We start from the raw sequence: 140,648 nt of genomic DNA on the forward strand, positions 1-140,648 counted from the left end.
GTTGTAGCCCCCTAGCAGCTACTGGGGGAGGGGGATGAGGTGTCAGCCTTCCTCCTTCCTGGGTTTCCTAACCCCAGAGAGGTACACAGTCCTGCAGGGTGGGATGGAAAGGGAAGCACACGTCCATTTGGTCCTCCATCCCCAGAAAATCTGGCTGGGTTGTCTCCACTGACCAGCTTTATACGCTGGTTCAGTTGATTAGTTCTCTACCACTTCTGTGTCCCACAACGCACACAGCAAGTTTGGGCAAATTGGGGGTGGCTTTCATCCCATCTGTGAAGACATGCTATTGTGGGGACCTGGAATTGGCCACCCCAAGATATGTCTCTTTGGCATCAGGATTATTTGAGGCTGATTGCTTTTGATAAACTGGGACAGGGAAGGAGGCTCTGAGGAATGGAACTTGCCCTTTGTTAGGACACGTTTACATTTGTAAGGTAAATCTCTATCTGTAAAAGGTGCCTCCCTCTCTGTACCAGGAAGAAGAAAGGAGATGACCTTCTCTCTAAAAACTCTTAATCAATACCAAAGGCAAGGACTTAAAATCTGCATTTTATTGTGCTAGTCTGGTAACCTCCTGTAACTAACTTCCCTCCCCCTCCCGACGCTGGCATTTCTTAAGGATTAAGCATCTTTCCTTAGGCTAGGAACTGATTGCCACGCTCACCTGTGACCGCCCAGCTCCAGACAATTGACTTGCCTCCTGCTGCCCCCACCAAGATAGCAGACCCACTACCTGGTGTGTCCATCAAGCACTGTGCCGACAGGGCAATCTTGTGACTATTGTGGGAGGGACATTTCAATCATATGTGAAACACCCTGTTTGGGGGTATATAACCACTATGTGCACCCCACTTCTTCAGTGCCCTTTCTTCCTTCGGGAAGAAAGGCCCCGCCCGGGCTATGGTTCCTCATAAAGCTTTGTTTAATTTTCTCTTACTATTCTGTCTCATGTGAATTTAATTCGTTCTCCGGCCATACAAACCCACATTTGGGAAGAGGAAATGTCTTCCTCCCCTACACTATGCAGCCATCCCTCCTAGGGTCCACCAGTTTCCTAGATGATATTACAGGGAAATAAGACACACAGACCCTCTGCCCAGGGACCCGCTGACCTCTCTTCCTCCCAGCCCAAGGGAATCCCTTTTTCATTCTAGGAAGAATCCATCTCTTCCCATGTTTTTTCCTCACGCTCTGTGCATAAACACCATAAGCCGGGGCTGCAAACTCGTGTGCTTTCAGGGGCCTCTCCAGGATAGAAAGGCCGTGTGTTGGGCACCGTGGTGAACTGGCGTGCACACGCCCATTTGTGGCGGAGCTGCATAAGCCAACCACACGTTCCTGCTTCCCCTGCCATGGAATAGTCGTGGCCAGGAAGTGGCTCCCCAGCCAGGCTCCACATTTCCCAGGTGCCCTTGCACCTAGGCAGGTCAGGTGACCGGGTCCCAGCCGTGGAATAGAGCAGAGGACGTCACTGTCAGGTCAAAGTGGCTGAGAAAGGATGTGCTTCTCAGCTTCCTTTTTCCCATTCCACAGGCTGAAATCAAAGACTCCATCCCCAGGGATGGTGGAGACACAGGAAGGAAGGAGCTGTGGTCTCTGAATCCGCTGCTCTGGGCTTGTTAGACATAAGGGAGAAACCGCCTTCTTTTGTGTTACGTCACTGAAGTCTGAGGCGCTCTCTGTTCCAGTGGCTTGTATTATCCTAATTAATACACCGTTCTAAATGCAACAGCTGCTGCTCAGATCCAGCGGGTTGCCGTGTGGGCAAGTGAGGTTGTTCAAGCTCTAGTCTCCTTTTTAAAGAAAAAACAGACACCCAGATTTTTGTGTGGTTTCCCCATTTATTATAGGTCTACACAATTTAATTTCAGAAAACACTATACGGATCAATATTGTGATCTGATTCAGCCTGCCGGGCACCAGCTCTCCTAAGGACTGTTTCTTAGTGTTCTGTACATGTTTCCCCTTCATTCAATAGGGAACACACTCCGCCACCTGCTTGAATAAGGGAACAGGAAAAGAGAAAACACTGCGGAAAATGGAATTTAATCTCAAAATGCTATTGTCACCCTTGCCTATTTTGCAGTGCAGATGTATAAAGACAGCCCAGGAAAGCCCTGCATTTCAGGAGGGTCTTCCCATCTTAGTAAATTCTCATTTAGCAGATCAAAAGAAGCTTCTTTACGAAGTGCCTATTTTGTAAATGTCCGTTTTCACAGGTATTGTTTCTGGAGCCGTTACTAAGTATGACACGCGCTGGGCCCTGCGGCCATCTCCAGACAGATGGGCTGTCCTGTTTAGAGGTGGGTGAGAGAAGGCAACTAAGCAGGGAAGAGACCTGTTTGGAATGAGGCAAGATTGTTTCTGCTGCCCTTTTTGTAGTTGGAGCTGAAGATCCTTTTCCCTTATCATTCATTATTCCCAGAGAAAATGAGGAACGAGGCGAAGGAGTCATCACAGTGTATATATCAAAAAGAAACAGGGGCCAGCCCAGTGGCGCAGCAGTTAAGTGCGCACGTTCCGCTTCGGCAGCCTGGGGTTCACCGGTTCAGATGCCGGGTACAGACGTGGCACTGCTCGGCACGCCATGCTGTGGTAGGTGTCCCACATATAAAGTAGAGGAAGATGGGCATGGATGTTACCTCAGGGCCAGTGTTCCTCAGCAAAAAGAGGAAGATTGGCAGCAGTTAGCTCAGGGCTAATCTTCCTCAAAAAAAAAAAAAAAAAGAAACAAAAAGTCATAATCTGGGGCTGATCCAGTAGTGTAGTGGTTAAGTTTGCATGCTCTGCATCAGTGGCCTGGGGTTCATGAATTTGGATCCCAGGCACAGACCTACACACCGCTCATCAAGCCATGCTGTGGTGGCGACCCACATACAAAATAGAGGAGGATTGGCAACAGATGTTAGGTCAGGGCCAATCTTCCTCACCAAAAAGAAAAAAAAAGGCATAATCCTGTTACAGTCTTCATTCTGACCCCAGCAGACAGGAAAAGATATCCATCCTAGTCACTTTACTCCCTCAGTGTATTTCCTCACCCTACTTGGCTCCTTTTTTTTTTTTTTGAGGAAGATCAGCCCTGAGCTAACATCTGCTGCCAATCCTCTTCTTCTTGCTGAGGAAGACTGGCCCTGAGCTAACATCCATGCCCATCTTCCTCTACTTTCTATGTGGGACACCTACCACAGCATGGCTTGCCAAGCAGTGCCATGTCCACACCCAGGATCTGAACTGGCGAACCCTGGACCACCAAAGCGGAATAGGCAAACTTAACCACTGTGCCACCAGGCCGGCCCCATTTTAACCATTTGTAAGTGTGCAATTCAGTGGTATTAGTACATTCGCATTGTTGTGCAACCGCCGCCACCATCCATCCCCAGAACCTTTTCATCTTCCCAGAATGAAACTCTGTCTGTGCCCAGTAAGCAACTGGTCCGAATCCCTCCTCCCAGCCCCCAGCAACTGCCTCTGGTCCTCTGAGTACCTCCTCTGACGACTCACACAGAGTTTGTCCTTTTATGACTGGCTTATTTTACTTAGCACAGTGTCTCCAAGGTTCATCAATTTTGCTTTATTTTTTTCTAACATTTTTTTAAGAGACTTTATTTTAGAGCAGTTTTAGGCTCATAGCAAAATTGAGAGGAGGTTACAGAGGTTTCCCATCTACCTCCCCTGCACCACATACTCGCATAGCCTCCCCCATTATCAACATCCCCCACCTGAGTGGTGCATTTGTTACAGTCAATGAACCCACATGGACATGTCATTGTCACCCAAAGACTGTAGTTTACATCAGGGTTCACTGTTGGTGTTGTACATTCTATGGGTTGGAACAAATATGGAATGACGTGTATCCATCATCACAGAATAGTTTCACGGCCCTAAAATTCTTCTGTGACCTATTCACTCCTCCCTCCCTTCTTTTGCTTCATTTTTAAATGATTGTACAGGGGCCGGCCCCGTGGCCAAGTGATGAAGTTCACTCGCTCTGCTTCAGCAGCCCAGGGTTTCGCTGTTTCGGATCCTGGGCGCGGACATGACACCACTCATCAGGCCATGCTGAGGCGGCGTCCCACATGCCACAACTAGAGGGACCCACAACTAAAATGTCCAACTATGTTCTGGGGGGATTTGGGGAGAAAAAGCAGAAAGAAATAAAAAAAAGATTGGCAACAGTTGTTAGTTCAGGTTCCAATCTTAAAAATAAATAAACAATAAAAATAAAAAATAAATGATTGTACGAAGAGCATTTCAGTGCAAGCTTTGCACAAGTAAAGCCTCTAAAGGGGTCGTTTCAAGAGAAGCGCTCTCTCTGGACCAGTGGACAACATTACCCAGGGCACTGCACACTGCTTCTGTCTCTTGACATCCTAAAATGATTCTGATATGGAAGAAGCATCAGGCTTTTTTAAACCTGAAAATGTACTTATTTTACTTCTTTTTTTTTTTTTTTGAGAAAAGGAACAAAATTCCTGGCACTATCTCTCTAGTGTGTAGACACACTATTCCCCACGCCCAGTGGGGCTGGCCCCGTCACGTACATATGCATTTTTGGCTCAGCTCCCTCGCTCCAGGGTTCCACATGGAAGCATGAAAAGTTAGTCACCTGTCTGGAGTCTCCGTGTTCCTGCTATAGAGACCATCAAGCCTCAGATCTAGAATGACTTTCGTAGTGTGAATAATCTAGTGGTGGTTTTGTTCTTTACTTTGCCATATGGGAGCCAGAGCAAATAATCAGACAAAGGAAGGAGATAGAGCAAAGCCAGGGATCCTGAGGTGGGGCCGGTGCAGGACGCGGAAATTCCTGCCTCTGCCCCTTCCTTGTCTCATACCCCAAACTAAGTCCCAACCCCGGAGGACCACACACACTGCCTCCGAAATAAACAGTGATTGTGATTTAATTTATTTTTTGCCTTATGTTTGGTACAGAAAGGCAGCAAAGACTAGTGAAAAATAACAACAATTCAAATTCAAAGCTGCCATGGGTGAAAGCTATTTCTGCAGTTATGGGAGTGAAATGGAGGATGAGCAAGGTGGGGGATGTGGCTGGAGGGGAGTGACTGGGAATCACAGGAAGACTGGTTCAATATGTGATGGTTTATGCACGTGGTGAACTGCTGTGACGTCCTGAAAAGTGGTGCACACGAAGCCTTCTTAATGGCACAGGAATATGCGCAGTATGAACAACCAAGTAAAAATAAAAGCCGCTCTCCATCACCACAACAATTAACTGTCTCCATTCACACACAGCCAAACAATGAGTCCCCCACTAAAAAAAAAAAAAAAAAGCACACCTCCTTAGGGTCACAATTCCTACCCAAACTTAGACAACAATTTATAGTCCCAAACCAGAACACTAACAAATGCATTCAGACTCATTCATTCATTCAACAAATACTTCATTCCTACCACATATGGTGAAGAAGGCGGGCATGCTCCCTGCCCTCCTGGAGCACACCTTCTGGTGTTTAGTATGTGTATATAGAATCTCCTTTATTTTTTTTATTTTTTTATTTTTTTTGCTGTGGAAGATTCACCCTGAGCCAACATTTGTGGCCATTCTTCCTCTTTTTTTGATGAGGAAGATTAGCCCTGAGCTAACATCTGTGTCAGTCTTCCTCTATTTTGTATGTGGGTTGCTACTACAGCATGGCTGATGAGAGGTATATGTCCATGCCTGGGATCTGAACCTGCAAACCCGAGCTGCCGAAGCTGAACCTGTGGAACTTAACCACTATGCCACAGGCCAGCCCCTATAGAATCCTTTTATTTTTCACAAATGTCATCTGTTCAATGAGGCAGGCCCTGATTACCCGGTTTAATATCAAATCCTCCCCTCCACATGTGGTGCTCCTGATTCCTCTTACCCTGCGAACATTTCTCTTTTGTCCAAAGCAAGGATCACCTTCTAGCATGTTCTATCATTCGTTCATATATGATGTGTATTGTCTGTGTGGTGGAATGCGAGCTCTATGAGGACAGGACTTTTTTCCCACTTGGTTTGCTAATATGTTGGAACAATGCTTAGCCCAGGCTAAGTTCACAATAAAGATGTGTTGAGTGAAAGAGTGAATTTAGAAAGACTGGACCTACTGCGATCATTCTCCTCAAACACAGAGAGGTCTGTCCCAAAGTTGGAGTCTTCCCCTCTAGCGACAGGAAACCATTTGCCGTTATCAATGAATTACCCCCACTCCGTTCAGCAAGCTTTCAAAGGCGGTTTATCTTTCCTCAATGTCATATTTAGTCTCTTCGAAAGTCTGTTCTACCTCCACACTTTTCTCCAGTCCATCTACTTCTCTCTGTCTCCGCCTGCCTGGTCCAAGCTCTCAGGGTCTCTTCTAGACTCCTGGACCTGGGCATTCACTCTGCCCCGTTAGAATCCATTCTCCAAACAGCAGCAACAGCCATCTGTTAAAAACATCCATGAAGTAGATGGTGTAATTGACCTGCTTAAAGCCCTCTTATGGCTTTCCATTACATTTAGAACAACGACCAAACTCCTAACGGGCCCACAACACCCTATGTGACCTGGTCCTTGGTCACGTCTTGGCACAGCCCCTGACTTTCCAACCTCCAAACTACCCGTCAGTCCCAGGACCCTCTCAAACTCCTTCCCTCCCCGGCATTCTCTCCCTGTGGCCTCCCCAAGGCTGGCTCTCCCCAGTCCTCAGTCAGCAGTTCAGACACCACCTCCTCATGTCTTGCCTACCACCTTATCAAAAGCACCCTCCAGTTCCTCATCATCATTTCTCAGCTATTTCTCATAACTGGCCAGTCTCTGAAATACTCCTGTATTTTCACATTGTCTGCCCTCGAATGTATGTTCTCTGAGAGCTGAGACTGTGCCCGCCTTGTTCACAGCTGTACCCCAGCGTCAGGCATGGTATGTGCTCGATAGATATTTCCTGAATGAATTAACAGGGCAGGAAGAAGGAAATAAAAGACAATGCTGAGAGTCTTTGTTGCTGGGAGAAAGAAATTGTGGGTATCTATTATTTCTCCAGAATTTTCTATAATGAACATTCAAAACTTAATAATCGTCTATTTAAAATTTGGTTATTTTAGGGGACAGCCCCATGGCATAGTGGTTAAGTCCAGTGTGCTCCACTTCAGCGGCCTGAGTTCGTGGGTTCGGATCCCAGGCGTGGACCTATACCACTCATCAGCTACAATGTGGCAGCTACTCACATACAAAACAGAGGAAGATTGGCACAGATGTTAGCTCAGAGCAAATCTTCTTCACCCAAAAAAAAAAAAAAAAAAAGTTGGTTATTTTAAAAGAGTGGGGTTAGGATAGATGTAGGATCACCAAGAAGCCCTGGCAATCCTGGGACACCACTTTGCAACTTTTGACTGTAACTGCTGAGGCCCATCTTCCCTCAAGGCGTTTCTGCTAAGGCAGAATGGCTCGTCGCTGCATCGAGTACTAACATGTCACCGTGCATTTAGAATTCTGGGTCAGTGTTTTCACTGATGAGTGAGGCTGCAAGTGGGAGATTACCAAATCGCTCACTTCTGTGCAACTGGCGCTGGATCCAATCGTACTTCTCTGACTTTGCACAACTACCCAAATTTCATGGCAGGCCCTGGGGAGTGGCAAGTTGTTGAAGGGATGTGTTTCATAGGGAAAGAAGTGGTTAGAGGAGCAGGGCGAAGGGGTAGTGTGCATTTGTTTCTCAACCTCACAGAGCTGGAAGGAATGCCGGAATGTCATCTAGAATCATCTACCCACACATTCTGAGAGTCAGCATTGTCCTGGGGTGGTGAGGAAATTACTTTCCTCTACAAATCAGCACAAGGCTGTTCCTAGATGCCTGCCCGGGTACTAGGATGAAAAATCATCATCATCTTTATATTGACACAGTCTATCCCAGCATCCCTTAACTTACATCATCAGACAGGAACTCCCAGGGGCTGACCCCGTGGCAGAGTGGTTAAGTTCATACGCTCTGCTTTGGCGGCCCAGGGTTTCGCCAGTTCGGATCCTGGGCGCGGACATGGCATCACTCATCAAGCCATGCTGAGGCGGCATCCCACATGCCACAACTAGAAGGACCCACAACTAAAGTATACAACTATGTACTGGGGGGATTTGGGAGAAAAAGGAAAAAATAAAATCTTTAAAAAAAAAAAAGAAAAAGAAAGGAACTCCCAGGTAACATAGAATAACTTGGCGCCCAGGCTGGCCCCATGAGTCTCAAATCTCTAAATGTGAGTAAACTTCCTCGGCAACTAAAGATGATTAATGAACCCTAACCAGGTATACTGACTACACGGAACTCGGGGGCCAAAGAAACTCTGTATGCATTTTAAACTCTGAGGTTACCGATGGAGGAACATGACCAAGTGTGCTTGGGAAGAATAGCGTCAAAAGCACCCACTGTCTTTCAAACCACACAGGATCATCCTCAAGTATCAAAACATGAAGTCTTCAGTGTGACTTACACACATTTTTGGGTGTTATTTATTTATTTTTTTAGGAAGATTAGCCCTTGAGCTAACTGCTGTCAATCCTCCTCTTTTTGCTGAGGAAGACTGGCCCTGAGCTAACATCCATGCCCATCTTCCTCTACTTTATATGTGGGATGCCTACCACAGCATGGCTTGCCAAGCGGTGCCACGTCCACACCCGGGATCCAAATGGGTCAACCCCAGGCCACCGAAGCAGAACGTGCACACTTAGAAGCTGCACCACTGGGCCGGCCCTGGGTGTTAGTTATTGAATTGAATGCAGATCTCAGGAATTTAGTGCAACTCCTTCACTTTCTGACAAGGAAAGTGGCCCAAGGAGGTAAGTGACATTGCCCGGCTGGGCCAGTCCTGCCCTGTGCGGCCCCACAGGTGTTATCTCCTGTTCCCTGCTTGGAACCTCTTTTCCCATTTCATAGAAGGGAAAGCTGAGACCCAGGTCAGGGATTCGTCTTGGGTTACCAAGAATCTGATCAATCAAAGCAAGGAGAGGACGGCAAACCACTGCACTCCTGTTCCAGAGAATTAACCCTTCGTCGTATACACACTCCCTGCTTTTTAAAATGATTTCAAGGCGTCAGTAAAGTCATTTAAATTCTTCTAAAAGAGAGCAAGCCAGAGAAATACAAGCTGAACCAGAGCAGTAGACAAGATCCAGAAGGTGAAGGGCGTGAGCAGGGGAAGCCGTTGCACAAGCATGGGGCGTGCCCTGCCTTGCCTTCCCTCCTCGCCGTGCTGCCACTCCCTCAACAGAACACTGCGTGTTGGGGCCGGCCAGGTGGCACAGTGGTTAAGTTCACACGTTCTGCTTCGACAGCCTGGGGTCTGCTGGTTTGAGTCCAGGCCCGGACATGGCACCGCTCAGCAAGCCATGCTGTGGTAGGTGTCCCACATATAAAGTAGAGGAAGATGGGCACGGATGTTAGCTCAGGGCCAGTCTTCCTCAGCAAAAAGAGGAGGATTGGCAGTGGATGTTAACTCAGGGCTAATCTTCCTAAAAAAAAAAAAAAAAAAAAAAAACCACTGCGTACTCCCTAAAGAGCAAGCAAGGGCTTCAGATAGTGTTCCTGTGACCTTACTGGTGAGGCTCCCCTGTCCTGCAGCCCCAGAGTTGATCCATGGAATCTTAAGCAGCAGCCTTGGTTAAGATGTTCCATTTTTCTCTGTAGATCTATGGCCTCTTTTTGTTCTAAGCCACTTCTCACCTCTTCATCCATCACCAGTTTAGCTGTTCCTGTTATCTTGGTCTTCAGTCTTCCTGCAATTGCTCAGGGCCATAGGAATGTTGTATCCATCCTTGGGAGAGTGGCTCAGAGGAGAAGCTTTCTAACCATTTGCAATATACATTTTGAGACATGTATATAGAAAAGCAATTGTTTGGGAGAGCCTCTCTTCTGCCCTACTTGTTGGACTTGGCCTGTTGGTACCCTATTTTGGTCTCTGGAGAACCATCGGATACTTGGCCTTTGTTTTCCCAGATCTGCTTACATAGAAAAACGTTGATAGTATTTGTTGTTTTCTCTTTTTTTAAGTTTTCCTGAGGCAAATGTAACACATGATCATTTCAAAATGTTCAAACATTACAGAAATTCAGAATGTAGATAGGGAATGTCCAGCCGTCTAGGACGATTTTAGTTTAGGTCCTGAGTGTATTTTTTGAATTGGTGATAGATTCCGTGGTTCAAAATCAGCCATAGAAAGATGCACAGTGAAAATTGCCCTGCCCTGCTCCCATCCAGGTCCCACCTCATCTCCGCTAGTAGCCACTTTTCTCAGTTGCTTTTGTATCTTTTCAGAGTTTGTTTAGCAAATATAAGCAAATGCAAATATACACTTATTCCCTCCTCCCCTTTTACCCGAAAGCTAGCATACTATGTGCACTGCTTGGCAGCTTACTTATTTATTTTACGTAACAGATAGTAAGCAAATTTTGATTTAGACTGGAAAGAAATAAAAAGCCATACTCACTTATGTGCACGCACACACGCATGCATTTGCACACACTCACACTTTTCTTTTTCTGTTATAACGAAGCAGGATAAATTAGTTGAGCCAATAATTGTTCAGCCTATTCTTCTGCATAGACCTTAAGCAGAAATAAACTAACGAGAAGGTCTGATGTTACATTTCTTTTCATTTTTTTTTTTTTGAGGAAGATCAGCCCTGAGCTAACATCTGCCGCCAATTCTCCTCTTTTTGCTGAGGAAGACTGGCCCTGAGCTAACATCCATGCCCATCTTCCTCTACTTTATATGTGGGATGCATACCACAGCATGGCTTGCTGAATGGTGCCATGTCTGCACCCAGGATCCGAACTGGCAAACCCCAGGCCGCCGAAGCAGAACGCGCGAACTTAACCGCTCTGCCACCAGGCTGGTCCCTGATGGTACATTTCTGATGTAACAGTTTTGGATGAGAAGATCCTGTTTGATAGCTTGTGAGCCCATCAAAAAGCCAGAAGTGCTCAGATTTATGTCTTGCTTGTTCAGAAGACACGGTGGGATCCAGCTCATTTAGGGCCAACTCAAACTGGGGATGCCTCTTTTCTTTGAGCGATTCTACCATTTGATTCTTTTTCTCACCAGGAAACAGACATCACATCATACCAAGAGACAGAAGCTAAAGAATGGGCACCTTCTTCTGTATCCTCCGTCAAATAGAATGTCAACACAAGTACAAAACTCACCATCTGTCTGAGCGAGACTTTTCAACAGTCCAGACAGGCCCAGGGTCCAGAGCTGGTGAAGCTCCCTTCTTAGCAGGCAGCCAGCCAAGGGTTTTGCTGAGTTCAGCCCAGCCTCTGAAAGCATAGCTATTCCAGGAAATCCTCTGACCCATTGTGTTATTGCTCCCAACACAAAAACTAAAAGTTCGTGGTGTCAACCCGTCACGATCTTCTTTAACTTCTTTCGGGGACACATACACACATACATATTTCAAAGGAAAAAGCAAGCAAATTCTTCAGAGGGACTTAGCCCTTTCAAGAGGCACCACAATATTCCTCTCCTTCCTCACAATAGATGAGATAGTTCCTGAAAGGAACGCATACACTTTAGTGTGTTTTGCTTAAGAACAGTGGTCCCAGTTCTGTTGGAAGTTCCCAGTCTGTTAAAAGGCTCTTACTGACTATATTGGAGGAACTCAGACCTACACAGACAATTTTTCCAGGAGTCTTCCATAATATCAACTCTAACCACTCTTCCAACAGCAGGACTCAACTCCTGGCTACACGTCCCTTCCATCTTTGGCCACTTCCATCCTGCGGTAAAACATCAGCCAGTAGCAGCATCCAACCCTGGGACCAGAAGATGCTGAGGATAGTTTGAGATTCTTCTTTCTTTTACCTTCTTTATGCCCTATACTGCCAATAAATAGGTATCTTTCTTTTCTTTTTTTTTTGAGGAAGATTAGCCCTGAGCTAACATCTGCTACCAATCCTCTTCTTTTTGCTGAGGAAGACTGGCCCTGAGCTAAGATCCGTGCCCATCTTCCTACTTTATATTGTGAGACACCCGCCACAGCATGGCTTGCCAAGCAGTGCATAGGTCGGCACCCGGGATCCAAACCGGTGAACCCTAGGCCGCCGAAGCAGAACGTCTGAACTTAACCACTGCACCACCGGGCCAGCTCCTATCTTTTCTTTTTTAGATATCTGAGTGCTCAATTTAACTGAGGAGAGGATCCGCTGTTTTCCTGTCTTGGCTCCTCTGGCCAACTCAGGAAGACCAAAGTTAAACCCCGTTGAAGAAGTGAGCAAGACTTGAGCAAAGTACTGAAGGCAGAGTTGGCATCAGAATCAAGAGAAGACTCAGTAGCATGAATCAGATTGACACTTACGTATCTGAAATAACATCAGGGCTGAAAGTGCCCTTCGGATGGTATTATCTAGCACCTCATTTTAAGAGGACTAGAAAGTAGCTCATCCGAGATGGCATGGTACATTAATGGTGGGAGCAGAAACCAGACGGCTCTCCTTTGCTCTTCGTCCACTGTTCAAGACGGCATTTCCCGCTGCTTGTTCTTTCACGAAGGGAAGGCAGCAGCCTAATCCTGTCGCTAGGCCGTCTTCAGCGCATGTCTCCTTCAGCCCAGGAACGCTGGGCGGCCTGTGCTCCACGAGCTCAGCTGCATCCCTGGCCTCTTTTAATTGCAAGTGACTGAAATCCAGCTCCTGCCAGCTTAGCTAGAGGGGAAATGAAGCCATTCATGGAACCTGGAATCAAACCTCGGGGCAGGTGGACAGGGTAAGGCTCCGCTTCAGGGACGACCTGGACAAAACCCCACGTGCTGTGAGGTTTGTGCTTGTGTCTCTTTCTCTCCCGTCTTTGCTTCTCTCTTTACATCATTCCATTCTCTCAAACTGGCTTTCTCCTCAGGCCTGTAACCATGGCCAGGGACTGTCCCATCTTTGCCATGAGAGAAGAAGGGACTCTCTCCCCTTGTTTCCAGTTTGAAGATCACCTTGGAAGGGCTGCAGGGCCTTTGGGTCGCACACCCGCTCCTGCATCCAGGGTGCAGAGTGATGGGATCGGCAGCACCCACCGACCCCCCATACTGAAGTGGGGTGGGACTAGTGCGACCCCAAAGGAGATGCTCTTGGCGGAAGAAAGGCAGCGGGCTGGAAAGGCAAATACCGCATACCCTCCTCAGCTTCCGGTCCTTTGCACAGCTCGGCCTGGTGACCTCGTCTCCACTTCTGTCAGTGATCAGAATCCTGAGACGGTAGGCTGATGTACACTATCTCCCAGACGTGCCACTTCATCCCTCGTGCAGGCGGTCTCCTTCGAAGGAGATACCAGCCCAGCAGAAATCCAAGTTTGAACAGAAAATCAATGATTAGCATTTTATCCTGAAACAAAGCGCTAGGTGATACTACGAAAGAAAGATGTTTTTATTTTAAAATCACTAAATCCTTATTGCTAAAAATTGCACATGACCCTAAATGGCTGAACTCAGAAGACCGTACATCACTGAGAAATATTTATCCTGCAGGAACGCTCCATCTATCCTAGAGCTTCTGCAAAAAATCTGTCTTTCTTGCATTTCCTGTCCGGTCATCTCAGACTGAACTTCTGAGATTTCTTACTTTTATTCTTCTGAGCTTGGACAACTCAAAGAAAAAATATTTTACCTTTTCCATTTGACTGGCAAAAAAAAAAAACAAACAACTACAAAACTGTTTCTTCTGCAAAAATCTCAATGACTCTTCAGTTCCATTTATGATTTTCTTTGCCACAGATATTTTTTAGACACGAGATTCCAGAGCTTTCCAGAGTCTCACTACTTTCAGGTTATGTGAAGGCCCACAGTAGCAGACATCCAGGGCTCCTCCCTTCCGTGAGTGGAGGCTCCGATGTTCTGAGCCAGCCCTGCCCACTGGCCACAACTGATGGCTTCAGGAGTGAGCCCTGATCCAAGGAGTACTCGTCAAAAATCTTCCCCAGGATTTTAAAAAATTGTGGTAAAATACACATAATAAAAAACTTACCATTTTGGGGGGCCGGCCTGGTGACGCAGTGGTTAAGTTCACACTTTGCGGCCTGGGGTTCACTGATTCAAATTATGGGTGTGGACATGGCACCGCTTGGCAAGCCATGCTGTGGTAGGCGTCCCACATATAAAGTAGAAGAAGATGGGCACGGATGTTAGCTCAGGGCCAGTCTTCCTCAGCAAAAAGAGGAGGATTGGCAGCGGATGTTAGCTCAGGGCTAATCTTCCTCAAAAAAAAAGAAAAACTTACCATTTTAATCAGTTTTAAGTGTATAGTTCATAATGTTAAGTACATTCATGTTGCTGTGCAACCAAGCTCCAGCATTCTTTCACCTTGCAAAACTGAAACTTTCCACCCATTAAGCAACTCTCCATCCCTGTCTCCCCGCCTTCCTGACCCCTGGCAACCACAGTTCTACTTGCTGTCTCTATGAATATGACTACTCCATTTTATGATGTATTAGAAAAAACCCAGTCTTCCCTGTGTTTCTTCCCTGTGTTTCTGCCTTACCCTCACACTACCACCACGCTCACAACACTTCTTTCTTTTTTTGTTGTTTTTTGAGGAAGATTAGCCCTGAGCTAACACCTGCTGCCAAACTCCTGTTTTTACTGAGGAAGACTGGCCCTGAGCTAACATCCGTGCCCATCTTCCTCTACTTTGTATGTGGGACGCCTACCACAGCATGGCTTGCCAAGTGGTGCCATGTCTGCATTTGGGATCCAAACAGGCAAACCCTGGGCCGCTGCCCAGGTGGAACGTGCGCCCTTAACCGCTGCGCCACCGGGCCAGCCCCATCATGACACTTCTGACACCAGATGTGTGGCAGGTTTTCCCACACCAAGTAATTCTGCAACACCAGCTGGGTGTCCTACAACTCAACTCAATTCTGACACTATCTACCTGGAGACCGCGTCAGATCCCACAGGTTAAGGGCTCAGCCCCATGAGACTGCCCCCCACTTCAGATGCCCATAGCAAGGAGTAGGTCCCCAGGTTGCCCATAATTTCTGTCTGACTTGGCTACAAATCAGAGGTTGCCATGACATTCTCCCCCTTGGGTTCGATTATTTGCTAGAACAGCTCACAGAACTCAGGTAAACACTTATTTATATTTACCAATTTATTAAAGGATATAATAAAGGATACAGCTGAACAGCCAGATGAAGATACAGGGCCAGGTCTGGGAGGGTCCCGAGTGCAGGAGATTCTGTCCCTGTGGAGCGGGCATGTGTCACCCTCCAGTACATGGAGCGTGCTCACCAACCTGGAAGCTCTCTGAACCTGCACTATGGGATTTTGTCAAGGCTTCCTCATGTGGGCATGATCAATCATCAACTCCATTTCCAGCCCCTCTCCCCTCTGGAGAAGGGGAGCTTCTAATCAAGGCTTGGTCTCTTTGGAGACCAGACCCCTCCTAGTGCTCTTGACACCAAGGAGTTACAAGGGTTTTAAGAGCTCTGTACTGGGAATGAGGGGCAGAGACCGAGTTATATATTTTCTGTTATCTCACATGTGTATATATCACATTCTGTTCTTCCGTTCATCTGTCAGTGGACACTTGGGTTGCTTCTACCTTTTGGCTATTGTGAATAATGCTGCAATGAACAGGGTGTACAAATGTCTCTTTGAGACCTTGCTTTCAATTCTTTTGGATATATACTCAGATGTGGAATTGCTGGATCCTATGGCAATTCTATTTTTAATTTTTTGAGGAATCACCATACTGTTTTCCCTAGTGGCTGTACCATTTTACATTTCCACCAATAGTGCACAAAGGTTCCAATTCCTCCACATCCTCGCCAATGCTTGTTATTTCTGTGTGTGTGTGTGTGTGTTTTCAGAGTAGCCATCCTAATGGATGTGAGGTAGTTTTGCCAGGATTTTTAACTGGAACCGAGGAAGGAGTTCAGTCTCTCCTATGGCAGAAGCTATGAAAGTGGGACTCTAGAGTTAGTCGTCATGTTTCTTGACGTGTGAAGGAAGACAGTCTGTGTTGAGTTTTTAGGGTACTAATGAATCCTGTCCTTCTCCCTTCAAAGTTCTAAATCCAACTGAAACCTATTCACAGAAGCCCAATAGGCTCCAGGAGGGATCGAAACAGCAGCGTCAGTACTTTTCAAGGTGGACTGGAGACCATGACTGGAGGCCAAGTCCAGGCTAGTCTTGCCTTTCCTCTTCCCCCACCAAATGGAATTCCCAACCAGGCAACAGCAGGCCTGCTGTGCCCACCTTGCAGCAGAGAAGGCCCAGTGAAGTTACTACGGAAGAAGGACAACACTAGACAGAAGATTGCATGCCGCCTGGGGACAGGCAGGATCCAAAAGAGAATCTGAGGGGAGAGGTCTGCCTGCGTAATGACCCCTTTGCCAACCTCACCAGCCAGAATAAATAAGCCACGCCATCCTGGGAGGAAGAAGGAAGTCTGAAAAAAATACGAACACTTAGTCCTCAAAGCTCTGAGAAAGCAGACACTCATCTTTATGGTCTTAAGCTGACACACGAAGGGAGGGAATGTCACCGACTAATTGTCCCAAGGAACTCAAGGGTGGGGTTGGATATTTTAATTGTTTTTCCAAGTTGTTCTTTTCCTTCTGTTATGTTAAGGAGGTGCGATCACCAACCACCCTGAACCAGACCAAACCTCACCAGAGAGCTACGCCTGTGGCCTTTGATCTCTCCAGGAGGAGCTTAACCCTTGTTACCAGAACCTGCAGTGTATGTGGAAGCATGTTTTCCAACTGAGGCTGTGCAAGCGAACACCCACCTCTCCCTTTTGTGAATATTCATTCCTCATCGGAAATAAAAGGTCCCTGCTTCTCTTTGTTCGGTGACGCCATGACTCTGAAAATGATTCCACGTGGTCTCCTGTTTGCTGCAAACATACTTTACTTTGTGAGACAACTGCTTCTGGTGGAGTGTCGGATTTAACTCACCAGGAGGGAACCCACTTTGGTTTCGGTAACAGGAAAAATGCCTCTCCCTCTGCCTCCCCAATATTTCTAACATTTGGGTTTCTTAATACGTAGAGCTCAGCACTGCACAAATGAAGCTGTTCTTCCTGGGAAAGGATGCTGCGTGCACGTGAGCCGTGCTGTCACCCGCTGTGAGGCTGCTGCCTGACATCATTGTGATTCCTTTGTGAATCCTCCTGAGGTCAGCCACAGGACCCTGAAGGCTCTGAAATGGGTCTGAATAGAACATCAATTACGCGTACTTGAGGCTATCTTGATGCCCTAGCCTGAAAATTCATTCCCCAATCTGTTTTTCATCTCACATTTCCCCAGGTAGGACATTCAGTAGAGCTCACTGGAGATTATGCAGTAAACTCAAAGGAAGGTATAAAACTCCTCCAAATAATAAATGCCAGCGATATTAAAATGCCCTGATTTGAACTATATGAAATGCCTCACATTATTAAATTCTCAGGGAGGAATTAAAGTCTAAAAAAAAAATCCTTTCTTTTGAAGGTAGAGCTCTAAAGAAATTAAAAGCCCACAATTATTTCCTGCCCAGTTTCTGTTTGGTTCAGGGTCAGAGGGGTCTCAGTCAGTGCTGGTGGCGCAGTCTGGCTCTTTCTGCGGCTGCCTCTACTGCAGAGCAATCCTGGCTTCAGGCTCTCCAGGATGTCACTCCCTTGGCCAGTTGTCTGGAGTCCATGACTTGTGAACTTACACTGAGCTGGGAGAAACCCACTCTCCTGGGGTCAGTCCCACTGCCACGGGGCCCTCCCCACACCGGCCATACGTCCAAGGCTGGCGAGGCCTGTGTGCTGTGGTGGTTGCTCTCCTCAGAAGCTGCTTCTCCTCAAAATCATTAAAAGGAAACTCACATCTTAGAGGAATCTCTGCCTAATGTCTCCTGGAGTCTCTCCTGAAGAGAGGCCCAGTGACGCTGAAGTCACTGGCAAGGACTGTGACGTGAAGAGCAGCCTGCGGAGCTGAAGCAGCAACTAAGCTGCTGCGGACATAGAAGGCAGCACCCTGCAAGGCTAACGCTCTCTAACCCACGGCCCCAGGCTTTCGACTTTCCTCCAGGGGAGAATGGCGAGATGGAGAAGTAGGCAGGAGGAGAGGCATCTTTTCATTGTAGAGAAGAATGATGGGTTTCAAGTTGACCAAACATGGAGAAGCCCTAAATGATTACAATCTCTCTGTAAATCATGGAAAAGATTTAACTCAGTTTAGCGGAAAGTACAATCCTGGTCCTCTTTAAAAAAGGAAATATTTGAAAGGCATGGCAAAATCACAGACAACTGAGGGTCTTAGGCCTGAAGCTTTATTTTAACCTAAAGTTAAACGTTTAAAATGTTAACCCCAGTAAAAGATTCAGGGTAAATCTACTCCTGTCAGTGAGAGAAAACACCAAACTTTATCTTGTCATTGTATTCAAAATCTAGGCCTTAAAGACTATGAATTTCACTCCAAGATGAGTGATTTCTGCAAAAAGGTATTTAATTAAAACATTTTCTAACATTTAATTTTTTTAACAAAAATAAATGGAAAACTCTACCAAAACTTTTTGAGGCATAGCCAATTTAAACTTGTAGTTATTATATTAAATTGGAGAAGAGAGCAACTATAGAAAATGGTATAAACCTAAGTGTCCGGAAAGAACAGGAAACCAAGAAAAACATGTTTCATGGCCTCCCATTTGCTGTTCTAGACACTTACCAAGAGCAGTAGCTTAGACCAGGGTGTGACTGATGTATGGGGTAAAGGTAACACCTTTGACCTCTTGTAGGTTTGCAAATCTTCGAACAATATATGAAAGTGTCACCTATCCTGGTATACAATAAGGCACTCAATTCTTAGGAAAGATTTGCGTAAAGTTTGACTTTGGTATAAAGAAATTAGAGGTATTTAGCACATTGACTTTAGTGTTTTCAAACTACTCAAATTTTATCATTTACCGTACTAAATTGGGATTATCTAGTTTTAAGATTTGGTGAGGTTTTGTTTCTGGGTTTTTGAAGAGATAAAGCCTCCTCTACGTTTCACGCACATTGAGGACTATCTTTCTAAGTCATTAAATAAACAAACTAATCCTTACTGGCCTCCCAGGAACAAAGTTAATAATTATTTAATCCACAGGAGGTGTCCTTATCTACTTCCAAACTGCTTGGGTTTTTTGTTTTTTAATTCACACTGGTTTAAAATTTACAAACATGGGCATGAGGCTGAACCCTGGCCACGGCTGTAGCAGATCATGTGCCCCATGAGCGGCCACCCACACCAGGTGACTGCCTGAAGTCACACGGCACCTGTCTTCCTGTTCTCTAACTCTTTGACCAAATTATATTTTAGAATTCTCCTGCAGAAGTGTCAGTTTGAAAACTCAGGCTTTCAGTGAAACAGTGGGTTTTTAAACGGGGACTCTAACGTGAGTTACCTGAAGACTATGGAGGTTAAAGTGTTCGAGAAAGCTGGGCTGTGGAAGTATGTACGCTATATATATGTAAAAGGCTTTTAACCACATAAATGTAAACAGGAGTGTGTAATGAGTATTATTCCACAACTTGTTTAACTTCATTTCAGTATGTCTTAGAAATATGCTCACGTTCACACTATAGAGCTACTGTTTTTATCTGCTGCAGAGTACCGCATGGTAGGAATTGGTCTGTACTAATTCAATGATTTCTGCATTTATGTACAATTATGTTGTTTCTAACTTCTTATTTCAAACAACACACATTTCACTTTCACATTCATTTACCTGACTCTTAGGACACTCACATGACTGCTTCTTTAGGGTGGATGCCTAGAATCAGAATTGTTAAATCAGAAGCTGGACACATTTTAAAGATCGATATACACTGACAAATTGTCCACCCACAAGCTGTATTGACTTGCACTCCCTTCGGTGATGACAGAGTGTTCCTTTATTCACATTAACTCCAGCACTAGCTGTTCCCAACCCTTTAACATCTGCCATTTCAAGGGATTGAAAAATAGTATCTCACTTTAATTTTTTTTGAGGAAGATTAGCCCTGAGCTAACATCTGCTGCCAATCCTCCTCTTTTTGCTGAGGAAGACTGGCCCTGAGCTAACATCCATAACCATCTTCCTCTACTTTCTATGTGGGATGCCTGCCACAGCATGGCTTGATAAGTGGCGCCATGTGTGCACCCGGGATCCGAACCAGCAAACCCCGGGCCATCAAATTGGAATGTTCAAACTTAACTGCTGCACCACCAGGCCGGCCCCAGTATTTGCCTTTTAAAAGAAGTTCTTGGGGGCTGGCCCCATGGTTAAGTTCTCACGCTCCGCTGCAGGCGGCCCAGTGTTTCATTGGTTTGAATCCTGGGCACAGACATGGCACTGCTCATCAAACCACGCTGAGGCAGCGTCCCACATGCCACAACTAGAAGGACCCACAACGAAGAATATACAACTATGTACTAGGGGGATTTGGGGAGAAAAAGGAAAAAGATAACATCTTTAAAAAGAAGTTCTTGTACTACCTTTTCAATTTCTTCTAAGATGTTTGATCTATTTTCATTTTCCACCTCTTGTCAATTTTTAGAAACTATATTATTAAAAAAAGTCATCACACTTCATCTAGTTTTTCAAATTTATTGGAATAAAGTTATACAATCATATTGGGAGCAAATTGTAAACAGTCCTCCCTTATAATTTAAAAAGTCTCTTTTTAAAAATTTAAAAAGTTTATAGGTATCTTCTTTCTACTTTCTTTCAGTTTATCTTTTTTTCTGGCTTCTAAAGTTAAATTTTTACTTCACTTATTTTCAGTTTTCTTACTTCCTGAAAAATAAATTAAAATCTATAAAATTTCCTGTAACACCTCACTTGGCAGAATCCCCCAGGTTTTGAGAACTAGTTTTTAATTCTAAATACTCTGTAATTTTTGTTTTCCCCTATAAATGAGTTATTCAAAAGATAAAAATTTCCAAGTGGACAGGATTTTTGTCATTAGTTTTATTACATTTTGAAAAGAGAACACAGTCTGTATGATCTTTGTATTTTTTTCCCCTCATGTGAAGAATTTTTATAAATGTTCCAGAGATTTCCAAAAGAATATGTTTTGCATTCATAATAGATACAAAATATTTATGTTAGATGATATCTTCCCTATCCTGACCTATTGATGAGAAGTGGAGGGGCCTGAGTTTTTGTTTTAAAATTATTACAGAAAAAAACTGACTTTTGGGGGCAGGGCACAGTTCCATGAATTTTAACGTACGTGTGGATTCACGCTACCACCACCACAATCACTATACAGAACAGTCCATCACTGAAAAAACTCCCCTGCCCAGCCTCTTCGCAATCAAATCCTCCCCTGACCCCAACACACGGCAACCACTGATCTACTGCCGATCACTCCAGTTTTGCCTTTTCGAGAATGTCATATAAATGGAATCATTAAGTATGTAATCTTTTGAGATTCCATAGAGATACGACCTTTTGGCTTCCTTCACTTAACATACGACTTTGAGATTCTGAGATTCATCCAAGTTGTACATGGATCAATAATTGGTTCCTTTTTATCACTGAGTAGTATTCCACTGTGAGTATCCACCACCATTTATCCACTCACCTGCTGGAAGGCTCTTTGGTGATTATGAATAGAATGGCTGTAAACACCCATGTATAGGTTTTTACATGAACATGAGTTTCCATCTCTCTATGGTACATACCGAGGAGTGAGACTGCTGGGTTGCACAGCATGCTTGATGTTTAAAGACACTGATAAACTGTTTTGAGTGACTGCATCTTTTGCATTCCCACCAGCAATCTATGAGAATTCCAGTTGCTCTGCATCCTCACCAGCATTTGCTAGTCAGTATTTTTAACTTTTTGCCATTGAGTGCATAGTGGTAGATCCACTGATTTTGAAGACAGATGTGTTAAAGTCTCTCTCATAGGTGGTTTGTCTATTTTTCCTTGTATTTCTAATTTTCACTCTATAAATTTTGAAATTGAGTTTTTGGATTGTAGATACATTTAAAAACTTTTTTCCTGCAAAACTGTACTTGTTTTTCTTCTTGCTGAGGCAGATTAGCCCTGAGCTAACATCTGTTGCCATCTTCCTTCGATTTACATGTGGATTGCTGCCTCAGCATGGCTGATGAATGGTGTAGGTCTGTGCCTGGAATCGGAACCCGTGAACCTGGGCTGCCAAAGCAGAGAGCCCCACACTTAACCACTATGCCATGGGGCCAGTCCCAAAACTACACATTTTCTTAGCCAAAAAGGAATGTTTTTTCTTTATCCCATTTTATGGTTTTCATCTTGAGTTCCATTTATGCTACTTAGTCTAAAGTTAACACGGCCACATACACTTTTGTTAGGATCAGCCGGATATACTTTTCTTTATAATCCACTAGTTTTTTAGATTGGTTTTCCAAAGAGTATATGGTTGGATTTTCTATTTTTAGTCAAGCCTAAGGAATTCCAGCATTTAACTTACATTTATTGTGAGGAAAACATTTGGTATTGCTACCTTGTGGGGTTTTTTCCCTACGTAGCTTTCTTTCTTCTTTCCTGAATTTTCTTAAATTTTAAATTCCATCCCCCCCTTTCCTAGTAGTTTGGCAGCCACTAAAGTTGTTGATGTCTATTTGCTCTCTCTTCTTGCCTGGGCACAGTAAGTCTGCACTTCCTTGCTCTGTTGAACTCAGGCATGACCATGTGACTTTCTTTGGTCAATGAGATATGAGAAGAGACGTGTTACATGTAGGCAGAGGCTTTAAGTCAGCGTATGCTGCACCACTCTCTCTTTCCTTGGGTGTTGCAACCAGCCATACTCCAAATAGTGCTTTGCTGGCTGACTCTCCGGTTGAGGGCGATATGGAGAAGGGGTCCTAGCCAATCTGAAAGGCATGCATCATGAGCACAAATAAACAGATGTTGTGTTAAGTCACTAAGAATTTGGGCTTGCTACCGAAGCATTATCTAACCCATCCTTACTGACAGACCTTTAACTTTAAATATATTGTAATATGCTTTCCTATCAACACCTAGAGCTAAACACTACATCCTTCCCTTGAATAAAACAAGATCCTGAACATACTTTCACTTTCTTTATCCTGCCCTGCCTCCATTCATGCTAAAATGTAGAATTTTAGTTCACTTTATTTTCACACATGCATTATTATTTATTTAGACTTCTGATTATAGGTCATCTCTGGTGATTATAAAGTCGAATGGCAGGTCACATGGCGTCGTCAGTTTCATTTAAAATCTTCTTTCTTGGATTCGCTGTTTAGTTTGTAGTTAATTCTTAGAGAAAGATTTCTTCTCATTGCTGATAAGGCTAATACTGCTGTCTGTGTTGTCTCATTAACTCAACAAGTCTTTGTGCACTTACTATATGCCAATTACTGTTCTCCTAGGATTTTCACTTTTCTTTCACAACTTTCATCTTCCATTCCTTTTCAGTGCATGTTAAGGGAATCTCTCAATCACATCTTCCATTTCACAAAATTAAGCTTCAACTGAATCCGTTCTATCTAGTCCACCTTCTGAGTGTTCTATTTTCAAAATCATTATTTTTAATTTCCAGAAACTAAATATTTCTCTTTCCTAGCATCCTACTCTTTATGCATGCAATAGCCTTATGAATCTCTGTATTAGTTTTTAAATTTCTTCTGTTTCTTCTAGTAACTACTTTCTTGAACAGGTTAATTTGGTGTCTCCTTTTATGTTACTAGTTTTTTTTAAATTTGAAGATTCCATGCATATTTACAGATGAGGGCCTAAGACTAAAGTTTGAAGTGCTTTTCCTCAGCCAACTGAGAATTCTGGTTCACTTTCAGTAAACGTAAATTCTGATTATAGGCACTTCTGGTGATTATAAAGGGAGTGGCAGGTCACCATAGCCAGAGTGTGGGCAGCTTACTTCAGTTCCTCCTTGTAGTCATTTTAGATGATGCTCTTCTCTGCCAATCCCTGTTTCTGGTGTCACAACTCCCACTTCAGAGAGCTGCTTTCTTAGCCTTACTTAGCCTGGCGGCATACTCCAGAATTAGGTGCTTCAAAGATGAGTGGAATGGCTTAGCTGTTCCACTCTTTAATTAACTGATCCTTCAATAATCTGCTTTTTATCTTCTAAAAATTTCACAATGTTCATTTTCTGGTTTTCCAACTCTGTCATTAATTTATTTTTGTTTTAATTTTTCTCCAGTGATTTCAATGGGATTCTGGAAGAGTAAAAGAATGTGTTCAGTCATCCATGTTAAATCATAAGTTCTAGCAGGTAGTTTATAATCAGAAGCTTTTAAAAAATTAATCATCATCTCCTATCTTGCTGATTCTCTGAAAATCAAGTGTTACTAACTAGGGATTATTCTGTAAATATCCATTTGAAATTAGATGGATTCCTGGATATAGTAATGGATTGGCATATGACAGTAATTCTTGACCACTAGGAACTATGGGTGGATTTAGGGCAGGATGACAAGCTCTTTGCTACAGTATCACATATGACACTGTTAAAAAAAAGAAGAAAAACTCCCGTTTGCACAAGCTCTGGTGAACGCTCAGCAAACGCGCAGTAATCTCTCAGTAAAAGTACATGCTCGGAACCTCCTGTAACCCAAATGGAAATACTGTGTTTCAATAAGTGACACTGCTTCACATTTAGTACTGAAAGTTTAACAATCACTCAAAAGACTAAAATTGTATATATTAAACAGCAAAATATCCATATTTATAACTCTTAATGGAATCATTTCAAATGACTGATAAAATATATGTAAAATATAAAAGAATTTTGGGGCCGGCCCAGTGGTGCAGCAGTTAAGTGCGCACGTTCCAATTCGGCAGCCGAGGCTTCACCAGTTCAGATCCCAGGTGTGGACATGGCACTGCTTGGCAAGCCATGCTGTGGTAGGCATCCCACATATAAAGTGGAGGAAGATGGGCATGGATGTTAGCTCAGGGCCAGTCTTCCTCAGCAAAAAGAGGACTGGCAGCAGAGCTTAGCTCAGGGCTAATCTTTCTCAAAAAAAAAGGTACATATATACATAAGAGAATTTTAAAACTATAATTACATGTATGCAAGTATGTCTTTTAAGAATCTTGGTCAAAGAAAACTGAGGCTATCAGTATAAACTCACTTTTTTCCCCCCAAACATTTAGTTTATTTTTTTGAGGTAGTGGGACACTACCTCAGCATGTCTTGATGATCGGTGCTAGGTCCTCGACCAGGATCCAAACCAGTGAAACCTTGGGCCGCCAAAGTGGCGCACACGAAATTAACCACTCGGCCATGGGGCTGGCCACAAGTATAAACTCATTTAACTTCTATATTTCCTTCCAAACTTACCAGTATCCATCCAACTCCAAGAGTACACAGTCATTTTTATAAATTTTGCAATGTGAATCCTATCCAGTTTTTTCTTATCCATATTTCCATGTTTCCTGGATTCTCTAAATTACTTGTCTAATGATTTTGCACTGCACGTATGTAGGTGAGCCACCTCAAAATTCACTGAGGAGTCAAACAATCTGCATCCCCATCTGCTCAGATCTTTCTTCCGATCTTAAGAGCATTAATGAGTCTCATGCCCCTACCTCCAGAGATCCTGCAGCACAAATGAGCCTCACTCTTTAGCATCTTCAGTTATCTCCTTTAAGTGCTTCCTTCCTTTCAACCTAAAAAATTTAAGTCCCTCTCATTCTAAAAAATTCTTTTTTAGCTGTTTCCTCTTCTCATCCAAACTCCTTCAAAGAGTAGCCTATAGCCACAGTCTTCACTGTTCCCTGTGGTCAGCCCTGTCCCCTCACCTTACTGCAATCTGGCTTCACTCTACTTCACTGAATTGCTCCCACTAAGGCCACTAGGGACCTAACGGCCAAACTCCAATGGACACTTAACATTTTCTGCAGCAGGACACTGTTATCCACTTGCTCCTTCTTGCAACTATCACCTCTGTCCTTCTCAAAGTCCTTTTTCTGCTTATCACTTAAGTGTTGACAGTCCCCACAGTTCTCTGTACTCTCATCCACTTTCATGATTTTAACTACTGCTTGTATGTGCTGACAACATTCAAATTTTCTCTCTTCGTGTCTTCACATGCATGTCCAGTTGTCTACCAGTCATCTCCTGAATTCTACAGGTGCCATGAACTTCAACACGGGCCAAGACTAAGTTCTTCTCCCCAGTGCAGTTCTTTATCCCCTATTTCCAACCTCAGTGATACCTCCACCCAACCTTAGTCACACAGATGGGAGTCCAGCCTCTGCCTCCTACTTCTTCCTTACTTTCCATAACCAAGTCTTGCTTATTTTATTTGCTAAATAAAACTTGAACTTATTTCCTTCCTTCACCTATACCTTATTTCAGACCCCTTTTTCCTCTCGCTATGTCCTAATTCAGAAGTTATCAAATTGGTGTTCGGTGGAAGCAGTTGTTGGACTCTCCTATTAAAGAAGGATTCTATCATCAAATATATTTGAGAAGGGCTGCATACCATATGCCTGTCTTGGAGATTCAGAATGAACACCAGTCTACAGCAGCCCTGAGAAGTTGTAAAGAAACCTGCTTAACTCTATACGAGTCAGGGTCCCTTATGTTTGTCCAAGGACCCTTTCAGTAGGGACAGGAGAGGAAGTGGGAGCATTTAAGTCCACTTAAAAAACAACACTCCTCAGAAGCGTGTGACATAATTGATCTCCACGCTTCTTCAAACTGATCTTGCATACCGAAACTAACCATCTAGAGTGCAAACCCCAGCACGTCATTTCCATTCTTCAATCCCTTATAGCTCACTGTCTCCTGAGGAAAAAGAACCAGCTCCACGCAACATGGATTGTAAGGCCTGCTCTCTCATCTGCTGCCTACTTTAGCATCACCTGCCACCGCCTGATGACATGCCACTAATTCTAAACTACTTGTCTCTGCGCTCCCCCAGACACACCCCTCTCACCCCCTCGGCTCTGTACTTCTGCTGATGCTGCTCCCTCTACCTGGAGTATCCTTTCCCTCATCCCCTTAATCACCAGTTTCCAACTAGTTCTTCAAGACTTAGCTGAGAGGGGCCGGCTCCGTGGCCGAGTGGTTAAGTTTGCGCGCTCCGCTGCAGCGCCCCAGGGTTCGGATCCTGGGCGCGGACGTGGCAGCGCTCATCAGGCCACATTGAGGCGGCGTCCCATATGCCACCACTAGAAGGACGTGCAACTAAGATATACAACTATGTACTGGGGGGGATTTGGGGAGATAAAGCAGAGGGGAAAAAAAAAAAAGATTGGCCACAGTTGTTAGCTCAGGTGACAATGTTTAAAAAAAAAAAAAAAGGACTTAGCTCAGGTATTACCTCTTCAGATGATCTTTCCTGGCCCCACAGCTTCCCCTCTTCTTCCCCAAACACTGGCTAAACTTAAATATTTTTATCATAGAATGTAACACCTGTATTAAGACACCTGCCTCTGTGCTTCCTCTCGGGCTCTACTGTCACTTAAAGGGCCAAGAGTACATCTTGTTCCTTGTTTCATTCCCATAACACTCAATCCATGATTAATGCACTAAACAGTATTGTAGTCGCCCTTTTGGTAACAATCAGGCAGGACCTTCTAGAAGAAATCTGACACTCCATCTTTTCTCTGATCTTATCTCTCAAGTCACAGTCTGGTTGAACTAAAAACTTATCTATGCATGTTTTACCAGGGAGGCAAAATTTAGTCCGGAGAAATGTGTTCATATATTCTTACATATTCTGCCTTTAAAAAATTCTACTGAGATGTAGGACGGGGAGGGGGACACGTGTGCTTTCTGACAGCCTCACTCCTTTGCACTTCTGGTGTTCACTGGCTTTCCTCTTGGTCCCTTCCTTGAGCCCTTCCTTTCTTGACAAGGAAAAAGGGTAACAAAGGGATCAAGAACATGGGTTCTTGTTCAAATCCCACTTCTACCACTTATTTATAGTGGTGTAATTTTAAGCAACTCACATACTCTGTCTCCTCAGACTCTTCATCTATAAAATGGGCATGATGATAGTTCGCTGCCTTGCAGGGTTGCTGTAATCCATGCACATGGTGAAGCATCTTGGTAAACGTCTGCTGCTCTGGTTCTTAGGAAGTAGGATGAGGCAATGGTTTCTGGCCATATGATTTATAGTATTTCCACATTTAACCAAATGATAAAACTACTCCATTTATTCACTCCCATCCCTTTCTAGTCCCTCTACCCTGCTTTTTTGTTTACTTTTTTCTCCTTTCACAGAGTATTAGTTCCCTAAGGGTAAAGGCTTTGTTTTGTTCATTGCTGAAAGCAACAGCACGCAGAAAAGTACTGTGCATATTATTTGGCCCTTAGTAGATACTCAGTGAATGAACGGTACAGAGTGTCAAAAGGAAAAATACACCAAAAGTTTCATTATAATAAAAAGTACAGATAAATCTGTCTCTAATGGCTTTCAGTCCTATATTTTAAAGCACCATATGTCATAATGAAAACATGAGCAATTTATTAAAATTTGAAGGCAAAAACATAATTTCAAAAGATTTAGACCTATGTCAGGCGTGATAGAGTATGGATGCTTTCTTGAAATTCAAAATCAGATCCAAGAGTATCACTTTCAGAATGTTCTAGTACATTGAGTTTACTTTTAGTTGTCTTGGATGAAACAGTCACTATTCTACTTTCTTTCTTGACAGAAATGTGTTTTTTCAAAGACTCACTTTTAATTGGTTCATTAACCAAAGAACTGTTTTGCCCATTTCCTTTGCTTTTCCGGTTTACAGATGAGTCAGAGCAGGAATGCAGGTCCTTTCCAGGCTGTTTCTTAACAGACTGTTTTTTAGTATATTCACCTGTTTTCGTCATTTTCTCTGAAGAAGATCTGCTATTTCTAGACAATTCCTCTTCTTTTCTTTGACTTTCAGCTCCAGAGATTACATCTGCTAAAGGAGAACACGTTCTAGCAATGAATTCTTCCAAAGACTCCCGCCGCTGCTCCGTGGCTGGGACTCCCTTGTCTTTGGAAGTCCCTAAGGCCTCCTCAGAGGGAACTGGGATCTGGAAGGACTCAAGAGGCAAAGGAATTCTTGCATCCCCTGTAATTTTCTGAAACTGGAGGGAGAAACAAGAGAGAAGACAAAAGTTCAGTGATGAACAAAGCCAACCACTAAAAAGTAGAGCCTAAACCTTCAAAGCCACTCTGGGATCTTATTATTAAGACGGTCTACTGATTATTCTGAAGATTTCAGAGCCAGTTTTTTCCTAATTATATCTTGCCAAGTGACTCCCAACTCAACTTAGCTATATTCCAGGCTAGGTCCACTACATTTTCAGATTTTTTCCTTTGGGGTAATTATTACCTGTTTCCCTTTCCCTCACTAAAAATGATAAAACTCGGGGCCGGCCCAGTGGTGCAGCAGTTAAGTGCACACGTTCTGCTTCGGCGGCCCGGGGTTCGCCGGTTTGGATCCTGGGTGCGGACATAGGACCACTTGGCAAGCCATGCTGTGGCAGGCCTCCCACATATAAAGTAGAGGAAGATGGGCACAGATGTTAGCTCAGGGCCAGTCTTCCTCAGAGGATTGGCAGCAGATGTTAGCTCAGGGCTAATCTTCCTCAATAAATAAATAAATAAATAAATAAATAAACTCTGTTCCCTAAGAAAATTAATTTCTTTTCTATCCTCCAGGCACATATAAGCAGTATCCAATTTGTGACTAGACTGTGTTCTCAAGTTGTCCGTGCCTGAGACTGGTCTGAGATTGGCTGAGGTGGGAGACGGGGGCTAGAGGAAAAGCAGACAGGTTTCCCTTGCATTCCTGTAACCAGGTGACTCACTATGATATACTGTCTGTTAGTTATGTCTGGCTTACTTAATTTAAAAAATTATCTGTTATCAGTACTTGTACCTTCATTAGTGTTCCTTCATTGTAAGCTGACTGCATACAAATAGAAACCTAGATGAGATATGAATAGAATAGACATTTACACAATTTAAAATTTGGAATATTTTCTCTAATGTTTTATTTTTTTCTTCACTGAGGATAGTTTGCTTTAAATAATTAATTTTCAAAAGAACTTCCAGTTTTCTTATTTACAACAATACAGTATCATGAAATGGGCACAAACTTACTAATCTCAGGTTTGGAAAGGACCCCGAGGAGGCTTCCAGCTCCCAAGCTTGTGAGCTGTCAGAGAGACTGACCATTATTCCTTTCTCTCTGACTTGGTAATTCTCCTTTTGCTAATCACTCAGAAGCATTCAGTTCTGTTCACTTACTTGGATATTTGGCATTTGTCCTAGGGCGTTCTGCTTTGATTCTGGTTTTTCTTCTTCAAGTGCCTTCTTCTCTTCTTTAGGTGGACTACTAACAGTAGAACTCATCTGGGGACGACCCAGCAAATGAAAATCTGACTGATCTATACCAGCCATTGTGGCAAGCTGCCCAAGCCTGGACAAGAAGGGGAAAGCAGGAAAAGGCAGGGGTTATTACAATCACATAAGAGCACCTTAGATTCCCCCATACCTGCAATCATGAAATTCTTCTAGAATCCTGCTCCAGACTACAAGCCTGTCTCTCTCCCAAATTCTCAGTCCTTTCCAGATTCATGCTCTGGGACCACATCGGATCACCCAAGTCCTTTGAGCGCTCCCTCTTCCCCTCAACAACGTGTTAAATACCACTTGATTTTATCTCCTTACCTATTAACACTCCATCCCTAACTGTCTCACTAGCAGCTTCAGCACCTGTGCACCTAGTCCAGTGTCTCTCACCTCATTCCCACGCTTCTTTACCACCTTTCAACACGTTTCCAAGAACGCATTGGTTCCTTCCCAACACCAACCTATTCACCTATAAAACACCATTCCATCAATTATCAATCTCCAGTTCTCTTTCAGCGAAACTGCTCCCAGCTGAGAACCACTGATCTATATATCTGCTCTGAAAATTAATAACAATTTTTACGTCTAGGACAAAAATAACTTTATTTCAAATTTAACAAGCAAAACGAATAAAAGGTAGGAAAATTCCTATGCATTTCAGAATATTTTCACTTAAAATTATCTTCAATTTAGTCTTTACCAAAAACCATACCCACTAAATTACTATCTCCACGTTACTCTTTTATAATGGGAACTCTAGCAAAGCAGGTTTGCCATTCTGCATTTCTTTTAAAATTTAACTCATTAAAAAAAAAAATCTATCATACTACCTATATGGCTAAATATGGCTATGGAAGCAATGAAAACTGCTCAAGTTCCTCAGCAAACTACCATTATAGCTGCAAAGAGAAGAATGCCATGCAGAGAAATTAACTAACCCAGCATCTTTAAGGAGATCCAAGAAGGCATGGAACTTCTGAAAAGAATTCTCAATGCTGCCCAAAACACCTTCATCATCCAGGATCATGCTTGTCAATGACTGTGCATGTAGGGCTTCAGACAAAGAGAAATTTATATTTCTTAACTGGGCATTTTCACGTTCCAGCTATAAAAGAAGATTGAAAATGTAGGGCATGATTTTCTGTCACTGTCATCAAAAGAAAACAGTTTTTAAGTAACAGAATAAAAATAAAACACTTAAAAATGTAATAAACTTGTAATTAATCTAACTCTCCACCAGTAAAGACAGAGACCATATCAGACAATAACCAAAACCCAGAGACACCCAATAAAGTTTCCTATATAACACTTAGGTGGTATATAAATAAACCAAAGTTACTGTTTTATTAATGATCTTTTAGAAGATCACATTTCTGACAAGTTAAATTCATAACAGATCCTCATTCTACATTAGAAAATTAGTTGCTTAAGATTTCCATTAGGGGCTGGCCTGATGGCACAGTGGTTAAGTGCGCATGTTCCACTTCGGCAGCCCAGGGTTTGCCAGTTTGGATCCCGGGTGCAGACATGGCACCCCTTGGTTAAGCCATGCTGTGGCAGGCATCCCACATATAAAGTAGAGGAAGATGGGCATGGATGTTAGCTCAGGGCCAGTCTTCCTCAGCAAAAAGAAGAGGATTGGCAGCAGATGTTAGCTCAGGGCTAATCTTCCTCAGGAAAAAAAGGCCTAAATCATATCCAATTTATTAACTGCATGATTTGGTAATCTTCTCCTTGGCTTCCTGAAAATATTTACTCCTTTGCACCCTCTCCCACTTCATCATCTATTCACCTAAAACCACATATAAGTCAACTCCAGTATTTCTCAGAAAGGCCATGTTGTTCATGATGTACCTTTTGCCTTTTATAAGCAGTTGCTCAATATTTACTGAATAATCATCCTCCAATTTAATGTATGCAATTTCACAAACTCCTCCCTAAACTCACCTTCTAATAATTATATTTACATAAAGATCTTTTTAGCTTATGTCCTACTTTCATGAGCATTAGCCTAATGTAATTCTCATAGTACGTTTTTATCTTTCATTGCATTCTTAGCAGTTTTCCAATCTTATTTAAATGACTTTCTTAATTCACTGTCAGTAGCCAGTCTCATCATGTCTTTTATGTTACTGTATATACAGAATAAGCATACTAAGTGCTTTCCTGAATCAAAGCATCATGAACAGAAAATAAGCTAACGTCATATAAAAGCACACACACAAAAGAACCCCAAGATTTTTACATTTTTAAAAGCATGCTTTCTGAGATACAGATCATATGACCACTAAAGATAAGTAAGTACAATGGTTCATATGGAACAACCAATTTGCAATATATTACAGTTTTAAAGTTTACAAACTGTGTGTTTATATGGCTTCAAATCAAATCAAATAAAACCAAAAACTCAGAAGTGTAAAAAAAACTTGTTTACCTCACTGACTCGTCTGTCAGCCTTAAGCCTTATGACTCTTTCCTCCTTTAACTGCTTTAGGCACTCCTCCAGTTTTCCCTAGTGTGAAGACAGAGTAAATATCATAAAGAATTCATAGTACAGTATCCAAAAGCCTTTCCAGCCATAGACCTCACTGAGGATTTCAGGGCAGAGTCAGAAGTGAACTCAGATTTCAGGATTACAGGCCACTACTTGTAATATCATACCAAGCTAGTGAAATTAATTACTAAAATATATCAAATTAGCATATTAAAGATTTATTTAAAGCCTACTCTTTCCAAAATAAGATTTGTGGCAGCTCACCATAAAAGGCATATGTGTACAATATAGTAATAAGTCAGAAATAAAAAATTAAGGCCAGGAGAGGAAAATTCTACTTTTATTTGTAGGTCCCTTTATAATAGGAAGCCCTATTAACATGCTTAACACACCTGAATTATGTAAGTGCAGGTTCAAATGCATTTTTAAAAAGTTAAATAATTTAAAGCACTTTACTATATGTCAAGCACTGTTCTAGGAGTTTCCTAGGCATTAAATAATTTAATCATCAAAACCTTACAAGGAAAGAATGGACCATTAACCCCATGCTATTTCACCGGTGAGAAAACTGAAAGAGAGAGGGGAGTGGCACACCCAAGGTCACAGCCTTAATTAAGCACAGTCATGCCTTGCTTATCGATGGGGATGTGTTCTGAGAGATGCATCGTTAGGCGATTTTGTAGTCGTGCAACATCACAGAGGACTTACACAAACCTAGATGGTATAGTCTACCACACCCCTAGGCTATACGGTACTAATCTTATGGGACCACCGTCATCTATGTGGTCCACTGCTGACCAAAATGTCATTATGTGGCAGAAGACCAAGGCAGAGCCACATTGTGAACTCAGCAGTTGAGTGCCACTGCTGTTCACAGTGGTAATCTTCCTATTTACCAAGGTCAATGAAAGAGAATGGACATCAGTGAACTCCCTTGTGATTTTCAAGAACTAAGACACTTGGGTCCCTGATGTGGGACACACGACTTGTGGTAGACAGAATTTTAAAAGAGCCCCCAAGATTCCTACCTGCTGTAACCTCTCGGTTACTCAAACACTAATCTAGGTGCTGCACTGGAGGGATTTTGCAGATGTAATTAGGTTGCCCAAATCAGCTGATTGTAAGATAGGGAGGTGATTCTGGGTGGATCTGACCTAATCAGGCAGCCCATTAAAAGGACCCAGGCTCTTCCAAAGTGCAAGAGAGACCAGAAGGAGATTCTCCCTCGCTGGCCTTGAAGAAGTCGAGCACGATGCAAGGCATGCGGGAGGGAGGCCTCCAGGAACTGAGATTGTCCCCGAGCTGACAGCCAGTAAGGAATGGGGATTCCTGTCCTACGACTGCAGGAGCTGAACTCCACCAATGAGCCAAGTAAGTTTGGAAGCAGACGCTTTCCCAGAGCCTCCAGATGATAACTCACATCCTGATGTCAGCTTTACGAGATTCAGAGTGGAGAACCCTGTCACGCCGTGCCCAGCCTGCTGACCTACAGAACTGTGCGCTAATAACTAGGTGTTGTTTTCAGCCGCCAAGTTTGTAGTAACAGAAAATTAATATACCACTCAACCCCCAAGTTCATGAATAAAATAAACCACTGTTATTGTTTTTAAGTCACTGTTTTGGTGTGGTTTCTTATGCAGCAATAAATAAACAGAATACTTCTATTTATTAAAACAGCAAGATATGTTTATATATTTTAAAGGCTTTTGAGGAGTCACTTAAAGAATTGCAAGGTAAAGTATAGTTTACTCCTGGCCTGTGTGTGCTGAGGGGAGGGACTCTATTATATGCCACAATTGGGAGAGGAAATTGGTACCACTTTCTGGCAAGTAATTTTTGGCACATACCCATAATCCTATGACCAGGAATTCACCCTAAGGAAGTCATCAAAAATGTGGGCAAAGATGTGTCTACCAACATGATGTCATAGGACTGTTTACAACTAAACCCTAGAAGTAAGCTGCAAGCCTCCGAATTGGGATTGGTTTAAATAAAAATAGCAACCCATATGAAGTCACCAAAAAAAAACGCTAACAGGAGGTCTCAACCAGAGTTAATGAATGCTCTTAAGGAGTTCTACATGCAAAATACATCTGTGTGTACTTTTTGGGAGATGGTCCATAAGCTTAATCAGACTCTCTGATGTATAAGAGTACTTATTAGTGACATGACAAAATATATATACTTTTTATTTTACTGAGGTCATATTGGTTTATAACAGTGTGTAACTTCAGGTGTACATTATTATATATCACTTTCTGTATGGACCACATCATGCTCACCACCAACAGTCTAGTTTTTATCTATTATCACATATACGTGCCCCTTTACCCCTTCACCCTGTCCCCCGGTGCCCACTAATCTGTTCTCCTTATCCATGTGTTTGTGTATCTCCCACGTGAGTGAAATCATACGGTGTTTACGGCAAAATATTTCTGATACCTTTTCAAGACAAAAGAGTAGATTAGGTGTGTGTACATGCAGAGGTGGCTTTTATTTACTTCAATAAGTATTTCATTGATTTCAAAAATTTGCTCAATGAACATATATTTTCATACTCAAAACATATGTTTAGAAAACTAAAAAGTCTAATAACTTCAATTTCATACTCAGAACGTATGTTTAAAAAATTAAAAAACAGTCTAATAACTTCAACTTCTTTAATGTTTTATCACCAGTGAAAGCCAGCCAAGTTTTTAATGGGGAAAAAGGGAAAAAAATTGCACAATTCCTCTACTTATTCCTTATATAATGTTTTTAATACTTAAAACTGATTTCATAGAAATTCTAAACAAATAAGCACACCAACCACAAAACCCCCTCACCACAATCAGACAAAACAGACTAAAATACTCTCTTCTTGGCTGGTTCAGAATAGCACATCAAAGTGCAATTACATGAAACAGTGTCTCCCTCTAGTGGAGGGAATTAAAACATTATGTTAATTTTTTTACGAAAAAGTAACCTCCTCCTACCAAGTAATTCATGTTCCTTAAAACAAAATATGGAACCAAAACTTAGAAGGTAAACTCGCTTGATATCCTATTACTTAAATAAGACTAATGATAAGGTTTTAGAGTAATTTTCCCTCCTGTCACCTGCTCTCCCTCCTCCCTTCTACACATTGGCTAGTTGATTTTTTTCGCTGGAACAAAGCTCCCATCATACTGTATATCAAATTTTATGTCCAATTTTTTCCCATCTAACATTGAATTAATAATTTCTCATATAATCAGGGGATTCATAACCTTAATTTTTTTATTGGGGTACAAAATATTCCATTGAGCAGGTTTATTGGTTCATGTAATCGTGCCTTTTTGGTTAAACACTTAAATTCTTTCCAACTTTTTAGTATTATAAGACAAAATAATTATTTTTATGCACAAAGGCTTTTTTTCCCATATTTAAAATAATTTTCTTGCAGTAATTCAATAAAAATAAGATTGAGATCAAAGCAAATGAACATTTTTAAGGCTCTGAGGGACTTATCTCCAAGATGCTTTCCAAAAGATTTTTAAGATTTTATGCTGCTATTGGCAATGTATCATGTGGCATATAACCTCTGCTGTGACCACGGGCTTACTTCCTCTCTTAAAGTGCAAGATATTTGAGGCAAGGGAGTGGATTTTATTAAACGTTTATCCCCAGCACCTGTGCCCAGCACAAAGCAGACAATCGATAAATAATTGCCAAATAAGGAAAACCTCCACCAAGTGAAGATTTATGTGTGTTAAAGATAAAATGTGAGTTTTTCTCTAATCAGATAGGTGAAAACTTGCTATCTTTCTTAAATGTGCATTTCTTTGCTTATAATTAGTAGTTAAATTTCTCTTTTAGATTATATTTTTAAAAATTCAGGTTCTCTGAGGCAAAATCCTGGCCCTACCTCTTAGCTATATAACCTTGGACAAGTTCAATAACTAGCCCTCAATTTCCTCATCTATAAAATGGAGATAAGTTCCCATCATCATAGAAATTTTGTGAGGATAACATGAGTTAACACACATAAAACCTAGAAGAGTGCTTGACACATAGAATATGTTCAATTAATGCTAAATGAATGAACATGGAATGCAAAAAGTAGCAAAGGGCTTAACATGAAACAGTCTCGTCCCACTCATACTCGCAGCTCCCCAGGGCCAACCATTTCTTTCAGCAGGTTTTTGATTGTAAAATATGACATGCATACTGAAAAGTGCACAGAACAAAACTGTCAGTGTGACAAACAGAAAGACAAAACTTATATAACCACCACTCAAGTCTGCAAGTACAACTTGTCAGCAACTTAAAAATCCCGTCTCCTTTCCCCATCACAAGCCCTTCCCCTCCTCCCAGAGTTGAGCACCATCCGCATTTTCCGACGATCATTTCCTTTACATGCATGCACCGCTAACAATATAGTTTAGTTCTACCAATTTCATGTAAAGAGAATCACAGCATATGCTACCTTTGATCTTATTTCTTTCACTCGATATTGTTTTTAAAAATTCACCCATATTGTTGCTGGTAGCTCCAGTTCATTCAATTTTATTGCTTTACAGTTTTCCCACTGTATGAATACACATAATTCATTTAATTTTTAACTCAGTGGACGCTTGGGCTGTTTTCAGTTGGTGCTAATGCAAGTAAAGCACAAGCAGTCTGCAGCAGCAGTTATTCTAGTGCACAAACTGGGGCGGGGACGGGGGTTGCTGGGTGACAGGGCGTTTACACACTTTCAGCTGACGGCCAATGCTAAATGCTTTCCAAAGGAGTTGTGTTGATTTCAATTCCTATTGTACTCCAGGTCTACGATACCGGGGACGATCAGACTTTATTTTTTGTTAATCTGACTGGAGTGTAGTGGCACTTCATATTGGCTTTAATTCCTTTTTCTCTGATTTCTAAGGAGATTACATACTTTTCCATGTTTACTGGCTGTTTGGATTTCGTTTTTTATGAATTTTAAGTCAACTGTTCTTATTTTGAATTCTTCTCTATTTTCAAATAACGTACTTATGTGACTTCATGACTAAATTTTAGACATTATCTGTTAACTTCCTACTTTAAATATGAGTTTAGTTCCTTCACACTCCTTCCTATGCCCACTCCTCTCAGTAAAGTTGTATCACCATTAGTTTCTCCACTGGTCATGACCTCTTCAACTTGTAGTGATATACCTAAAAATCCATATTGTTTATCAACTATAAATACTCTCAACACCCAGCTCTGTAAAATGAGGACATTCATGCCTTTTTCCTTCCTTTCCACCTCCTGCCTACCTTTCAAACTTAGCTTTTATATTGTCAAAGTCGATATTTATATTCTGTTTTACGTGCAGTTAAGTTTTCTGTTATTTGAGAGACAGTACAGAGCAGTGTTTAAGAGGACAGGGAGAAAGCCTGAGCTCAGTCTGATCCAGCCCTACGTTAGGTACAGCTGGGCAAGTGCCCTGTCTGAGCTCCCTTTTCTGAAAGGTGGGAACGATATTAGCACTTGCCTCATAAGGCTACTTGGAGGATTAAATGAGTTAATATATGCAGAACATTTAGACCATTATACATAGTAAGTACATACTATTACTAACATATACTAGTACATACTAAGTATAGTGTAGGTTAGTTGTTATTATATGAGAGGTGATAATAAAAGCTGTCAACCAAGACAGTATTTCCACTATTATGACTGAATTAAAATTGCCCACTACAGACTTACACTGCACCTCTGTGCACACAGAAATTATACCTCCTCCTGTACTGTTTCAGTGCCTGCCACGGACTTTGTGTAGGGCGACCACACATCCCAAGTTGCCTTGGACTGTTCCAGTTTATACCAGTTGTCCTGACGCCACAGCATTATAGTGCCTCCTTACACTATTAAGAAGTGTTCCAGTTTGGACAATAAATTAGAAAGGTAGTCAGTCACCCACCCCTATGCCACTGAAAAGGGTGACTTCCACAGCGTCAAGTTTAAGTGGATTCTTCTCTTTTGCACACCAACAGTAGTTAAAAATCTGCCATAGTTCAGTTTGCTCCATTTTAATGCCAGTATAGCTTTTCCTCCTCTGGAGTGTGACTTGCTGCCCCCCTCTTCCTCTCCCTCCTCTCTTCTGACTAAGACACAGAAAGTGCCTAATATACAGAAAGGACATGTGCTCAGGGTGTTTCTAAGCTCTCATCACACAATCAATGGAAGCCTCTCAAATCGAGACTAGTTGCGCTCTGCAGTGAATCCAGTTTCCTGAATCGCCGATTGTCTTCCCTCTCGTTTTACTCCCCCATTTTGCTGGATTGTCTTCAAATAACTTCAAGAAAAGGTATAGTATAGGAAGCAAGCTTTTCAAACTTCCTTATGTACAAAATATCTTATTCAGTCTCCACTTATGATTGATAGTTTGGCTGGATATGAAAGCTTAGGTTGAAAATTATTTCCCTGCAAAACTCTGGAGGTATCTCTCCAATGGTATCCCATGGTAGCTGATGACAAGTATGACAAAGTCAAATTTTTTTCTTTTTTAGGTGACCAACATTTTTCTCTCTGGAATTTATGCACCTTCTCAGTATTTTCAAATTTCACAGGGAGGGGTGTCTAGGTATATGAGTCTATTTTCATTCATCTTGCTCAAAACTTGGGTAGCTCTTTTCAATTTGAAGCCTGATGTTTACTTTCAGCCAGAGGGAATTTTCTAGCCTTCTCACAGTTCCCTTCCCTGCGTTTTTTTGTGTCCTTTCTGGAATTTCTAACAGTAACATGTTGGATCTCCTAGATGTAGCCTATCATATCATTTCTGGTATATTTTCCATTCTATCTTTTTTATATACTGAGAAATTTACTTAATTCTTATTGAATTTATTTCAGCAATCATAATCTCCAAGAGATCTCTCTTGCCTTCCGACCATTCCTTTTTTTTTTTAAAGACTGGTACCTGAGCTAACATTGGTTGCCAATCTTTTTCTCCCCCTACTTCTTCTCCCCAAAGCCCCCCAGTACATAGCTGTGTCTTCTAGTTGTAGGCCCTCCTGGCTCTGCTATGTGGGATGCTGCCTCAGCATGGCCTGATGAGCCACTAGTTTTACACCCAGGGTCCAAACTGGCAAAATCCTGAGCTGCCAAAGTGGAGCATGCAAACGTAACCAATCGGCCACAGGGCCGGTCCCTGATTATTCCTTTTTCAATTAACATACTATTCTTATTTTACAGATGCTCTTTTTAAACCTCTCTAACGATACTAATTAGGGTTTTTTCCTAAATAATTTTTGTTTCCTAAGTTGTCCCTGGTCCTATTAGGATATGTTTTTACTCTTCTTTTTTTTCCTGTCATTCTGTAAGCTTTACTCAACTATCAGATGAATAATGGTTATTTTCTATTTAAGAACAAGAGTAGAAAGTTCCCTGGAAGTCAGTGGTTGATGGCTTCCTTTATGCATGAAGAAGTGGGTAGTCAGTTATTATAATAGGATACTCCAAAATACTCTTCTCTAGGGTGCAAAAGTTCACACTAGCTGCCCTCTTCTCTCTAGTTTTTTTTTTTCAAAATGAAATTACCTCATTTCAGGAGAGTGAGAGTGGGGCTGGGAGTCAACTCTTCTAAACACGAACCTTCACTGTGCTCTCCCTATTTCAGTCACACTTTTAACTAACTCCACCCTCTCTCCTACAAGCACATCTGAGTGTGCGGCTATTTCTGGAGGGGGAGTAGACTCCCCTCAGCTGCAGGCAGTCCCCGTGCGGAGTCGAGGTCACGGTTTTCCTCTCTTCTACTGTTTCAGTTTCACACTCTTCCATTTGTTTTCTGTCTTTCAAAAATATGTTGAGGGGTCGGCCCCATGGCTGAGTGATTGGGTTCACACGCTCCACTTCAGCAGCCCAGGGGCTCACCACTTTGAATCCTGGGCGCGGACATGGCACCACTCATCACGCCATGCTGAGGCGGCATCCCACATGCCACAACTAGAAGGACCCACAACTAAAAATACACAACTATGTACCGGTGGGCTTTGCGGAGAAAAAGGAAAACTAAAATCTTTAAAAAAAAAATGAGGTCATATTTTCCTCTTATAAAAAGACAGCTCAGCTAGAATTGTCAATTTTCGGACCTATAAAATAGGAGCACTGAATTAGCTATCTTCACCCAGAACTCAATTTCTTTGAGTTTACCTTATGATCATTAAAATTCTCCCTACATCTAATATCCTATGGTTCTAAGGAAAGGAAAATGTATTACTGATGACGTACTTTGATTTTTCTCTCGTAGAGTTCAAACGTCCATCTCATGTTGGTCTAAGCTAAGGAACCATTCAAGGATACACGATACGGTTGAGAGGGGAAAACAGCAAGCACCCTCATGCAAGCGGTCCAGTGTTGTAGGCAGGGTTCCACCAGATAACAACTACAGTTTGAAACACAATCTTCTCTATATCTCTAAAGTGATAACTTTGTACCTGTAATGCTTCTTGTTTTAAGCTAGTTTTCTCAGGCTCTTCTTGAACACTTTCTGAAGAATCATCGACCTCTTCGATTTCTGAGGAGGAAGGACTCTCTACTGTCACAGTCACAGGAAACTCTGATTGCTTAAAGAAAGAAGACATGCTTAAGAGATTCTATTAAGAGATAATATAAGCCAGACACCAAATATTAAAGGACATTTAACAAAAGTGATCTGAGGTGTCAACTCATTATAAATGTCTTTCACTGCTCCTTAGTCTAAAACAAGTAGTGACAAAGTAAAACGACAGTAACTTATTTTTTTCTGTGTTACTATACAGAATTCTGTTGTACACGGTTAGGATTAACATTTGGAATTGCCAATATATTTTATTAAATTTCTCTCACACAAGCCAAGTGAGGAGCCAGAGTAAATACATTTTCTCAGATCGAGTTTACATTGTAGACAAGATATTTATTCTCTACCATCAGACACAAAGAGTCTGGAAGAAAATGTAGTTTTTAGGAGGAAAATCCATCAGTAGGGGACTCATAAAGAAGAATTAGAAAGTCAACAAATCTGAACTTCGAATAATTAACACTAGAATTAAAAAAAAATAAATCACATGCACATACACAACTAAAACTGACCCATTAAAAACCTCATCCTCTCATCATCCTTAAGCCAAAACTAGTGTAACAGTAACACACTTCTGCTGTCAAGTTTCACGGCCACTGGAATGTTGTTTAATATGACGTTGCCAAATATTTAAAAACCGACCTAGCCAGAACCCCATAAAAAGTCTACACATCAAAAAGAAGTGTGCTGGGATGACATAACTGAACAGACAACAAGCCACGAGACTATCATCTCGACCACAAGCAGCAAACCTTGCAGTAGAGGGAAGTCCCTATGATGGAATGAGGTATGCACCCCTTCTCTGGGCTCGCAGGGGCAGTACTGACCCCCAGGGTGCTCTTCTCTCAATCTCAGTAGTACTGCCTTTTACAGAGCAACTACACAGTCCCCCAGGACGGCCGACAGGGTTTGCTGGCTCCGAGACCTGGAGGCAGTACGATGGGGAATGTGTGTGGCCTTGGTGCAAGAGGGAGAAGAACTCCAAAAGAGCAAGGCTTTGGGAATTGTTGCTTCATTTTGGCTTTAGGATCTGGAACTTAGATATACAGCCAGCCCCTGAACAATATTTCTTGAAAACCTAAGGACATCCTTGAGTATGACAGCTCCGTGTGTTGGGTCAGAAATGGCAGACTGGAGAAACGGCTTTCTTGTTTATAGATGAAACCACAAGGCCCCCAGTATGTATCACATCCACACAACTACACGGTGGCCCTGGGAGAGTGACCTGACAAGTTTATTTCAGGGAGGGAAATGTTTTTTGTAAGGCTCTGTTCAATTTAAAACCCAAAGAGAATGACCTTCCACCTTTCCCACTTCAACCCTCTATATATTATAAATATAACTACATACCTGCAAGTGATTATATACATCACGAGTTTTGATTAATGGAAAACCCCTAAAGAGATATCAACAAATTAAGTTATATTTTGATGTAAACAGATCACCAGTTAACGACACTTAATAAAACTCGTCAGTATTATGTACAATATCCATATAGAACTGTGCATAAAAATACGCAAGCTCAAAATAAGGACCCGGAAGGCTCTGTTATGGAGAAAATGGAAGAGAATCTGGCAGACTAGCTTTGTGTTAACTCTCTGAACTGCTGAGAGCACCTTCAGTTCCAGTGCTCAGGATGGCTGAAGTTTCTAGTCTAACTTCTTCAATTGGTGATATTAATTGTTCTCTAATTTACAACTCCTTGTGACCAGGATGGACTTGATATTAATAAGTGTCTCAAGAAGAAGATATGAAACCACAAAGTTATAAAACTAATGTGCAAAAGTGGGGCGTCAGCACTATAGTTTATGCAATAAGAAGTCACATCACCATTCACAAAAAAGTACAGTAGTCAGCTGTCCAATGGAGATTATACACATCAATTTAATGTGAGCAATTGAACAGATATTTTACATAGTATCTACTTCAAGTCCTATTTAAAATCAATTCTCTGTTTTCTTCAGCAACGGTTAATCTCCAATTTCTTGAATACTACCAAGTCAGTCATTTGAAAATAATCTACAGCAATCTAGTTCACTTAGCAAGCCTAAAATTATAGTTCAACAATGTTAGAAGACTTTTAGACTTCCATGACAAAAATTACTATAAACAGCTATCCCCTGATAAGTAATCAGCTAAAACTAGTTCAATCTAGTTTGATTCACTACATCTGATTCACTAAAATGAGTTAAGCCAGTTGACAGATTAAATCTAATCCATACTTCTCATCCATTCTGCACTGAACCATTTCTCATGCCTAACATATCTTTTTCCCCATTTCTACATATCCAAATTCTTACTTCTGTGCTGCATGGCTTGGCTCCCACCTTTAATGAAACCTTTCTCACCTGCACAACTGGAAATAATTTTAGTCTACTCTTGACTGTTGTGACACCTAAGAAATAACTTGAAACTCCCAAATGACAATTTATTTTTTGTTTTTCTTCCTTAAAGGATTCATTAGGCAGAAGCAATGTGTGAGTTACCTTTTTTCCTCTATAGAACCCACCAGAAATCTCCCACATAATAGAAGCTCCAAAACAAAGAATTCTGAATGACTAAAGATAAGGAATGAAAACACTCTACCTGTTCCTTCTCGCACGTTCTGCAGTACGCCACGGCAGGAAACCAGACACGCCAGGCGGGAGAGGCTCAGGAGCATATTCTTTACCAAGGGAGTGTTTTCTTCCATTACTTACAGGTTTCTTTGTAGCCAATCCTATGTTTGAGAAAGCATTAAAAGAAAAACTTAAGATGCACTAAAGGGCTACAGAGCAATTATCACAGGTGTACACTTTTTAAAGAATACAAATGGGCACTTGACAATGATGCCAAGTCCATTAAAAACAGGATGATTGGGGCTGGTCCCGTGGCCAAGTGCTTAAGTTCACGTGCTCTGCTTCAGCGGCCCAGGGTTTCGCTGGTTCAGATCCTGGGCATGGACACGGAACCACTCATCAAGCCATGGTGAGGCGGCATCCCACATGCCACAACTAGAAGGACCCACAACTAAAAATACCCAACTATGTACCGGGGGGCTTTGGGGAGAAAATGGAAAAATAAAATCTTAAAAGAAAAAAAAAACAGGATGATTTTGTAAAAATGTTTTTACATAGGCTAGCAAAGTTTAAAAACATAAGTTCTTTACAATAACAAGTTATCATTTTAACTAAAATATAAGAGATGTGCAAAACATGCAAAAGTAAATAAAAAATATATCCCAAAGAATGAAAAATTATATATGATACACTTCATGCATCATGCAGAAACATTCAGTTTATTACATCTCAGAATATCTTGGCATTTCTAAATCTCAAGGATAGAGAAACAGAGACACACCCAGGATGCCTGTCAAACAGAATCTTCTGAATTAGATCAAAATTTCAACTTAAGATTAATTTTTCTATGTAAAAATGATCAAAGTTACAAGACTGAAAGTTGCTGGGTGGTAGATGAGTCAATGTTACCCTCTCATAAGTCTGTCAACCTTCACTGCTCATTTGATTGCATACAGAAAACACAAAAGAAACAAAATCCATTGGATAAAAGAGTAAAATGTGGAGACTTATCCTACATTTCAATACCAGAGAAGTAAGTATCTTTATATGAACTATTAGGGAGCAAAAGCTAGACCTACGTGTTAACACTTTATTTAGAACAAACCATATATTAAAATTCATATTTAAATATTTAATTTTCTCTATTACTGAAAACAAATAATACAGGTTTGTTAAAATGGTTATATGTATCCTTCAAATCTATTTTCTATACAAGATCTGCTTTAGCAGCATTAGGATGGCATGTAAAATAACGTATATGTGGTAATATAGAACAAGTATTTCATACAGTATAGCTTATTGTCACCACATGATCCTGTGTGATTTCTCTGCATAATTAACATGCCTCTTAAAATATGTAGGAGCTCGGTTCATCTTGTGCTATTTTGTTTTGTTTTTTAACTTAATTACCCTGAAACAAAGGATGTTCCTGTGTACATTGTTTGTATGTGTATACCTTCTCCTTTATTTTCAGAAACTAATACAAATATATTTGTAATTAAAACCAAAAGAATTTACAATTAAGAGATTAAAAAAATTCTATTGAAAGTTCCTATTGTCTTTTTACACATATAATTACAATATGAATGTGACACAATTCACATAGTTTTTAACCCTATACTCAGTTGGATCTGACTAGACAGCCAGACACTGATTTGGCTTACCTCTATGTCTCCAAACAACTGAGGCAAACACGAAAAAAGCCCAAAAATAAAATTACTCTCCAAACAGCTCAGTGAGCTTGTAAACACAGTCACATTTCCACTTTGTTTAATCATGCTAAGAAAAAAACTTGTAATTGTTTTATTCTCATTCCATGATGCCATTAAATACCACCACCAGCTACCAAAATTACAGAATTCCTAATGTTATATATATATGTTTTATTTACATATATTTCTATTTCTAATATTACATCAAAACACCAACTTAGATACTTTTAAGAATGCTTTACACATGATATAGACTTTTTTTTTTTTTTTTTTTTTTTTTTTTTTTTTTTTTTAAAAGAAATCTACCGTCTTCTACGTTTTTTTTTTTTTTTTTTTAAGATTTTATTATTTCCTTTTTCTCCCCAAAGCCCCCCGGTACATAGTTGTATATTCTTCGTTGTGGGTTCTTCTAGTTGTGGCATGTGGGACGCCGCCTCAGCGTGGTCTGATGAGCAGTGCCATGTCCGCGCCCAGGATTCGAACCAACGAAACACTGGGCCGCCTGCAGCGGAGCGCGCAAACCTAACCACTCGGCCACGGGGCCAGCCCCCACATGATATAGACTTTTAATAATAATATACAATTAGTGTGATATCACAAATCTCAACTTCTTTGCATGTACTATTTGACTGACTACTAAAATATCACTGTTTTGAAATAAAAATTGGTAGACAAACTGTAGGCTTTCTTTTGATTTACTAAACACTCTTAACAACTACTATTTAATACATTATTGACCAAATAAACTGATTAATGGAGAATCAAAAGAAGCTGCGTTTATGAAGACGTTTATAATAGCATTTTAAAAAGGTTACTTAGGGGCAGGCCCACGGCTGAGTGGTTAAGTTCGCACACTCTGCTGTGGTGGCCCAGGGTTTCGCCGATTCGGATCCTGGGCGCGGACATGGCACCGTTCATCAGGCCATGCTGAGGCGGCATCCCACATGCCATGACTAGAAGGACCCACAACTAAAAATACACAACCATGTACAGGGGGGCTTTGGGGAGAAAGAGGAAAAATAAGATCCTTAAAAAAAAAAGATTACTTAATATTTAGGTTATTTCCAATTTTTCACCATTTAAAAAACTGACCAACTCAATAAAACCTTGTGAATGTATTAAAAAGTGTAAGTATGAATCATAAAATTTTAATTTAATATAAAGTGAAAAAAGAATAGCAAATTATATTTTAAAAATGTGGGATTATGTTTATAGACAATAGGAGGAGAAAACGAAAATGTAAACATTGCTTAATGGGATAATGGAATTAGAGGTGGTTTCTATTTTTATTTCCATTGTTATGCTAATATAACACCTTTATAAAACCTAAACAGAAATCTTCATACAACAAATTTTTTAAAAATTGTGGTAAAATACATAAAACATAAAATTTACCATCTTAATCATTCTTAAGTGTGCAGTTCAGCGCTAGTAAGTCAAACAGCAATTTTCAAAAATTTCAGGTAGCATTCGAATAAAAGATTATTTGTTGTTAATTACTTGGTGATCTTAATGTATCTGGTATATAACTAAAGTCACCACAAACCTTTTTCTGGGAAATTGGCAGATTACAAACATAAGAAATTTATTTTGTTTCCTTTATATTAGACCTTATGGTTTTACTATTTCAAAATTCAAATTTACTCACAAGAAAGGGTAAGTTTCATATTAGATTTGGTTCAATTAATTCCACTCTGCCATTCATCCTTATCACACACACAAAAAAGGCTATTTGTGACTAAAGATAATGCGCTCTAGAAAGTAAGATCTTGTTAGAAGTTAACGTCTCATTAGAAACAATACAAAAATATCAGTAGAACTGGATTACACCAAATTCATATATTCAGGAGAATGTGAAACTTACGCTACTGGTAGTTTTATAAAGAAGATTTTTTAAAAATTACATTTGGTGACAAAATTATAGGCTTAATTTTTAAATTCTGGGCTAACTATTATGTGGAAAATTAAATACTCATTATAGCAAACACTTCCATCTAGGGTCAATAAACTTGTTTGCCACAATCTGTTGTAAGATTACACATATTTATACATATTTAAGTTTTTTTAAATCATTGAAAGAAGCAAGCTGTTATGTGATTCAATAGCTTTAAGAATTTGTAAGAAAGAAGAGAACAAGGGGGAAAAACAGCACTGGAAAGAAACTTTCTTTAGCACAAAAAGATAATTCTTCATTTAAAAAAAATCATCACTCCAAAGCACCACTGCTAAAACTATCAGCACAATGCACTCCCAATTTCAACTGGAAAGTAGTAGAAGTAATCATCAACCAGAAAACATATTCAAAATAATGAGTTTCTAATGAAATACAAACAATAAATCCAGCTAATTACAAAAATTGGAAATATGAGCATGTCCTTCTTCAAATTCATTATTTCTACTTTTTATAAATTCTCATAATCTGTATCAGAATAATAATACGCATGTAGTTAACGTTGGTTGTTACCATCAATTTCATACAATGAGAAGAGATTTTAATTTTAGCATACTGGAACACACAGGAGGTATAAATTCTAGTAGCATTACAAAGTCAAGATAGAAAGGGTTACCAATTCTAATAGTAGCTTTTCCTTTTCGACCACTGCCCAGAATTATAGTTCTCTTTTTCTGTCTAGCAGTTCTGAATGGTTCCTTCACTGACGGAGACGTTATCCACTGGTACTGGAACAGGAATAATAAATACTCCATTTCAGTTACAAGTAACTTATGAGGGTCTGATCTTATTTGGAAATTAAGATATTTTAAGTTAATAAAGTGCTTGCAATCTGGATTTCTGGGACCTTATATTAAAGAATCACACAATATTTTCAAAAACAGAAAAGCCATTTGATTTGACTAAAAACTTAAGATGGCAGAAAAGTGCCTTGATAATTTTATTTTATTACAAAAAAGAAAACAAGCAATTAAAGAGAAATTCTTCCCAGAGAACTAAAACATGTTATACCTCTGATTTGGCACTCCTTCCATTCTGGAGAACTTTTTTGATAACTGCTTTCATCACAGAATGATCTAAAGTAAAATAAATTGAAATTATAGTAATTATTTCATAATAAGTGGCTATTCCTATTTAAAAACAAAAGCTAACTAATCATTGTTTTCATAAAATTAAACATGAAATCCACATTATGTAATTATATACCTATCTCCCCCTTTGAGTATTCCAATTTCTTCCTCAAAAACCTAAGGTAAAAGTATGTCACCTCACATAGTGCCCCCATGGTGACTATTTTGGCAGCAGCAAAGATCAAATCTAAACACTCTGGATCTAAAGTGGCTTTGAATACCTTTGGATAGAAAGCAAAGAGTTGGGCACTGTCCGGACACTTAGACACCTACAGGGCCCCTAATACATCAGAGTCCTGATATTCCCTCAAAGCTGCTCCCATCCTCAGCCCCCTTCTCAGTAAGTGGTACCACCCAGTTGTACACATAATCATCCAGGACCTGTTTATTACTATTTCCTTCATACCCCACATCTATTCTATCTGCAAATCTTGAGAACTACACCCTCAAAACACAACCGCAATTCAACCACTTTTCACCAGCTCCAACCTTCCACCCTAAGCTAAGCCATGACCATCTTATTTGGACCACTGTGACAGTCTAACTGGTCTCCTTGTTTCCCTTCTTTAAGCCCCCACAAGACTATCGTCTATACCTGGGTCATCTTCTTGGAACACTATTCAGATCATGCCTTTTTCTAGCTCAAAACCCTCCCCTCATTTAGAATAATCCATGTCCTTACTTCGGCCTTCAAGACCTTAAAAGATCAGGCCCCTGACTAGCTTCTTGACCTCACAGCAAACCATGCTCTCCCACACTCACTGCTCCATGTTGGCCTCCTTGTCTTCCTTAAATACTCCAACCACCCTGCCACCTACGCGCCTGCATGCTCATGGCTTCCTTGTCCTGGAATGTGCTTCCCTTAGATCTTCCATGGCTTGCTACTCTCATCAGTCAGGTCTCCACTCAAATGCCATTTCTCCAGTGAAGCTGTCCCCTGACAAACCTAATATAGTCCTACCTGACCTGCCCCTCTCAGTCTCCTTACTTTAAGGTATTTTTGTATTTCCTGCTATCGAAAATTACATTAGCTATCTGTTCACGCATTTCTATCTGAACTCCTCCACTAGAACATAAGCTCCATGAGGGCAAGACTGTCTATCTGCTTCACTGCTATATTCCCAGGGCCTAAACGCACGTCTGGCACACAGCAAGTATTCAAAAATCACTTGTTAAACTGACAAATGAAAGGAGTGCTCTTCCAAGAATTCAGAGGTTCCACAAGAAGGAAATAGTGTTCTTGGCAGAAGCAGGCTTACTATCTAGGTTCAGCTCCATTCAGAGTAGCAGCCAAGGACAATTTACAAGTATAATTCACTTTAATTAATAAATTATTTGCTGAAAACATACGGGAAGTGCAAGACTGGAGAAGTATAAGATTAGGAAAGTAAACACATTAGGTTTTAAAAATGGTCAATACACCAATAAATCCTTCTTGTTTTGCTATTTGTTAATCTATAAAAAAAAAAAAATGTGGTGACATACCAACAAGTGGATTTTTTCTTATATCCAGAACAACCAGAGTCCTATTGGTTTCAAGAGCCTTTAGTAAAGCTTTTGCTCCTTCGTTGGTGAGGCCACACTGCTGCAGGTCAAGTGCTTTTGATGAAAGACAAAATGTCATTTGCCAACTCAGTACCAAGTAATATTTAGACAACTCTCACTTATTCACGTGTGGAAGATTTCTGCACAAGATTAGTCATAGCAGGGTCTTAATCTTGGGTATTGAAAAAATAAAACCAGAAAAGTATATGCACACACATAATTCAAAATCCAATAAAAAACTCTCCTTGGAGCTATGATCATCCTGCCTTTAGAACCAATAAGCCACCTGACATATTTTACAATCACAGAGTTAAAGAATAACACTATAGGGGCTGGCCCAGTGGTGCAGTGGTTAAGTGTGCACATTCCACTTTGGTGGCCTGGGGTTTGCTGGTTGGAATCCCGGATGCAGACATGGCATCACTTGGCAAGCCATGCTGTGGTAGGCGTCCCACATATAAAAGCAGAGGAAGATGGGCATGGATGGGCTCAGGGCCAGTCTTCCTCAAAAAAAAAAAAAAAAAAAAAAAGAATAACGCTATAAAATCTATGAGTGAAAAACATAACAAAACGAATCTCAGTTCATAATTAGCAAGGTTGCTAATAGCAGTGTAAACCTTATAGGTAAGGAACTGAGTAGAGCTAAAAATTGCACTGCATCCTTTTGATCATGATCTTGGACTCCAAGTCACTCTTGAAACTAGTTAAAAGGGGAAAACAGAATAGAAGAAACGTAACAATTGTTAGTTGTAGAACAAAAAAGACAAAAAAAGAAGTCTAAGAGGATGCAAATAGTAACAAATCCAAAGAATGCGTGAATAGAGAATATACCCTAAATATCTCCCATGAAAGAATGACGGTCAAGAACTCTCTTGGTCAAAGGCAGACAGAACAAATGACCATGAACACTCGCAGTTCTGAGGCTAAACAACCTACTCATTCACACCAAAGGGGGTCATCATAACAGCACACGTGTAAAAAATATTACATAAGAGGAAACTATCAGATGAGACTTTTTTTAACTGTTACATATACCATTATATTAAAATAACTGGAGTCTTTCAAAATTCCATGATACACAGTAAAAGAAGTCAGATATATGGATCTGACTGGATATGGTATAACCCTTACAAACCCTTATCACAGAAGAATGGACACAGGATATAATTAACCAACCAGCCAAATTAATAAAAATAGCCAGTAAGTCTAACTAGTAAATCAAATGAATACAAATTAAAACAATAAAATGTGATTGTTCTCCTGTCAGATTAAGCCAAGATCATATAACAAGAGCCTTTAAACTGCACATACCCTTTTGATCCATCAATTCCTTCTAAGAATTTAACCAACAGAAATAATTATAGATATAGGCAGGGATATGTATGAGAGTACTGTTTATAACTGAACAACTGGCAACAGCTTATATATCTAACAAGAATTAATAAGCTAAGTGTACTATGGCATAGTCATATAATGGAACTCTGAACAGTCACTAAAAACGACGTGGTAGGTATAAATCTATTGACTTGTTAAGATGCTCATACTATATTAAGTGAAAAAACGTATAGAGGCTGGCGCTGTGGTGTAGTGGTTAAGCTTGGCAGGGTTTGCTTCGGCGGCCTGGGTTTGTGGGTTCTGATCCCAGACACAGACCTACACCACTTGTCAGCTATGCTGAGGTGGCGACCCACATATAAAGTAGAGGAAGACTGGCATGGATGTTAGCTCAGGGCTAATCTTCCTCAAGTAGAAAAAAAAGAGGAAGATTGGCAACAGATGTCAGCTCAGGGCCAATCTTCCTCTATCAAAAAAAAAAGTTATAAAATTTGGAGTAATCCCACTTGCATAAAAAGGGGAGAAGGCAGTTTTATTTTTTTGTAGTTTTACAGCTTTAAAAAAAATTGAGGTAACATTGGTTTATCATATTACATAAATTTCAAGTGTACATCCTTATATTTTGATTTCTGTATAGTCTACATTGTACTCACCACCAAAAGTCTAGTTTCCATCTGTCACCCTACAAATGTCCCCCTTTACTTCTTTCACCCTCCCCCAAGCCCCATCACTCTCTGGTCATCACCAACTTGTTCTAGATTTAGAGTTCTTAAAAGTGACACAAGCCAGTGTTTGTGAGGGTGCAGGCCTCACATGCACTGTTAGAGTGGATCATAAATTGGCACGGCATTTCTGGACGGCAATTTGGCGAAATGTTTCAAAAGTCTTAAAAATATGTCATACACATTCATTCCACCTTTAGTAACCTATTCTACAGAAGCAATGCCAACGGACACACAAATGTATATATGAAGTGTTCACTACACATTGCTTCCCATAGGGAGCAGCACAAACTGCCTAAATCTAACTGCAAAGAATTGATTAAACTATTGCACATCAACGTAATGGAGTACTACACGATATTCATTGTGAAAAAAGCAGGGATATGAAATATAAGTACACTACGATTCCATTTTTGTAATCTCTAAGTGTACAAATATATTTATGGAAAAAAAAAAAAGACTAAAAGTACATACCCTAAAAAGAACAGTGATTATGTCTAGGTATTAAGGTTACAGGTAATTTTGTTTTCTTGTTATTCTATATTTTTTTACAAAGAATATTTATAACTCTTAGAAAAGTTTAAAAGCACAATAAAAGCAACTGGAAAAAAAAAAAGGCTTTTCAGAAAAATCCTATGACAACAGTATTGTGCCAGAAGTTAAGCATATTTAATATTAAAAAAATCAGTTTTGGAATTTACCTCTAAGCCATAAATCCTCACTAAGAGATTCTGCAAGAGCACTTGCACCGAGGTCCCCAATGAGAGTGTTGCAATTAAAAGTGATGCGCCTCAAGCCAGCCATACAGTCAAGATCAGGTCTCCGATAACGAAGACTCTCAGCCCAGGTTTCTTCATGCCTTCTCATGGTCTGATACTTCAAAGATTTAAAAGGATGAAATTAAGATGCTTGACTAGGAAACAGGACAAACCGACTGAGTATGCCTTATGACGTCAGAGATTACCCACACACAGAGGTATATACGCCAGGAGAGTCAACCTGAGAGACTAAACAGTCGATTCTGGTTAGAAGTCCAGTGACCCAGACTCTAGTCTGCCATGATTAGTTAGACTCTAGCCACTGGATGACCTGTTGCTGATTAGTTATGTAAACTCTGGACAACTCAATTACATTCTACGAATTTCATTTTCCTTATCTGTGAAGCCAGGGAATTGGTTCTAAATTCTATCATTCTGTTCTCCAGTGTCTCCAACACTTGATTGGGCATCCCATAAGTAGTTTTTCAACATTTATCTTACTAATAAACTATATAAATGAAGTTTTGTACAAATATTTTATGTACATTATAAACTACACAGACATCTTTTGAATGATACAAAAATAAATACAGAGGTTCTAATATTTTTTTCTCCTAACCCAATGGATCTCACATACTATTTAGGGCATGCACACCAATTTTAGAGGTTTAGAATATGCAAAGCCAGTTGGACATGTCTTAGGAAATTGATGGCTTGATTTTTAACCACAGATATTGTTTTACAGACATATTCAGTTCTATTTATAAACTAAATTTTGGTAACAGGGAACACTGACTTTAAAAAGACAAAAATCTTACCGCATTCTTGAACGACAAAAGACTCAAAGTTCCTCTGACATTCTAAAAGGAAAATCATTAGCATCCTTTCTCTATTAACAATAACTTACAAAAACAACAAGTGGAAATAATAGCAAACACATAGATAGCGCTCATCATGTACCAGGCACTATTTTATACAAATTCATTCATGTAATCCTCATAATGAGACACAGAGGTTACATAATTCGTCCATGGTCATGAGCTATGAAATGGGAGAGCTAAAATTTGAACCTAGGCCATTTGGCTTCAGAATCCATGCTCTCGACCGTTTTCTAGACTGTTTTCAAGGGGTCAGTGCACTTGCTCTGAACAGGCCCTAAAGTACATTTTTCAGCTACGTGGACCATACAGTTTCTGTTGCAACCATTCAACCTGACTGGTGTAGGGTAAAAGCAGCTGTAGCTACTATGTAAACAAGGGCATGGCTATGTACCAAAAAACTTCACTTATGAAAATAGGTAATAGGCCGGATTTGGCACACTAGCCATAGTTTACCTATTCCTCATCTGTATCACCAAACTATTAAAAAGGCTTCATGTCAAATTATTAAGTAATTTTAGGTCTAAATATAGTAGTTATAACCACTGTAAAGTTATTGAAGCATCATTTTAAGAACTATATAAAAGTATTATTTATAATGTATTTTATATTAAATTTCTTATTTCTAAGATTAAGTGAACTACCTTTACTAAATGGTAGAACCCCAAACTGAAAACTGGTCATATTCTTTCAAGAAAACCAAAAATACAATCACCACATGTATCAAGACAAAAACAAATGCCATCTCAAATCAAACTATTAATGTGCTTCAATCACACATTACATTCTCATGAAAGTTTAAACAAAATCACCTTTAAGATCTTGGCCATGTGATCTGCTCCCTGCCATGTCAGATTACACCCCGTGAAGTTTACTGTCTTAAGAGTGATAGAGTTCTTTATACCTTGACAAATAACTAAAAGGGAAGAAAAACCACACATACAATAAGATCAAGAGGCTATACAGTCTAGTCATCTTGACTTATTCACTTTTCTTGAGTCTACTGGAGGTTTACAGCTAGCTATGTTCTTAAAATCATTATCTACAATCTTCTCGGGCAACTGGTGGCTTGGTGGATTCTAAAAGATGTCAATAACAAAGTTTTATTCCAGTTTACTATAAGTTTAATTCTATTTAGATGCTAAAATTGAATACTCTGAATATTGTAAATTTTATTCTCAAACACTCAGTAAGGTACTATATACCTTTTAAGACATAGGAAAGAAAAAGAAAAATCTAAAAAGCATAAGACTCTTCCTATTTTCATTTCCAATGATATACCCTGATCTCGGTTATCAATCTACAATTTACATGTCAACTATAAACCCAGAATTTTATTGCGTGTTATACAATATACCAAGGCAATATAAGATAGAGGATCTCAAATTATCTGTCCCCTCAAATTGAAATGCAGGCTTCCTTATCCCTCCAGACCAGTATAGGACACAGTGATACACACTACTTCTTCAGGACCCCGATCAATAGTCACCTTCTCTATGATTACTTCCATGAAACACCCCACCAACACCACTGAGTTTGCTGGCCTTTTATATGCTTCCATAGCACTTTTATGTACTTCCTATTTTAGCACATACCACACTGCATTATAATTATGATTGCAGATGGATGTTTGAATTATTTAAAGATAACACTTTTTTCCTCTTTATATCTTGCTATTTCCCTTCCCAAAATATCTCTTGAAGAGAAACCAGAAGAAGAGGAACAAACATAAAAAACAGAAAATACAAAATACTATGTATTTGCGTGGCTTATGGCTTAACACAACCTTACATAAAATTAGGTCAGAGTATCCAGCATGACAAACTTTCATGGTACAGGAGAGACTGGACCAAGGCTTGAGCAAGCACAGAAGACAATCCAGGTAGAGGCAGCACCAAGGAAACATACGGCCTGGAACTAACATGGCGGTAAGGAAGCATGAGACCAGTCTGACGGGAAGAGACTTAAGATTGAAACTCACTTTCTAAACCGCCATCTCCAATTGGACAATTTGCAAGAGACAGGTGCACCAAAGTAGCTGATTTATTCAATCCCTTTAATGGGGAGAAAAAGTTAAAAAGTTTATTGGTTTAGTTTCCCCCAAAAGCAACTATCAAATGTTCGCAGGACACACTGGAGAAGGCTTACCTTTGTTAACATAGTTAAATCTCTCTCTCTCAGAACTAGCCCATTCAGCTCCAGGTTCTTCAGAGCACCCGAGGCACTTAAACAGCATTTCAGAGTTTTACATAACTGGAAGGTCACGTCTTTGTTTCTTATTGCAGGAACACGACTTCTGCAAACTTTATTTCTGTCAGAACCTAAAGCAAAGTATTGTAAAATTAGTGACTTCAATCACACATTTGATCATCTTTAAACAGCATCTGCTCTGTGCTAAGGCACAGGCATGACTCCTACCCTTACAGCCCTCTTTAAGGAGGGACAGGTAAACTCAAAACTTCAACTAAATGAGATATAAAAACATAAACCATGTGCGTAGAGGTTCGTATGGAAGCAAAGTTATATCCAAGTGATGGCTTCAAGACAACCCTGAAACTGAATCTAGAAAGATGAGAATGACTACACAGAGTCGGAGCGGGAGGTGCATTAACTGCAGGGGAAGCACTTGCACAAAGGCCCCCACACCCGACACCTGCCAGGCACTGTAACTACTGCAGGTGGGGATGACTAAAGGCCAGGGGTGCAAGCAGGAGAAGAGACAGAAATCAAAACAGAAAGGGTGCCCGAAGCAAGCCTGGGAGAGAATATGGCTTTCATCCCATAGGTGATGAGGACTGGGGCTACCACCGGCACTGACAGGTGCCTCTGCAGCTGAGCAAAGGGTGGCCCACTGCTGAGAGACCAATTAGACAAAGGGAATGATTAGAAAAAGGCACCTACTTCAGACAGATTAGAAAAAACACCCCTTCCTCAGGGCCAACTAGCCCCAGGAGGCTCAGCAGAGCACAGCTCAGATTCCACGCCTCTGTGCAGAGCACAAGTTGTGCAACCAAGAGGCACTAAGCCTGTGCAAAGGAGCTATTATAAGCTGTATTTTAAGAATATCTTTTCATTTTAGAAGCTCACTCAAGTCACGTAGGCAGATGACTGAGAAACTGAGCTCGGGGGCAGCAAAAGCAGCTAGAAGCTTCTGTAATAGTGCAGGAGGCAAACATAAGTAAGGATGAAGAAGCAAATCTAGGAGGTTAAAATCTACAACCCAGACCCACTGGATGCAAGAAATAAAGAAGGAACTCTGAAGAGAACGGTCTAATACATTTTTCTTCCATTCAATGTAAAATATTGGACAAGATTAAGTACAGCGGCCTTGACTCTAAGTCCTTTCCAACTATAATTTTTTTTTAATTTCTAAGTTATTTCTTTGGTTAAGTAAAGTCCTTTTAGAAGTACAGAACAACTCCTGCACCTGAAGGAGATGCAGAGAATAATCTGACTTTTCTTTACCAGTGGATGAGGTGAACTGTCCTTCCAGAAGAGCTAACAGATGGCGCGAACCCCAGAGCCTAGGAAAGGGCCGGGCACATGACAGTGCTTAGGTTTTTTCAAATAAATCAACAACCATTTCTTCTCCTAGATCTTCGCATCCTATCTCTCTGCTGGCTACTTTCTCTCAGCTTATACACATACTCAAGTGTATCCACTTAAAAACCATCTTTCAGGGCCGGCCCAGTGGCACAGCAGTGAAGTTCGCACATTCCTCTTTGACGTGCAGGGGTTTGCCAGTTTGGATTCCGGGTGGGTACATGGCATCACTTGGCAAGCCATGCTGTGGCAGGCGTCCCACATATAAAGTAGAGGAAGATGGGCACAGATTTTCGCTCAGGGCCAGTCTTCCTCAGCAAAAAGAGGAGGATTGGCAGCAGATGTTAGCTCAGCACTAATCTTCATCAAAAACAAAAACAAAAACAAAAAACCATCTTTCAGACTTATGATTTTCTGGATCTTCTTTGTGGGTAACCTCAGCCTATCCCATGTCTTCAAACTTTTGTCCTCCCGGAAAGCCCAGATCTCCACCTTGGCCCAGACCCGTCTAGTGGACACATTTGGATGTCCCACAGGCCCCTCATAAAGCATTAAAGATGAAGTAAAATCCTCTCCTCACTCCCAATTCCTTCCTCCTGTGCCCTGCGTCTCACAGAAAGGTGTTGCTGTAAACTGTCCCCCAGCCTTGCTGCCCTCCCTCCTGTAACTGGTCACCAGGCTCCATCCATTCTGCCTCTCTGATCTCCGAAATCCAGCCCTCCATTTCTATACCTCAAGATTACATTTCTATACCCTTAGATTACAACCCACCCTCCTCCCAACCAACTGCCTTCCACACGGAGGTCAGAGTGAGCTTCTAAGTCAAAAGTCCATCTCATCATCCTTGAGTGTTTCCCAGAGCCTTCAGGATAAACATCCAACCTTTTGACAGCACAAACAAGGCGCCTCCCTGTTTGGCCTCCACCAGGTTTCCAGTCTCAACTCTCACTTCTTTCTCAAACCCTAAGTTCTAGCCCTGCACCTTAGCTTTGCCCTATTTATATTTTTCAAACTTTGACACAATCTCTTCCCTCCTGCCATCTGAGCAGCTTCCACACATCCTTAGAAAAGATGGCACCCCCTCCAAGAAGCCTTCCCTGAACCTTCCCTGGCAATATTCTGTGCTTCGCAGCACCGGAGCTCACTTCTTCCAGAGTCCCGACTGCCATGCTTGTGTTAGCCTGCTGCCTCCCCCAGCAGAGGGAGGTCCTCGTCTCCAGCAGCGCTGGGGGCTGACTGGGCTCATTCAAGTGCAAGGATACTTTACTCACACAACCCGCTTTATTCTAAGAACCCACTGAAAGAGCGGTTTTTAATGCCATTTTGCAAGTGTGGGTATTGTAGTTCAAGAGTAACCTGCCCAGGCCACACAGTGTGTAAGCCCTGGAATTCAAATCCTAGGCAGCCTTCACTTCGCGCGCTTTCCACTACATGATGCTACTGTCGAATGCATAATAATGTCCCAAACTGTGCCAAGTGCTCTCCAGCATTAACTGGGCGAATCCTTGCAGTCAGCACAGAGTGGGTCCTGTTAAGCCCATGTTATGGATGAGAACACTGAGACCCGGAGGCCTCAAGGGCCACTGAGCTGGTGAGAGTCCTGGGCCGCACGCCCCGTCTCCTGCACACACCCCCGGCACTGCGCACCCGTCCCACCTTGCACCGTCTGGAATCCCGCGTCGCGGCGCCGACACGGGGGCCACTGGAGGCGGGAACGACAAACCTGTTTCGCCCAGCCAAGGCTGGAAGGAGCTCCTGATGGAGATCAGCGGCAGATCTCTGTTGATCTTGAGGCTGCTCAGCAGCGGCGGCCAGTCCACCGCGCGGAGGCGGTCGGCGTTAAAGTCCAGCACGCCCTCGCGCAGGCAGGCGCGCACGGCGGGCAGCGGCACCGAGTCCTGCAGCGCGCACAGGTACTCGTAGTGCGAGAAGAAGTCGGCCGCGCTGTCGCGGCGCAGCTTCACCGAGTCGATCATAGCCAGCGGCGGCCGCGGGGACGCCGGCAGCGGAGACGACGCCCGCCCTCGCCCGCCAGACCCCGCTCGCCGCCCAGCCTCGCCGGCGCCCACGGCCCGGCGGCTACGGCCCCGCTGCGAGCGCAGCAGCGGCGGCTCGGCCAGAAGACGCAGGGGCCCGGGCCGCAGCTAGGCTGGGCTCCGCCGCCGCGCTCCCGCGCCGCCTCCCGCCTCGCGGCGCCGGCCGTTGGCTCCAGCCTCACAGCCGCGGCGTTGCGATTCAAGTCGGCGGGCTGCTGCCCGCGGAGCGGCGCACGACAACGTCAGCGCGCTTGCCGTGCGTCCGCACGTAGGCCCCGCCCCTCGTGGAGGCGGGGCCTGAGGATGAGGGGCGGGACCTTCGAGGCAAAGGAGGTGTGCAAGGTAGGTCGCTCTCGGAACGTGGGGTTTCCTAAAAGGGTTTGCCGATTGATTGAGTACAAGTGAGGTACGCATGTAGCAACGCATTTCACAGAGTGGTCCGAACTCCCGATAAGTGTCTGTGCTTGCACCGCCCGGGAGAGAGAGTACCGTCAATAAGGGATGTACAGACGACTGAGTGGATGTCCACAGTCGCCATAAATCTTTCACGTCTGTGTTCGTCTTTACAAAGAACTCTTAATTTCTCTAGTTTCTTCTTACCTCCCACGGGTGTTGGCAAATTCTAAAGTGTCCCGTGAATTCAGGACAGTATTGTGATTACTGGTAATCACTTTGTTTTGAACTAGGTGGTGATGATGGTTAACTCTCTGGTAACTAGTAATTTCTGTTTCCTACGCATTATTTTAAGCCCTGTTTCAGTGTGAAATCATTTAATTTTCCTAACACCTCCACAAGGAATATACAATTGTTCATCCACTTTACAAAAGAAAAGTGGAGGCAGAGAAAGTTAAGTAACTTACAGTGAAGTATGTAAGAACTCGGACAGCTGGTGTTGAATTAATTAAACAAGGAAGCCATCAGACTGATGTGGCTCTAATGTTGTAGTGGCAGCCTGCATAAGTAAACCAAAATCTAAGTCTAAGTGCCTGCTGAAGGTTAGGAAATCGAAAAGCTAAGGGTGCTGCCCGATTTAAATCAACTTTTGCTGAAACTCAAATTTTTGATATGCCTCGGTTTATCTTCTAACATCTGCCTCGGAACCTGTGTTTGTGTCCAGTTTCTAGAACAAACAAAGTCCTCCAGTCAGGCCTTAGGCATTATGTGTACAGCATTCCTCTTCCACTGGCTGCCAACATAGTCCTGTACCACTAAAATTCCCGAGTTGTGGTTGTGGTGGGGGAGACAATTCCTCTACCCTCTAGGTCCTTCTGGCTGGTCTGAGAATTAAACTGACATGAGACACAATAACAGGAGAAAAATCAAAGTTTAATAACATATAACATGAGAGAAACCCAGAAAAACTGAGTAACGTGCTAGAATGGCTAAAGCTGCCACCTTAAATACCATTTTCAGCTAAAGACAAAGGAGGGTGTTGGGGATAGTGGTTTGGGGCTTCACAAGGGAGGGAGGTAATTTACATGGAGATGGAAATGGAAATGTTTGTTCAACAAGTGTTTGCTGGGCCGTCTCTATAGACAACGGGACTCAAGAGACAGAACTTTGATAAGAATGGGCTTAGGAAGCTCCCTCCCAGTCTACCAACACCCAGAGGTACCTATCGTGATCGTCTATCCTGGGACCAGGCCGTCTATCTTAAATTCTTTTAGGCAGTTAGGGGGAAGGTCAAAGTTTCTTTCAGAGTCTCCTGTCCTTAAAAATAATCAAGCCAAAGAGACACATTTTGGAGTGGCCAATTCTGATCCTCCATGTGGTCAATAACTTTTCCATGCAACATGCTCAAATTATAATACAGCAGACACTCCTCTGTCCTCCAACCAGCTTATGAAATGAAAAATTACCATTCCTGTTGAAGAGCCCTGTGGAACCACTCTCTCAATCACCACCACTCTCTAACTGACCCTGGATAATCAATACCACTCTTCTGAATTTGGTATTCATCATTGCAATGTATCTCTTTATATTTCTGCTACATTTGTAAGTGTTTAAACAGCTGATAACATTCAACTATGTTTTCTTCTGCTGCTTGCTTTATTTAGTGTTATCTTTGCTAGGTTCATCCATGCTGACATGTCTAATTCATGTACTTTCCTTGCTATATAGGATTCCCATGGAGGAAAATGCAGCAATTTGTCTATTTTCCTGTTGTGGGGGACTGGAATTGGCTACCCCAAGATATGTCTCTTTGGCATGAGGATTATTTTGGGCTGGTTACTTTTAAAAACTGCAGACAGGAAAGAAACTCTGAAAAGTAGAATTTACTTACCCTTTGTTAAGAGACATTTACATTTATAAAGTAAATCTCCATCTATAAAGGTGTCTCCCTCTCTGTACCAGGAAGGGTACTCTAGAAACTCTCATCAATGTAGAAGGCAAGGACTCAAGTCTGCATAATAACCTGACTCTTGTTTACTGTAGTTGTGTGGTAATCTCCCATAGCTGACTTCCCCCCACCCCCAACATCCTCCTTTGTCTTTAGCTGAGGATGGTATTTAAGATGTGAACTTCCGCCATTTTGGTGAGTTGCTCAGGTTGCCTGAGCCTCTCCCATGTATACATGTTATAAAGGTTTGTTTAATTTTCTCCTGTTATGCTGTCTCATGTGAATTGAGTTTGTTTTCTGGCCAGAAGGACCCAGAGCGAGTAGAGGAAATGTCTTCCTCCCCTACACGGTTGATGGAAATTAAATTGTTTCCAGTTTTCAGTATGATTTCTTTGTTGCTACATCCATTTTTAGTCTCCAGCATCACTTAATGTCATTGTCCACGATCTTCCTAAAGCTCCCTCTTCCCTGTTTTCCATGAAGCCACCTGATCTTTTTATACGTCTCTAATTCCTTCTCCTCTGTCTCACTCTTGGCATCTCTTGCTTACCTATTCTAAATCTTGGTGTTCTTCAGGTTTGCATCCTCAGGGTCTGTGCCTTCTGACATTTCAGTTTCTCTCGGTAATCTGATCTCCTGCTCAGGCCTAACTACCCCCTCCAGGCTGATGAATTCTAACAAAGATATCTCTCTCCATATATCAAACTGCCTCCTGGAAAGCCAAAGATTTCTCATTCCCCTCAGCATCAGATCTGTATTCCTTAGCTTGCCGTATAGGCTCCTTAATGATTTGACTACCACTTTTGTCTTATTTCTTGCTACATTCCTCCATGAATGTCTTCTCTAGACTCATGGAACTACTCGAAGTTTCTGATGTTCTATCATTCCTGCCTGGGCCTTTATAGATGCTGCTCCTTTCTTAGGACGCTCCTCCTCCATGCCTTCCTAGTGAGCTAACTTCCACTGGTTTCCCAGCTTCAGCTTGGAGGCCACCTTCCCTGGGAGGCCGTCTTTCCCTAACCCTCATCTTTCTGCCCTTTCTTTTTTTTTTTTTAATATTTTTTATTTTATTTTGTTTATTTTTAATTTAATTTTTTTTTGAGGGAGATTAGCCCTGAGCTGACATCTGCCGCCAATCGTCCTCTTTTTGCTGAGGAAAACTGGCCCTGAGCTAACATCCATGGCCATCTTCCTGTACATGTGGGATGCCTGCCACAGCATGGCTTGACAGCGGTGTGTAGATCTGCACCCAGGATCTGAACCGGTGAACCCCGGGCTGCTAAAGTGGAACGTGTGAACTTAACTGCTGCACCACTGGGCTGGCTCCTTTCTTCCCCTTCTTGTTTAGTGCCTCACTACTCTGCTCCCTGACATCCCTGTGTCATAACATCCAATGATAAGCATCTTTTTAGATGGTTTTCCTTCCATAGACTGTAAGCACTTTGAAGGCAGGAACCATTTCTCATTCATGCTTATGTTCCCTATGCCTAGCACGGTGTTGGTACATAGAAAGTGCTGAATGATGACTATGGAAACATTCTTGTCTGTTCTCTGTGCAAGTCATCACCAGCACCTTGTGGCTACTGCCTAAGGATGCAGCTCAAGGAAACCTTCATCATCTTAATTAATCTTTTAACATATTAACTTAAAATTTGTTTTCTCTGAGCTTGCTTATTTTCTGTCTGGCAAGATTTCTTTCAAGGCTTGCCTGATAATCTTTTCTCTGCTTCCATTTAATTATGGCTTCATAGTTCTCCTTTTGGCTCCTATGGCCTCAATTCTCCTTTCAGTCTCTGGTGGGTTCTACCCACGTGCTTCCCTGACAGTGGTGAGCAAAAGCTGCCTCCCCACAACGCCTTGGGGATCCTCTGATAAGCCAGGTTCATGCCTGACCAAGACAAAATGCCTTGGCTTCCCTGCAGGTTCATGGCTTGGGAGGGACATGCCTACTGCGCAGTACAAGAGATGGGCTTTCCTTTAGAGGTCTGCTCAGTGAATGTTTGACTAGAATACAGTTAAGTGGGATCACTTTACCTCTTACTCACTGAACTCTACTCCCAGCCCGTCCTGACTACATTATACCTAGACTCCCAAGCTAACTTTCCTTTCATGAAGCCTCAAGACTAATGCCGCCTGCTCAACTCTAACATTCATTTTCTCTGGAGCTGCTTTTGGAGCAGTGAGTTTGTTGGATCCAGTCGCAGAGCTATGTCAACAACATCGGCTGTCTTATTTTAACTGACATGTACTCCCCGTTTCTTTTCTCCACTCCCTTCCTTATAGCTATTTACAATGGCTCCTTCAAACCTCCTCCACTCTTTTCATGTCCCAGCTAGACTCTGTTCTATGTCCCTGCGCTCTCACCTGAAGAGGACATGTCTTGTTTCACCAGGAAAATAAGGTTCAGACACAAACTTGCTCATCTTCTTTCTGCTAACTCTGGCTGCCTTCCAGTCTGTGCTCCATAATGCAGTCACCACCACCTCCTCTTCAAATCTTTCCATGACTTCCCATTGCTCTTAGGGTAGAGACAAACCTCCTCACAATGATCTAAAATAGTGCTTCTCAATGTGGAGTCTACAGACTGGCTGCTGGATTGAGAACTGTTACTCTTCTGTAAGATAAGGAGCTTGCTTCAAAATGTAAGTCATGCACTAAACATACTGTTTAGTTCAGCAAGCAAGACTTTCTTGATGAAAGAAGCAGTGTGCTGAGTTGCATTCTAGAACAAGCTCCTTATCTCATTGTGCACCGGTACTTTGAGTGCACTAGTGCATGGGGCACTGCATCCCCTAGGCATGATGGCGGCATAATCTCTGCAGCCTTGTCTTGCACCTCACTCCCTTTCATTCTCCGTAATCCAGCCCGCAGCGACCTTTCATGCCTGCTCACCTACAATGGCTCATTGTCCATGCTGTCCCCACTACATGAAATGTCCTGCCCTTCAGTCTGCACCTAATTAATGCCTCCTTATCCTTCTCAGCTTAGCTCAAGTGTCACTTTGTCAAGGAAACAGTCCATTACCTGCATGACTCATCAAATCCCCCTATCATAAGCTCTCATGACACCAGGTACCTTTCGTTCATAGCCTGCATCATGTTTCATATCCATTTTAAGACAGATATTTACCACACGGTCTATGAGGAATAGATCATGTCTATTTTGCTTACTCTTGCATCCTCAGCGACAGGCACAGTTCCTGACAGCATTTGTTAAATGAATAAATGAATGTATCCAATCAATGACCAAGCCTTGACAGTCTTTCCTTTACAGCATCTCTCATATTCCTCCCTTCCTGCTGTTTGCATTGCCGTTACTCCAGTTCCACCATGTATTATTTTCCACCTGGATTATGATGATTGTTTCAGAGAACAGCATGTCTTCCTACATTCAGGCTCTCCCTACATCCTTTATTACACCTCCCAGGGTTCTTTGATTCTGCTGTTGCCCTGTTCCAAACCTTCCATGACACACATTGCCAACACAATACAGCCCAAACTCTTAAGATTGACATTCAAGACCCTCCATAATTTGGCTTTAATTTCACTTTCCAGACTTTTTTTTTAATCTCATGAGTCTAATTGTCTCTATGTCTTTGCTCCCTTCCAGCTCTACTTATTACAATATTAAAAATTCTTCTAGTCACCAACTTTATGCCTCCTTCTCTGGGAAAACTTCACTGAGAATCCAAGCAAGTTATGGATCCTGTCTCTCCTCTGAACTTGTGAACAGTTTAATAGGACATACCTGGAACTGCCATAAGGCATCTACCTCTTCTCTTCGCTTCTGGTATCTAAGCTCTCTGAGAGTGGGGACACGTCTGTGCATTCTGTGCAGTTCTCAGTACAGTATTATACATGTGGTCAACTCAATCAGTAAATATTTGGTGAATGAATGCAGGAATCACCATAAGAATGTGTTCTCTGGTGCTTTCTTTTTCCACTTTCAAGAAAGAACTTTGCGTTACATTTCATAAAAGATTAGGGAGATGTCTTTATGGCACATTACCAAACTTATGTGGGGAAACTTTAACCATGTGAATTGTACTGGAGAGGCACCAAGAGCTCAAGAATTCTTAAAATTTCTGAGTACATGGTTGCCTCACATATAGGCACAGTGGCAGCCATCTATATAACAATGATTTGGGGGCCAGCCCGGTGGTGCAGCGGTTAAGTTTGCACATTCCACTTCGGCAGCCCAGGGTTCGCCAGTTCGGATCCTGGGTGCGGACATGGCGCCACTTGCAAGCTGTGGTGTGGCAGGGGTCCCACATATAAAGTAGAGGACAATAGGCATGGATGTTAGCTCAGGGCCAGTCTTCCTCAGCAAAAAGAGGAGGATTGGTGGTGGATGTTAGCTCAGGGCTAATCTTCCTCAAAAAAACCACAGTGATTTGGAGAATGTCACACTAGTCAGCAGCAATGCTGTGGAACGAATCACCCCAAAACTCAGTGATATAAACAAGCATTTGATTTTCTTGCATCTATGGGTTAGCTGTAGTTACTCTGTTTTAGACCTCCGGGTGGCTGGTTTTGCTTCATGCATTGAGTCAGTTGGAGGTCTACCCCATACATCTCATTTGGCGGTCCAAATGTGGGCAGCAGCTCCCAGGGCACACTCTTCTCGTGATGGTCACTGAAATACAAGACGTGAGTGCAATCACACAGCCCACTTAAAGCCTCAGCTGGTGTCATGTCTGCTCACACTCCATTAGCCAAAACACATCACAGATCTAAGTTGTATTTAGAATATGTGCATATGTTTAAAGTTGGGTGATCTCACAGAAGATTATTGCATCTTGGACAATGTTACCTTAGCATGTTCATTGGCCTTTGCAGACTTGATAAGCACCATGGAAACCTTTTCACCTTTGAGAACTTTTTGAACTTGTGGAACAACTTCTATGGGAAGAGGAAGGTACACTCCAGAACTCAACTATTGTTATTATGATGTTGGGAGAAGAATTGATGATGATAAGGTCAACACAAGTTAAAGATTTGAGATACACATTGTCAGAGAGGAAAAACATTTTCCTCCACACTTGTAAGTTTTTCTCGCTGGCTTAAGAATTAAATTAACTTGAGACAGATTAACAGAAGAAAATCTGATTTAATTTCGTACGTATGAGGGCTCCATAAGAATACGAGGCCCATAGGCAGTCAGGCAATTGTTGCTTATATGCCTGTCCTGAGCTAAGGAGAAGCGGGTGGAGGTTTGGTACTTAAAAGGGAAGGAAGGCAATTCACAGGAAGATGAAAAGAGCAAATGTTTGGTAAACAAATGTTTGCTGGCCTTTGTAGAAACAGTGGGCCACAGAGAGGAATTTTAACAGATTTTGCTAGGTTCCTTCCTGTCTGCCACATCTAGTTCATATTATACTGTGGTTATCTATGGTGATAACTCTCTTCCTGGAACAGGTCCTCTATTTGAATTCTTTTAGGCATTGAAGGGGGAGGTAAAAAGAAAAACTTCATGAGTCGTTTTCTTTCTTAAAATCAATCAGCCTAAAATAATCCTCATGCCAAAAAGACACATTTTCAGGTGGCAAATTTTGCTCCCCTATTCTTCCTTGACATCAGTATTCTAGGGAACATTCCTGGAGAACTGTGTTGGTAGCTTTATATGATTTCTGTCATAAAACATTATAATTTTCCAAAGCCACTTAAGTAAAACCTACATAATACAGTACATCACATTTTGTTTTTCCCACCACTCCACAGCTTATCATCAATATTGTACCATGACAGATAAACGTAAACAGAAAGTGAGAGACGTCATTGCTAGCAGACCTGCTTCACAAGAAATACTAATGGAACTTTTTCACATGATGCCAGACAGTAACTCAAATCCACAGAAACAAAACAAAGACTGCTGATAAAAGAAATTGTGTAGTAATTATAAAAGACAATATAATTTCAGATTTCTTCTCGTTCTCAATGATTTAAAAAGTAAGTGCATACACAATATGTCTACATTTGGATTTGTTGTGCATATAAAGATAGAAATGTAGTATATTTGACAATATAGCACAAAGGAGGCAGTGAGACCAAAGCTTTATTAGAGTAAAATGACACTAGATTGTAACTTGAATCCATAGGAAGAAATTAAGAGAACCAGAAATGGTAAACAAATTGATTGATCTAACAAACTCTATAAATTATTTACTCTCCTTTCTCCTATCAGCTACTTTAAGAAACATAGGATTATATAAAGTAGTAGTTCTAACAGTGTATTGTTGAGTATGTAACATATATAAATGTAATAAAGGGGCCAGCCAGATGGCACAGCAGTTAAGTGCGCATGTTCCGCTTTGGCAGCCTGGGGTTCACGGGTGCGGACATGACACCACTTGGCAAGCCATGCTGTGGTAGGTGTCCCACATATAAAGTAGAGGAAGATGGGCACAGATGTTAGCTCAGGGCCAGTCTTCCAAAAAAAAAAGAAAGAAAGAAAGAAAATAAATAAAAATTTTAAAATTTTAAAAATGTGGTTAGATATAAAGAGGGACATTTTATGATGAAGAAAGGGTCAATCCAAATTTGAATTGCTGTTCTGTTCTGAGACTGTTTTGTGAGTAATATGGAATATAACAAGTGAGAAATTTTGGAATATTCTAATTATAACACCCCCTGTGATCTTGAGAACTGGGGTTGTCAGGATAGAAGAAAAAGAATACAGAGGTCATATAGAAGAGGTTCTCTAAAAACTCTGTAGTATTGAATTTGAATTTGAATTATCTGTATGTACCAATAAGGTATTTTAACTATATACATATATAGATATTGATATCTAAGTCTATGTCTATATATCTATAGACACATATACAACTATATTTATCTATATATATGACTATATATGTATATATACATACATAAATGTGCACATCTATACACATACATACACACACACACACACATATTCCATCTCTCCATTAAAGAGGCCTAGAAATAATGACCAACTCAGTAGCAAGAAACATCCCTAGGGCCCAGATTCTGGTCTTAAATGGCTGATTTCAGGACTGTGGAGCATTTGTGTGAGATGAACTTGGAAAATCTTGTGATACAAAATCTTGTGATACAAAATATCACAAAATATTATTTTGTATCTTGTATACAAAATAACAAGGAAGTTATCAAAGACTACTAGGGTCATTTCAAAAGGATTCGGGAGCCAAATGTGAAAAGGCTCTTTATGGACAATGAAACAATTTGAGCTTCAATAAGGATAACAATTACAGTTAATTGAAACCCATCAAATGTGTTTAAATCCATGGGTTTCTATGGATACCAAAAAAAAAATTCAACTTATGAGGATGATTGGGAAAAAAATCATTATAATGAAAACTGATTTTTAAAATCCTGAGGGTAGCGTGGGGTGGGAGAAGACCCAAGCTTTCATCCTGCCTTTTTATTGTGAACCGTACCACTGTGTAACCAAATTGTAGATGAGGGGATAGATCTCCTCATAGAAGTATTTCACCAATAAATGAAAATGAAATTATCAAATTAGAATATCACAATTTTGCAATTCATAAGGAGTTAATGGGTCTAGTCACTGAGTCTCAGTGGCTGCTAACATCACAAAAAGAGATAGTCAGACATTCTATGTTTCATGATGAAATAATACACTACAGTCTAGTCTTTCCAAAAGAATTGACCAATTTCCTGTTTTTCAGGAAATATGGAGGACAGAGGAACATGTCAAACTGCACCATGAACATGTACTGAGCAAAATCCACATTGTGGGAAACGTTACGTGTCAAATGGCCTGCATTCATCAACAGATAAACTGAAGGGCAATAAAGGGCAGAAAAGTGACCTACCTATAAAAGGGGAAAAGTCATTATTTAAAACTAGGAAAAACTAAATCATGCCATCTAGGGAGGCAAAATTGGTTGATAAATTTATGAAGCAATTTAGGGAAGAGTTAATTATAAAAGTCAGGAAAATGATTACTTTTGGGAAGAGAGGAGTTATAACTGGATCACAAGACATTGAGGGGCTTCAGGCAAAGTTCTATTTCTTGACCCAGGTGGCCATTCTCAGGGTGTTTGTCTCACAATAGCATTAAGCTATAAATTTGTCTTTTGTGGTTTCCTAAATCTGTGTTTTATAATAAAAATGTTTTAAAAAATCAAACACCAAGGAATAAATATAATGAAAAGTTTGCAAAAACTCTACACAGAAAACTGAAAAACTTTATTGAGAGAAATTAAATCAAACTTAAATAAATGGACAGATATATCATGGTCATTGATTGCAAGACTCAATATTGTAAATCAGTAATCTCCAAACTATAGATTCAGTGCAGTAACAAATCAGAATCCCTTCAGTGTGTGTGTGTGTGTGTGTGTGTGTGTGTGTGTGTGTGTGTATAAGCTGACAAGCTGAGTCAAAAACTTACATGGAAATTCTTAGGGCCAAGTAATAGAAAGACGTCATGAAAAAGAATAAAGCTGGAGGACTGAGACTCAGACAATAAGATTCATTAAAGCTATGGTAATTAAAACAATGTGGTATTGATAAGTAATTAGTTAAAATTTAGACTCTAATTAACTAGGTAAATGCAAATTTAAACCATAACGTGATACCACTACATACCCACCAAAATGGCTAAAATGAACAAGAGAGCTGATGAGGATGTGGAGCAACTGGAACTCCCATGCGCTACAAGTGGGAGAGTAAATGGACACCAGCACTTTCGAAATTGCTGGCAGGCTATGAACGTATGCATAGCCTATGACCTGCAATTGCACTCCTAGTATGGACTCAGCAGATGTGTGTACATGTATATCCCAAGAGGCATGCAGAAGAATGTTCAAAGAGGCACTGTTCATATAGCTCCAAGCTAGAAATAACCCAAATGTCTGTCAAGAGGAGAATAAATAAATTGTGCTAACTTCATATGCTAGAATACAATGAAAGTGAATGAACTCATGTTACATGAAAAAATATGGCTGAATCCCACAAATTTAATGTTGAGTGAAAGAAGCCAGATGCAAAGGAGTACATACCATATGTTAGTTATCTATTGCTTCATAATAAATTACCACAACATTTGGCAGCTTGAAACAACCCACATTGATTATCTCACGGTTCTGTGGGTCAGAAACTCAAGCATGGTTTAGCTGGGTGCCTCTGCCTTATGGCTGTAGTCAAGGAGTCAGCTGGGGCTGTGGTCTCATTTGAAAACTCCACTGAGGGACGGTTTGCTTCCTAATGCACTTATGTGATTCTGGACAGGGTTCATTCCTCACAGGCCACTGGACTGAGGGCCTCAGTTCCTCACTGGCTGTTGGGCAGTGACCTCCTTTAGTTCCTTGCCACATATGTCTCTCCATAGGGCAACTCAACATGGCAGCTGTCTTCCATCAGAGACAGCTAATAAGAGAACAAGGCAGAGCTTTTGGAACCTAATCTTGGAAGTGCCATCCCATGGCTTTTGTCACATTCTGTTCATTAGAAGTCACTAGTTCCATCCCGTACGTACTCAAGGGGAGGGAATTAGACAAGGACATTAATACTAGGACATCGAGGTCACTGTGACTCATTTAGAAGCTGCCTACCCCATGAAGTGATTCTGTTGTTGAAACAGGTGTAATAAATCCATAGTGGTAGAAATCAGAATTAATGGTGAATCTTGGGGCTCTGTGTTGCTGGAAATGTTCTAAGTTTGGAGTGCAAAGCTCTGGTTACACAGGTGTACTTTATAAAAATTCACTAGTAGTTCTTTTTTTTTTTTTTTGAGGAAGATTAGCCTGAGCTAACTACTGCCAGTCCTCCTCTTTTTGCTGAGGAAGCCTGGCCCTGAGCTAACGTCATGCCCATCTTCCTCTACTTTATATGTGGGACACCTAGCACAGCATGGCGTGCCAAGCGGTGCCTTGTCCGCACTCGGGATCCAAACCGGTGAACCCCGGGTCGCCAAGAATTGGAACGTGCGAACTTAACCACTGCACCACTGGGCCGGCCCCCTGGTAGTTCTGATTCATGCATTTTTGTCTGTATATATATCACATTTCTATTTAAAAATTTACTTAAAAATAAAGAGTTAATATTCTCCCCCAGAGGCCCATCCTCCTGATAAGCGACTTTCATTGTCCCTAATCATCATCTCTCCTTCTCTCCTGGGCCAGTCAGTAAAATGCAAACCCAATTTCTACTTTGCCACTTAATATATGCCACTTAATATAAAAAATATAGGTCGAGGACTCAGACTAGGGTTCAAATCCAGGTTTTATCATCCACTGGTTGTGTGACCTTGGTCTTCATTTTCCTTATCTGTTATTAGTATACATCAGAGGATTGCATGGCAAGCTGGAAATCATACAATATGCACCTATTGTAAGATGACTTGAAATTCCCCCAAAGACTTGTAATGGTTTCTAACTCAGCATCTGTTCAACTTCCTCACATTACTGTGGCCTTCCTGTTCAGTTCGGCCTGACTCCCAGACCTTTGTTCATCCTCACCCAGACAGAACATTCCTGAGACATTCTCTTAGGTTTACCATCAGACAGACTGCTTTACTTATCTGCCCACATCTTCATCCTAAAAGAGTAACCTTCTCTTGGTCGGCCTCAGAGGAAATACCCGCATGAAGATCTACAGAAGGTATTTGCTTTATTTTCTCTGCAGTATTTTCTTTTAGGAATCAGTGTTTGATCAACAGGAAAATGGTTAGATGAGTCATGCTGGATCCGTTTTATGGAATGGCATGTAGCCTGTAAAATATGCAGCAAATTTGCATATGTTGATGTAGCAAAGTATCCATGATGTATTGTAAAGTGAAACAGGCAAGAGACAGGACTGTCGGACAAGTTCCATGCCCACTGGAATGTAAGATACATGGGGACAGGGACCATGTCTGTCTTCTTTATTTGCAATGTCTAGTGGACACATAGTGGGCACTCATAAATATTTGTGGACTGAATGTAAGAGCACAGAAAATGACCTGAAAGAACAAACAGCACACTGTTATCAGGGTTACTTGTCTTGAGGGGAACACCACTGGAATACTGGTGAGGACTTGCATTTTTTGTTCTCTGCTGCTGATGTTTCAAGTGGAATTCCAAGTTTATTGGAATGTTTTTATGTTTTGTGCTTTCTGGCCCCTAAGGTGCTTGGCCCCCCAGCAGCCAGCACCCATGTCTCTTTGTTGCTAGGGTGACTTCAGGCTACCAGAAACAGCTTTGCTGCTGGCCTGGAGACCCAAAAGTAGCTAGTCATTTGTGGTCCCTCCCCCCACACCCCCAGCTTTTAACAAATAACTGACAGGAGGAGTATAAAGTTTCCCACAGCCTAGCACTCAATTGGGCAGCTCAAAGGCGTGACTTTTTGATTCTGTGCAGCTCCCCTGCGATTCAGCCTAAATAACTTTACTGACTTTAAGGGACTTTACTTGAAATTGTACTTTCTTTCTGGCCTCCTTCCAGTTGAGATCTCCTTGGATTGTCTGGGAACAGTTCTCCTTCTCAGAGTCTGCTTCTGGGGTCCCAGTCGAAGTCACTTGTGTCATTAAAAACAATAAAGACAGTTGATGCCTAGTAGAGGATGATGTGGATGCTTCCTCACCTCAAACTGTCTGCCCTCCATGGCTTTAAATTAATCAGAAGAAATGTCTGGGAACAGCTCCATAACTTATGTGGCCCAGGGCAAAATGAAAATGTGGAGCTCCTTGTTTGAAAAGCAAGAAAAAAGTGGTGTTAGCAGTATTAAAATATAAAACCTTTTCCTTTTTTCCAAAATCTGTCTCTCAACTTGTCAGGGTATTTTTGATTTGCTATTGATTGTTGTTCTAAGTAAAGACAAGCTAAAATTTTACATTATTAGCATGAATTTTACCATTCATCTTTATATTGTGCAATGTGAGTTTTAAGTGCAAATATAAGAGCTTTTTGCTTGTATGCAAAATCACCAAAATTACACAATTTATATTTAGTAGATTGTACGTGCATATGTATTTCTTACCCATACTGTGGAAATGCTGCACAAAACTAACTCAACTGTTTTAATTTCACTTCTCAGCACATTTGATTTCTACTATGATTCTCTACCTGCAGCTTAGTGTCATAAGAAGGACTGAAACGGAAGCAACTATGGGTTGCCCTATCTTTCCCTTTCCATCTATGTCATCATTTTCAGTGTAAGCAATTGGCTAATACAGGGAAGGAAATGAGTGAGGAAGGTTGTGATGGGTTCCTGGGTCGTTCAAGGTTCTTAGAACACCCTTGACTTCTCTGTGTTTGAAGGACTCTGATTAGAATATCAAGGGTGGCCTCTCAGGGCTGTCAGCACCTCTGCTTACTCAGGCATTCAGGTAACATGCCTTGAGTCTTGCTGAACTCCCACCCATCGTGGGTGCACCTGAATTCCGTGCACATGGGGCATCATGATTGCTGTATTTGAACGGGGCCACAAGGAACAGTGGACACGCTATTGTGTGTATCTACTCTTCTCACATGCTCCATTGTCCCATAGACTTCACTTAGAAAACACAAGTTGAAAGATAAAATTAAGAATTTCAAGAAAGTGACAATAGAATATTAAATCAAGCGTGGGGCCCTTCTGAGTGTGGAGCCCTCGGCGACCGCTCCTGGAGACAGCCCTGAGTGGAGTCAAAAGGTGAAAAAGGCCTATGCTATGCTCAGTCCTGTGGGCAGTTAACCCACAGATCTCTAGGTTTCTGGTTTATGTGTACTTTAGGGCGGCCTGCGCTTCTGTGTTGGCACACCACTCTTGTTTCAGCAATTATAAAAAATTTATTTCAGACCATCTTTTTTTCTTTTGGGCTTGTAGGAAATTTAAAGGTATGTTTGCTGTAATTTATCCGGCATCTGGTATTTTGTGATGGGAAGGATTTTCAGAATATCTAGTCTTGTTAAACTCACGGAAATGGAGAAAGAGTACATTTTTTGTCTACTTATGGATTTCACAATGTTCCAAGCCTACTTCAAATTTCACAAACCTCCAACGAATACTCATTTTTATCTTGGCTAATTTTTAAACTAATTTTTATTTTTGTCAGAGTAATGCACGCACTTTGTCTGAAATGTCAAATCTTGCTAAAAGTCTTTTAACAAAAAACAGAGGCCTCTTCTCTCCACCCTTCCATCTCAAGTGCTGTTTCCCAAAGGCAATGGCTTGGAACTCCTGTAGCCATTTGTTGCAAAATTCATCTCCATATTTTAAAATTGTATGCTTTTAATCAGTTTTTTATTGAATCAGAAATTTTAGACCTTATGTATTGTAGTGTACTGATGTTATCTTACATGGAAAATTTTTCATTCTTTATGCAGGCAATATTTTTTTGATTTACCAATTTTGTTTTTAATTAACCAGATTTCCCAAGTATCTTAAATCTCATTCCTATTTCCTACATGCTCAAGACCATCCTACAATCATTGCCTTTATCCCCCAAGGATGTTGCTCTGACAATCCTCCATCCTCTTATTCAATATGGACCATTTGTTTTCTAGACCTGCTGCACAGCTGCCACCCAGGAACTTCCGTTCCATGCATCCTTGTACTGGACCCTATTTCCTAGATGCTGAATTTTTCCTTTTCTTGTTTTTCTTTCTATTTTAGTGGTGACACATCCTCCACTGATGCTGAGTGAAAGGGAGGTCAATTTTGGAGAGCTTGAATGTCTGAAAATGTTTTTATTCCATCTTCACTCATGATTAATACTTTGTAAAAATAGAGAATACAAAGTTGGAAATAATTTTCAGTTAGAATTTTAGCAGCTCTCTCACTGGACCTGGCTTTCTGGGTTGCAGTTGAGAAATCCAATGCAATTCTGATTGCCCTGTTTTTGGTTATTTGTGGTTTTCCTCTTGACACTGTAACTATTTTCTCTTTAGCCCAGGTTCTCTGAAATTTCCTGTGGACGGGCCTTGCTGTGTATCTTTTCATTTTTTGCTGGTGGTACTCAGTGGTCCCTTTATATTTGCAAAGCTCAGTCCTTCAGTTCTGACCACACTACAGGATATGCTTATGAAATAATTTTTCTCCCTTCTCCCTTCTGGAGGACCTACCCAGTTAGATGCTTGTCTTCTTGGACCAAGCCTGTAACTTCTAATCTTTTCTATATCTTTTTGTCTTTTAGTTCACTTCTTTGGGAGATTTCTTAAAAGTTTATTTTTTATCCTACCTATGAACAATTTTCCTTTTGGAAATTATTTTTGACTTCTAAGTGCACTTTCTTGTGCACTGCCATTCAATTTTTATGATATTCTAATCATGTTTCAAGTATGCAGTATTTTTTGTTTCTTCTGAGAGTATTAATAATGGTTTCTTTTTATAATTTTCTTCAGCTTCCATTATTATCTCATTTTTCTCTAAGTCCTCTTATTTGGTTTTTTTTTTTTTTTAAAGATTGGCACCTAGGCTAACAACTGTTGCCAATCTTCCTTTTTTTTTAAGGATTGGCACCTGCGCTAACAACTGTTGCCAATCTTTTTTTTTTTCCCTTCTGCTTTATTTCCCAACCCCTCCCCCAGTACATAGTTGTATATCTTAGTTGCAGGTCCTTCTAGTTGTGGCATATGGGACGCCGCCTCAACGTGGCCTGATGAGCGGTGCCATGTCCGCGCCCAGGATCAGAACCCTGGGCCGCTACAGCGGAGCGCACGAACTTAACCACTTAGCCATGGAGCCAGCCCCCTTATTTGTTTTTTTAAGTCTCTGTTTTTCACATTTTAGATTTTTCTTAAGAATGGTGATCTTTGGATTTATGCCCATCTTTAAGAATAAGACCTTAAGTATGTGGACTCTGTACCTGAGTGTGCATTTTACTCCAGAGGGGTTGTGTAGTGATCTTCCTTTCGGGGTTGGATACTCAAATATTTATATCTGGAGGCCTTTTCTCTGGGAGTTTCAAACATCCCTGGGTAAGGCCCACTGATCTCCTGCCTTGATTTCCGTAGGTGACTACTGGAATTTTTGAAGCAATGGTGGGTGCTTCAAGTAGATGGCTAAGAGGGGAACTCCTGTTCTGAAGGGACTTCCAGGCAATCCCTGCACCTCACCCCACCCTCTGCTTTTCTTGGATCCCTGAGCTCAAAGCCTGTTGAGTTTTACTTCTCCAGAGATTATTTGCCAACCCTCTGTTCCCCTTGAGGCAGGGTGCAGGGTTGGGGAGAAGGTAGAAGGAAGCTAACTTGGCCATTTAATGAAGAGTGGAAACCCAGGAAGAGGGTGTGATTACCAGATCTATGACCAATCCCTTGTTTCCCGCCCAGTGCCTCCCTCACTCCCACTTACGTCTAATTTGGTATCTCCAAGACTTGAGTCTCCTTGTGCTTTGTGGGCAATATTTAAAAACATTTCATTTGGAAATGATTGCAAACTTACAAAAAAGTTGCAGGAATTTCTGTATTTTTTAACACATTATCCAATTTACTCTATTTGTCTCTCTGTATTAATCTCTTTCCTGAACATTCGGCAGTAAGTTGCATATATCATGGTTCCTTTCCCTGAGTCCTTCTGAGTGTATTTCCAAGACAGACTTTATCTACCCACATTAAACTTACCAACTTCAGGAAATCTAACATTAATACAAATTTTATTTAAGCTACTGTCTGTATTTCAATTCTGTCAATTTACCTTTTACCCACAAATTTACAGTTTACCTACAGATGTCTTTTATGGCGTTGTTTTTCCTCGAGTCCTGGATCCAGCAAAGATCTCACAGTTATTTAGGTATCACGTTTCTGTGGTCTCTCAAGATTTAAGACCCCAGCCTTTCTTTATCTTTCAGGATATTGACATATTTGAGGATCACAGCTGATGGACCATTTTTATAGCCCTTTTTCTCGTCTGGAAATTTTCTTTCTTAAGCTTATCTACATTTAAGGGCATTTGAGGTATGAAGTCCCAGAGCCTTTTGGGTTTGTTAGGGCCGGAATCAGGCCATAAATGCCAAAGCCAAAGATCCTAGCACGTGCGGAAGACTTGGCTGAGTCATCTTACAGTGAAGGGAGAGTAGAGAAGGTGTGTCTTGAAGAGTAAGTTCTTTGGAGGATGGAAACTGTGAAGAAGCTGATTTTGTGAGAGAAAACAGGCAAAGAAAAGAGCTTCCAACTCTTGTAAGCCTTCTTTGTGTGGAAGAGAAAGGTTTGGATGTCTTAACCCTGGCTGATTCATTAAAATTAAGAGGAGAATTGAGGAAATCAAAGCGAGGAAATGATACACTGCTTGATTTCAGCCGTGTAAGATCTTAATGAAGATGTAGGCATCACAGCCCTGGAGAATGAAGGGAAGCCAGTAGGTGTGGAGCTGTCAGACAGGTGGCTCTGGGCCTTGTTTACCCCCTGCCTCCAAAAACGGTGCTCCTTGGTAACCTGCTTCCCCTGTCTCAACCCCAGTGAGCCTCAAGCATCTGTGCGAGTGACACAGGTGGGTGCCATGTGTGCAGTACCCTCACAGATCTCCTGTTGGGCACTGTAGCCCAGGTGAGGTGAGGGGGTAGTCTCCTTTCTCTCCTCTTACTTCCCCCAGCAGGAGGATGCCAGAGGGTGAGGAGGGCAGAGGAAAGTCTTGGCAGAGCTGGGAGGTGAAGGAGGACCATCCAGGGTTGGGCAAGAAATCTTTATGTATCTCCAAGTGGTACTCAGGTCACTCACTAGCTCCAGATGAGAACTGGATTCAAGGCCATGGGCATGAATATTGCCTCCCGGCCTGGTCCAGCTCATCTGAGTGCTCCCCCTGATAACCATGCAACATCAGCACTGAAGAGGCTCAGGGACAAGAACAGTCTGTTGAAAACTGTCACTGTTTCTGTATTCTAGCAAATGTAGCCAGTGTCCAGTGGACACAGATCTAGTGGGCCTTGGGTGAGGGTGTGTGTTGTGCGTGAGGGTTTTGCTCTGATTGTGGCCGAGAGGGCCAAGGCAAAGCCTAGGAGGAGGATCTGTTGTGTGTAGAGTGTTAACCTGTCTGAGAGCCCATCTGAACTCAGCCTTGAGGTCTCCTGCTGGCTGGGCATCTTCTCAGAGGGGAGGCCCTCCTCACAGATCTCTCCATGGTACCTGGCTTGGTGACTTCATACAGGACAAAGGGATCACCTGTCCATCTGTGATAGGAGTGTCCGCAGTGCGACCACACAGAACCTGGGGGAGAGTGAGACAGAGAGTGAGGGAAAGCTTGGTGGGTGTTTGAGTTGGAAAGAATGAAAAGGTGAAAGAATGAAGAAGCAGGTGGGACCAAATGGGAATGTTCCCCTCCTACTTATTCCTGGCTCTCATCCTGCCTTCTCCTGCCCTCTTCCCCACCCTCCCCCAGACTGATCCAGGCCACAGGACTTTGTGCCTGATCAGGTCAATGAGCAGTATTTGGGTGCCATCCGGGCAGGTGTGTGAATGGCTTTATATGTGAACACAAGACAATATCTGCACGCATGGATGTTGTCAGGCCAGGCATTTCCCTGTCTTGGGAAGGTGATCTTGTTGTCTTTTTCCAGCCATGTAAGACGACAGTTTGTCACATCTTGTGCTTGATGCAAACTGTTCGTTTATCAGTGTTGAGTCGCGACCTTGTGGTGTTCATGAACTTGGAGGAGCCAAATAGGTGTCCTCCAGGGCCCTCTTAGCTGATGTGGGTCCTGCCTCTTGTTCTGAGGGTTCAGTGGTCCTAGGCTCACCTGGGATCCCCACTCAGCTTGAAGTCAGAGTATCCAAAGGCACTCAGTGCTTCCTCATCCTCCTCCCCATCTGTGTTGTATGGGACACAGCCTTCAAGGGCTGAGTGGAACAACTCCTCTCAAAGACTTCAAAGAGGGTGAGGCCACAAAGGACAAGGCAAAGGAGGTGTGGGGGCCCCCCATGAATGTGTGATGAAAGAATCCACTGGAGCCACCTCTTGTGCCAATGCTGTCCTTTACTCTTAGATAGATGGAGAAGTTAAGGGCAGTGTGGCTCACCTGGCTCCACCAGGCTGTTTACCTGCCCTAGCTTCTGGATTATGGTCCTAGAAAAGCAACCCTTAGCTCATATCAAGTGGGGCAGGCTTAGAGAGCAAGCAAAGCCTAGAATCTGGGAAGATTAATTTCTGATTTTAACAATCTATTGAATAATACTGTATATCCATCATCGTGTTTCAGTTTCCCAACCTGAAGTGCAGAGATTCTCAGTGACTCACTGAGTTGGAAACGCAGGACTACAGACTAAGAGGATGAGCCTCCCACGCCAGTGATCTCCTTCATGTACTTAGGGCTCATGGACTCCTCACCAAAGGAGAGTTTGTGGTTTGAAGGAGCTCAGAGACTGGCCTTTTGTTACATAGCAAGTCATTCCTGGATCTCGTATCTCCATGCAGACATAGTTGATGAAACAATCAGACAGGATTTCTATACTGAGGGGGCTAGTATGACAGTCGCAAGTGGAGGGGGGGAATTGCCCAGGAGACATGCCCCAGGCCTGCTGTGCTTCAGCACTGTATTTCCCCCCATTTCCTCCAACTCTTGCCTTTATGGGAAAACATAGAAGCAGGAAAGCTCATTGGCTGAATAACGGTAGGGAGATAATGGCAGGGCACTTGTACTAGGGAACGTTTTCAAGTGCTTTGTGCCCCCTCCCAGGGCTCCCAGTTGGTATTCACCCAGAGGCCATCATTCAGTTTGTTCAGAGTTGTACAGAGAGTGCAAAAAGTCGTTCCTTGGGCTGGCCCAATGGCATAGTGGTTAAGTTCATGCACTTTGCTTTGGCAGCCTGGGGTTCACAGGTTTGGACCCTAGGAGCAGACCTACACACCACTGACCAAGCCATGCTGTGGCGACATCCCACACACAAAATAGAGGAAGACTGGTACAGATATTAGCTCAGAGACAATCTTCCTCACCAAAAAAAAAAAAACCCACCATAGTGACCAGCCCAGTGGCCTGGTGGTTCAGTTTGGCATGCTCTGCTTCGGCAGCCCAGGTTTGGTTCCTGGATGTGGACCTACACCATTCATCAGCAGCCATGCTATGGTGGCAACCCACATACAAAATAGAGGAATATTGGCATAGATGTTAGCTCAGGGCCAATCTTACTCAGCAAAAAAATAAATAAGTAAATAAAAAGCAACCATAGTTCCACCCCAGCAAAACAGTTTCTTAATAGAATCCTATGTATACCTTGATTGTCCAAGAGAATCCACTCTACTACACTAAACCCCTGCTTCCTCCCTAAGCCTTGAAAAACTCAAATGTTAGAGTTTGGCTATGAAGCCACAGATAATCTTAGGAGTGTGCTGAGAACATTGGAGAAGGAAGGAGGACAGCAATCCGGTCTTTCTCTAGGTCACTTTTACTTGAATCCATGTAGAAAAACCCTTAGGATGCTGGATTTGGAAAAGCTCTGAGAACAGAGTCGGGGAAATGGGCCCATCTGAAGTGTAGAGGTGAAAACTCAGGAAGGCATCCTCCTCTGCCTCCTTGGGCCCCCAACTGGCTGTGCCTTGAGGACAAGGTTGCAGCTCATTGTGCCCCTCCACTCGAATCCAGCCAGCCAACACTGGGCAACAAGCACCAGCGGCCTGGACTTCAGACGTCAGACTGGAACTGGAGCTGTGCAAACGACGCCAGCAGAGGAGGAGATCAGAAAGTCAGACAACTGGGTGGAAGCAAGTGAAAACCCACAGTCTTGGGGCTGCAGGACTTCAAAAGGTTGTGTTTGGTCTGGATTCCAGATTCCAGGTCTCAGGCCAGCAAGCTCATAAAGGTGGTCGACTTGAGCAGTGTTTTCAGTATTAATGTCTTCCTGGAACAAAGGAACTCAGAAACCAAACCAAATTGCTAATCAAGAAGCATCTGGACAGGGCTGGCCTGGTGGCACAGCAAAGTTCGCACATTCCGCTTCTTGGCAGCCTGGGGTGTGCCGGTTCGGATCCTGGGTGCGGACATGGCACCGCTTGGCACACCATGCTGTGGTAGGCATCCCACACATAAAGTAGAGGAAGATGGGCACGGATGTTAGCTCAGGGCCAGGCTTCCTCAGCAAAAAAAAAAAAAGAAAAAGAGGAGGATTGGCTACAGATGTTAGGTCAGGGCTAATCTTCCTCAAAAGAAAAAAGAAGCAACTGGACAAGGATAGAATCTTTGACAAAGGAATTTTCAGCCAGACTTTGTGATACGTATCCCTGGGCTGTGAAGGGATCATGAAGGATCTTTGTGACTGATGCTCCAGGATGCTCCAGGAACAATATCTCTCTCTCCCTCCCTGGCCCCCTCCCTCCCTCTCTTTCTCTCTGCCTGGGATTGGAATTTTTATTGCCCATAATCCCTTTGGCCAAACTCCATGCTGAGTCCTTTATTGCCTTTATAACTTTGTCCTTTGCAGCACAGCTGTACAACATCTGGATAATTTCTCTATTCTGCTTTTCTGTTGATTTTTTTTTTTTTTTTGAGAAAGATTAACCCTGAGCTAACATCTGCTGCCAATCGTCCTCTTTTTGCTGAGGAAGACTGGCCCTGAGCTAACATCCGTTCCCATCTTCCTCCACTTTATATGTGGGATGCCTCCCACAGCATGGCTTGCCAAGTGGTGCCGTGTCAGCACCCGGGATCCGAACCGACGAACCCTGGGTTACCAAAGCAGAACATGTGCTCTTAACCGCTACTCCACCAGGCTGGCCCCTGATTTTCACTTTTAAAGAGCTGTTTGCTGTTTGCTTGTTGAATCAGTTTTGTCCTCTGTAAGTGGATTTCTGATGGCCTTAAACCGGCTCGCCTCCTGATATTTGCTTGTGAGGATTAAAGGAGATCATGCATGTGAAAGTGTGTTGTGAGCTGTAAAGTGCTACCCCAAGGTTATTATTTCCCTGTACACCTGTTGTCCATCCTGGGCTGGCAGCCACTATACTGTGGAAACTGAGAGAAATCAAAAAGTATTCTCAGGCCAACCATCTGGATGTGGTTTCTCAGAAAATGAATTGGGTCAGTCAGAGGCAGCTACATAATTCATGGGGCCCAGTGTAAAAATTATCCAGAATGTCAAGATGGCGGCAGCAGAGCTTTGAAACTAAGCATGAGGCCCTTCTAAGCATCAGGCCATGTGTGCCTGCCCAGGTGGCAGGCTCATGAAGCTGACAGTGACATCAATACATTCAGAGCAATGTGACCAGGGAGCCAGGCAAAGAAAGGGTTACTGAGGATCTGGTCGACAACTAACAGGGTCTGTCAAATGTTTTTTAGTCAAAAAGAAACTGTGCGTTCTGTTTTGCAGAAATTGATGTCCCCGTTTTGCAGATAAACTCACACGTTTGCAGCAAGACCACTGCAGAATGTTCTAGCACCAAGTGACCTAAAGTTAACTTAACTCATTAGCATCCTAAATTCTCCTCCTCTGGGAGGGTCCAAACAACCATTTTTAGATCGTGTGATATACGTAATAAGATGTATGTAATAACATGTTTACCTTCTATGCATGCACCTTAAAAGAATACAGTTGTTACACAGTTGTTACAAATAAACCAATTATCTTTTGCTCTCTTGTGTATAGTCCCCACCAGCACTGAGCTCCCTGAGACATTGCTTTGGAAGATATCCCCAGTGTACTCCATTGCTTGTGCAAGCAATCAACCTCTTCTTCACCTGCTTCTGCCTTGGCTGTGCTTCTCAGCTCCACGCTCACCAAGAGATGAACCCACTCAGTTCAGTTACAAGGCTTTCAAAATGCGTCAGCTACTGCATCTACCTCCACCCTCCAGGGGTCAAAGAATTTACATACCAAAGCTGACAGCTTTGAGGAAAAGAGATGAAGAGCTCGTTAAGATCTACAAAACCGAAGATAAAAGGAAAACACTGAGGAAGATGGCTTGATGTGGAAGAGGAAGAATTTCTTTTCAGAATAAAAAGCTTAATTGAAAGAGAACTGGCCTTCAAGTCCAGGATCTCTTCATTTCCAATTTAGCTGTATGTGACACCGGCGAAGGCACTTGAGATAATATGTGTGGCTGTGCCTTCTGTATTGTAAACTAGTAAACTGTACAGCAATTTAAATGTAAACTGTTGCCATTTTTAAATTGGCCCTTTTTGAAAAGACACACACACACATTCTGACCCTGGGCCTCACCTGCGTGCAGCTCTATAGTTCTTCCAAGGCAGTCGGTGGGGAGGGCTTTACATTGTCCCAGATTAGTCTTTTTGTTTCTTTGTTTCTGAGGAAGATTCTGCCTGAGCCAACATCTGTTGCCAATCTTCCTCTATTTTGTATGTGAGTTGCTGCCACAGCATGGCCACTGATGAGTCTGATGAGTGGTGTAGGTCCACACCTGGGAACTGAACGTGGACCGCCAAAGTGGAGCATGCTTAACCGAACCACCAGACCACAGGCTGCCCCCTGCCCCCCCCCCCCCGTTTTTTTATGTTTTCTACTCCCTCTGGGCTAAAAACAAAAAGGAAAAAGCCACCTTGTCAGTTTGTTAATGTCATATGTAACCTCCTGGGAAGTCTCGGCCGTGCTTTGAAGGAGGGGAGTGGGAGGGAGGCCACACTCACCCAGCCTGACCTCCCTCGGGTTGTGACATCAGAGCTCTGTTTATGTAGCTAAAGGACTATGTAGGTGGGGACCACATGGATGATCCAGGAGGCTGCACCACATCCCCTGCTCCGTTTGTTTCCTGATAGCTTGTCAGCTGCTCTAAGCAGCAGAGAGAAGAAATCTCTAAGGTTCTTTGTCACTTGGTGCCGTCTGTTTCCTTTCTCATTTCTTTCCTGAAAACTTTTTTCAATAAACACTATGAAACAGACACTAGAGGATGTCTACAAGAACACATTTATCTTTCCTCAAACGTAGAATTTTGGAGACCTTTGGCATTTGCAGAAAAGTCTCCTGTGCTGCTGTTCTCTCCTCCACATCTGGAAGGTACTGGAAGAAGTGAAGGGACATGATGCTGCCTCATTTACTGCATCTGGGTGAGGTAAAGAGGGTTCATGAGCCCTGCCTGAGAAATTCCTTCAATACATATGTCCTGGAGACCTAAAATATACTGGGCGCCACCTGGGGGTGATGGAGAAAAAGTCAAATAAGTTGGAATTTCTCTGGGAGAGTATGTGCCCCTCAAAGTCAGGAACATTATCTTATTCCACTCTGTACCCCTGGTGCAGAGCAGAGTGCTAACACACAGTAGCTGCTCCATAAATATTTGTGGTGCGCCTATTTGCTCACAGAAATCATTGTCTACAGCTGAGCAAAACTTGGCCGGATGCATACAATCTAGGGAAGAATATGCTGTGTCCTAAAGTTACAATGTCATCTCTGGCCAGAGGAAGAAATAACCCCCATTACAACAATGATTAGCATTCATCACATAACATCAGGTACTGTTAGAAGCACTTGGCATCAATCGATTTGCTTAATCCCCTTAACCGTCATAACAGCCCTGTGAGGTGGGCACCATTGTTACCCCTCTTTTATGGAGAAGACAGCAAACCACAGAGAGGTAAAGTAACTGGCCCCAGGTGCATAGAAGCCAGCTCCAGAGGTCTCATTCCTAATCTCCCAGATTGTAGTTGCCCAATCCTTCTAGAACAACAAGGCAAGGCATAAGGAGAGCAAATTAAAACAGGGGCTTTCAAATGTTTTTGGACTGTGATCCACAATAAAAATAATAAAATTTACACCGACGTCTATTTACAAACCTGAAGCAAACGTTTCAGGAAACAATACTTATCCAAATCACATGATATTTTCCATCATATTTTAATTTATTATTATTATTTTTGAAGCTGATCACAATCCACTAATTTGATTTCACAGCACACAGCTTGAAAAACCCTGGCTCAGGGGGAGGAATCCAGCCCTGCCTACTGACCCTGAGCTTGCTGTGCTTAAAGCGTATTCTCTCTGAATTTTCCCTCCTGGGGCAATTTAGTTGCAGTGTCTGTGGTGCAACCAGAGTCCCCTTTAGGCCTTTTGGACCCTGGGCTTCTGGAAATCCTTCCTCTGCCCCTCTTCTGGGTCCCTTCCCCACTCCAGGCTGCCATCTGGGGTGGAGTCTCTCTAAGATATGGCTCCAGTTATCTCTGCATATCTGGTCCCTGGAAAGCATGCACCTTTGTCCCCTCCTTCTCCCCCTCCATTGAGAGTGAAAGTGCCACCTTCTCTCCCTCTCTGCTCTGTTGTCTCAGGCCAATCCAGCTACAGTGTCTCACACAATTCTTATGTCCACCTCCCAACTGAGGGGACACAAGCTCTCTGATTGATACACTTGAGACAGAGGACACTGATGTTTATCTCCAAAGGAGTTCTCCCTCCTCCCCTCTTCAACTCCACTTCTCTCTAGATAGTAGGAAGGTGATGGGCAGAACAGATTTCACATCCTCTTAGCATGAGCTGGATTTTCTAGGACCTGGTATTGGAATATGGGGGCTTCAGCATCACCTATTACAAAGATTTTACCCTTGGCACCTCTTCTGAAAGTATGAAGAAAAGAAGAGTTCCATATTCACATCATCTTACAGATGGGTGGACTCTGGATAAATAGAGGGAATGGGAAGAGAATGAGCAGGGCTTGGAGTCTGGAATAAGCCATCCGAGTTTGGGGATTACTGGGGAACATGAGCTTCCCGTGGAGAGTCGTGTATGATGGAACTCTACAGGGAACAAGGATGGAGGTCAGTGGAATAACAACAGGCAACCCAGCCTGCCAGGGGCTCTCCCTGACTTTAGTTGACTGTCCTGCTCCAGACTGAGACGTGGACCCTTGGCACATCTCTATTCCTCCAGACTCAGAGACATGGTTCCTGCCCACAATGTGTCAATTTGATTAAGGCTTCTGTGTTTGTGAACTTTCTGCCTTTTTGCTGCCTCAACTAAAAGTTTGATCTCAGTCTTACTAACTATCCTTGTGCTTGAAACACTCTAGCAGTAGAGGCAAGAGCCAGGCAAAGGGTGAGCCCTCATGTCCTGCAAAAGCTGCTAGCCAGTGGGCCTGGGGATCGTCCTCGCCCACCACTCCACCACCCATAGCTCCCAGGGTCCCATCTATACAACTCCTCCAGGGTCAGGCAGCTGCGCCTGAGTCTACTCAGAGTGTTTCCCTCCTGAAACAGGTTGAAGACCTGGGTTCCACGCTCAGCTCTGACATTTTCTAGTTTCACGGTTTGAGTTGGTCTGAGTTTATCTTTGACTTTCAGCGTCTTCACCTGAAGTGAAGTAACGATCACATCTATCTAGATGTCTCAGACTTGTTGTGAGGAACAATGAGGTGACGTCAATAGAAGCACCTTGAAGCTCCTGTTGCTGCAACCGCTGACCTTTACCCCTGGTCAGTGGATGAAATGGAGAGAATGTCCTCACTCACGCCCTGAGTCGCTGCAGTGAAACACGGGACCGACTCTGCTTCTGAATGGTCAGTGTGCACCTCGTCATCTGTGTTTGACTTTCAAAACTGTGTTCTTACAGAGAACATGGTATCTTCAACGAGGCAGTAATAGACATTTCATGTTATCCCTCTCTTTCCAAGATTGTCTACAAAGGAATGAAGAAAACAAACTTTCAAAAAGGCAGAGAATCCAAGGTAAAACCTCCTTCCATTTTCTAAAACTTCGAAAAAGTAGTCAAACCAAATCTATAGGAAACAGGAGAGAAGAGGTCCAGCTGGTCAGGCGAAGGGCCAGGGGAAAATCCTGGTTTTGAAATATGGTGGACATCTCAGAATATTAGTATTTGGTTTTGTTGAGTTCAGGAGATAGATTTGAAAACAAAACAAAAAATGTCATTTGACAGAAATACTGTGCTGGATGGCGAGACTAATAAATGAGAAAGGGGCCGGCCCTGTGGCCAAGTGGTTAAGTTCGCTCGCTCATCTGCAGGCGGCCCAGTGTTTCGTCGGTTTGAATCCTGGGCGCGGACGTGGCACTGCTCATCGAGCCACGCTGAGGCGGTGTCCCGCATGCCACCACTAGAAGGACCCACAACTAAGAACATACAGCTATGTACCGGGGGGGGGTTTGGGGAGAAAAAGGAAAAAAAGTAAAATCTTTAAAAAAATAAATAAAATAAATAAATGAGAAATACCAGCAGATCTGTAAGCAGAACAACTCCTGGGCAGCCGTAGGAAATCGTGAAGGCGCAGAGAGGCCTGAAGAGCTCTGGGGTGGAAGCGGACCCGCCGGGAGGGACTCAATCAGCTCGGGTGTTTGTTTACACGGTTCCCAGCAGAACACGCCCCAGGGAGTCCTCTCAGTCCCCAGAGGGAGCGACTTCTCCAGGATTTAGACCCCCCCCCCCCCCCCCCCCCGCTTCCAGAAAAGTGCTTGTGGTGCCGTCTGTCACGTGTACAAAGTGAAATTGTTGACATGAAAACAGAGAACGTGGACCTTGAGGGAGGAGGCCGGTGGGCTCATTTCTTACCCATGGGGGCTTATAGTCAGATGTGGTCCTCAGGGGAACCCACAGATGTAAACAGCCAGGATTCCTGCCTCCTAGTCAGCAGGGCGAGAAGGAGCAGAGGCCCCTGGCTTGCCCATCGCCCGGACGCTTCCATGAGGCCCTCGGGCTCTCTGGGGAACATTTTGAGACTCAGGGCTCCAGGTGATTACAGCGCCTGTGATTGAACGTTAGCGCTGAGCTTCCTGCAAATCAGGGTAACCAGGGAAACACTATGGATTATGTTTTCTTTCTTCTTTGGATAACAGAAAACAAAAGGTTTTAACAGGCTCCCTGGAACAATTTTTGGAATGGCGGCCGAAGGATTAGATGGATGGCATGTGCTCAGATCATCATTTCCTTCAGTTGAATAATGGTAGTAGATATTTGTCCTTTTTTTTTTTCACTGCCTACTGTCCTAGCCCCCCGCACCCTCTTTATGTTTAGGGAATTTATTTCCCATAGCATGAGCCTTGCTGGAGAAGTGTCTCTCTCTATAAAAGCTGAAATACTCACATGGTACATTTCCCAGCACACCTTGCAGCTAATCCAGGGCTGATCAAAACTCAGCCAATCAAAACTCAGCCAATCAAATGCTAACCATATAAAGATTAGTTTCTGGGGCAACAGGGCCAGCCAGCTGTGTGGAGGACATAGTTCTGGTGGCATCCTGGCTCAGCAGCAGTGGGCCTGTCCTTGATTAACTGGCTGTGGGGTGAGTTTGGCTCTGGTTCTGACCCTAGTTCGGGGGTCACCTTTTCTCACCCAATTTCCAGCTTTCCCATCCATTCCCTGAGCTACCCATCATTCTCCCAATAAATTCCTTTCCTGTGTAAATCAGCCAGAATCCATTTCTGTTACTCGCAACCAGTTAGATTCCCAGCCGAAATGGTAACTTATGAGGCTTAGGTCTGCTGTGGGAAATACAAGATAATCCAGTGCAGTTGCATAATACTTCTATTCGACTGAAGAGAATTCAACTACGTGGCTTCACTGGACAAGAGCATGAGAGAGGAAAGTAAGATTCTTTCATTTGCTCAGTTATCCTCCTCTGTTCAAACTCAACCAAGGCCTCTAGTGTCCCAGAATAAGGAGGCCTTGGCCAAAATGCAGAGACACAAAGAATTAAATCTTAGGTTGAGCTTCAGAAGACCCAGGTTTTAGCAATTTAAAGACAAGAAGTTTGCGTGGGTAGTTTTGACTTCTATATCCACTTTTGGCTGTGCTTGCTGACTTTACAACCTAACCACCTCCTAAGATGATGCTCCACCATAGACAGCAATAGTGAGCCCTCAAGACTCCTAACTGTGCAGCGCTGGCACCCTCACTTCCCCACACACCCCTCCGCAGCTCTGCCCTCCCCACTGTCCTGGGTAACCCAGGGAACTAGAACTGGTTTAGAGCATTGATCTTAAGAAACTCCATTAGGACCAATATCCTAGAGGCAGGCAATTTGACATCTCAAATCCAGTTCCAAAGAGAAAAATTAGAAATATTTTATAGATGACTCCTTTGTTTGTATTTTCTTCACTCCCAATTCAACCGCTCACACCTGTTTAGAGAGAAAAGAGGAGAAGAGAGAGGGGAAGACAGAGGGGGAGGGGAGGAGAGAGTGAAGGGGAGGGAAAAGGAGAGGTGGGGAGGAAGGAAGAGGTCATCTATTTGAAGCCCCACAGCAGGGCTCCTGTCTTAGTCTGTTCAGGCTACTAACAAAATACCAGAGGCCGGGTGCCTTTTAGACGACAGAACTTTATTTCTCACAGTTCTGGAAGCTGGAAGTCCAAGATCAGGTGCCAGCGTGGTCGGGTTCTGGTGAGAGCCCTCTTCTGGGCTGCAGACTGCCAACTTCTCACTGTATCCTCACATGGTGAAAGACAGCGGGGGAACTCCCTGGGGTCCTTTTACAAGGGCACTAATCCCACTCATGGGGCCCCACCCTCATAACTTAATCACCCCAAAGGTCCACCTCCTAATGCCAGCACCCTGGGGGTTAGGACTTCAACATGCGAACCTGGGGAGGACACACACTTTCAGTCCCCTTCCAGCGCTGGCATCCTGTGCTCAGCTCCAGCTCTAGCTAGAACCGGAAACATTCTCAATGCACCTGGACACTCCGGATTTGAAGATGCCAGTAGCACTTTAAATGCATACCTATGCTCCCCGATTTTAACACCTCTACTTCAAAATTAAACGTTCACATGAATCACATAAAACCTGCATAGTAATTAGGAAAGAGAAGGTTACTTTCTCTCTATGTCCCAAAAAAGGTTGAAAAAAATTCCTAACTCAGGAGGTGGCAAGCGGTGGACCTGTGAGCCCTTCTGCTGCCTCAGTAAAGGAAAGTTTGTTGTGTAGCCACACCCATTCATTTACATATCGTCTATGGTCGCTTTTTCACTTTGGCAAAACCTAAAGAATTCACTGTCAGGCCCTTTACAGAATGATTTGTCAATCCTGCCTTAGCTAAAAGGAAAAGCCGAAGGCCCCTAGAACAGGGCCACCCGAAGTGTGGTCTGTGACTGCTCCCGGCCTGTGAACTGACACCGAAACAATGTTTAGAATCTTCTACAGCATGTTGACATTGCCAAGACATCCAAGTGTGTGACTCCTTTTCTTGTAATTAATTTTTATTGTATCTTTAAAAGTATTAGTTCACGAAGGATTAGAAATAAAAAATTCCAGAAGTCACAAATTTTCTATAAGAAAAATATAAGAGTTGGGCCAGCCCCAGTGGCCTAGTAGTGGTTAGGCACACTCGGCTTCCGCAGCCCTAGTTCGGTTCCAGGCGTGAACCAGCACTGCTCTGTTAGCTGTCATGCTGTACTGGTGGCCCACATACTAAAAAATGGAGGCAGATTGGCTCAGGGTGAATCTTTTGCAGCAAAAAAAAAAAGCAAAACAAGAGATAATTTGATACCCATCTTAATGACTTTAACTTGGCCTCAACAGATCAAATTCAGCCCTAGAGGTTTCATCCATAGCACAGCGTTTGCCTTGGAGAACAAAACGGAGCTGAAGGAGGCAGAACCAGGCTGAAAAATTATTTGTCTCACAAGCTGGGTTCCCACTGAAGCTTTCTCTACTTCTGTCGCTGTATTACGACCTCAATATCAGAGATACATTTACTTCTAATTAATGTACAATTGCATACAGAGCACTTTCTTTACATAGGTGCTGGGGGAATGAAAACACGGTCCAGGGCCTCTCGAAGCGTTCACTCTGGGTCAAAGGGCTAAGGCGATTATAAAAATGCGAGACACCGGAGTTTGTGGGAGGCTGCTGTGAAGAGACTGCTGTGGGGCTGGTACGGGAACTCATGTATTCATGAGTGCCACTCAGATATATCCATCTCCCCTCTGTTAAAGGCCTTTCGACCTAACAGACTAATGCAATTCGCTGAGACCTTTAAGGGAAGGTGACTGTGTGCAGGAATGCCATCAGGAAAGCCAGGCTGAGATGCAACTGCCGGGCAGCTCACTCCCTTTACAAGGGGCTGAGTCCACACACCAGCGGGTCAGCCTGTAGTTGGCAGAGGGAGCTTCTTGGACCTAAATGCTCATGTGGGAAATAATGGCTGAAAATCAATGAGCAATTATTAAAAGAATAGCAAACTAAGTAGGAGGAAAGAGTATCATATATAGTTATCCAGAAAGTTGGGAAACCACCAACTTAAACAGTATGTTAGTTCTATTTCAAGAAATATGCTCAATGCATTTTCACATAAAGTACCTCAAAATTAAGACAATGGGTTCAATTGTGAATCTAAAAAAAGTACAGTAAATATGTTATTTCCCATGTTTCCAGACTTTCTAGATCCTCTACAGTTGGCTTGTCTAATACAGTTGTCATTAGGCACACGTGGCTAGTTAAAGCAATTGTTGGAGAGTGAAGAGATGGAACATTATCCTCGCAGCAGAAAGTTCTATTGACAGTGCTGCTTTATGATGTGTGCTTCTTTTTTCCAGATTACTAGTTGGACTCAATACATTTAGAGGTACTTTACCTGAAAAGGTGTTTGGAAATTGGACAAAAACACTCTGAGCATATAATTTGAAAATATAATACACTGTTGAAAAATAAGTTTATCCCAGGTTTCCCAACTTTTTGAACATTCTCTAAATACATAATTAACTTTTTAAAGGCTGATTTTTATCTTCATCAAACTATACACAAGAATAAGGAATTAAATTATTCAGTAAGATACGGAAATATTCATTTGGGGGCCGGCTCGGTGGCGCAGTGGTTAAGTTCGCACGTTCCACTGTGGTGGCCCGGGGTTAGCCGGTTCGGATCCCAGGTGTGGACATGGCACCACTTGGCAGGCCATGCTGTGGTAGGCATCCCACATATAAAGTAGAGGAAGATGGGCACAGATGTTAGCTGAAGGCCAGTCTTCCTCAGCAAAAAGAGGAGGATTGGCAGCAGTTATCTGAGAGCTAATCTTCCTCAAAAAAAAAAGAAATATTAATTTGTTTGCCCCCGTCACCCCATCTCCCACGTCTTAGAAGCACTCTCCCCCTTTCCATGGTTTAACGTGTGTCTCCCTGTCTCTAAGGGAGATGCTCACACTGCTGCTGCTCATGTTTTCAGGCTGGGCATCTACCTACTCACTTCCCACCAAGGGAAGATGAGCATTTCTTCTCCAAACGCTTCCTACCGCTGTCCCTGCACACTTCCCATCTCCTCATCCTCCCAACAGATCTATTTCGTTTTATAAAAATTCAGTGCTGTAATTATGACCATGTAAATGATAGTCACAGCTTAACTATACAGAACATTATTTGTCTTATTTGTCTGTGCACAAGTACAAAAGCTTGATGAATTTTCACAAAGCGAGCACACGATGCAACTAGCCCCCAACTCTAGAAACAGCACAGTAAGACAGAAGCACCCAACAGCCTTCATGATCCTCCCGTCATCTCTGTCCTCAGGAACCATTTGGACTTTTTGCTATAGTTTTGCCTGTTCTTAAAATTTATACAGAATCACACAGTATGTACTCTTTCTTATCTGGTTTCTTCTGCTGTTCTTTTTCCAGCTTGAGATCAAAGCTTACATTATTGATCTTACCTAATAAATGTATTTAAAGCTATAAATCTTTTGAGGGAAGCATTAGCTGCATCCCTTTAATTTTTACATGTTGCATGTTGTTCACTTCAACATAGCTTTCCATTGTGATATTTTTGCATTTTTAAAAATATTAATTTTTCTCCATGGTGTTGTGATCAACGTGTTCTTCATACCAATCCTTGGAAATCTGTTGAGACGTCTTCTGTGTCCTGGACAATAGCTGCAGTGGAGGTCACCACCTGATTAGTTTATGATGATGCGGTCACTCTACAAGATCAATCAAATTTCTGTCTGGTCTGAACAGATATGCTGGGTGGCTTGACCCTGAATCTTTCAGGATTTTTGACGATGGCTCTCTGCAATTTCCCGAGATGTGGCATTGATTTGGTTTACTGTTCTGGCTTCTACTTAGCCCTCCTTATGATCAGGGAACCAAAGTGGGGATTCTGTCAGATGTCAAGTATGTCTATTCTCAATACACTCAGGAACAGGGGAAATTAGCACAGGGGAGGTCCATGGACGAACTGAGCTGCCTGGACACAAGCCGGGGCTCAGAGTCCATGTATCACCTGACCCAGAAGGAAGTCAACTGTCAAAGAAACGTCGAGTCACAGCCACATCACAAAGAGTACAGAAGGTGACTTTGCAATGACAGGCAATAGGCACATGGCAGCACATTCACAGCCTTCGTCAGATCTAAGTTCATGAATTCTGTGTCTGAACTGTACTAAACCCTTCCATTGAGATTTTAATTTCAATTATTTTTTCATCACCATAAATTCTATTTTGACAATTCTTAAATCTGCCCAATTTTTACAGAACCTTGTTATTTTACCGTTTCTGACTCTCTTTTATTTCTTTACACATATGCAACAGTCATTTCAGATTCTGTATCTGATAATCCCTACATCTGTCATCTTCCTAGGGCTCATTCTATAATTTTTCTTTTACTCTTGCTTACAATCGCATCTCTTTTTACAGCGTGGACTTATCTTCCAGCTCCATCTCTGAAGGTCAGATTGGATCTCCTCTATCAGCCTCACATCCATTTTCCAGGTAAGAGGGAACAGGAACAGGCTGGCACTTTCACGAGGAAAGCGAAACCATCCTCATAAATGCCAAGTGGAATTTGCTTCCATCTCCCTGGTCAGAACCGTGTCACATGCCAGCCCTGACTGCAGGCTTTTAGGCCTTCATGGCTGAGAGTGCTGGAGATGAAAGTTGAAAGAGCAACTGTGCGTTCCTGCTTACAGCAGAGCAAGGCGAGAGTGCCAGGTCACTGCCATAGGGTTGGTGGCACAAGTCATGAAGGTTACAGAGCCCTGTTAGGAGCAGGAGTCATGGAAGGGAACTCAGACCCACTTATACTCCTTTGGCTCTTGTAACTCCCAAATGGCATGAGGACCCTCACTCTCAGAGAGTGGACTTTTGAGAGTACTGTCGTCTGTGAATGCTCTCCAAATAAACCTGTCGCTGTGCCACAGGCATAAAAAACAGGGCCCCTTACAGGCAAGGCCTTTGGCTGCAGACCCACCACTGCACGCCAGGTTGTCCCTACAGCTGCCGCCTGTGACCTGCTAGTCAGGCCTCTAACACACCTGAAGGGAAGCATCAGCCAACAAATTAGGATCTTATACAGACAAGGCGAAGATTCCAGCTGACCCAGGGAGACAGGAAACATCGCTTAGTCAAGATTGATTTCAAGGCCTAAAAGCAGTCAGACTAATCAAAAATGGTACTATTACAATTTCTTATAATGCATAAATACTAAATATAAACTTCAAAAAATGTAGGAGTGAATACTTCTAAACCGCATACTATACAATTTTCAAGCAATGGCTATTTAACAAAATGTAAGGTGGCAACATCACAGAACTTTCACACACTTAATGAGGACACAATTAGCAGCAGGCTATTCGAACAAGCACACATCTGCTTCTACACTTTCCATGCTTGTCTTTACCTTTGCATCTTAAAGCCACTGATAATACGCTTCTTTCAAGTATGAGATTTCTAACATTAAATTACATTTTCTAAGTGTTTTTATAAAGGAGAAATGAAAAAGACATATGCTACATTGTTTGTCATAAATTCATACACCAAACACTAAAACACAATCCACCTGAATGTATCCATGCTTCCCTGTCTCTCACATGAGCTGTAGATGTTTTTCTAAGTAATCTATAAATATTTTTGCTAAAATCTCTTCTCTAAGTCATTCATGCAGATTAGGAAAAATGATTTATAATGAGTTATCTTTTAAAATTTCCTTCTATATATTTCTATATATTTCTCTCCCCAACCCCCCACCAAATCTGGTGCTAAAGTAAACAATAATGCAGTGTGCAATGGGGCCCAGACAGTCTGCAATTCTTGTTTCCAAAATATCTAAAGACTTCATCTTTCTGCCAATATAAACAAAAGTCTCAAGTGGCCAAAAATCACTTCTTAGTAGTTTGTAAGAAGAAATAATGCATCATATAAAGATTATTTAACTAAAACGTTATTATTTATGTCCTTCCCCCAAGCTGCAAGCACTCTTTAGCATTAAATTACATTGTGCATATACAACTACAACAGTTTGTAGTTGCTCAGGAACATATGATGACGTTAAAAATAAATAACTATTTCACAGTTTAATTGGCTCTTAAGTAGTCTCCCCAGGGGGAGAACAGGTATTTTGTGTTCTTTAAGAAATTGGTATATATGAATGAACTGCTATGTGTTTATTTAAAATTTGAGGAAACGTAAAGATGAAGTTTTTGGGTTTTTTTCTAAAATGCAATACAGATTTGCAGTTAATCACTGTCCATATAGTGAAGGGATGGAATGATAGGCACAGATGGAGTCTTCTGTAAGTGAACAGGTGTAGGATAATCTAAATGGGAAAAAAACTGAGACTGACAATTGTTTAAAGGAAAAAAGAACCAAAGTCAAGAAAAATGTTAAAGTAGAATGTCTACTCTTAAAAAGACGAGAGAAGTGTTATACAACACAAAAATGAGACCTAGAGATTCAGAAAAGACTCATTTTACTGCTTTAAAACACAGATGAAAAATGATAAGCAGAGGGAGTGTAGACCAATTAGTCCAAGGCAGCTGTAACAAAAATGGAACGCAGTACAATGATCTGACCTCATTAAGGAAATGACTGATTACAGTGAAATTTCACAAGTCTTCATGTCTAATAATACATTAATGTACAAAATATCACAAATACAAAGTCTTGATTTTCCCCCTGAGGCTTGTCATAAACTATCAAACCTCCGTTTAATCCACTGACTTTTACCACCTTCTCTGTTGAGCGGCACACGCTATACAAGTACAGACATGCGAGTATTTTACCACTAGAGCTGTCCTTCTCATCTCCAACTAGGGACTTCCCTTTTTACTCACACTTATATACATTTCATCTCCATTATAAGACACTTAAGACCTTTCCAGTGGTAGATTTTAATCTATATATTACATTAAAAAGAATCTTCATTTCTAAAATGAATCTTTTTAGTACTGTAGCATGACGGGTTTAACTGAACAGCTGAAGCGTAACTACACTGTACTGTTTAAACTAATTCACAGCTGTAGGAAAAGGTTTGATTTTTAAAATATAACAGAGATGAGATCGCACAGTTATGAGTGGTAAAATACTAGAAAACAGTGAATGAATAAATAAGATAATTTTTCATCAGTGGCCATTCATTATTTTGCTTTTAGGAACCTGGAAGAAACTGTCTTCTTTGAGTTTCAAGTGTTCTGGTAAATCGAGTCGTTTCTTAGCTTCCTCAATATCACCGTGAATGGCTGAAATAAGTGACTCTGCAGAGAGAACACACCAGGACAAGATGATCAGAAACTGCCGCTGGACTTTCCACCACTCCCGTGCGCAGCCTCCTGCAGACTCCGAGGCTGGCAGCATCTCTAGCATGGGGTAGATGCCCTGTAAATGCCTGTCCCATCCCTTCTTCCAGACTCAAGTAGAAGTCAATGGTACACAAAAGATTGCCTTAATCTTCTTGCAATTTCTTAGAGAAAGGCATCAGCAAAAAGGTACATTGAAAATACCTGATGGAAGAAACATATATTCAGTATCAATTCTCTTCAGTATTTACACCTGTGAAAGAAACTCTACAACAGAATTAACACTATCACACTACACTAAGATACTCGATACCATTCACTTCAAATGTTCTGATTTACTGTTTCTTACACGTCAAGCATTGCAAAGCACCCATTAGTCATCACAGTATTAATTCTTACTCGTTCTTTAAAACATGAAAAGGAAATAAACATGTCATTAACTTCATACTGTTGGAGAGAGGCAGCCAGCCTGCTGGGTTTGAATCCAGGCTCCATCACTTACTATGTGACCCTGGGCAAACTACTTAACCTCTCTGTGCCAAATTCCTCTACTGTGAAATGGGCAGAATAATTCCTCATACGGTGGTTGCGAGGATGAAATGAGTTAATTCACGTAAGGCACTTAAAACTGTGCCTGGCACATATCAAGTGTGCAAATATTATCTGTCCTGCCATGGTTACTACTAGTAGAAGCAGTAGAAGGAGCTGCGCTAATATTTAGAAGATCTAAATAAGACCTTACCTAAAGAATCGAAGTTCCTTTCTGGTCTGAGGTAGCCAACGATGGCCACGTTGAGGATTTCCCCATAGAAGTCCTCTTTGAAGGTGTGCATGATATGAGTTTCCTACAGTCAAGAAATGTTAAAAAGATTACCATCAGATTACAGAGTACTGAAATTTGAAATGTATCTTCATGTTTATGGTGGGGTAATCTAAATGAAACAATCAACGCTCATTAAATTTTTACAGACAGGTTAAAATCTAAGGGCAGTTTTTCCTGAATTCTTCCATCGCTCCTGTTCCTGCCCCTGAATTTACATGTAAACATTATAACTGAGTAAGGCAGATGTTATACCACAAATCTGATACGATTTGACGTTTATAGAAAAAGCTGACATGCACCGAAGTAATTAAGAGTCTTATCAAGGTGAAAAAACTGAGCAAAGACATCAAAGAGGGAACGAGCAAAGTATTAAGAGAAGTTACTACTGAAAGAACTAGTTCTGAGGTGAATCAGGACCCATGTCTCTGACACACACCACGTTACAGAACCCTGAGGGTCAGGCAGAGCTGGAGGCTGACGTGGGGGCAGAAGAGTCAACGCAGGTTCCTGACACGGGGATGACGTGACAAACGGGCACAGGACGCGCTGAAGCAAAACGGTGCAGGAGGGAGGAGTGCTCTGGGCTCTGAATTTTCGTAGACTCCTATAAAGGACAAACCTGAGTCCAAAAGGCAGAAAATCAATGAAGAGAGCAAACAAATACAGAAGATGTTGAGGCTGGACTAGGATGTGGCCCTGGAAATGGAGACGTTTAGACAATTTAGAAACATGTACCCTGAAACCAGAAGTATATTCTCATGTGTGACTTAGAAAATTGAATCTAGGAAGTGATCCTTAAACCTGAAGCGTCTATTACAAATCAGCTAAGAGTGCAGCTAGACCGTTCAGAGTAATAAAACCAATACAGAGATAATAGGAGCAACGTACACCTAATGAGAAATCAAATATGAAAATCTGCATTCAGTAATTGTTTATTCTTTCTTACCTAACATAGCAAGTTCCCCATGTACACTTGAAATGATTCAGACCAAAAAAGGGAAGGAAATATCACACAAGACTTTAAGATTAAGGTGAGTTTTATTTTCTCTCTTAAAAAAAAATAAAATAACCTAGTCTCTCATAACCTTTTTGATTTGTTGGGGGAGGGTTATGATCCTCTGAGGTCATTAAAATGGGCTCTCTCAAGTGTCCCTATGTAGAACTTTGCATATAACTTAATAGGATTTATGGGTTTAATGAAGCCCATTGAAAAAAAAGAACCCTGATTTAAACAACTTAAAAGAAGAAAATATGGATATTAGAAACAGGACTTTTCTTTATAATATGGCTCTTATTAGAGCTTCAGCTTGGTTAGATTACTAAATCTAAAATTGCGTATAGAAGAGTGGAAGTTATATACGAGGCTAAACTGAAAGCATCTAAGAGAAGCAGGACAGCACTGCAGTAAGAGCTGAGCTAAGAATCAAGTCTGGGTCCACACTTGGCTAACGGCACACCCGCCCTCGCTGGGGCTCAGTTTTCTCAGCTGTAACTGAGGGGTTTCAGTCAGAAGACACAAGGTGCCCCATGGCTTTGTACTACAAACCAATATATTTAACTTGCATTCTTTCTTTTCAGTAAAATTTTGAATAGTAAAAAGGACACTAAGATATGTAAGACCTCGACAATGATCATTACAAACCTTATTGAGAGAAAAGGTATGATGTCTACCCTCCCTAAATTGATCCACAGATTCAATGCTATCCCAATCAAAATCTTAGCAGGTTTATTTTTCTTTTTTTTGTGATGAAAACTGACAAGTGATTCTAAAATTCGTGTGGAAATGTGAAAGGCCAAAATCATCCAAGAAAATCTTGAAAACAAAATTGGAAGACTTACACAATCAGACATCAAGACTATTAAAGCTATGAAAAGTATGACAGTGTGGTATTGGCCCAAGGATACACTAGGAGACTGAGTATGTATGAGTGTATTTTGGACTCACACAGATAGTGACTTGATTTATGACCAAGGTGACATGGCAGTGCTGTCAGGAAAGGACCATATTTTCAGTAAATGGGCTGGGTCAATATCCATATGGAAAAAAAAATTAACTTTTATCCCTACCTCACACCATGCTCCAAAATCAATTCGATATGAAAAAATAAGACAATTAAGCTGTTAGAAGAAAACACAGATGAATATCTTCATGACTCTGGAGTAGGCGAAGATTTCTTAAATAGAATATAAAAAGCACTAACTAAAAGAAAAATGATGAATTTGATTATATTAAAATTAAGAACCTCTTTTCTTCAAAAGACACCATTCCATTAAGTGAATAATAATGAAAAAAAAGCAACAGAGTGGGAAAAGGTATTTGCAATACATAATTCCAACAAAGGAATTAGATCTAGAATATATTAAGAACTTCTTCAAGGCAGTAAGACAGCCAATCCAATTTTTAAAAAAGTCTTTAACAGGCATATGATAGATGTCTGTTATTGGCAAAGAAAAGAAAAAAGAAAAACTCTGAAAAGTATGGACCTCCTACCAATGGAAAACTGAGTTTCTCCTAACCATGGAAGGACTTCCAAGGGATTCCACGACTAGATCTATAGTAACAGTTCTGTTATCTGAGTAGCTAATATGGAAAAATTAGTCATGGGCCAGTGGCCTCCCCTCCCCTTCATTTCTTCCCTCATTCTATGGAAAAATATTTTGTGTTCCTTCAATTCTTTTCCTTTTCTACTCCAACAAATAATGTTCACATCCTTAATACTCAAAAGTAAGAGAAATAGAGCACAACGTTAAGTTGTCTGGGCCATTTCTATTGCTTATACAGCACTCAGCTGTGTGGTTTTCCAACTGTGACACACTTCTCTTCTATAAACTCTTCAAAGAGGATGAAATTTAGATCAATTATAACTGTTTTTGCCACACACTTGAGCTGATCAAAAGATTCAGCTATATCTAGCAGAATAAGCCCTTAAGCTGTGTGGGTCCTGTGAAAAGGGCAGAAAAGCATACCCTCAAAGTGGTTTAAAAGAGAAAAAAAAGCATCACCTTGCAATTTTATCAGAAAGCACTATCCAAGCAAGCAGTTCTACTGTAACAGGGTGACCAAGTAACTGAAGAGTGAATCAACTACATGAACTGTGGCAAGCTCAATTTTATGAAACATGATCTTAAATACTTTATTTTTATCTCCAGTAAAAGTAAATACATGAGCAGTTATAAAAATTACTATTATTATAATTTTGGTTTGTAATTCCACTTTTTATTTTCTACACAATTTGAAATATAAATGCATAAAAATTATTAGTCTGTGTTATTGGGCACACAATGTATAAAGACGTAATTTGTGAATTTTTGTAAACTATTAAAGTTAAGTCGGTGTAAATTCAAATTAGATTTTTACAACTTTAGGATGTTAAATATAATCCCCATCCTAACCACAAAGAAAATATCTATAGAAAATATACAAGAGGAATTGAGAAGGGGATCAAAATGTGTCAATACGAAAAAAATTAACTAAATGCCAAAGTCAGTAATGGAGGAAATGACAAAAAAGCTGTAAGGCATATAGAAAACAAACAGCAAAATAGCAGAAGTCCGGCTTTACCAGTAATTAGTTTAAATGTAAATAGATTAAACTGTCCAATGAAAAGGCAGAGATTAACAGAATGGATTTTAAAAATCCATTATCCAACTATACCCCTTTTTATAAGACACTCACTTTAGATCCAAAGAGACATATAGATTGCAAGTGAAAGGATGGAAAAAGTTATTCCATTCAAAGAGTAACTAAATACTTCACTTTTAAATCCTTCAAGTATACTGCCAGAAATTCTAGTATTTAGGTATGTTGTGATTACCACTGGAGAGTTCTAGTGCATCTAATACTGCAGATTACCCTAAATCATCATCCTATTTTCAGTTACAGAGCTCAATACAAGTCTTACCATGGACTTCTTCGTATTCTTGTAGTATGGGTTCCATCCTATGCTCACCATCATCCTATGGACATCTCCACTTCCCACACTGGCCCAACCATAATAAATGCCACTGGACAGATCAGCTGGAAGATTATCTACTACTTGTTCAGGAAAGTTAGCTAAACAACAAAAGTAAATATTCTGAGTGTTAAGAGTTTCATATAAAATATTTCTAAAAATCACAAGCAAGGGTAGTCTAAATCATTACAATCACAAGATTCCCAGGATCTTTCCTATGATTATCAACCCCATCACTCCATATTCTGGCTCGGACTTCTTTCTCCTCTGCATGTGGACAGGCTAAGAACAAGGTACCAGATCACAGTAAATGCGGAAACCTCTCCCAAAAAAGCATACACTCTCGAGTAGGAGAAGAAAACAGGTAGCCAAGCTGGGTTTTTCAGACCTAGTCTTTCTTAAGGAGGTTCGGAAGCTCTTGAAAAGATTCTTATTTTCGAAATACACATGCCTAGGCCCCAAGCTCAAAGCCTAGGGGCAGGCCTGGGGTGTATTTTTAACGATGAATTATGCATACCGTCAGGTCCTGACTATTAAAACGAATGTAGACAAAACAAAAAAGATATGTGGTTCTCATTCGACTGCTAGCAACAGATTTAAAGAAAAGAAAACCTTACAGTGGGCTTGAGAATTTGGCCAACGGCCCACATTACGTTTTCTAATGGACAAAGCGCGTGCCAGGCTTGGCAGGCCCATCATGGCTGGATAGGGAGGCGGGGAAATGGGGACCCCGAAGCTCAGCTTGGGCTTCCGCCCTCATCACCCCTCAAGCTCGGTCCCTGATGGGCTCGGAGCCCCCGACTCGCACGAGCTCCCTCAGCCCGATCGAAGGTCCTCCGCCTCATTATCGGGAACCAGGAGGAGGGGAGGGGTCACCCTGTGCGTAGCCACAAGATCTGGCCCCGAGCCCCCGCTGACGTCCCCGCTCCCACGTGACCCGGCCCGGGGTGGGGGACCTCCGCGCCCCCTGCGCTCACCCGTGGGGATGCCCAGCTCCTTGGCGCCGCGCCCGAAGCCCCGCACCACCTCGCCGCGGCAGAAGTACGGCAGGTGCCTCATGACCCCGTCCGCCCCGGGCGCTGGGGGCCCGGTCCGCGCATCCTGCGGGGCCGCCGTTGAGGAGGTGCCCGCACCCCCCGGACCAGCCGGGGGACACGGGCGGGAGCTCGGGCTGCCGGGCGGGAAGATGTACAATGGGCCAGGCGGCGCCGACGACACGCCCCGGCGAGTCTGTCCTGCTGCTGACCGAACAGAAGCCACCGAGCGGTTCAGAGGCTGCGTCTGTGCCCGGGAGCGGCGACGCGGTGGAAGTCAGCGCGGCTGTGGGCGGAGCTCGGCTGGGCGGCCCGAGTGTTGTACAAGTTTTGTTTCCTTGTCTTGTCCCAATTGCATTAGCTAGTACTTTCAATACAACGTTGTAAAGGAAGGATGGAAGGGGACACCTTACCTTGTTTCTCATTTTAGTGGGAAAACGTCTAATTTGTCATCATTAAGTATGATGTTAGACGTAGGTTTTTTGTAGATGTTCTTTATCCAGTGGAAGAAATTCCCCTCTGTTCCAAGTTTGCTGAGAGTTTTTATTATGCCTGGGTATTGAATTCTGTGAAATGCTTTTTCTGCATCTATTGATACAATCATTTGATTATTCTTAGCTTGTTGATGTAATGGATTCCATAAATTGATTTTCGAATGTTGAACCAGCTTTGCATACTGGGCATAAGTCCCACTTACTCATGGTGTATAATTTTTTTTAATACATCGATGGGTTCAATAATGTTTTGTTGAGAATTTTTTAAATCTACCTTCATGAGAGATACTGGTCTGTAGTTTTCTTATAATGTCTTTGTCTGGTTTGGTATTAGGGTAATATTGGCCTCATAGAATGAGTTAGGAAGAACTCCCTCTGTTTTATCTTATGAAAGAGATTTTAGCGAATTGGTATAATTTCTTCTTTAAATGTTTGGTAGAATTTACCAGTGGCCCATCTGGGCTTTGTGCTTTCTGTTTGGAAAGTTATTAATTATTGATTCAATTTATTTAGTAGACATAAGCCTATTCAGATTGTCTGTTTTTTCTTAAGTGAGTTTTGTCAGATTGTGGCTTTCAAGGAATTGGTCAATGTCATCTGTTATCAAATTCGTGGACACAGAATTGTTCATGGTATTGCTTTATTATCCTTTTAACGTCCGTGCGATCTGTAGTGATTTCCCTTCTTTCGTTTCTGATATTAGTAGGTTAGGTCCTCTCTCTTTTTTTCGTAGGAAAAAAAACCCCTACATGGTCGTCTCTAAACTTTACATGATATAGGGAACCTTGGCATTACATATTTTTCTTTTTTGGTATAAATATATTTTCATTTTCAAAATCAGAAAAGGCAGCACTTCTCGCGCTTCCTGCCTCCCAGGAAGGGGACACACAATTTTGACAAGGACCCCACTCGCGCGCCCAGCCCTTAGCGGTTCGGGGAGCGAAGAACCCGGGCGAGCCTGAGGGAGCGCACGGACGCCGGCGCTCCACGCGGACCGCGGCACCGCCCAGAGGGCGCGCTGACCTCGGCCCGCAGCCGCGCGCCGGGGCCGCCCGGTGGATGCGGGCGAGGCGGGGATGCGGGGGACGGGCCCTGGAGGGGCGGGCCGCCCCAGGCCCGGAGGCGCGGTCTCCCAGCGCGGCGAACGCGACACAGTGCAGCTCCCGGCCCTCGTGCGGCGGTTGTGGGGCGGCCTGGCGCGGCTCCCTCCTGCGCCCCAGGGCCGGACGCCCGCTGCAGGTAACCAGCTCCCCACAGCCCCCTGCTCGGTCGCCCGCCGACCGGGGAGGGATGGGCGGGAGGACCGAGGGAGCCGGCTCCCTCCCGGGGCCCCTCTGCCCGAGCGGGGTGGGCTCCGCCGGGAAGAGGCCGCGCAGCCGGGGCAGGAGAGAGAGGACGCGCGGTGGGGATCCGCGGCGAGCGCGTGCGCCCGGGGCCGGGGATGGCGCAGGGCGCCCTCCCTAGACTCCGCTCTTCCCTCGGACCAGTGGAGTCAGGGGCCAGGTCTCTGGTGCCCAGTGTCACCTGGAAGCCACTTCTTCTGGCCTCTTTTCCCCTGGTCCGCGTAGCGAGTAGGAGCTTAGAAATCGGAGGAGTTGCTGCGGGCGTGGGTAGGCGGAGAGCGATCAGTCGCTCACTGCCATCCCTTGGGTGCCAGCGGCTTTAACTTCGTTTAATCCCAACCATCGCCCTGCGAGGAGGCATTATTACCCCCGTTTTACTGATAAAGAAGCAGACGCCAGGACGATAAGTGACTCGCCCTGGGGCAAACCACTGGACAGGAGACGCCAGTCCGGGGGCCCCGAAGCCCTCGCGCTTCCCCCTCGCTCCCGGCTCCCCCATCCTTCACGCGCGCGTCTGGGAAACTCGCGCGGCGGGGTGGAACCAGGTGATCGTTCCTACACGTGTTCCCGTCCCCTCCTAGGTTTCTTTTTTGTTTTCTTGTTTTGTTTTGTTAGCACCCACTTTCTGATTCAGACTCTTCCAATTTTGGGTTATCAGCCTTTCGAAGTGGAAGCGGCTCTGGCTCGCAGCTTCTCCCCTGGCGGCGCTTTCTCTCTGCGCAGCGCAGACACGGGCGCCCTCGCCTGCCCCGCGCTCCTCGTCGTTCGCGGTGGATGAGGTCGCCTGCAGATCCGGCCGCGCCCGGGCACTGCCCAGGTGGAGGTAAGCTTTGTACTCACCTGGCAGCCTTCGCACCCTTGCTTGCTTGCTTTCTGGAAGGAAGAGGGCCTTCATTGTACAAACAGTAAGACAAGAGGCGAATGGGAGGATGTACGGTGTTCAGAGAGAGCGGTGGTGCCATGAGGTGAGAACGGCCACAGCTTTTTGCGGCCTGAATTGGGTGCGCTGTAGGTGAGGCCCGCGGGCGGGGCTCGTCCCCTCCTCTGGGTATTCTGCCCCCTGTCGGAGCTGTTCCGAGAGGCAGGTTGGTTTTATAGAGGGAGGAGGAGGGGGAATGGTTCTTAAAGATCAGTGTAAATTCCGTGATCGCAGCCCAGGCGGTTCCGGACAAGCCCCGGCTAGAGCATTTGGTCACAGATTTCAGGTTTGGAAGAAGGACGGCTCCAGCCCTGTGGATATCTGCTTTGCTTAATGGAGTTTTTGCAGGCCTTCAAGATGGTAGTGTGGGGAAACTCTGAGTTCTTGGAAATGGCTAACGCATCTATTTTTAAAAACAATGTAACGTACCGTGAATTTACTTTCATGAAGTTTTATTGGTCGTTGGAAAAAGTTGATGTTTTTTCCGTTTCACGGTGAGAGTTGGAAGGTTGCCTGTCGTCTCCTCGGCCCCCGCTTCAGCCTGACCCTGGAGAGGACCTGCTTAGATTCAGCCCCGAGTGTGTGCTGGAGCCCACCCTTCATTAATTATAGTTCATCCTTGATTAGTTATAGGACTACTTCCAGTCTTTTCCGTTTGTAATTTAGTTGCTTAACACTAAGAAAAATGTTTTCCCTAAAAACTATCAACTGTCTACAAAGTCTGCTATCTACAGGACTGAAGGTACCTTCGGGGGAGCCCAGTGGGCCTGGGTTGGTGCCATGTGACCTGCAGAGCGCCCACTGAAATCTAGGTGGGTACCGCCCATTCCTTCCCCATAACCACGCAGGAATTTGGGCCCAGTGTGACCAGAGCTGCTTTTTTCCCCCCAAATAGCTGAAACATCTTAATTTTTTTTAGAAAATATAAAACTTGATTTTAAATATTGGCTCCTTTTTTTTTTCTTTTTTAAAACACAAGGAATGAAGTGAAATTTGGTTCATGCAGGATCCATTTTTAAATCTCTGTCTTAGAAACTGCTGTACCTGGTGATTACATCCTCAGATGAATGAAAAATTCTGACCTATGATGTAGATATTGTACATTTTTCCTGAAATGAGATGGCAGGAAACAGAAGTTACTACTATTGAAAATGATCTCTTCAGATTCTCAATTTCTGTTTTCTGTGAAGTGTACGTTATTTCAGGAGCATTGAGTAAAGGAGTCTTTCATGGGCCAACCAAGGAATCGTGTCACTATTTTTAATATTCATGCTAATGAAAAACGTGTTCATGGTTCCAGCTGGGGATGTCAGGTGCCTGACTCCCTGCCTTCAGAAGGGAGCTCCCCCATGACTGTTGCTCTGAATCAGGTGTGTTTCTCCTGAGGCCTGTCCGTGTTCTTCACCACGTTGGCTTTGACATGGGAGCATGGCTTAGGGATGTCCTGTTTCCTTGTTGCCCGTCTGTGGCCAATGCCATGTGTGTTTAGATGAGAGGTTCTCAACTTTGGCACTGTGGACATCTTTGGCCAGATCATCTTTTGTTGTGGGGATTGTCCCGTGCGTTGTAAGATGGGCAGCAGCATCCCTGGCTCTACCTACCAGATGCCAGTGGTCCCCGCCCTCCAGTTACAACAACCGAAAATGTCTCCAGCATTGCCACCTGTCCCCTGGGGACAAACTCACCCAGCTGAGAAAAAGATGAGCCAACATTTAAAATGTTTTAGATATTTATGAACTAAATGATAAACTAAGCACAATTAACTTTAAACTTTTAATGACTACAGAAGATATTTGTAAAGTTTAAACAAACATCTGGTGTTTTAAAATATTTTTGTAATAAAGATGACTACACCAATGTTCTTCGTGAATGGCGCATGTGTCCTGCCAGGTTTTACCTCCAAAGAAATTTCAAGTGTTTGATGCAGTTGTTAAATTTCTAAAGTGTAAAATGTTGGAAGCTAACAAGGAATTCTACAGTAGTTTTCCTTTTTCTCCTTTTAGTATACTCGATGTCTTTCAGTTTTTTTAAGGTGATGGAGTATCAATGGACCATGCTCGTTGATTTGGGAAAATCGACACAATCCCTAATATTAGAACCCCCAAAGAAAAACATTGAAGCCAAAGTTTTAATAGCAAGACTCAGTGTAAATCATGTTCAGACTAGAATTCAGTGTTAGGAAAAACTAAAAGCTTTTTAGCTGGCAGCAATAACTTAAGATAACCATCTATTTCTGTAGTCTGAGAAATCCTAATTTTATGAACGAGAGTCCTACATGATATGTGATATTAGAAGAAAAAAATGTCCTGAAAACATAACCCTCTTTTTTTAGACCTTTAGCTTGGGACGTTGAAAACACGGCCCTAGTTATAAAAGATTCATCCTTATCTAGGGATTGGCTGTCCACTGGGCTCTTTCCAGAAAACAAGCTCATTTGTAAGACTCTGGACTGCTTCACAATTTGTGGGGCCCCTTGTTTAATAATTATTCAGGATTTCAAGATGGCGGCAGGCGGGGCGCATGCAGCACAGCGCTGGCCCCAGGTGGGTGCATGGGCTGTGCACCCAGGGAGCTGCCCCCATAAAACTCTTTGTCCACGGCTCAGAAGAGGATTGCGATCACAAATGCAAACCCAAAGAAGGAAACATTTCTGCTGCCACGAAGCATCAGAGTTTCTGGTTCATTGATTATACTAATATTTCCAATCAGGAGTCTACATATATTTGGTAATCAACGCACTAAATTTACTAAGAAATTCTTCCCATGCTTAATTTTTCTTTTGCTAAAGACGGAGCCAAATAGTTTGTGATGGTCCTGGTACCTGGGTACTGCTCAGTAGAAATGCCCGGCATTGTTGGCTCAGGCTGCAGCTGTGAACAGGATGGAGGGGCGCTGCCTCCATGAGCATCCAGTCCAGTGGCTGGAGGAGAGGACAGAGGAGCACATGGTCCACAGGCTCTCACAGTCCTAAGTAGTTCTCCAGAAATGCACAGGGTGTCCCGAGAGCCTTTCCCCTGGGGACCTAACCCAGGGGAGGGGATTACTCAGGGTGGGTCTCTCTCGAAAGTGATCTTGAAAATGAGGCCTGGAAAATGACGAGGATGGAGTCAGGTGGGTTAGGGGCTGAAGTTCCAGGCTGAAAGGGTGGAGACCAAGGCAGGAATGCGGCTTGGGGTGAGGCCTCTCGGGTCATTTTCGGGACTTTGGACTTTAACGGAAAGGTAGTGGGAACCCACTGAAGGGTGTTAAATGGGTTATGAGATGGTTGATTAGATTGGGGGTTTTTAAATGATCATCGTGCTGTGTGGAGAATGGTTTGCAGGGCTGGGCCGTGTTGGCCTCAATGGTGCCTTTGTGCAAACTAGAAAAAGGCTTCCTTCTGGGTGGACCAGTTAGAAAAGATGTACTGCTTTGTCCCAGCCAGCCCAGGCCAAAGGCCTCAGCCCCCTCAACTGTCACTTTGCACGTACGTGGCCACCCTGAGGAGGGGAAGCATGGCGTGTGGGCAAATAGTGCAGAGGCTTTTGCAGTCACCCAGGGATGGTGCAGGGATGCTGAGAAGAAGTCAGTGGTAGGAGAGAGAGAGGTTGAGTTCGTAGTTAACAAAAGTAAGAAAGTCATGATTATTTGGATATAATTGATAGAGAGGAAGGTATCAAGGATGATTCAGAAGTTTCTGGCATAAATAAGTGAGTGGGATAGGTTGGTGACACCATTTACGATGTTAGAGTAACACTGCAGGAGGAGTAGGTTGGCATGAGGTGGGAGGGAAGATGGTTCCTTTTGAACATGTTTTGCTTATGAAACTTCCAGATGGGAGAAGAATAGGCAATTGGAACTCAGGAAAGAGATCTGGGGTAGAAATACCTGTTTGGGAGCTGTTGCATGTAAGTAATCATTGCATATAAAAAGGATCATCCAAAGAGAGGTGTAGATGAGAGGAGAAAGGGGCTGGCCCTGGAGAGCCAGATCCTTGTGTTTGGAAGATGAGGAGAAGAGGGGTCGGGCCACTGAGAAGCCAGTCTGCATGAGGGATGAGGAGGAGATGGGGGTCTGTGGCTTTCTCTTCCTGTTTTTTTTCCACTTGAGACTGGAGAGACTTGAACATGTTCTAATGCTGCTGGGAAGTTTCTGGTAGAGAGACTAAAGATGTGGGAGTGAAAAACAAATGATAGCAGCAGGTTTCAGAGAAGGCGAGAGAGGATGGATTCCAAAACACAGTGGGGGGCTTGGTCTTTGATGGGAAGATGGAGCGAGAGGATGGATAAAGAGGGCTTACATTTGGGGACCAGAATTCTCTTGTCTGTGAAGGAGGAGGCAAAACCATTGGCTGAGTTTGATGTGTTTGTGTGTGAAGTCAGACATTCAGCCAGTATTTACTGGGCACGTTCCAGTGCCGGTCATTGTGGTAGGCTCCTTGGAAGGCATTACAGATGATGTTGATTGCCATTAGGCTTGGCCCTTGTGATGTAATAGAAATATATATTCGGTCTTTGTCCCTGCTTCTGGTTCCTGACGCAGAGCTTGTAAAACCCTTGGAATTTCCAAGAGAAAACAAAGCTATGAGTAGATTCAAAAGTGTTCATAGCTGAGATCTATAACAAGATAATTTGAAAATACCCTTAGTAGTCAACAAGGAGGTGTAAACGGTGGCAAAAACAATGAAGACTCTTTGATGTCCATTAAGTGAAGAAAGCAGAAGAGAAAATGGAATCCCAGCTGCGATTCCGCCTGAGCACAGGTGTGAGTGAGCAGAGGAAAGTCGGATTTTCAGGCCTCAGAAGGGGACATGAAAATGAGGTGTAACGGGGACTGTGAGTGGCTTTTTTCCATTTGGAAATTATCTTTAATGCTTTGCAAACATATTTAACTGGAGCTTATGTTGGAGGATTGGGGCCATTGTACCTCAATTTGCAATTTAAAAAAATTCCTGAAGTGAAAATTAAAAAGTCACACTTTACAAGAGTGTTAGAATACGTCCCCCTGCCCCGCAAACAGGAAGCCGTCCCTGCAGAGCTCTGCGTGCGCTTCTCACGTTTTTCCAGCGTTTTCCCTGCACAGTCAGTGTAATTGGAGGCTTGTCTTTTCATGGGTTTCTTCTGTGCAGACTGAGGCGCAGCTCCTCTCCGGATGCCGTTTCATCTCAAATCCCCTTTTCTGTGTTGAGTAGAGAATTCCTTCATTCCTGGCTTTGGCAATACTTTCAAATTCGACAAATATACTAAATGTGATTTAGCTAAAATGAAAATGTTGAAGTTTGCTGCTCAGGTTTATGAAGCCGCCTAAAGGGACGGCTGAGGGCCCAGGTCGCAGGCGGGTGTCTGAGGGTGACGAGGCCGCTCTGCGGTGCTTGAGGGCTGAAGCCTTCGGGGGAGTTCGTCGTGTTTATACCCGCAGGAAGATTTGGAAGGTTCTGGGGCTCCTTGGCAGGTCAGGAGGTAGGCGAGGGCTAATTCGAAGCTGTTAATAACTGGGTCCCGTGGTGTTCTGGCCAGAGAGAGGGGCTGCTGCTGCTTCTGCCCTCGGGGGAGTCAGCCCTGGTTGAGCCCCCGCTCACCTCCTCCCTGCTGGTCAACTGGAGCAAATGACCATCTTCGAAGCCACCGAAGCCTCAGTTTCCTTAACTGTCAAGTGAGAATAATAGTAGCTACTTAACAGGGTGGTTGTGAGAATTAAAGAGAAAATGTATGTAAAATGTTTGGCAAAGTACTTGGTAACCATTAACGTTAATTGTTTCCTTAATTCTGAGATAGCTTCTATTGTAAAAGCACCATCCATTGAACATCAGCGTGTAAGGAAATGGAAAAAGAAACACGATAGTAATGAACACATGTTGTATCAGTGCGTCAGATGCTTATCGATTTCAAAAATGTCAATGTGAGAAAAATATAAGTTCCCACACTGTGGAAATACAGTCTGATTAGCATTGTCTGGCAGCGGGACTTCCCCAGCATCCTCCCCTCTCCTGACTCAGCCCAGCCAGTGCTCAGTCCCCTGTCCCCACCCGTCACCCATCTGCTGAGGAACAGCGAAGGGCTTTATCACTCAGGGGCTGGGACCCCTAAGCAAACCCAGCCGCTCCTGTGCGCAGGTGAGGTGACTGAAGAGCAGAAAGGTCAAGAAAGGTGAGGTCAGTTCTGAAGACAGGGTGAGAGCCACCCAGGATGAGGCCAGTCATTTCGGGTTTCTTTGTAGATATTCTGTAAGACCCAACACAGTGCTCTGAATTCATGTTGCTCTCCCCGACCCACTGTAATTTAAAGCATTTAAATGTGGTGCTTTCATTTCCTTATCTGGAAAAGACTGAGCTAGAAGGCACATTTAACAAAAAGCATCCAAGATACTGCCCTACCTTTTTGGAGTGGAAGGGAGTGGACTTTTAAATATTTGGACTTTTTTGTCTGTTTTTTTAAAACATTTTTTGAGTCCTTTCCAATTGAATAAGCCTGTGCTCGGTGCGGGGAGCCGTGTGAGTAGAAGGGGGTGGGAAAGAAGCCTGAGACCAGACGCTGGTTACTAGGAGCTCACCAAGCACGTGCAGGGCTCAGTTCACAGAGACGAGTTATGTGGAATTAAGTGCTGAAATGAGAGACAATGGTGACAACTCCCGCTCAGCGACTGCTGAGTACCAGTCATCATGCAGGTGCTTTATGGGTTTGTAATCACCACCAACCAAACCAGGAGGGTATGATGAGCTCCGTTTTTCAGATGAGGAAACTGAGGCTCAGAGAGGTCAGGTGGTTGCTGAAGCTGCGTTTGAGGACGTGGCGCAGTCGGGACTTATACTCACTTCTGTTTGACTTCTTACTTCCGGTTTGCTGGGCGACCTCCAATAGTGAGTGATGTTGGGTTTCAAAGAAGGGGCGATCACTGTGGTTCGGGAGAGGGACCCTGAGCAAGAGGTTGACCTGATTTTAACATGTTGGAGGAAATCAGGTGAAGAGAGCACTTCTCATTCTTGCCAATGGTTAGCCTTACATTTAGTGATACGGATGAGAATATTGACTGTGGCGATCACTTTTAGAAGCCAAAAATCTAGGCACATGTATGATCTGGAATTTTAGAACCTCTTTTGAAAACAAGAGGGAATCCAGTATTTTTGGAATTAGAATTTCTGGGTCCTAGGAAGTGTTTAAGGCCTAGAGTATTTAAAATTGGGATTGTTCCCAAAACCCAGGACCTGTGGGTTTTGTGAGGAGCGGGTGGGACAGAAACCAGGGCCACTGTCAAGTGTCTCTGCCAAAGCATTGTTCTTGACGTGTGGCCTAGCCAATCCCGTAACCTCTGTGCCCTAGCTTCCTTTAAAATTAAGGGTGGACAACATAAACGTTAAGGTACCTTTCAAATCAAATTTTGTTTCCATAAAACTATGGTGCTCTATTCGGTATTATAAACTACCCAGTATTAGATAAAAATAAAATAAAAAGGAAAGAAAGAGAAAAGTTCGTTACTCTTCAGCCTGGAACTTCAAAGTGAACAATGAGATCTTATACTCATTTTTGCCCTACAGTGCTAATGAGGTTGAAGAGTCCTTTAAAAAAAAAAAAAAAAGCTGGGGCTGGCCCCGTGGCAGAGTGGTTTGCTGCAGGCGGCCCAGTGTTTCATTGGTTCGAATCCTGGGCGTAGACATGGACACTAAGGCAGCGTCCCACATGCCACAACTAGAAGGACCCACAATGAAGAATATACAACTATGTACTGGGGGGCTTTGGGGAGAAAAAGGAAAAGAAATAAAATCTTAAAAAAAAAAAAAAAGCTGTTTTGTGTATGTGTCCATAAACAGATATATTTCTGTTCACGTCCATCAGGGTCAGCCTCTGCAGATGAATTCTGCTGTCTTAGAGGACAGATTTCCCCATTTCAAAATGAGTTTAGCCATTACTCAGACTTTAAGGAAACCGGGATCACACTCAAGCCGCCGAGGCAGCAGGAAACACTGATCTTCAAGAAGGAGCCGGACAGATGATCATTGTTCCTTTTTTTTTTTTTAAAGATTGGCACCTAAGTAACAAGTGTTGCCTTTTTTTTTCTTCTCCCCAAAATACCCCAGCACATAGTTGTATATTGTAGTTGTGAGTGCCTCTGGTTGTGCTGTATGGGACGCCGCCTCAGCATGACCTGATGAGCGGTGCCGTGTCCACACCCAGGATCCGAACCGGCGAAACCCCACACCAAAGTGGAGCGTGTGAACTCAACCACTCAGCCATGGGGCTGGCCCCGATCGTTGTTCTTTACCTCAAATTTCATGACACTCAGCTCCAAAGGTTCTTTTTTTGTTTGGTTTTCAGACAACTTGGGGTCGCACCTCCCTATACTTTGTATATTTCCTTCAATGTCTGCCTTCTCTTAATTTAAAAAGCTTTTCTGAGTACCATTCTTTGTCTAATTGTACTCACCTACTCTGGAGGTTTAAAATCATAACAAAGAGCTAAAAAAAAATTAACCCTTGAGGTTGAAACTGTGTCGCTGATGGAGAAGGGAAAATTCAGTGGCATTGAGTATATTCACAGGGCTGTGCAGCCATCACCAATATCTATTTCCAGAACTTTTCATCATCTCAAACAGAAACTCTGTACCCATTAAACACTAACTTCTCCTTCCCCCTCCACCAGCCACTGGTAACTTCTAATATACTTTCTGTCTCTATAAATTTGACTCTAGGTACCTCATGTAAGTGGAATCATACAGAATTTGTGGTTTTGGGGTCTAGCTTGTTTCACTTGGTATAAAGCCTTCAGGGTTCATCCACGTGGCAGCATGTGTCAGAATTTCATCCCTTTTTAAGGCTGAATGATATTCTGTTGTGTATATACACCACATTTTGTTTGTCATTTGCTTTTCCTAACTACTAATATAAGGTCTAATATAATCTCCTAGCCGTGTAAGGAAAACTTCATGGACCTGGTTGAAGAAGGTATCACCGCCAAATATATTGGAAATTACTTCAGATTGTGCCCCCTCCTTAGAGTTTTGCAATGAACCATCGCTTGCTAAAGACTCTTAGAAGTTCTGCAATAAGCAAACCTGTTTAATTTTGCTTAACTCAGAGTTCCCAAACATATTTGATCTTCACATCCTTTTATTTTTGGTAGCATGCATGCACATCCCTCAGTGGTTCGTGTCCACGCCATGCGCAGGGGAGGCACAGCTCTAGAAGGAAGGGTGTAGTACCCGGTTCTGCCCCCTGCTGACGATGTGATCTCAGGATGAATACTAACCTCTCTACACCTCGTGTTCCTCATCTGTCAGGTGCAGGTGCCCAATAGCTCCCACTTCATGGGGATGTAAAGATTTAAAGCAGTATTATGTGACTCTGGTGATTACGACTAACAATGTTACAGCTCTGGGGTCTGGCTGTCGGGGTTCAGATTTCGTTCTTCCACTGACTACACTTACTAGCTGTATGACCTTAGGAATGTTACTTAACTGTCCCTCAGGTCTTCATCTGTGTGATGGGGACAATAATTGTACCATTCTCTCAGGATTGTTGCAAGAATTCAGTCCAATTCCTGTAACACATTTAGAATTGAGCTTGGTCCATGGTAGGTACCTAATAAATGCAGCCCTTATTATCGTCATCATTGGTGCTCTCGTTACTTCTATGACTACATCACGTGAAGGGAGTTATTTTAGTTTTTTCATTGAGGTATAATTGACATATAACGTTATATAGTTTCAAGTGTACAACTTTAATGATCGGATATTTGTATATATTGTGAAATGATCACCACAGTGAGTCTGCTTAACAGCCATCACCACACATAGTTAGAAAATTTTTTTTCTTGTGATGAGAACTTTTAAGACCTACTTTCTTAGCACCTTTCAAATATACAATACAGTGTTATTAACGATAGTCCGTGTGGTGTACATCACATCGGATTATTTTAGTTTCTAAAAGCAACTCCTCTTACCTCAAAAAACAGCTTAAATCCAGCATGTCAGTAAAATAGCCTCACACCCCTCCTGCAAATATTGAATCCAGCCTGTTGATTTTCATCTTCTGATCAGCTAGAGTCCGTGATGCTTGTCTTCCCTCATTTAACTTCTTCTGTTTGTGAACAGGGGCGGAGAGGCCTCGGCTCTGTTTTCGTCTGGGCGTCGGGAAATGGAGGAAGGAGCAAGGACCACTGCTCCTGTGACAGCTACACCAACAGCATCTACACCATCTCCATCAGCAGCACAGCCGAAAGCGGAAAGAAGCCGTGGTACCTGGAAGAGTGTTCGTCCACACTGGCCACAACCTACAGCAGTGGAGAGTCCTACGACAAGAAAATAGTACGTGACATTTGCATGTCTGTCATGGTTTCTTTATCTTTCACTTTGAAATACAAAGGGAGAACCACAAATTTATGTGCACAAGTAATATATGGAAACAGAAAGTCAGATTAGCTGATGACTCAACACAAGTGTTTGTAAATGTTACCATTCTGTTACCAATTCATTGAAAAAGCCTGTCTGGGTCATTGCATTCCAGCATCTAATGTGGTCTTAGACATGATTAAGCTTCAGTTTTGTCGAGGACAAATGAATGCTCCACGTTCACCTGGTGAGTTAGTGGCAGAGAAGAGACTAGAATCTGGGTCCGACTCTCAGTCCAGTTCTCTTGTCACTCTGTCCCCATCTGCCTTTGAACCTTAGCTTTAATGCTGTGGTCTCGAAGTTGCTCTGACTAGTGCAGTGTGAGCTGACCCTGTACAGAAGGTGCTCCTCTAATCCTGCAGAACAGAGTTTGCCTGAACGAGGAGCAGAGTCCTCCGTGGTCTCCTGCTCAGCAGCACGCCCTCCTGTCCATGCAGACGTCGCAATGGTCAAGAGTTCGTGCTGCAGGACCAGCCTGCGTGGGTTCACTTGCTGTTGACTGTTTACTAGCTGGGTAACTTTGGACACGTTACTGAATTTCTCTGTCTCAACATCCTTACCTATAAAATGGGGACATTCAATATTACGTAGCTCGTGTGGTTATTACAGAGGTTACGAGGAAGTAAACAAAACGTGCCCTGTGCACTGCCTGACCCCCTGGTACTCGGGAGAGTCTGCCTTTGGGCTGCCCGGCCCTGGGCTGCTCATCCCACATTTCAGTTACCTTTGCATCTTCCTCTTTTCCTGATCATGGTTTTGTCAACTGTCTCGGGATTTGTCTTTCTGCGGGGGAGCAAAGCTGCTGTGCCTGACACTTTTTAGCATTTAGCCAAGAGCCTGCTTTCAGATCTTGTAGATTCATGCAGGTTTGTGTCACTGCTGATGCTCAGCTGACTTCTCCACAGCAGTGGAAACACAGGCGAAAGGACACTACTGCCTTCTTTATCCACATCCGTTTGATTCCTGGTTATTGTATGATTTTTACGTTGATTTCTCAGCTATTTTTACTACCTCCTTTAATTTACATTTTGCAAATTGATTTAAATAAAAACTGCCTCCCATACACATATCCCACCCGCCCCCATCTTTCCCTAATTCCCTTACAATAACTGGTGGTCAGGGATATGGCTTGAGAGGGGGAGTGGACCCCATGACTTCACGTTAACACCCTTTATTCAGGTCGTATATTTTACTTTGCCCCAGTTGCTGCTTCTGATTTCAAAACCGTTACTAATTCACTTTATATATTTAACTTGTTTCTACCTTTTGTTTAGCCTCTTTCTCTCATTTTCATGGAAGCAATTTATTAGTAATTTTTCTCTATCCAGTTCTTAGATTCTCTTATTTTCCCTCAATCTCCGGATTACCATCAATTGGAGAGGAAATTCGGTAACTGTTTCAAGTTATAGTCTCTAGCTTCAGGCAGCCCGCCCAGTGGCTGAGCCACCCTAACGGAGTCTTGGTTTCCTCATCTGTAAAATGGAGGTACAACTGCACCAACCTCACAGGTTTTCCTGAAGATAATAAGACGCTGAGTGTGGGTACTTACATGGCACCTGGCCCACTGAGCCGATCAGGAGGTGGCCGGTACCATTGCTCCCTAAGTCAGTGTAGCTTCTGCGTCCCGGGGGCTTAGGCTGGTCGTGTTTCCAGCAGCTGTTAACAGAGGTGGTTGCTGCATCTCCATTTTTTCCAATCTATAAAATACTGTAATCTGTTCCACCCCTCCCCGGTAAAGAAAGGTGCTTTGATGGTGAACATGTTAACAGTTTGTACGTGAGTGGAGCTGGCAACAACATCAGCCTTTTGTGGTCCAGCTGACCCCTTTTCCTTCTAGATGTCAAAATGACAAATAATCCTGCCTTGCGCCTGGGACCTTTTCTTCACCAGGCTTTGAACCAGATGCCTGTGGTCCCCCGGAGATGCCCACATCCTGTTAGTGGCATCCGTGACTGAGTGTTACAGGAATGGCAGTGTCTCCCTTGTACTGGGGGCTCTCTTCCCCAGGCCATTCATTTCCTTTTGTCATTTGCAGCTTCTGCAGAAGAGCACTGTTGCCATTCCTCATTCATAGAATACCATTGTGATTTGAACCGAGGCAGACGCTGAGGATCCAGGAGAGAGGAGAGATCTCCTATCTGCTTCTGGGAAAGCACTTTTGTGAAATAAACTTTACTTGTCCTCCACAGAATGCCTTTTCATGGTATGCAAGCAGGAGAACCTTGCCCTGGGTTTCAAAACATAGCCAGCTCTCCATCTCTTGGTTTCCTGCACCCGCGATGAGTACAGTTGTGGACCTTGGTATTCCATTCATGCTTTGATAGATTCAGATCGGGGGTGGCCTTACATCTTATTACAGCAAATGAAGCATCCACAGTATCAGATCACTACGACAAGAGGCTCCTCTGTAAGCTAAGTAGAAATCAGTTGAAATGACTCGTTATTATAAAGCCATAGTATACATCTTATTCCGTGTCCGATATGTAATACATTTATAGTTCCATTAACATGTCATAAATATGGCATTTTCTGTCTTGCTAATATGTGCCTGGCACCGGGCTCAGCACCTCAAATGCATCGTCTCACAGTTTCCCCAGAACCTGTGCAGGAGGATCAGTGTTGTTCCCACTTTACAGATGAGAAAACAGAAGCTTGAAAGGTTAAGAGAAGCACAGCGAGTAGGTGGTGGAGCCTGGATTCCAACCGAAGTCAGGCTGGTCCCTGAGCCCATCTTGTAACCAGTGTGCTGTCGGGCCGGATACTGTCCAGATACACCTGGTACTGGGCTGTCAGGGAGGATGGTGCTTCTCTTGCCTGTTGTGGGCTCTTTTCACAGTGATAAAAAAAGTGTTTAGAATATGTAGGTGTCCATTGTTTTTCACTATTGCTCCCCATACTCACAGATCCTCGGAGCAGCATGGGAGGGGAATTTTGTGTGGTCTCGTCAGTCATGACTGGATTTTACACCAGTCTTTGTGACTTCCTGAACACAGAAAGCATTGATTGGTCCCCGGTTCCTTTTTATTTTGCGATGCTTAATAAATTGGCTTCTTCTGTTTTATTCATTGACACATTTAAGATGTAATTTCTGCCCTTATTTCCCATAGCTGTGTCTGAAACAGCTTTTTTGGCACATTTCTAATTCAAATCAAAATCAACACCAGAAATAAATTCAACCTAACAGACAGTGGAATCATTTCATGTTTTAAAAATATCTGCTCAGTTGCTCTTTTAACAGATATGAGACAATATGGCATCTTCAAAATAAAACAGCTTACAAGATCCCAGAGAGACAGAAACTCTTAATCGTGGGCTTGCTGTGAAGGCTTGTCCTTATGGCCAAAGTCGATCTGAGCCGAGATCCCTGGAGAATTCCATCAACAGCTAGAATAAAGGATCCAGTCCGCTCAAGTCATGGAATGTGAAACACGAGGAAATAAGAGCTTAGGACGGGAAAAAATGATGGGTTTTCTCCGAGGAAGCCTGACTGGACCTGAACAGTACCCACCCCTTCTCCCCAAAGGAAGATGGCGTCCCTAACTTGATGGAGTCCAAAAACTCCATCTGCTCCTCATCCTGAGACAGGCTGAAAATCTGATTTGCTGATCAGGACAGCTTTGATCTGGCTCAGGGCCTGGTGTCATCTCCTGTTTCCTTCACTGATGGACAGAAATGGTATTTTTTGAGCAGTCTGAGAAGTCCTGAGAAGAAAAACTCTGTTTCTGATTTGCGTAGTGAATTGAGGGGATTTGGAGCATGAAAGATGTGCCATCGGGATTGAAACCAAATTCTGAGACGTTCTTTAAAATAGATTCTAAACTTACAGTGCTTTATTCTGGAATCTCTGGGCTCCCTGCCCCATGATATAAGCCAACTGTTGAATCCAACTTTTCCTTTAAATCGCACTATCGGGGCCGGCCCCGTGGCCGAGTGGTTAAGTTCACACATTCCGCTTCCGCCGCCCAGGGTTTCGCCGGTTGGGATCCTGGGTCTGGACATGGCATCGCTCATCAGGCCATGTTGAGGCAGCGTCCCACATGCCACAACTAGAAGGACCCGCAACTGAAAAAAATACATACAATGATATACTGGGGGGATTTGGGGGGAAAAAGCAGAAAGAAAAAAAAATTGCACTATCACATCTCATATGCGTGTGTTGTGACTAATGGGGTTACCCCACGTGGTTCCAGTTTTTGGAACATCATTTTTCTTCAAGATTGCATGCTCCTTGGTGGTCTTTGCCTTTTCTTTCTAAGGACAAATGTAAAAATTCTGTGATACTGTGGCTTCTCTTAATAATGAAAACCCTACCTTAGATCTTTCCGGTAATTTACACCTAAATATCTCCACACCTACAGTAACTTCCCCTTGAAATGCCCCAGCTGGAGTTCCCACTTCAAGCAGGATGAGAAGGGGCGAGGATGTTTTTGCCTCTTTCTCTCCATCACCTTCCTGCTCACCCCCTTTCCTCCCCTACTCACTAGGACTCAAGTTCCATTCAGTTAAAGGGATTGAAAAAACAAACAAAGGCACAATGCTGCTTTGGAGTTGCACAAGCTTGCCTATATGCATAGCAGTAACGCTTCACTGGTGTTTATATATAAAAGTACTGAGTAGCTTCTTACTTAAGCAAATAATATATATGTATGTACCTGGGGACTGTGTATGGGTGGGGCATGTTCCTGTTACAAACCTGACATCATAAAATGTTTATTGTTCACGTTTGAGGTTGGCCGGAGGTGGTTGTTTATGAGACTCAAAAATGCTACCCACACTTGGAGTGTTTATTCTGGATTTGTTTCTGTGCATTGAAAGTGTCTGGTGCAGCTGAAGAATAAACACAGTGAGCCAAGTGGGAAACATCATGAAAAATCTTGAATCTGGCACAAGTCATTGAAAAAAGTACAACTTGGCAAAGGCGCGTGAGCATGAGGGTGAGGTGGAATGAGAAGAATGCGGGCAAGGCCACCGCTCAGCAACAGCGCATCCGGAGGCCCGGAAACAGGCCGCTTCTGGGGTGTTTCTGCGTTGACTTAGGGACCAGGCCTTTGGGAAATAAGGCTGCAGATTCACTCGTAATTTCAAATGAGGTAGAAACACCTTTTTAATGATGTAGCAGTCCCACTTCTGGGTGTATATCCAAAGGAATTGAGAACAGGATTTGGAAAAGATATTTGCACATCTGTGTTCATTACAGTATTATTCACTATAGCAAGAGGTGGAAGCAACCCAAATATCCAGTGATGGATGGATGAATAAAGGAAATGCAGTGTATACACACAATGGAATATTATGCAGCCTAAAAAGAAGGAAATCCTGCAATATGCCGCATCATAAATGAGACTTGAGGATGTTATTCTAAGTGAAATAAGCCAGTCACAAAAAAAAGACAGGTACGGTATATTTCCATTTCCATGAGGTATGTAGAGTAGTCAGACTCATAGAGGCAGGAAGTAGAATGGTGGTTACCAGGAACTGGGGGGGAGGTGGGGAGTTGTTCGATGGGCAGAGTTTCACTCATGCAAGATAAAAACTTTCTAGAGGGGCTGGCCCCATGGTGTAGTGGTTAAGTTCAGCAGGCTCTGCTTTGGTGGCCCAGGTTCACAGGTTCAGATCCTGGGTGCAGACCTACCCCACTCATCAGCCGTGCTGTGGCAGTGACCCACATACAAAGTGGAAGAGAACTGGCAATAGATATTAGCTCAGGGTGAGTCTTCACTGAAGGAAAAAAAAAAAACCTTCTAGAGATCTCTTGTACAGCAATGTGCATGTAGTTAACAATACTGTACACTTAAAAGTTGTTAAAAGAGTAAATTTGTGTTATGTGTTTTTACCACAGTAAAAAAACAGAGAAAAGAAGTACCTTTTAAAGTTGACAGTTGACAATCCAGAAAGTTTCCTAACGTAGAAGTGGTTCGGGCTGTGTTTACGCAGACAGCTTTCGAGCACCGAGTGTGGAGGTGCGGAAGATGACTAGGGCATCAAGTCTGTGAATCGAGACACAACCGCCCCTGCTTGCCAAACGCGCTCTCAGGGCTCCTGCACACCGTTCATATTCAGGAAAGGAGTGTGAGACTTGTCTCCTCTCTGCCACCACCGGATCTGTGTGGTTCTGTATATTTTTGTTCCTTCTCCCACAGGCGGATCAGTACCTCTCCAGTGTGGATAGTCTGGTCACATTAGAGGTGTCAAAAGGAACAAAGAAAAGACGATGAGAGCTGTTGGGCTTGTGTGGAACCGACTCAGCAGGACGTCAGTCCAGATCCCTACCAGATTAAGAGCCCCTCAGCCACCCTCCTGAGACGCTGGGGAGACCTGACGAGGGGCGGGGGTGGGGTGGGGGGGGGGGATGCCTTCTGAGGAGCTGGGCAGCACTTTCTCCTGGGAAGAGCACGTTTCTTTCCAAATCCACTAATCTTCACGCTCCCCTAGAAGGCTGCGTCTTAGAACGAGGGGCCTTTGTTTTCAGCTGCCGCCGTTATCCCTCCACACCTTTCTAATGACCTTTCGCCTCAGTTTTCTTATCTGTGAATGTGGGTAATGCATTTGTCTTGGTGACAAAGACAGCTTTCCAGCGTCTTCCAGTAACTGCAGCGAGAGCAGCAGCTCATCTTACGAGCCCTGTGCATTCCCAACGGGGTGATGAGCCCAAGGAGGCAAAAATGGACGCTTGTCGGGGAGAGAGGATTGAAAAAATCTTAGGTTTTACGAGGTTTGCAAAATCTTACCCCATAGTGTTTGATTCCTCTTGTTAAGGAGAATCGGAATTTACTTGTTTTTCCTTAGTGAAACGATCATGAAACAGGGGCTGAGAACCCCTGCCCTCGCTGACGGGAACTGGATTCAAACCCAGAGGAAAAGTGATCTAGTTCTCACCTTTTGATTTAAAAAAAGGAGACGTGGCTAATCTGCGCCGATAACGTACAGGCGCGCACTTAGAGCTGAAATCTCCTATCAAGCACGCGGGTTCCACTCGTTTTTCGTATCAGTGTTAGATCTTTGAGGAGGTCTCGGTTCGGTTCGTGCATGCAGCGTTCCTGTGAATTCTAAAAACAAGTCTGTAAGCAAATGTCCCTTCCACGGCAGGGCATCCCTTTTGCTTAAAACTTGCAGCTCCCCCAAGGTGACAGTTGTGGGAGGGCGGGGGCCGGACCGTGTGCTTTTATTCCTCACGCTTCCGACGCCGGGCTCCGTGTCTGATTATTAACAATGGGGGGCTGATGAAAAAACTTTAGTTTTCACTAGAGCTGGGACTGGGGAGGCAAGTGAAGTGCCTCGGGTGTAAAATCTAAGCAGGCACGTCCACGACCCTTATGTTTCGAGCCAAAGACCCCCCTAGTCCTGACCCTGGTTTAACAGAAGTGGAGACCCGTTTCCAAACCCTTCCCTTTTCACAGTTGGTTTACACAGGCGATTCACTGGAAATGATATGGTCACAGGAGGGCAGGAACAAGGAATTTAAAACAACTATTTCAACACCCCTCCATTCCACTTATATGAGTAAATTTCTTTCTACTTGCATGGGAGCCACATTGGCCCCAGAGCCCTAAATTTTTCCCTTCTGTCTTCTAGATCATTACGGACCTGAGGCAGCGCTGCACGGACAACCACACTGGGACGTCGGCCTCAGCCCCCATGGCTGCGGGCATCATTGCACTGGCCCTGGAAGCCAAGTAAGCCTCTCTCTCCGTATGTCTCTCCACTGGCGACCACCCCTCATCCCGAGGACAGTGTACCCTCTCCCTGGTATATAACCCGTAGCACAACAACCCAGATGATAATCTTCCCAGTCCCACCTTTAAAACTTCATAGATTAGGGCTTTAAAGAGAATTTTTCCTTATATTAAGGAGAAAAGCAATTTTTTTTGGTTTTTATATCCTTAAAAAAAACCCAACTGTGTAATTACTTTATTGTGGAGTCATAGTGCATGCTGCCAATTGGCTCCAACACTCTTGCCTTGTTGAGGTTTTATTCTAGTCTAGGAATGTTCCTGTGAGTCTCAGAGCGGTTAGGTCTGCCCATTTCGGGGCCCTTTCCCTGCAGAACAGCGAGGCAACTCAGATTCCATGACAACAGCACCCGTCACAGACTCGCCCTGGGGGACAGAATGTGGCAAGATCATATGACAGAAGCCCAGGAACAAGGCCAACCCACTTACCTTAAATCCTATTTAACATAGTAAATTCTGCGTCTGAAAGATCCCTTTGAAAGCCCCCTTAGGTTATTTGCAATAGATCCCGTCTCTTCTTTCTCTCAGCACCAATAGACTTTGTTTTCTTAACAAGCATAAATTTGCCCTAAATACAGGTCTATACTCTCTTACCCTGAATTTCAAAATCCCAAATGCCCAGAAAACTGAAAGTTCTTTTGCAAATTTGACCCCAAAACTCATTTGATGGCAAAGCTTGCCCTGAACTGATTTGAGGCTATTTACTGTCTTTATTGTGAAAATTCATACATTTCACTGCAGAAATATTAATGTATCTGACCATAAGGTGCTGGCTCAAATCGCACTAGAAGTTTGTGTAATATATGCTCTGGACACCATATCTGAAACAATTTTGAATTCCAAACACATCTGGTCCAAGGTTCTAGAAAAGGGCCCGCGGTCCTGCGCTCTGAGGCCCTCCTACAAGAGGATTGTAACAGAAAGGAACTGGAGCGGTGATGTAAGTGTCTTTCCAAAAATAGCCTTGCTGCCCTGCCCTGGGGAGGAGTGGAAGGAGTCTTTCATCTAGTTGTGCCCTGATGTAGAGTGATAGCAGGTGACAGGAGAAGAATGCAAGCATCATATTGAGACCCAGGTATCTCTGTAGGACAATAGCGCCTCATCCTCAGGACGCAGGCGTGTCCCACTGTCTACAGCTACCCCTCTTTAAGGCAGAGAGTCTGTGATAAGTCAGGTGGGCCTTAATGTAACGTGGATCCAGTCAACTGGTCAGCCAGGTAAAGCCCTGGACTGAGGCAGGCAGGACACAGGCTCTGGATATGGGCTCTCTCTGTGTGTTCGGGCCACTATACCAAAATACCATAAACTGAGTAGCTGATAAACAACAAACGTCTATTTCTCACTGTTCTGGAGAATGGGAAGTCCAAGGTCAAGGTGCTGGCGGATTTGGTGTCTGGTGAAGGCCCACTTCCTAGAGGGCGCACGCAGTAGACAAAGGGGCAAGGCATCTCTCTGGGGTCTCTTATAAGGACACTGATCCCATTGATGGGGCTCCACCCTCGTGACCTAAGCACCTCCCACAGGCCCCACCTCCTAATACAATTACATTGGGCGTTTGGTTTCAACATAGGAGTTTTGTGGGGACGGAAACGATCAGATTGTAGCAGGTGCCATATATTTTGTGGCCTCCTGCCTAAGCATTGACGTTGAGCGATATCCAAGTTCCCATGAATGTTTGTGTTTCTTTCTTTTTTAACGAGATTAAATATTAAATCATTTCAATATATGGTATCTTTTAAGGTGTTAAAAGTTTGGGTTTAGCAAGAACGAGCACTTATCCTGTTAAATTCTCACTTTACAACATCTCAGTGGACAGTTCTGGCAGCAGAAGTCTCAATTACATGTATTTTTAATTTGGTGACTGTAAATTGGATTTTTGAAAAGTATGTTGTTTTCATTCTGAAATTCTAGACTGGACTGGAATATTTTCCACTCCACAAAATACTGAAGGAAAAAAAATCAAGAATTCTTCCTGCACCACCCCATTTCCCCCAAAAATGACAGAGTCTCAAACCTGGCAACCGTGGTACCATGGCTGGGGCTATAGACCCACGTGATGCTCGGGTCCTTGAGATATTACTAGAATACTAATATTTTCAACAATTCTTTTAACCACTATTTAAGCTCAAGTGAAAAATCCTTACTTTTATGCCTCAAACAACCCACTCAGTTGGATGAGGTTGCTTTGGGGCTGGGGAACACCTCGAAAGGCTGCTTCTGTTTTCTTTGCATTTTGAGCATTTTTTAAGATTAATTTTTGCCAAAACTGTGATGGGTGGAAGGAAGGTCACAAGACACACCTTACTTGGAAAATCCATTGTATGTTAAGATGTTAAGCGGTAGAGTTTGATCATGAGGCCAAAGTGGATGGTGAACAACATGATAAAATGAGAAAGAGGAAACCTTTCCTCATAACTCCATTGGTTTGTCCTACAGGCCACTCTTTGCCTGGAGGTGAAGCTGGAAGTTAGGGGAAAGAGGTCTGAGTGTTAAAAGAGTGGGTCAGAGTAGGATCCGTAAGCAGTGAGCATCCTGCACGAGTAAAAGGAATCTAGAACTAAGAAATTGTGGCAAGGAGCTCAGATACCAGTGCCCCAAGGATGCAGTTGTTGACAAGCTAAGCCTGACCCTTGCACACGTTCCTCACCTGTGCCCCCAGCCCCGGGCATCTCCTCTCACACACAACTTCTCAGCAGCACTTGAACCCTGGTACTGCGAGATTCAGCCTTTGCTCTCACAAGGCTAAGAGCCTGATCTACAAGGTGCTCCCTTGTAAGGAGAGGACAGGAAGCCACAGCTCGGGAGAATTATGGCCCAGGACACTGCGGGCACTTCCAATGTGCGCCCCCTGCTCAGTCAGACGAGGAGCTGGTTGAGGCTACAAGCAGGGGCTGCGTGTCCCTGTTTAACTGCATGTCCCGGCTATCCCTGTCCTTAGGAGGAAATGCAGCATTCCTCCTGATGTCACTGGATTACGGTATTTACTCAGGGAAACCCCCCAGGCCAGGCTCCCCACAGCCTGCTGCCGTCCCTACGTCCCCAGGGGCTCGCCCGCATCCGCAGATTTTCTGGATCAGTGTATTACATTACAGCTGTTTTTGTATGTATTATCTTCCAAACAAGGCTTAAACTTCCTGAGACTAAGGACTGTACGTTACAGTCTCTATTTATGTGTATGTAACAAATATCAATTACACACTAAAAAAAAAATTTTTAACATCATGCTAGGAGCTAGGTGAATGAGGCAGGGCATAATTCAAGTATTTGTAAATGATGTCACTTGTCTTCAAAGGATCTTATGCTCTCCTTAAGGAGCCAAATGTGCACTAACGTATCCACACAGATTATTTAAGAAAGTCAGTGAAACAGTTTTGGGGGAAATGTTGTGGTGAGTGCAGGACTTGGGCGACAATAGAAATGGTCAGCCTCGATAATCCAAATTGGAACGTTGGTGCCATGGCACTTTTATATCTTCCATGACACCTAAGCACAATGTTTTGAACAAGGTCAATTCTACCCAAACGTTAAATCAATCCATCTAGTCCAATCTTCTTATTTTTTGTGCAAGGGGAATGAGGTTAACAGAATTGCTCAATTTTCTATGTTAATTATTTGTATCTTTCAGTTCCTCCAGTTGATATTGATTAGCGACTTCTCCCCATGCCGCCTCAACTCATCTCTTACCTAGTTTCCTTCTCATTCCTCAGGACTGGGCTAACCTGGGTAAAATAAGGACATGGTGTTATTCCCTCCCTTAACTTCCGAGAGAAGTCCCTCTACCTTTGGTCTTTGGTGGAAGGGATCACGTGAGACCCGGGAAGTTCAGTGTGTGCAGAATTAAAGACGTGTTGAGCCGCAGGATGACTCACACCATGTGCTGTTGATTTCAAAAAACCGTCCTGAAAGTTCTTTATTCAGGAAATTCTTATAAATCTAAAAAGTCCTTCTATAGGAATTTTATGCGTTTCTCATTGATCAACCACTTGATGTCTTTGCTTCACCTTTTGTTATGATCTCTGTTTTACCTTTCTATATTTCCAATGCAGGGAAAACAGCCAGAATATTTAGGATACAATTATTGTGGGAAGTGAATACCATGCAGAGGCACAGTTGAGGGGGAGTCTTGAGTTTTCTGCAAGCTCAGATAAAGTAACTAACTGAGGGACTTCAGAGTTCTGGAACTGACCATCTTGAAGGGAGGGCCACATAAGAAGGATTTGATAGACATAAATAATTCTAAATATTGGGGTTAGCATCTTAGTCCTGATATCCTGTAAACTATTCTTATCTTCTTTGTTTTAATTAAGAACACATTTCAGTAGAAAATGTTCCATCAGAACTTCTCCCAAGGGCCACGTTCAGCTGTAGGAAATGTTGCAGTGGGCGGGGAGCACAAATGCGTCTGGTTATGGAGGTAAAATGGCAGAGGACGTACCAGCTCTTTCCTTTTAGGAGAGTTTTGTTTATTTCAGTTTGAACTTGGAAAGCACGTGAACAAATAGTGAGAATACAGGTGTATCTGCCCAGATTGTGTATAATTACAAGGGAAAGAAGGAGCTATCACACACCCTGCCCTCCACACACTCTCAAGTTTCTTGTGTATCGTGGTGTAGTTTGGGCTTAGAATGTAGCTGAGCTTCCTGGCACGAATGGTTGGAATGCTTAGGGTGAGGAGAATGAAAACGTGAGCAGGGAGGAGAGCCGAAAGGAGGTTTGTGGGGTAAAACAGCACACGTTTCCACCGGAGGCCGAGTGGACCGAGAAGGGATGTACTGTCCTGGATTATTCCCTATCGTGAGATCATTGTAACCAGACCCACAGAGCAGTTACCACGGGCCTTCTGCCAGGACTGCGCGTGGAAATAGTCTTGTTATGTCTACATACACACAGATGATACACTGTGTCCTCTAGCACTTTTTTTTCTTTTAAGATTTTATTTTTTTCCTTTTCCTCCCCAAAGCCCCCCGGTACATAGTTGTATATTCTTTGTTGTGGGTCCTTCCAGTTGTGGCATGTGGGACACTGCCTCAGCGTGGCTTGGTGAGCAGTGCCATGTCCGTGCCCAGGATTCGAACCAACGAGACACTGGGCCGCCTGCAGCAGAGCGCGTGAACTTAACCACTCAGCCACGGGGCTAGCCCCTCCTCTAGCACTTTTCAAGTTCAAATTATGTAGAAGCCAGTTTTCACTGGGCTTAGTTTTATGCCTTCACTAATGGATAATGGTTTAAAACCATGCAGCTTCCAAAGGTGTCCTTTGTTCCTGGAAAAGCCCCCGTCAACAGCTTCACTCACCTTGGATTGTCATGAGGTTTAACCAGTGTTTTCCATCCCTTTTCTGAGATGAGGAAACTAAGAAGCTTGGTGGATGGTTGAGTAGCCCAGAGACTGAACTGAGGACAGAGAAGTTATTAGGTGATTGTTAACCCGCCTCTTTTGCTTAGCTGTGTTTTTAAAAATAGATTATTCACTGAATATATTTTGCTCTTATTACTGTAATGACAGATTGTTTCTTAAGAAGAATAGTTCTCAGTCCTATTGCAATCCCGAGTTTTTCCTTGTTTAGCTGGTCAAGTATCATTTTCAGGTGTCATATGTTACATGTTAGAAATGTCTCGTGTTATAAATATCCAATTTGTGATCTAACCTAAGCAGTAACTCTTAAAGATTGGGGGTGGGGAACCCCTTTACAGTGTCCTCTGGGATTTGACTAATTTCATAGCAATTATATCGTTATCTATGATATACCATCCCCTCTGCCACCTTGACAAGAATCCCATCTCAAAGGACACTCTGCCTGAAAATTCTATAAACAGTGATACCACTCAGAAAAGACAAGGTAGGAAGTTTCTCCCAGTTTAAGCCCAGCAAGAAAAAAAAAAAAAAGGTGCATGTGTAAGAAGGGATTTTGGAAGGAAACTTCAAATCTCATCTGATTTTTCTTATTTCTGAAAGGTGTATAAAGAGAATATGGGTGTTGCTAGCATTGATCTTAGATGGAATCATTTGTTCATCCAACAGACATATTAATGGTCTACTAATTGTCAGTTCCTATGCTAGGCATTGTGAGTTGAATGGTGGGTTGACAAGACATGGAACTTTCATCCCATTTGGCGAGGCAGGCTATAAAAAAATAAGGCCTAAGAACACGAACAGAGTAGAATAATGGAGAGTAATTTGATGAAGGAACTATTTTATATAGAGGGGTAAAGGAAAGATCTCTTGGAGGAGGTGACATTTTAGCTGAGGCCTGAAATATAGGAAGGAACCTGCCTTGTAGAGAGCTGGACTGAGCATCCCAGGGAGAGGGAGGAGCAAATTGGGAAGACCATGGAGTTGGAACCAGGTTACTGGGTTTGAGAAATAGGAAGACTTGTGCCTAGTGTGAGTTGAGGAGTTGGAAAAGTCCAGATCACAGAGGGCATCCTGGTAAGCAAGCGTGATAGAGATCTGTGGCATCTTTTAGGAGGAGGCATGCTTTGATTAATTTTTAAAGACCATTTCAGCTTCTCCCTGGAGAAGGCCTGGTGTGGGAGCCAGGCAGGTGAACCGTTTGGAAACTGTTTCCGTGGTTCAGGAGAGATGAGGGGAGCCTTCTCAAGGTGATGGTGTTGGGGATAGAGAGAGGGGGTTAGCTCTGCTGTGCTTTTTGCAGGTACAGCAAACAGGGAATGAACTAGAGAATGTGCTTTGGCAGAAAGGAGAAACTCAAGGCTGAGTTCTGGTTTCTTGGCTGAGCTCTTGGGTGGATTGCGTACCATTATTGAAATGGACACCCTCTCTTCTTCCCATGGGATCCTGAGAATTAGAAGGAGCACAAATACCCAGTGGAACAAGATTCCTGGGCCTGCAGGCCTTGCAACGAGACCTGTAGCGAATTTCTCCTGCAGTGACTGGCTGTGCTTTGGTGCATCTGCTCCCCCAGCAGCTTATTAATGAATCCATGAAAAATGCTTTCCACCGAGATCAGGATTGCTATAAATGACTGAGACATTTACATTTTTACAAAGAGAGAATAAGGAATATGGGCTTATTTACATTATAAATTTCTTAAATAGCATGTTCATGGCAAATTAACTTTTATACAGTTACCCCATAAGATTGCTTAGAAAATCTACTAATGTATTAGTTGGTTTACAAGAAGAATGTAAAATTTAGTATGTAAATTTAATCTCTTGAGGGTTTGTGGATTTTATTCATTGCCAGGAAATTTTTGTTCTTGATAGTGTCTGTGGTAGCACCCAAAATACTGTCAAATATAATTTTCCTTCTTGGAATCAGAGAAGCTGGCTTTTTTTTCAGGGTCCTTTATAGTTTCACATCATAATCTGCTACTTAATGACTTTAATCAAAACATATTTCAGTACGTTCTACAGAATGACTTGTTGTATGGCTTCGTCAAATGTCACTATCTTTGTATTGGAAGATTCTCAGATATGTTCCTAAACTCCATATTGAAACCCAGTTAAAATTCAAACTTATTTTTTTTTTTTAAGATTTTATTTTTTCCTTTTTCTCCCCAAAGCCCCCCAGTACATAGTTGTGTATTCTTCGTTGTGGGTTCCTCTAGTTGTGGCATGTGGGACGCTGCCTCAGCGTGGTCTGACGAGCAGTGCCATGTCCGCGCCCAGGATTCAAACCGACGAAACACTGGGCCGCCTGCAGCGGAGCGCACGAACTTAACCACTCGGCCACGGGGCCAGCCCCAATTCAAACTTATTTTTATACCAAGGCTTCTTGCACTGAGTTTTGAATCAATCTTGCCTATGCCCACATTTTCTATAATTTTTTATTTCTAGAACTTTTTTTTTTTGAGGAATATTAGCCCTGAGCTAATATCTGCTGCCAATCCTTCTCTTTTTGCTGAGGGAGCCTGGCCCTGAGCTAACATCCGTGCCCATCTTCCTCTACTTTATATGTGGGACGCCTACCACAGCATGGCTTGCCAAGCGTTGCCATGTCCGCACCCGGGATCCAAACCAGCGAACACCGAGCCGCCGAAGTGGAATGTGCGCACTTAACCGCTGCGCCACTGGGCCACCCCCAACATTTATTGTTATTTGTTCAGAAGAGCATAATTGTTCCTAGTGACACTAGAATCTAGTATTTGTACTTAGCTGATTCCAGCATTCATTTTAAAGAATTTATGTCATAATACGTTTTTCCATTAGTAAGAAAAGTAAATACAGGCATACTGCAGAGATATTGCAGGTTCAGTTCCAGACCACTGCAATAAAGTGAATATCACAATAAAGTGAGTCACATGAGTTTTTTGTTTCTTATGTATATAAAAATTATATATATAAAATTAAAATAATATAAAATTATGCACATATAAAATTTACGTTTATAGTATACGTAATCTATTAAGTGTACAGTAGCGTTATGTCTAAAAAAATGTACATACCTGAGTTAAAAAAATACTTTCTTGCTAAAAAATGCTAACCATTATCTGAGCCTTCAGCAAGTCGTAATCTTTTTGCTGGTGGTGGGTCTTGTAAAAAACGCAGTGTATATGAAGTGCGATAAGTCAAAGCTCAGTAAAACGAGGTATGCCTGGTGAGAAAAATATAAATCACAGATCAAAAAGCATATTAGCAGGTAAGATTTATTCATCCTGACATCAACAAGTTGATTATGGCATTTGATGTGTCAAAAACTCAAAGCAACAAATTCATAGTGAAATAAACCGTGACACCTGGAATAGAACATGCAACCCCAAAAGAAAGACGTTTTGTGTTTAGAAGATTGGCTTATTTCTCACCATCTTTTTCCTATTCGTGATGATTCTGAGTCTTATTGAGCAACCATATGTGTAACTCAGATGAGTAAAGGTTTATGTTCTTTGCATATCCAGAAAAACAATGTGCCTGCAAGGCCTGCTAGTGTCATTCTCCCCAGTAAGGATCATAGCACATCTGACTGCGACATACTGTGTATGAGACAAAAGAGTCTTCTTGTCATTGGCCCCAGTTGAGTGTGGACATAGTGTATAAGAGGGCAAAAAGGTAAAATAAAAAGCAAAATGTTGAAAAGTAGAAGTAGCAGTCAGCGTTCATTGAATGCTTGCTCTGTGCCAGAACCGAGGTGAGTGCTTTCCTTGGTGATCTCATTTTCTCCTCAAAGCAGCACTGTGAGGTGGGCACCATCACCGTGTTTCAGGTGCGGAAGGTGAGGCTGAGAAACATGCACAGGGAGTGAGTGACAGATCTGAAGTTGATTTCAAGGCCATGTAACGCGGGAGCCCACCATCACTCTGCCTCGTCTTTCTGTTTTCAGAGCTACAACAAGACGTAGTTAACTACAAATGGCTGCTACGAAGTGTAAGGGCCATGAGTATGAAGAAGGCGAGAAGACTGAACAGGCTGACTCAGGAAGACTTGACAGAGAAGAAGGAGCTTAGCTATCCTCTGAAGATTTTTTTTCAGCTTTAGCGCACATATGAGTCATACAAATCTTTATTAAAAATGCAGATTTCGAAGTCTGCAAAAGAATCTGGGTGATTCAACTGCAAGTGGCCCATAGATCTCAATTAAAAAAACCATAGACTAGGGGCTGGCCCCGTGGCCGAGTGGTTAAGTTCGCGCACTCCGCTGCAGGCGGCCCAGTGTTTCGTTGGTTCGAATCCTGGGCGCGGACATGGCACTGCTCGTCAGATCATGCTGAGGCAGCGTCCCACATGCCACAAGTAGAAGGACCCACAACGAAATATACAACTATGTACCGGGGGGCTTTGGGGAGAAAAAGGAGAAAAATAAAATCTTTAAAAAAAAAACAAAACCATAGACTGTAAGCTATCTTGAAAGTGGCTGTGCTCCTGTAGAACCAGCACCAAGAACAGTGTTTGGCATATAGTAGGCAATCACATGTTTGTTGAATGAATGAATGAATGGAGACAAGGAACTCTCCCTTTGGTTATGCAGAAGAATGGGGAGGCATCTGTTCAGGTATCTGTGGTTAGTGGGGCGTAGTGCCAACAAGTTCGGTCTTAACTCTAAATGTTGATTGATTCATTCAAGAAATAATTATTGAGTCATGCTTGTTACCATCATTTCTTTATTTGAAATAGACATAGACATTTTTTTCACATCTCTGAAATTGTAATACATGGCAGTCATTGTTGTGATCTTTAACATCATAGTTTTGATGTAATTCATCATAGTTTTGATGTAATTCAAATTGTTTCCAAACATCCTGAATGCATGTTCCGTGCCAGAGCTTCCAGGCCTGGTAGAGCAGGTTGAGCACAACTGTGTGTGATGCTCTGAACCTGGCTCCAGCGGAGCACACATGCCAGTGAAGTGGGGTGTGGACTAGAGCTCGTTACACCCAATGCCACGCGCTCTGAAAGAGAAGAGGAAACAAAGGGCGATATTGTGGTAGAAAGGGATGGTGAGGAAAAGATAGGAAAGGCTGAGTAACAGCAGATCTAAGGATAAGGCCAGCCTATCAGTGAGAGGATAGCCTTTTTGCTGAGACGGGAGTCATAAAAGTGGTCCCACCTCTACTTGGTTCTTGAGTTTTTACTGAGTTATTGTTTGATCGCTACATTAACCAAGTTTCACCTTTTGCATCCAGTAGTGCCTGCAGTGATGACCAAGCCTTAGGCAATAGAAGGCCAAGTGAGAAGGAGGAAAAGCCTGGATGATCCATAGTATTTTTTTTATTCCTACAACAAATTTAGAAACATGTCCAATATGATTGAAATCTGGTTGGGCATCACTTGAAAGATGAAAACTGTTCATCTAGTCAGAAGGAATACAATAAAAACTTTATTTTTCTGTCTTCAGTGGACATGCTAGTTTATCTGAAAAACTCGGTACGCAACCAGGGAGAGAAGGAAAGAATTGGAGTGAAATTTAAGGTAGGCTCTCAGAGGAGTCTACTTGTTATTTACTATCGGAAACCTTTGCAGCTGACCTGAGAGACGGTTGTGGAGAGTTTCCCGGAGAGAGCGTGCTGTGGGAGTGGTCCAGTTAGTCAGGCTGACTTCTGGTTCGTTGCTCTGAATTTAGGTGCCATTGGAGTTGACATCTGATAGTCTCATTTCCCACTGTAGACGTGTTCAATTTTATAATTTTCATTGTGCTAAAACTCTCAATTACATGTGATACCTTACCTGGAATATAAAATAATTATTGGTTCATCTGAGAAATCATAACATTGGAAGCTTGCCCAGACACCATCTGGTCTGTAGAGATGCTGTTTAGTGAGATTATTCAAGGATCACCATGCAAAGGAGAATAATAATGGTAATGGAATGTAGCAATAATAATAATATTTTTTAGTTTTTCTTTTTATAGCAACTTATTTGGGAATTATATACTGTTCTGGTATAAAATTTTCTTCATTGTTTGAAGTGATGCTGTCCTTATTTGACAAAATTTAAAGTTGGCAATCTTCCGTTGATTTCCAAATTAAAAAACAAGTGTTAGTGTTTGAAATCCAGGAGTTTAAGAGCCTTTTCGTCCTAGTGGTCCTTGCACACAACCCACTGATTCCATTTGCCACTAACTTCTCGGGAACAAATATTTAACACAGAAAGATCCTAGGAAGAGCAATCCCATAACCACCAATATTGTTAGCGATAGAAGTGTTTTTAAAGTTAGATTATCATCACTAGAATAATACATAGTCTTTGCAAAAAATATATATAAATCTTGCAGAAATCTATAAACAGAAAGTTAAAGTCTCCCTACACAATCAACTTTCTGCTTCAACAGTGCAATAACTCATGCTGTGATGCGGTTCCAAATATTCTTAGCGTATACAATGTATTTATTGTGAGAACATTTCCTGCTTTATCATCTTCAGTCTGCATGTTGCTTTCCCTTCAGATCCTGTTCACTTTGTCACCCCTCCCCCATTAGTTTTTTATCATCCTTTTTAACCAAATGATGCTTTCTCTCATCTGCAGCCAAGCATGTTTAAATTAAGGAAGTTTTCAGGTCTTTGTGGCTGCTGTCTCTGTTCACTTGTTGGAAATTGGGTGTTGAGAAATTCCTGAGTTGCAAGAAGTAATATTCAAATTCAGTTTCAGAAAGTGTTGCCAAGTCACTCAAAAGGTTAGTAATGCTGTGTGTGCTCTACAGATTACCTACTGATCTTTTATGTTGGTAATATTTTTCTTATTGGCATATAAATAATGTACTCTTGGCCACAGTTGTTACAAATATTTTACGAATTTGTCATTTACGTTCAAGTTTTCACACTGTTTTGACATAGCTTTTTTCTTATTTTCAAGTTATTATTTGTCAAATATATGTGTCCTTTATAAATTCTTCATTTAGTCATACCTTGTGTTTTGTACCTCCTGGAGAATTTTATGGATGCTGATGAAAACTATGTACACTTGCCCCTAAAACGAGCCAAATCCGCACACGGCAGGGATTTGCTGTACCATGGGGTCATCCATGGACCCCACGTTAGAAAGTCCCTTCCTCTCTCACAGTCTGTTAATTACCAGCTTACATTTTCATCTAGTGTTTTCTTGTTTCATTTTTAGTGTTAATGTGTAGCCAACTGGAATTTATTTTGGCGTTCAGTGCGAGGATCTAAGTTCAATTTTCTAGGGGTCCCACTTGCCCAGAGTCGTGGAGGTAACCCATCTCCTCCAAAAGCTGTTTTGCATTCTTTAAGTTATTGCATTTGTAAAGGTCTCTTTTAGAGTTTTCTGTACTCTTATTGTCAGTTCTTTTGACATTACAGCATCACTCTATTTTTAAAACATTTTCTGAAACATTCTTACTTGTTGATTTTTCCAGATAAAATTTAGAACCGTTTTGCCATGTTCTGAAAACAATCCAGTGACAACTTAGGACACTTGTATGAATGTTGGCTTCTTTATATAACAGTTGGTTTTTCTCATTCAAGACAATCTGTCTCTGAATTATTCAGATCTTCTTTTTATTGCCATAATAAAGTTTGAGATGTGTCTTCAGTTCTATACTTTTTGGTTCAGATTTATTTTTAGGAATAGTAAGTATTTGTTTATTTTGCTGTTACCATTATACCTTTAACTGGTTATCGCGTATTTATAACAGAGCTATTGTTGTTGTATGTTTTTCTTTTGTGTGTTTTATCTCTAACCTGTTCAATTCACATTATGCTGTAACTCATTACCTTGTTTGGTTTTGGGGATATATACATGGCGCCTGACGGTAGTAATACTCGTCTCTGTTCATTTATTTTTCTTGTTTGTTCTTATTGGAGGGTGACACAAACTGGGCATTGTGAGTTCAGGTTTTGGAGTCAGGCTGACTTCAGTTCCAGTCCTGCCTCTACGCCATTATCACCTGGGTGGCCTTGAGCAGGTGCAATTATGTTTCTTAATCTTGTTGAGTTTCGATTTCCTCATCTGAAATTTGGGGTAACAACCCAGAATCACCAGACTATTGCTTAGACTTACATAAATTTAGACATATGGAATGTATTAACAACATGGAAGCTGAGGTCATCACAATTAATATTATTTCTGTGGTATTTAGCTAACCATTCAAAACTGTTGAATATCAAGAATGACAGTAAACTTTCATGTCTAGCTCCTGATTTTCTGTGAATTCTTTTTTTTTTTACCTTTTGTTTCACTTTTTGTTGATGTTTGCTTTTCTTCGTTGAGGCCATGCAGGATTTTGGGTTTTTTAAATTATTATTATTATTTATTTATTTATTTATTTATTTATATTTTTTTGAGGAAGATTAGCCCTGAGCCAACATCTGCTGCCAATCCTCCTCTTTTTGCTGAGGAAGACTGGCCCTGAGCTAACATCCATGTCCATCTTCCTCTACTTTATATGTAGGATGCCTACCACAGCATGGCTTGCCAAGCGGTGCCATGTCCACACCCGGGATCCGAACTGGTGAACCCTGGGCTGCCGAAGTGGAAGGTGTGCACTTAACCGCTGCGCCACCAAGCCGGCCCGCATTTTTGGTTTTATAAAGGTTTTGTTGAGAATGGGATTTAGGTGTTTTCTCAGTGTGTGTTTAGAGATTCATATATAGTTTCTCATACTAGGATTGCTGATATGATTTATTAGAATAACCTCTTAATATATTCTCTGCTTATATTCATGAATTAAATTTATTTCTTTTCTTTTTTTTTAAACCACTGAATTTAACTAGATGCATTTTATTACATGTAATTATACTTCAATAAGGTTGATTCTTTTTTTTTTTTAAAGGTTGGCACCTGAGCTAACAACTGTGGCCAATCTTTTTTTTTTTTTTTCTGCTTTATCTCTCCAAATCCCCCCTGGTAAACAGTTGTATATCTTAGTTGCAGGTCCTTCTAGTTGTGGCATATGGGACGCCGCCTCAACGTGGCCTGATGAGCGGTGCCGTGTCTGCGCCCAGGATCCGAACCCTGGGCCGCCATAGCGGAGTGGGTGAACTTAACCACTTGGCCACGGGGCCGGCCCCAAATTTATTTCTTTAATACATTATTGGTTTAGTTTTAGAATATTTTATTTATGCCTTTGTGTTGATTTTCTTGAGTGGGATTTATACTTTCTTTTACTGAATGTGAATGTGTGTGTGTGTTCTATATTATTGATACAGCAGCTAGCTAGCATTAATCATATACTTAAGGCAGATAAACAGAATCTTTTAAATTCTTATTTATTTCGTGGGAAGATATTCCATGCTCTTATATTGGAAGAATTAACATAGTTAGAATGTCCATACTTCCTAAGGCAATCTACAGAGTCAATACAATCCCTATCAAAGTCCCAACGACATTTTTCACAGATACGGAAGAATCCTAAAATTTATATGGAGCAATAAAAGACCCTGAATAACCAAGCAATCCTGAGAAAAAAGAACAAAGCTGGAGGCATCACAATCCCTGACTTCAAAATATACTGCAAAGCTACAGCAATCAAAACAGCATGTTACTGGCAGAAAAACAGACACACAGATCAATGGAACAGAACAGAACCCAGACATAAACCCACACATCTATGGACAGCTAATTATCAACAAGGGAGCCAAGAACGTACAATGGAGAATTTTGAAGGTTTGAAGAGGTAATTCTTTGATATATTTTTCAAATTTTAATTTTTTTCATTTATAGTCTCCAGAACTGTGTCCATTTCATAAGATTTTCAAATTTATTGGCCAGTTTTTATATACAATTATATATATCTATAACTGTAATATAATTGTATAGAGTACAATTATTATATAATTAAATGGATACAGATTAGATATAGGTTTCCTAATACTACAAAAATCCCTTGTGTTGGTGATTTTTTTTTAAAGATTGGCACCTGAGCTAACAACCGTTGCCAATCTTTTTTTTTTTCGTTTCCTCCCCAAAATCCCCCCAGTACATAGTTGTATATTCTGGTTGTGGGTCCTTCTAGTTGTGGCATGTGGGACGCCACCTCAGCATGGCCTGATGGGTGGTGCCATGTCTGTGCCCAGGATCCGAACCAACGAAACCCTGGGCTGCCAAAGTGGAGCGCGCGACCTTAACCACTCAGCCACAGGGCCCGCCCCCTTGTGTTGGTTTTTATGACTGCCTTAATATTTATTTATTTTATTATATATATATTTTTATATATTATAAAATGTTATGAAAAATATTTTATTTTTTCTTCAAAAGGCCAGTTCTTGGATTCCTTGAGCAGTAATGTTGTTTTTCCTCTGTCCTTTTTTAATTTTGTTAATATCTTTCCTGTCCTTAGGATCACTCTTTGTTCTTTTGTGAATCTTATTGGTTGAATCATGGTTCATTTATTTTTCCTTTTACATTAATACGAATTTTGAAGATGCACATTTAGCTCTGAACACATTTTTGCTGACTGTCATGATTTTCTAACGATGTTTTGGCTGCTTTTTTGATACAATGACAGTTGAGAATCATACATTCAAGTGTTTTACAAACCTTGTCTCTATTGAGATTTATTATTGACTTTTTTTTCACTGCATTGTGGTTGGATAGTCAACCACACTAGTGGTTTGTGAGGTATTGTTTTCCCTTAGGGCAATTGTTGAGATTTCCTTTTGAGCCAATAAATCTTCAGCTTTTCTTTTTTTTTTTTTCGGTGAGGAAAATTGGCCCTGAGCTAACATCTGTTGCCAATCTTCCTCTTTTTTTCTCTCCCCCAAGCCCCAGTACCAGGTTGCATAGTCTAGTTGTAGGTCATTCTAGTTCTTCTATGTCTGATGCTGCCACAGCATGGCTTGATGAAAGGTGCATAGGTCCACACCCAGGATCCAAACCAGTGAACCCTGGGCTGCCAAAGCAGAGTGCACGAACTTAGCCACTTGGCCATGGGACTGACCCCTTCAAATTTTCTTTCAAAACTCTTTAGTTGATCCATGAATTCATAAGAAAAAAATTACTCTGTATGGCATATATTTTAGTAAGATTAAATTATATCTATTATGTAAACACAATCCTCTATTCTTTTTCCTGAAATAAGTGGATTAAATTATGTGAACGCTAGTGTGGTTCCATCGACTTGAGCTGACATCCACGCCAATCTTCCTCTATTTTTTGTTATGTGGGCCACCAGCACAGCATGGCCACTAACAGAGCGGTGTAGGTCTGTGCCTGGGTGCTGAATCGGGGCCGCCAAAGCAGAGCGTGCTGAACTTAATCACCAGACCACCAGGGCTAGTCCTGATCCATACATTTTGATGCAAAAATTTCATGCTGTAAGATATTTGTTATAGACAGCATCTTATCTTTCAGCTAAATTGTACTTCTTTGCCTTTTCAATATTTTTTGTCTAAAGTGTTATGTTGTTTGCAACTGATTTTGCCATCCATACTTTTTTTTTTTTAATTTTCAGGAAGACTAGCCCTGAGCTAACATCTGCCAATCCTCCTCTTTTTGCTGAGGGAGATGGGCCCTGAGCTAACATCCGTGCCCATCTTCCTCTATCTTATATGT

General features: G+C 42.4%; 2 protein-coding genes and 1 long non-coding RNA gene across 9 annotated transcripts; 1 reads left to right on the forward strand and 2 right to left on the reverse strand.

Moving 5' to 3' along the window:
* Positions 1-20,535: 20,535 nt before the first annotated feature.
* Positions 20,536-59,583, reverse strand: CEP78 (centrosomal protein 78). 7 transcript variants are annotated; one of them, XM_070495561.1, is made up of 17 exons: positions 59,164-59,549; positions 56,046-56,218; positions 55,879-55,951; positions 54,710-54,813; positions 52,963-53,137; positions 50,145-50,258; positions 48,541-48,605; positions 48,146-48,257; positions 43,895-44,027; positions 42,659-42,704; positions 41,187-41,315; positions 32,707-32,784; positions 31,211-31,377; positions 30,168-30,339; positions 29,797-29,844; positions 28,741-28,999; positions 20,536-24,128 (listed from the first exon to the last, which is right to left on the reverse strand). In XM_070495561.1, exons 1-17 carry the CDS (start codon positions 59,414-59,416, stop codon positions 24,118-24,120), a joined length of 2,112 nt encoding a protein of 703 aa, XP_070351662.1. In that variant the 5' UTR covers positions 59,417-59,549; the 3' UTR covers positions 20,536-24,117. The 7 variants fall into 7 exon arrangements, with proteins under 7 accessions (XP_070351662.1, XP_070351664.1, XP_070351660.1 ...); XM_070495559.1 differs by having other exon boundaries at positions 23,987-24,128; positions 28,609-28,999; XM_070495563.1 differs by lacking the exon at positions 29,797-29,844 and having other exon boundaries at positions 22,483-24,128.
* A 157-nt stretch (positions 59,584-59,740) lies between these two features.
* On the forward strand, positions 59,741-98,070 carry LOC139041672 (uncharacterized). Its single transcript, XR_011497277.1, has 3 exons — positions 59,741-59,818; positions 94,219-94,293; positions 96,951-98,070. It is a non-coding gene; the product is annotated as an uncharacterized lncRNA (long non-coding RNA).
* On the reverse strand, positions 94,072-103,198 carry LOC106827825 (riboflavin kinase-like). Its single transcript, XM_044767603.2, has 4 exons — positions 102,848-103,198; positions 101,820-101,971; positions 97,837-97,939; positions 94,072-97,052 (listed from the first exon to the last, which is right to left on the reverse strand). The coding sequence occupies exons 1-4, from the start codon at positions 102,927-102,929 to the stop codon at positions 96,922-96,924; spliced, it is 468 nt and encodes a 155-aa protein (XP_044623538.2). The 5' UTR covers positions 102,930-103,198; the 3' UTR covers positions 94,072-96,921.
* Positions 103,199-140,648: the final 37,450 nt, after the last annotated feature.

This window comes from Equus asinus, chromosome 23 (assembly GCF_041296235.1).
Source record: "Equus asinus isolate D_3611 breed Donkey chromosome 23, EquAss-T2T_v2, whole genome shotgun sequence".
Lineage (NCBI taxonomy): Eukaryota > Metazoa > Chordata > Mammalia > Perissodactyla > Equidae > Equus > Equus asinus.

What these genes read in the sequence shown, in the direction of transcription:
- LOC106827825 (XM_044767603.2), bottom strand. Translation starts at nt 102,929, where the DNA reads ATGAGGCACCTGCCGTACTTCTGCCGCGGCGAGGTGGTGCGGGGCTTC. An exon ending in AGAATACGAAGAAGTCCATG is followed by an intron (nt 97,940 to 101,819) that starts GTAAGACTTGTA and finishes TCTTGACTGTAG; the next exon opens with GAAACTCATATCATGCACAC. An exon ending in AAGGAACTTCGATTCTTTAG is followed by an intron (nt 97,053 to 97,836) that starts GTAAGGTCTTAT and finishes TTCTCTCTGCAG; the next exon opens with AGTCACTTATTTCAGCCATT.
- CEP78 (XM_014835894.3), bottom strand. Translation starts at nt 59,416, where the DNA reads ATGATCGACTCGGTGAAGCTGCGCCGCGACAGCGCGGCCGACTTCTTC. An exon ending in TGAGGATTTATGGCTTAGAG is followed by an intron (nt 50,259 to 52,962) that starts GTAAATTCCAAA and finishes TTTCATCAAAAG; the next exon opens with CACTTGACCTGCAGCAGTGT. An exon ending in GAACGTGCGAGAAGGAACAG is followed by an intron (nt 42,705 to 43,894) that starts GTAGAGTGTTTT and finishes ATATCTCTTTAG; the next exon opens with GGGTTTTCCATTAATCAAAA.